Genomic DNA, 144,179 nt, shown 5'->3' with positions numbered 1-144,179 from the left:
ATAACGCTAATCCATATCGCATAAGTGACATGCGCCATCATCAAACTCGATATTTTTAAATTGAAATGAATGTTCACGTCAAGTTTTAAAACTCTGTGTCAATTATATATCAAGATAGCATTGAATAAATATTGTATATTCAGTCATACGGAAATGAAGGTTTTTCAGACCTTATGCCAACGTTCAGCCCTTGAGCACTGAATAACAAAACACTGATAACTGCCCAATAGTAATTTTCGATCGTTAGGGCAGCGGTAGAAATAAGATCGACGTACGGAATCGGAATTTTTACTCCTACTACTTAATTTTAGATGAACTTCTTTAAACCCTACATTTGTAGACGCTTGATCTGGAATGTCTTTCAACCTAAATTTACAGGGACACTAAATGTGACAAATTTTAAGAGCGATTTGCTCGCAAGTTGATTACACCTTAACCCAAATTTTGAAAATTACTCCATAAGTAGGTAATAAGCTTGAGGTAGCTTTTTACGCCTATATTACATCAATATTCAGGCCTGGGCCAAATTTAGACAACTTAGCCAGATGTATATTAATCATAATTGGCATAGAATTGCTATTGAATAAATGTTGTGCATAGTGCTTGTGGAGAACATGTCTGTTAATTGCCAATTAAACAGCTCTTGAACTTATTATAGTTACCGCTTTCCTCGGTTACTATTGTTTCCGTAAATATCCTTAACAATATAGGATAATGTCTATTTTCTATGTCTCTAGAACGCCCAGTATTCTTGTAAGCAAATGCTCTTGCCTATGAATTTACCTTCCGCCTTCGTTGTGACTTCATTCCCATTCACAGGATAACTTTAGGTGGAATACATTTTTTAGGTGAACGTTTCATTAAATGTTATGTTAAATTTGAGATATATTTAATACAGGGAATAAATATTAAAACTTTTAAGGGGATCCAATAGACTATAATTCCTGAGATTTCAAAGACTCCTCTCATGGATTAGGTAAGATATTAAGTCATATACAACTCAGTTGACATTGGATACGCGGGGTATCCATTCCTATTTGAAACAATGGGGTATGTGAAAAAATCATGCTGCATGAAATATTTACTTCGCAACGTCTATAACTAATTGGATAATTTGAGCTAGTACACAGCTGAAGTATATAAATTATGGGAGTTACTGGTTGATACCTAATTTAGTTATATCCTTTCCAGCCACAATGCATCTAGAATTGTTTTAAGAAATGATTTTTATACAGGAGCTTCACTCTTTTTCCAATTGGCCCACAAATAAACTTAAAATTAATATTCACTTGTACAGCATCATCCATGCTAATTTTCTTTAAGAGCATCGAGAATTGTTTAGTATTAATTGACAAATACGACGAGTCCAACTTTTTCTTCTTAACATTTCGCTAAACTATACACTGTCACTTAAAAATAGTAATTTTAGGTACTTCATTCCCATTCACAGGATAACTTTAGGTTGGATGATTTTTTTAAGGTGAAAGTTTAATTTATGTTAACTTTTAGATATATCTAATACAGGGAATAAATATTAAAACTAGCAAGGAGATCCAATAGACTATAATTCCTGAGATGTCAAAGTCTCTTCTCATGGATTAAGTAAGATATTTTCAGTAATAGCAGTTTAATTATTTACACCCTGTTTCAGAGCTACTCTGATATTCTCTTTTGAGTTTTCAACCACAATTTTAGATCACAGACTTTGATCTTAAGATATCTTCAAGTCAAATGAGCCAGAATGCTTTCATTCATTTCTCAAGTGGCAGTGAAGTGGCTATAAATGTGCTTTGTGAGAAAATGGGAGAGACAGTGATATAACTTCAAAACTCTTTTCTATTCGCAGATTCATATAATGATTTCCAATAATTATAACAGTGATTTAAACTAATATTTTGTCATAAAAACACAAGGATTGTTAAGAAGCCATAGACAAATAGCAGTAATGTTCAACTATTGTTCAGTTCAGAAGACAGGCAACTGTTATCATTCTTTTATGTTCGCTATTATCGTAAATATTTTAGTTTATATATCTATATCACTAGAAAATACAACTATTACAGTCTGATGAAATATAGAACAATTGAAGACGACTAAGCCAGCCCTGTATTGACATTCTTGAGCGTTTATGGCTTATTACAAAGACAGTCAATTTTTACTGTCTATTGCCTATAAAAGCATCCACGGATATTTCTTGTTAGATATAAAAGAACATCTGCTTGCTGGTTAAAATTAAGATGAATACAAAACACAGAGTACATATAAATTCAAATTAGAATATTTATTTAATTATTGTACGGTGACAATATCAATATTTAGAATATATATATATATATATATATATATATATATATATATATATATATCCGTCTTCTACTATTGTAACAATTAATCGTTAACATAAACTAATTTTTATTCAAACATCAATATATAGTAGGTTTACGAATAGTAATTATAACTTAGTATTTATCGAATGGAAGCAATTATATTTGCGAATAAAAATAATATTATTACGTAATAATATTATAATATAATAATATTAACAATGCATGTGTTAGAAAAGCGAAATAGTATAATAGTTTGGTTTTGTCTTTGTAATATTTTAAAGAACATTAACTTGTTTGTTATTAAAAGTTATAAGAGTCTGTACATTATTATGAAAAACTCAGTCAACTTATTTTCAGGTTTTACCTTGACAATATTATATTTAACAATAATTATTTTAATGTAAGATTTTATTTTTATGTTGGATAACTAAAATTTAAAGTCTATACCGATTCTATTGACAGCTCGCAGTATAATATCCGTTTTTTATTACACATCAAGTATTTATTCATTACACAGTGTTTGGAGAGTAGAAAGCCTAAAAAAATTAAACAAATATTTAATTTTGCTTATTTTATTGTTTGAGAGGAAACTATAATAGTTTATTTTGTGCCAACATTAAAGCTTTGCTGTCTAGCTTTTTTCAGTAGGTCCTTTTATGTGTATTTAAGGAGCCACTTTTTGTATTTCAAGCAATAATATTTTTCATCATGATAATTTAACATTAGGTGTTTAAAATTTACATATACGCTAAATTTAAATAAATGTAATTTTGTTTCCTCAATTCCAAAAATTAAAGTATGTATTCTACTTGCGCAAGGATTTTATTCGTACTTTTTTGTAATTTTTCGGAATCAATAGTATATAAAATGATCATTATTAGTGTTTGACAATGAAACACTCTCTTGTCATTAACACGTTTTAACATTAACTAATAACAAGGTGTAAGTACGGTACACTCCGTGTCATAACAGGCTTCGCTAAGGCTGAATGCAAAATTTCAAACTTGTAGCTCATTTTACTCTTGAGACTTCTCACAAACAAATAAAGAGTTTTAGAGACAAATTACGTGTTATACAACTAATTATTACAGATGAATTTTCATGCTAAATTTTAATTCTACATATGAAATATTTCTTGATGATTCATTCATATCTTTTTTATTGAATTGGGTTTTATATTAGAGTTTAAATAATACAGTTCTACACACTAAGTTACTATAAAATTATGTTTTTTTATAGTATAGATTTATAAGGTAGATTTTGTTTTATACGGAACAGATTATTCCTTATAAATAGACTTAGAAGAAGACTTAGAACTTAGAAGATTTAAACGGACATCTAGAACTAAAATTAAAAGATTATAACATATTTATTGAATTATATAAATAAAAATATACTATTTTGAATTTAGAGAAAACTAAACTAAATTTATATAGAATTGTTTCACAATTTTTCCATGTTAAAGTGAATATTCCTAATATATTTTTACATGTAATGGATAATAAAAATATTAAATTCCTAATAAAAAAGTTACTTTAATAATGTAATTGGTAAAAAGATTATCAGAGAAAAAATAATCTATCTTAATTAAAATTCCTAAGAAAACCTAACAAGTTTAGCTGTAAAGCGAATTATTTTTGATGAAACTTCAATTTTTTTCAAACTTAATTGTGGTAAATTTTCATGTTTTTTTAAAATTATATTTGTATTGAAACCAATTCATTGACAAATTTCGGGTCTTTGAACCTTTTGAAAACATATTTGCATACATTTTGAAAAAAACGGAGACTGCAAATCCACTGAACCAGCTGTGGCAGTGTCTTGAATAGAAAAGGAATGGATGTGGTCGATACACTACTTCTCGAAAGGTATTTCAAATATATTGTACTAAAATACCCTTACAAATTGTATTAGTATAGGTTGTAATTGTTATTCCTGAAAAATGTGTTTTAACGATATTTTGGACCATATTATAATTGAATTGTATTTGTTCTATTTTATGTCCTAGGGCCAGCATATTAATATCTAATTATATTACACACTTTGGAGATATGGTGGCTTTGGGCTCTGATGGTCAGGTTTTGTGTTCATATGAGGAAATTTCATGCTGCCATGAGCACAATTCTATATACTAATTTTATATACTACCTAAAACATGACATAGACAATGTTCATAGTTGGTTGACGGTTCTACGCACACGATGTTTAGCCAATGCTCGCGTAGTTGTTTTCAGTAACTGGACATCCCCGGGAAATCACAACATGCCGTTAGCGAAACAATAGACAACTACTCTCGTCTCGCCACAGCGGTAAACGGCGAGATACACGTGCTACCCTCGATAACCTGAGGGACGGTGCATGTTCTCTTCATACTAGTGAGTGATTAATAATTTACGTGTACTAATATTCTTTCTCATTTATATTAGCACAAACTTTCACCGTTATAATAACTTTTCCTTGTCCCGACTCCTCATTCACAGCTGTTACTAAGGAATTTACTTTTGCTATTTATCTGTGTAATCGCTATAAAATCTAAGTAACATATTTCTTTCTACCTCCTTGAACAACTAAGCAATTTCATTTTCCTAAATTCCTAAAGTATACTAAAACCAGGCAGTTTGAAGTTACTGTTTATGTGTACTTTTTAATAAATTACTATTTTAGTTTGTTTTTTTTCTCTTAGGACAAGAAGCTTATAAATTGCACTTAGTCCTATAAATACCTTAGCGCTGCTTCCGGAGTGACAGAATATTCAGGAGGATAAGGTTAGGGTGTAGGGTCCGCCTCCTATCAAGATCCATGAGGACGAATTAGGGCATTAATCTCAATGTCATGCCCCCCTGGAAGAAGGGGAGGTCAGCTCTGAACTAGCCACTCCAGTGAAGGCAGGCATGGTGTGACACAGGGGTTGAGGCTAACGAAACCTCTGATTTTTAGGCAAACGTCTCCAAAAGTCTCCTGTAGTTGACTAGCCCTATCGAATTACCCTTGTACCCCAGAATCTCGATATTTGCAGTTTATGATGTGCCACACCTGAACATCTATAAGGTTGCCCAGATTAGTGACACATTGGTTTTTGCTCTCCCCAGTAGTAGGCTCAACCGGAAGGTAAAATCCAGCCAGAAGTGATCCCTGCTGGGTGTACTATTGTAGTTTAAAAAAGAAAAAATATATATATATATATATATATATATATATATATATATATATATATATATATATATATATATATATATATATATATAAAGCTTATATTATTTTTAACTTACTTCAAAGATGTTAAATCTGTACATTTGACATGTTTCTACACATATACTTTTTGTATTTCCACCGATTTTACAAACGCTTTTTAATGATAGAGGAGCAACCCAGAAAGATCTCACTTTAATTTTAAGGATTGAACCAAAATGATTTAATTTTGGAAAGTTTGTTTTACAAAACCATACGATATAAGAAGAAAGACTAACGGAATATATGAATTTTCTCAAAATAATCTCATACATTACGGAAAATATTTACTTATCGTGTTTGGCTTCGGGATGACGACATTATTCCTTCTGGCTACTTTCTAGATAAGTAGACAGTGTTAAGGGTGGAGTTTGAAATTTTTCAAATCATAATAAGTGCGAAACTTCTACGTCTTTTTGAGGGTTGTAGATTTGGAGCCTCTAAGATTCATTTGAAATATGACATATAACAACGGAGACAGAACAAGTTACTGGCATATATCTTTCTTCCAATGATGATGACGTAACTTACAGATGTAAGGGAAATACTAATTGTTAATAATAACTTTCCTAGTGATTTCTGTGTTGGATATAATGGAAGATCTATACTAAACGATAAATACATGATAGAGAGCGGAGATATAACATTCCGAGTATAAATAGCTCTTCTCGGGTATATCATGCAAACTTTCACTTTTATTGTCAGGTTTAAAAATGGTGATTTTCTACGAATTCATCTATAAAAGTTATATTTATTCTAGAAAAATAAGATAGGATAGAGGGCAGATGTTAACGACATTAAAGAATCATGGATTACTTAAGAAACACCTGGGAACCTTTCCTATTTGAATAAGAATTCCTCTAGATGATCTTTGAAACATGGCATGGATCAACAGAATGGAATAATCTAACTAGTTGTAGTTATCTAGCTATTACCATTATACAATGATATTAAAAATTAAATATATACTAAAAAATAAATACGAGTTTCAAAATAATTTTTTAATTTGCAGGTATAAATCCGCTATGTACGATTGAAAAAGGTTTGTTTAGGATATACTTTACCTATAAAATGGTATTTTAATTTTTTTTATTTCAAGCGGTCATTGTAGGGTATAACTGACTAATCATGGGGATCTTGTTTATAATGACTATCACAGAATATTAAATTGAACCCTAATCACAATAAAAATATCAAGCACATACTTGGGGATCAAGCGACGATTCTGCATCACCCCGAGAGTGATTACATGACTCTGACGTCATGAATATTTCCCTTTGATTACCACAAATTGGAAACATGCTCAAAGGTCCTTCAACTGTGTGACTTACAACCAGCCCGCAGTGTATGGAGGGCAGTCTAATTGGTTTCTGATTAGTAGTTTATCTTATAAACCGGAAAATGTACTTTACATAAATATTCATAACTGCCTTTTAAAAAACACTAGTTGAAACAAAGAACCATATAAAATCACATATAACAATATATGTCGCAGAGTTTGCTGTCTATCAAATGTTGCAGTGCATCTAAAATAAAAAGCATATTTTAAATTTTATTTCGTATATACGACATTTTATTAATTAACGTAGTATTATAAAAAAAATTATCACGTTCTAAACAAATTTTATGTTTATTCGATCAACAGTTTATTGATGAATAGATACAAAAATAGAATACGCTGGGTATTAATATGATTACGTTCTTCTTAGCATAAAACCAACTTTCTTTTTTTGGTTTTGTGCTAATACCGTTCAAGAATACTGCCTCAACAAACAAATTGATCCTATTTTAAATATTAAAGTTATGCTGCTTTCAAACTGATAAAGAAAAAAAATGTTGGGTATATTAGCATAACATTTCCTGTGGTACGGGAAATTTAATTCTAGGATTATTTACATTTATTTTAACTCTGTTTTCATACAGTGTTTTAGGTGAAATACAGTTATAGAGTACACGTATATGTAACCATGAATGGCATTTAACGAATTAAAAGTATGGAATAATAAAATGTATATGTATGGATGTATAATAGTGTATAGCAATGAACATTGTTTGCAATCAATTTTTCAGCAGTTTAGGCGAAGGTAATCATTGTAAAAGATTTGCATTGTATAGCACACAACCTTGTTTTTGTTGAAACCAAAAAAGAAATTTCCTGTAAGTAAGAAATTATTCATCAACGTGATAGTTTTGGTGATTATCGCAACGACAGGGTATCAAGGAGCCATAATGATGAAATGATAATTTTGCTCTTAGATAGTTTATTACTAGTTTGGTTCAATTAAAACGAATTGTTAGCACGTACAGAATAATAAGCGTCAGATTACTAAATACAAATCTTTAAATTGATGGTTTTCACTCTTTTTATAAAAATGTCTGACGGTGATATATTTATTGCTGGTTTGTTTAATTTTAAAGTAAGTTTCTGTCATTGTATAAAATTAGAGAAAGTGTCGTAAATCCTTTTTGGTTGCACAGTATTAGTGCCACAATAAATTTCTATATTTAGGTTATGAATGTGAGAGATAAGAGTGAATCACTGCAATATATTTTCAATATTACTATATTAAAAACTCTACGCTATATTTTGCTAACAAATCTGTTAACTAAAGTCCACATTGTGAAGAACAGAGAGCAGCCTTTGGCAGCAGGAGGCGGGGTGACGTTATTTACATAGTTAATTCGGTTATCTTAATTTACTGGAATAGAGCTCGCGGCAGCTAAAACCGCTTTAAAAATGCACCCAAATAAAAACTGTTAAATTTCGTCTCACAGCTCACGTGGTTAAAGATAAAAAAAACACTACACTAACTATATTTCTGTAAGATGTTTTGAAAACTACGATGAATATTTCTTGCAACTCATCTTATGTGTGTACAATGAGGTCGATGCATATTTTTAGACAACATTTTTAGATATTAGGCATAGTCTTCCATAAACGTAGGCAAATATAAGTTTTAAACCATCTATGCTTATCTAGAATTCCATTTATCCATGTATATAGACATCAATTCATACGGCTAATATCTATCTAAAGAAAGTCTACAACCATGGGAGGCTTAGCGTTCACCCACAGGAGGCAACATTTTGTCCCTGAGAAGGATTCAAAATGTAGCAATGTTTACTATTTTACATTTTGATATATGATTTTAAACCGGATTTCAATCCTCTAATTAACTCCTACTAAAGTCATAATGTATGCACACCGTTGTACAAAAACAAAAACCTTGTCTTTCGTCATTAACTCTCCCCCAGTCTCCCCCAAACCACTCAGCCAAATAAAATTGGAACTGGCTAAATTTACAATTATGAGTAGCCTACATTGTTTGTCCACGTATAATTTAAAATGTTTACTGTATAATTCTTGTACATCGTCTACACACTCATAGATACAAACTGAGTTCATTTTCCATCTGCCATACCATGCAAATTAACAAAAAGTTTATTACCTAATGACAAAAATATATTATTTTCGGGCAGAAAAACAGTTTCAGAGGCATATTATGCAAACTATGTAACTTATATTAAGTAGTAAATTACATATTGTAGCAACGTTTTCTTGTTCTGAACTATAATGAATATGATAAAAAACAAGCCTTCGCTAAGTTTAAGTTGGTTTTTAAAGAGAGACCGATTATATTTTAAACCCTAGTATGTCCGACATCACGGAGCAATGAACTGAGCGAGGATTAATTCAAACAAATTAGGGAATAGTGTCGATACACTCGCTCGATGGTACAGGTAAAAAAAACTTTATATAAAATCAACCAATTCAACAAAGTAATGTCATCACATGTGCTGTAGTTATGGGAACATTTCTATAATTATCGGGCACAATATACTTTATTACCAGACTACTCAAACTAAAAATATGTACAGAAGAATGTAATCATAATAGTTCTTTGTAGAATATGTTTTTACAAATAAGCACTGTAAGTAATTCACTTCACCACTTTAATATACTTTAAGAGTCAGTAATGTATTACAAAGTCTATTTCGTTATTACGAATCTTCTCACAAAAAGGGAAAGATTACAACAATTTAGTTTAATTACGAACGTCTTTAAGAATAAATCTCCAGCTTTAACCCTCTTAAATCAACACCCAGAGATAAACAGATTGCTGCAGCTTGTTTCCATTTTAATGAACTGTCCGAGAGTTTAGTGGTTGAGCTGTGACTGTCGTATACGTAAAGCAATGGTGTACTCTGTAACTAATTTCATAATTTTATTTTATAATTTCAATTTTATGTATATACTATGATCGCTTATCAAATATTAGTTTTCATGAGCAAATAAAACATAAAAACGTGTATTAAATACAGAAGATAAGGCAAATGTCCGTTTATAATATCTCTACAACTATATTAAAGAGTTTACCTTGTATTTAATTAATAAAAATTACTGCTAGTGACTCATTTTTTACTTTTCAATACATATTAGGTTATATTATTTTATTGTATATCAGTCCAAAATGTAGGGCACAAAATGTAAATTAAAAGTCTGATATTCAAATTCCGTGTCAAATTTCCCAGATATATTCGTTATGTGGCAAAAATAAAAAGATCTGTGGTTTGCCCTGGCTTAAATCATTTTTTTCACTACATAACCGGTGCTCTCGGCATAGGAGAGTAATAAGTCGGTAGTCTGTACTGCAGATAATTCTTGTCCGCCCTGCGTTTTTCCTGAAGAGGGCAGAGTTCTGTAGGCAGTTGAGTTTAATATAGTTAAAGGAATCAAGCAATACGCCTTCTCACTAACTTGCAGCCAAAAATGTTGAAGTAAATGTTTTTAGCAAAATGTAGTGGATAGGTAGGCATCTAGCTAAAAAATTTATCAATAGGTATATATGATTGTTATAGTTTATTAATTTATTCATTATTATTTTAAAACTTTAATTAAATAATCATTGCTGGCAGGAGTACACAAGGCTTCATCCAAAGAACTCTGAGAATTGCACACGTGGAGAATACGAAGGGGCTCGGTTGTTGATAGTGGAGAATATGAAAAGTAGGTAGGTTCAAGAATAACCTAATTTAAAAAACACAAAATCCCATTACTAACATGATAATTACTACAAATTCTCAGAAAGTGTCTACAATGTCCTAATTATGTCGAATAGTTATAATGCTAGGTCATCATTATGGTTTGAGGAGTAACAGGAAAAAGAAAACATTAAAAATAAAATTATATATATATATATATATATATATATATATATATATATATATATATATATATATATATATGTATATACATATACTGTAAACAAAATGAAGCTAGTTTTTAGTATTAGTAAGACATTCAATACATGAAAAAATGTTAAACAACCTATTGAAATTGTTATTATGTAAAATTGCTTTGAAATTATTTTTTTCTTGACATTTGAATTAATGATATGTTTATTTACATTAATAAAACTATCGTGGAAAATCGATCTGTATTTTAAACAATCTCCTAATTAACTCCTACGAAATTTATCATGTGATCGTCGTTCATAATCAAACAAGCTCACTTTTAAACAGCTAAGTATAAAAACTATTATTAAATTCATAATTTATAGCAATTTAATTTTGATCAGCTTAATACGCTCATCTTGATTTGTGTCGATTTGTATTATTTTCAAAATCTTCCCACTCATAAAATTACAATTAAGTGAATGTTCATTACATTAAAACACTAGTTGGTAGTCTCAGTAAAACATAAATGTCGTATGGAGCACTGAAGCACCTTGTTAACCAGATATTCTGGGTTTACCAGAAGTGGCGCCCTCGGTGAAACAGAGCATGAGATCTCCACAGCGCTCCTGTTGTTATTTACCAGACTACTCAATCCTCATTACTCAGAGATGATCTAGACCATTCCGTGCTAGGCAGCAGGGTGATTTTAGATTGCTAGTTTTCAATAATAATAATAATATTTTTTTTCATTCTCTATTAAAGGAAATACACGGCAGTATGGTTATTGAGAGTTTAATCATTTCTAATTCTAAATAATAACTATTCCTTTACTACCAAACAATTACTATGACAGTATATTTACATTTGTTATGTAAAATTTTATTAGGTTTCATTAACGTATTTATTACAATAATAATACTCTACTTTTGTAATGTTTAACCGATAGAAATATGGCATAGTAAAATTAAAACCCACATTTGAAGGTTAAAAGCGGCCAATCAATGAACAGATTAAAGCACTGCACAAAATAGGCTCATTGCATGTCTTATGCTGCAACATCAGAACTGGTAACAAACAAACTTGAAGCGTTTTTGAAACCTCCTGGGGCATCGCGGTACTTCCACTTGTTCTGAAGGCTTGTTTCTTTTCCCCCTCGCAACCACCGCGACCCTGTTCTTTTGTTTCAGATGACATTGATCAGTTGTGTTGATAGTTTATCTACAGTCTTTTATCTTTTCTAGTGTTTGTAGCGTTTGTTATGCAGCATATGTTTATTGTACTTTCACATGGGTTTTACTTCTACTAATTCTTCTGAATTTGCAATTACAGGTATATGTTTGATTTTTTATGTATTATTTGTCCTATTGTAAAATTTAATTTTACGATGTTAACATCATTTTTTATGTGTTTTATATAATGAACATTTATAACCTTATGCTTTAAAGTTGTTTTATCATATCAACAAGATTCCAATTGTTAAAATGTAAAATTTAAAGAATTTTACAACCTATAAAGAAAATGCATGTGTGTAATCATGTAATGATTTAAAATTAAAATGAATACAAAATTACTAGTTTTTTGCAGTACAGTGAACGTATTAAGATCAATGTCGTCATTTCTAAAACTATATAGATACTTTACAGCATCACTATTTTAAATTTAAGACGTTATGTAGACCTAGGATTCCATTAAGTCAAATTTTATATATTTATTGAGCTCTCATATTGGCTGAAATAGCTTGTTTGTCTAAAAGAGTGTACAAACGCATTTTACTGAGTTGAACTTTAAATTCATTTTGAGAGAGGATTTCCAAAACCCTCGCTTTCATGGATGGGGGATTTGCTAGCGGGAGATCGTGCTACCCGTGTTTGTCCCTAAACCCTTCGATGCTTGAAATTTAGTCACCCCACTCTAATACCTGTGCGTATGTCTATGATCTCATACATATTAATAATGAAGATCGCGTTAAATATGGATCAGAGAGGGGTGCAAAGTTACTCATTATTGCTTGAATAATGAGTAACTAGAAACTACAAAGAGAACAGCGCTCCCTCGTGGCGAGGCGCGGCACCTCGACAATTGATAACGACGCGCCGGGTTGCGGCATGAGGCACCGTGATAATACACCATTAGGGGAATACTTCATATAAGTGAAGGTGATCATTCATGGCTTTACAAGGAAAAGTTTTCTAATTTAATGACAGTGGTCGGAATATAGTGATTGCGAAGCTTTTATTATAAATCTTATGACATGAGATTAGTTTTGAAAGTTTAGAGAATTAAAGAATTTTAATATAAATTAAATTTAACAGAAACTAAAATTTTTCCACTGTGCACCAGAAATAAATACATTTAATTTATTGTAAATAGTATTGAGATATGTATCTAATGATAAAATTCAAAAATAGAAAACAAATTTATTTGTGGCTAAATACAGGAACATATTAAGTACCGAATATTTTACTCATACCAGATACACTCGTACCAGGAATGGAACCCATTATTCATAATATATTCTACGTTTTAAGATTTAAAACTAAGGGAAAAATTTGCCAAAAACTTCAAATTACATATCTAGCGCAAAATATTATTTCGTAGCTTTATAAAACTTTATTTTAATCAATAACTATAAGAGCAGTCATATATTGCCATAAGAAAATATAACAAAGTACCATAGTAAAAACTTAATTAAAAATAATTATAATATCCATCGATTTGCATCTTATGCACTACATATCAAGAGAACCAGGTCGGCATTATTACGTCTTGATAAAAGCTTACAGAACTTAATTCTCATTTACTATTACAGTGTGTATATATATATATATATATATATATATATATATATATATATATATATATATATATATGAATTACTTATTATATTATTTATTAAATTATTATTAAATTTATTCTAAATAACTCATTTGTTTAAGTTAGTCATTGATAGTCTTGTCATGTAAGTGTTATAAGTTTTATTATTGCAAATTTATAGTAAAGTAAAGTAATGTAGATTAGTTTTAGACAAAAATAAAACTATAATATAGGGGAAAGCGAAGTGAAGCACTATATCCCTAATATGAGGTAGTCGTCTAAAGAACTCGTGGGAAATCAACATTTAATCGAAGTTGGTTTTGTGTTGCTCTTAGTATCTCTAGCATTCCCATTTGATAATAGCATTTTTGTGTAAGCTTAATTTCCAAATAAATTATGTTTTGGAACTACTTACAAAGTGAATTACTACATACTTTTCGTTTTTTTTTTTTTTTTTTTTTTTTTTTTTTTTTGAGGGAGAGGCAGGAAAAATTGTAATTACGCACGAAGGTGGCCAGCATGTAGTGTGGGACTCCCCTAAAAACATGTTTACCCACAAAAAACCTCCTCTACTCTGTAGGATTCTAACCTGGGATTGTTTATCACATTACTTCAGGCTAGGCCTAAATTTGGCTTAAGCCCGTGGGGCTCGCTCCTTATCCAGCCGCTCGGTTAAAGGAACTGGGCCACTTCGCGGTCCAGATCGGGTCTCTTTTCCAGGAGGATGCCCCGGATTTTTTACATAACTTAAATCAACCACAAACAATATTAATTATTACTATTATAAAATGTACCCATACAATGATTTAGAAACTGGATGTGTAGGAATGACTCTATTAACAATACTCAAGAACCAAGTGCTCCTTAATAGAAGTGGAAGGAAGGATGCCTTCTTGTGTAATGAAGTCATCGCAAAGGCTGTGATGTTTCCGGCGGTTATTAGTCCATATCTTAGATTTCTAAAGGGATCATTACAGCTGAAGTTTTTCTTTGTGAACACTGTTGGAATGTAATGCATTGTAAATAAGCAGGAAAAAGGGAAAAATTTTTTTTCCAAAACTTAAGTGTTGCATTCATAATAACTACAATAAAGTTTGAACAAAATAGTGCAAGGTCGGTGTAATTCCGGGAAACCAATTCAAATGCGGAAGTGCATCTAATAACATTTTTAAAATTTTACGTATCTTCAATAAATATAAACTAAGATTTCACGAAATGGAAGATTATACTGCATTATTGGATGCAAATATGTAAATAATATACATAAAGAGCATAATAAATATGATGTTTTTAGACACCACATAGTTTAAGTAACTAGGAATTAAAAAATAGTTTTAAAAAATGTTAAGTTTATAATTGATATCTATAGTTATAGTTGGGAATTACGATTCTAATTCCATCATATTTTGTAAACTGTCCACAATACGAAATCAGAAATTTCCGTTAAAAATCTGGAAAAATAAATTACCTTTGAACGTTTCAAAACCTTATTTGTAGTCGCCAACTATGTCTTAGTTAATATTAATTTGAACGGTTTTTAATAAACAATTCCTTTCAATATGTTACTAAGAACGTAGATAAAGTTCCAAACAGAATACGACAATTTTGTATATTATTTTTACACACGACTTTTTTGTGTGTCAGTCGTGAGCATTTTCATAAAACCTTCAACACTGCATCAGTTGCTCGAATTAAGTTGTATGCTTGGCTCCCTAATACCTCCCGCAAAGACTGCTCTGCTTCAGAAAGAATGCTTTCCTAATCTGTCATTTATATTATATTGATTTGCCGTGATTTGCTTTTATTAGACTATTGAACCGATTTTAAGTCTATTGGAACTTCTTAATCGTTTTTAAATAGGTACAGAAATAGATTTAGAATTTAAATATGAACTACCCTGTAACCTTGTAACAAAGTAGCTCTCAGAACACCACGGGCAAGGCACCTGCTGCCCTCCAAGTTCATTAATTAACTATCCATTTCCTAACCACCGTCCCAAAAATATCCCTAAAGTATCTCTCAGTAAACCAACTTATACATTTGCAATTTATGGATATTTATGACATATTTACCTTTTTACTATAACTCTCAGAACGCTACGGTCAGAATACCTGCTGCTATAGAAATCCTTGTACATCTGCTGACATAGTTATTTAGATAGAAATAATTATTATTGTTTAAACATGTACAGTTTCATTTATAGATCTTTTCCGAGTAAATTTAGTTAGTTCCACTTTTAGTACATAGTAGCACTTTGCTTCATCCTAGTTTTTTAACGGAACGATTGACTCCAACAATACTAATAATTCCTAATTAAAGTACTAGAAAAATTAATAAAAGTTGTATAGAATTAAAAAAGTCACCAACCAGAAATAGTAAAAAGGGTTAAAATTATATTGGTAGTATGTTTGTAAATTACCTTACACATAAAAGTAAAAGGACTGTAAGCTACGTTGGTTACTGTACAAGTATGTATTAAAGTACTATATGTTTTATATATTTGTCTATATAAGACAATTCAAACCCAAGATTTGTCTGTAAACTTACTCAACGCTTACAAATTCATTAGTCGGTCGTCCTGGAGAGGTTTCCAAACAGAGCATCGTAAGTAATTTACTGTCATCTTGAGCGTTGCAGATAAATTGTATTATTATTAGTATGCGGTTAATTAATTAACTGTGTTTACAGTATAATTTCTTTCAATTTTTCTATTTTTAAGTCATACGTTTTATATTTGTTCCAACTAAACACGTGTATGGCAAAACTGATCACAGATAATCTTAATAATCTTTTTGGTGAAGACATGCTACCTTTGGAAGCATTGCGTATACCACACATGTATAGTTATTAGGTCCATTCAGGTTTATACCGAACTATAAAAGTTTACTCAAAACAAAGCATTTTTATTTTTAAACAAAAAAGTTCTAAAATATAAATTTTTATTATTGGTTTTATTATTAGTTATAACCCAATTTATAGTTAAATTAAATGGAGTGTTACATTTAGGATGTTACTTATGCTACAGTTGTTAAGCTCTTTTGTTTTTTTATGTTTTTACGATTACTTATATTAATTAACTTATGTTAATAAGACAAAAGCCACTCAATATTTGGTAAAAAAAAATGAATAGCGGTACACATATTATTGTATTGAAAATGTCTTTATCAATATTATGCCAAATCGGGCTGTATACGTACACAAAACAAATTGGCTTTTAGTAAAATATGTTATAGGGGAGGCATTTGTGCATATAACAGTACAGTGTTTAAGACACAGCATTTGCAAGATTGTATATTCAGTACCAACGTCCTCTATCAGTTCAGTGTGAGGGGCTTCTTTTTGGTACGATAGACCACATACTTCAATATAAATTAAACACGGGCATGTAATCCACGGCACAGTTCCCTGCAGGTATAGTGTGTTGTCTTAATTAAGCCTACCAAAATACTGTTTCTCTGTCTCAACTGTTATACAGGCACGATCCTGCTACACATAAGCGCTCACCAGTAATGCCTTTGGCGACCTTTTTGCCACGTTTCCTCTGGGCATAAATCGATGCATACACAGTCGAGTTCCTAACCCCGCCGAATTCCTAGTAAACACTATTCTTTTTCCATATGGTAACCTTTCTCAGTGATATTTAAATTGCTTATGGCATATTCAGCAATGCAACATTTCTCTGTTGCATTATTGTTGACCATAAGACCAATACAAGCATGTCTTCTAACACTTATATAAACACTAATACTAAGGTTCGAATTTTGCAATACCACATCTCTTCCTCGTGTGGATAGCTATCGTAACACATTACTCCATTTTAGGTTAAAATAAAACAAATTATTTTGTAATATATCTGCCAGGAATCACAAAAAACGTGTAGCGTGTTAACTCTATGCACACTATTTTTAAAAAGTATAATTCATTAAAAAAAAAACACTAATACATGAAATCGTACTATATAATACACGTAAAAATAGATATTCACTGACTGACCAACCACTGAAAACTGACTAGAGGCATGATTCTAGTAAATGACGACTGTCACAGCAGAAACATGACGGTGGTGTATCAGGAAACGGAGATTGGCTTTTTTATTATAGGTTCATTCTGTAAAAGCTTCGATACTGTGCTTCCATCAAATAACTAACCTAATGGTACGTATAATATATAGGTTGTTTAAAACCGGTTGATAAATAAATATTACATAAAAATGCACATCAAATGGCAAAAAAATAAAAAGAGTTTTTGGAATTAAGTAAATTACACTATCTACTTTGATAATAGCTACTTTGTAAGTTGTTTCAAAACATCCTTTATACCAAGTGTCCATAACATATCAGCCTCTATTAAACATTGGCAGAATAGTTATTTTTTAATCTCCCTTGGTAGGGCTTTCGTTTGTTTTTAAAACTACCCCAAATTAATAGAAAAGCTCAACAATTTAAAATACTATGAGTTTCATCAGAAAATAAAGATCTTTATGAAATCAAAGAATAAAAATGTATGTAAACTCATTCCAAAATGGATACACTTTTAAACGAAGTACAATGCAAACTGCAACTAGACTTTACGTTGGATGGAATTAATTGGGAGACCTTTAATTTTATTGCTGTTTCTAGTTTATAAGGGCTTGGAAAATGAGGTACCACAGGATAGGATTATTATTATAAGGTTTTTACTTATAATACCTAATCTTTAACGAGGGTAACTCATTATTGTAATAATTTAATAACGTATTGATTCTTATCTGAAAATAGTTTAATAAACTGCGTTTTCATCCAAAGTTACCAGACATCTAATACACATATGGGAAATCAAATTTGAAAACAATTAATTCTACGTCTCGTTTATTTTTGCGCTGTTTTATATAAATGACTATAAAGTGGGACGCCATGATGAAGTCTTAGTATGTAGCTGATCACATTGAAAGTATAATTAAGAAAAACACGATATAAATATATATATATATATATATATATATATATATATATATATATATATATTGGAAAGCTCAGCATGTTATATGAAGAATAATCATTTAGGTACTAAACTTAAAAAATCCGTTTTTAAAGTGTAAAACATTCTATTCGTTTTTACTTATCAATTATGAAACCGTTCTTTGAAATGTCAACAGGAAAATATTAAAATATTTTTACACTTGGTGAATTACATATGACACACTCAGAGAGCGGGAAGTTTACTTTATACGGGAACATGTTATTTACGGTAGATGATGTCCTTTTGCAGTGTAAATGGCGTTATTTCCCAGCGGCCAACCACATCACAAGGTTTGTTTTAGTTAATATGTTCTAGTTTATAGTAGATGGAGGAAATTGTGAAGGTAAACTTAGATTTTTATAAAATACGAATTGGAGTACAAACCATCAAATAAAAGTATGGTTAGGACATAATTTTCAAACTTGCAAGTTATAAAAATGTATTATATCTGAATAATGTTTAGAAATTATGAAAAGGTGAGTCAGAGTCCTTTCTGTGATTAGGTGTCTACCACCATGGAATTATTGCTGCTATGTATGAGCGATCTTAATAGTTCAAAGAGGTTTTTGCTATATTCGCATATTTGAATACTAATAAATGATATTTTCATTTTAACTGTACAGTTTTAAACATTCTCAGTTAATTACCGATAATTATTTATTCATATTGTATTTGGTAAATAAAAATGTGTTGGCAATAAAAATAAAATTTTGGTCAGCCGCAGGTCCTTTAATGACGCATGATACCTTTTGGTCAAAGTCCTGGTGGTATCTATGATGTGTTCAATTCTTGTTTAAGAGTCTACTTTATATTTCCTTGAGAATAATGCTTGTAATCTGGGAGAACTTTTGAAGTTTTTACCAATTGTGATTTTATTCTACACTAGTGTGATTAAAAAACAGTAAGTAAAAGTTTAAAAGCTTTGCACAAATGGATATGTAGTTGGTTTGTCAATCTTATCACTCATAGATGCTATTCTGTGACAGCTTCTACTCATAATGTGACAATAATAATACACGCTTTCATACATGAAGCACTCTGAATTATCTTGAGCCCTAAATATATCAATGCTGTCACAAGAATTGTCATTACCATGTTTAATAGAATGTCAGTGTTTATTACAATATAAGAGAAACAAACTTAGTCTCCAAACTAGCTATAACTTCAGGAAAGTCTATAAGAACGTATATAAATCGGAGATTGGAGTTTTATTTTCGCTGTTCATAATGTTTATACGGTAAAAATACGTTAGTTAACAAGTCTGACAATGCTTTATATAAAAAAAAACAAGTTGCCATATTTAAAAATTTAAAATTTTTCTAACTTTCTTTGTTACCAAATCTTAGAATATGTCTACAACATTACTATTACGTGGTACATAATGAGTGTATATATTGAAAAAAAGTAGAAAAGACGTTCTGAATTTGAATAAATTATTTCAAAAACAAGTTAAAACAACTTAAAAGTCATCTTTCCAATAATTCCTTCTACAGATGTGGCATATAGGACTAAAATTACATATAATAGTAAATTATTTATTAGATCTACCGATTTATACTAAATAGTGTAATTAATTCTTATATGCATTGAAACGCTCTCGTAAAATGTATCTTATAGTAGAAATAGAGAACTATAAATGTGACCCCTATCGGCTTTCCATTCTTCATTTACTCAACTATCACACACAAAACACACAAGTGCGACTCCCGCTCAGAAAGCAGCACAAAGGCTCTGACGTCATCGTGCTTATCGATATTTCTGATAATAGCATGATACAGGAGTTCCTAAAATGACATATAAAAACAACGACATAATTACAAGATAAGGTTACCGATGAAATGTATTTGAAAATATATATGTATCCATACGAGTTCTGCATGAACTAATATCGGACATTAAGACGACAATTTTAGCCAAATAACTTGGACAGCCACTGTGTCTTTTGTGTTAAAGAGATAAATAAATAGATTAGGATCCCGAAGTTCTTTTGTTTTTTAAAGTGAAAAAAGCGTTATACTGAATTTTTCTTATTAAATTTGTAAATGATTAAATTCCAACTTAACTAATAGAGTTTATTTCTCCAGGCTCTACTAATAAATGCGTTAGTTAAATTTACAAAAATAGTTATCCGGTTATAAATACACACATTAATAAATGTAATTTGAAATTTGAATACTCTAATGTAAAAGAAACATATATTGCAAAAAAAGGTGTGTTATCCTCAAGCATAAAACGAACGTGTTGGAACATGGCGCTCAATACATCACAACCAGTTAAAACAAAATTCAATGACAACATATTGTCCTACATGTAACTATCAGAAATTGGCAAAATTTGGAAACCTATGGCAAATTTTGACCATTATATACCATTTTACTCCTGTTACTTGAATACACTGTATGCATGTCAGACTTGATGAAAGTGGCCTTATATGGTTTGCAAAGTTTAGTAGATTTGCGTTAAACCAGAATTCATTCTGTCCATGCATCTTTAACATGCAAAATGTGTTCATGCAAAATGAACATGTCAATACAAGGAATGCAATGCAATTACATTTATTGAATATTAAAACAGTCTTGGAATAAAAAAGTTTTAAGTTTAAAACTATTACTTGTATTTTCTAAATAATATTATTATATTTATTTAATTGAATTAGAAAATTTAGAGAAGTGAGTTTGATATTCTGTTTGTAGATCCAAGAATTTATAAGGATTGTACTTCTCGTACTTTACAAACCCTAACATCCCTATGGATTATATTAATATCGAGAAAACAGTGCAATAGAAAATGTACGGAGACTACTTTTGAACAAACTCCATCGTATCTGTATAAAGCTACTGAGTTTGTTTGATAATTGTAGATAAAATGCTAACTGAACAGATGTGAGTGTTTTCCTCATAAACCGCCTCGCCTTACTTATCAAGCCGTCGTTAAAGTTTTATGGCACTTCTTGGAAACAAATTTACCCTTATGGACGCAAACTTGGCAAATCTCAGTTTCAAACAACAGTTTCAATCTGATCGCTATTTATACATTATGCATAAGAAAGAACAACGGATGATTTTTTTCCTTACAGTTTCAAAATGGTTCTAAGTACGAATTACATTCGTATAGTTATGATTAATGAATTTAAAAAGTTATGCTTTTATAAATGTATCGGTTACATTATGTTTTAATAGTAACATGCAGTGATTTAATTCTCAATATCAAATTATATAATGCCTTTGGATGTATTTCACTTATAAATAAATCCAGAAATAACATAAATTAATTTAAATATTTGTTTTTGCCACTATTTTTACTATTTGCTGCTAACAAACTAATGTTTTTCTGGACGTTCCAATACAAATCAAGTAATTAACGAAGTCACAATTCACCACCCCCTTACTTACACTTTAAACGCCAGGCCGGGAGAGAAGTGGCGCCCCCCAATCGCTCACGTTATATCATTCCTAACTAGAGAAATCGGTCAAAAACATCGACCAATAAAATAGCAGTCAGCTGATATATACTCGTACGTCATCGTCTCTATCCACTTTACCAGCGAAGATAGCCCATTGAGTATTACAGTAAAAAATACAAAAAATTAACAAAATTTTTATTAACATAGAAATCAATATTTTATTATATAAAATAACAGAGTTGTACATATAGATCACCTTTTATATCACTAATTCAGGTTATTTCCTAGAGTTTTATCTATTAAGAAAACTGATCTTACGTAGAATTATAACACATAACAAAAAGATATTCACCCAGGGAGGTCTTATAAAATGATAACAAATTTCGTTATCAAGAGAATCCTGAGTGCTTCTTGATATACAAAGACGTGTGTTATTGACCCTCTCGAGGACAGAGGTTGCCGTAGCAGCGCATAAATGAGTGTGTCATTAGTGAGTGCTTCCTCCCAGCTGGACCACAACCCCTGGCGTGAGATGCTGACTCCCTATGACACATCGCAGTGGTGTGCTGTACATATTTTACTTGTGTGAGGTAATCCGAGTATATGGAGGCAGTCCTGAAATTCGCCCAGCTGTTAGCAACTGTTAGACTTTGGAGGAGGCACCAACTCTGGTGTATAATGTTGATAAATTCTATCTGCACTCGAATAGTTGAAACAAATTGCATATTATTTGGGTATCATCTATATAATTTTGTTTCTATATATTATTGAAATAATGTATTTAGAAGTTGCTTAAACGCATTTATTTTATCAGAAAATGTTTAATACTGAAATGCCTTTACAAAAATTAAAATCAAATTTATTTATTAACAGATAGTTATAAAGTAACTACTGTTAGGTTAGCTATCTTCTCTAATAATAATAATGGTAAATTTATAATCCAGAAATAAAGCTCTGCATATAAATACATACTTTAAACCATGATAATAAAAAACATGTAGTGTATTTTTAAACATTTTAAAACTTTAAACTAACATGTCAACATTTAAAAAACTGTTATTTGCGCTTTTGAATTTTTGTTCAAGAAAAGAGTCAGATCTAAGTTTTGCATTCTAATCTATTTCCTCTGCCCTTTACAATTTTATGAATAAAATATCCATCACGGAGAGTGGAATTAATTTGCTTTGGGTTTCTTAGATATTTAAACGTTATTACTAGTTATATTTCAAGTTAAAACTTTGAATGTAAAATTGAATAATTTTCTTCCCATAATTTAAAAAGAGTTTAAAGAGAAAATTCAGGTCTGAACGTGAAGTCTAACGATTGATTTATAACTGCAACATCAGCTTGTCCATCAAAGCGAATGAACATCTCGCAATCGCGCATCGCGAATTGGATCAGACTTTGATAACAGAGAAGGCTACTGCGCATTGGCATTGGACTGGACAGGTGGCCAACGTATCCGCCGATATTATCCCTCTCTCTCCCTGTGAATCAGCTGCTGCCACAGCACACCTGCGAAAACCCGGACTCTCTTCTGATTAACTTTTGTGATTAATTATATTTTATGTTATAGAGTTTTTTATTCATCACATATTTATAATTATACCATGCTTTGAATAAATGCTCTTGCTTATGTCTTAATCATTCGTCCTTGTCGTGACATAGTACCTTTCTCGGTTAACATCTAACACGTAGGGAATCCATTCCTATTTGGTGAAGATCAATGCTGTATCTGTAGAAAAATCATTCTTATCAACGTTCGTGTGAAATTTGATAAAAGTCCATCGTTAAAAACAACGTTTAGATTAGTTCAGTAGAAACATAGGTTTTGCAATTCGTGCAAATAAAGGAATTGCCTTGCCTTCTAATTGTAAAACGTCTATTTCAAACTTTTTCAAGATCCATGGATAACTAGGATGCCAGGATTACTTGAGGGTATGGCACTCGAACTCAATATTTTGGGTTCCAGAATTGCTTACTAGCTAACTTTGTTCAACATTTATCTCATAGGACCTCTATGCGAATTATATTTAAAAAGTATCCACAAAAGAGTGTTTACTTTAATTCTGTAGGAAGGAATATGTCTCCAATCGCTCTGTTTTCTTGACTACTAATCAGCTTACGTTTGGAATTTTTTATTGTTACTGGTCTAAAAGAATATTTATACCTTATATCTTTTGAACCAAGGCTATAGAATTGTTTTGTGTTAAACGGTTTTGACAATTGAGCCCTATCTCTTTTTCTTATTGGCACCAAAAATTAACTTGAAATTATTTTTCACTTGTACAGTATCATAATATCTAATTTTCGTTAGGAGCATTAAGAACTGTGTGTATTATGGTAATGATACATATATAGAGAACTGTTTCTTTATTATATAATATATTAATATAGGATGAAAATATGATAAATATACTACAAGCTTGACTTGCTCTTCTTAAGATTGATTTAAATAAACACACTGTTCATTCAAAATGGTGTTTTATTTACTTCATTCCCATTTACAGCACAACTTTACCACGAAATGAATGTTGTGAGGTGAACATGTTATTTAAGTCAAATTTCAGCTCAATTTAGGATTCAGCGTTAAATACGAATAGACTAACAAATGTGCAGTGAGATATATGACTAATACGTGGAATGAATATTAACACTTTTAAGGAGATCTAAGAGACTAAAAAATTCCTGAGATATAAAAGATTTTCTCATGGACTTATATGCAAATATATGACAATAATTCCGTAAACAATATTTAAAACATGTCATGTTCTCAAATTATATCAAATTTTCTTTAGTTATAAATTAATAAAAATATGTCACTCCTTAAAAAATTACTGAAGTATACAATGTAAGTTGTACAAATGTTTATCTTAAGCCATTTTTATTTAGACCTGATCAAAAGATTACATAAACTGCTTACGACAAATGCCTAAAATTTCAAAGGGAATGATAAATCATTTATAATTGCTGGTATTCAGGGAAGTTAATTTAATAAGCTATGAACATAAAAAGTATTTTCTAAAACTAAAATCGATTGGACCACCAAACTACACGGTGCTTTTCAGCTTGATTGTATTCCGAGATACCAGCTGAACGCGACCACAGGATTTCTTCTGCCATTATTCTCTGCAACTAGGGGTACATACAGTACCATTACTAGCCTCTATTACCTTAGGAATGTCATTATTTCTTCCATCATGCTAGACAATAACTAGAAGTGGATTTTTATATGTTTTATCAAGTCCATGTTGACTAAAGTAACATGACTAAAGTAAAATACATGCTGAAGTTAAAATTTCTATATTTTTCTTCTACTGTTTAGCATTACTTTTTAACTGTAACTGTTATATTTATCATTGTTATTGCTGTTTCAGACAGGATTCTAAGGTTTTGCTATTAGTAATAACATATTAATTGTAGCTTACTAAGTATTACTACTCAGAGGTGGATTTAATTTAACCTGAAACAATCAGTATGGACTTTAAAATTAATTTACCGTTAAAATATGTCAGATAATTTTAAAACAGTACGAAATACCAGTCTCTTTATATCGTGCTATTTTTATTCAAGAATACCATTATGTTTTGCCTATAAGAACATCATCTAAAACCATAACTAAAACTACAAAGCTTATCTTACTGGAGAAACCGTGATGATTTTATGAAGAGTTCCTATTATCTTCAAGATACTCTTTTTAATTCTCTAGGATATATTATAAAGGTATTATATAAAAACATCACCAAGAACCTAACTTGGATTATGACATGTCACATCGTGTTATGGAGGGAAATTTTTCGGCGGTGTTAAATTTGTAATACAACAACATACTACGTAATTTCGTTAACATATTATAATGTATCAAGGCTGATGTTGACTATTTACATATATAAAACAGACCTACCTTCGGAAATGTACTCAGAAACATTCATTAGTGGTAGAAAAACATTGAAAATAAAGATTCAGTTTACATATTTGGAAAAAAATTCTTTTTCAATAACTAGCCATATTTGTATATATTGCTGCAAAAATAAATTAAATCAGCTGTGTTATATATTTAAGTAATAACATTAAGATAATCTAAGTTACCATTACACAATTCCCATGTTTTGAAAATTGTATGAATAAATAATAAATGAAACCCATTGTATAACTTATAGCAATGTAGTAATTTGATGCTATTTTGAGGAGCAATAATTCTCCGTACTTATTCAGAAGTGATAGAAACTATTTTCCATAGATTTCTTTCCGAATAAACCGCGTAAAGCGTAAATAAACTTTGAAGCTTAATATAGTTCAACTGCTTTTATGTATTATTATTTTTCCAATTTTTTGAAGGCACTTGTACGAGTTTTTTAGCCATATAAAAATTTCACAAATTACTGATCAAGAGACGACCGAGAGGTAAATTTGAAGTTTGAATTGTTATGAAACTTATGCGAATTAATTAATTTAGTTTATAAACTCAACTTTCAAACAGAAAACTATATTATATTGAAAGTTAAACTAATAACACAATTTTCTATTTGATTTCACCGCTGAGTATTACAAATTATAATTAAGTGATATTGCCCTCAATCATACCACCACTTGTAGAAAGATCTGTTCTCTCTAGTTCATTATTTCGATAGTAATTAGTTAGTAGCAATAAAAACTAAAATACAAAGCAAAAATCTTTTTGCGTGGAAATGTTTTTAGTCAACGTCTAGCCTACAAGGTTATATTTATTTTACAAAGTACAATATATCTATATCTACAGATTTTGGATGAATACTTTCTAAAGAAAGGAAGTAATATAGCCAGACAGTTAATATGAATATTAATTTGAATATTAGAAATGTATACACTTTTTTCACAAATTGCTCTTAGTTTAGCAAAGAACAGATTTGCTATGCACGCAATAAAGGAATTTAGAATAGGAACTGAAGAGAAACCAATAGAGAAATTTCAAATAAAACAGAAGTTCATTTTGACTCTCAATTATTTTAGTATAGGCAGTAACAAGTGGTTATGGAAAGATTTAAGTTTTTTCTGGGATCATATTTTTTACGTTAACACACTTAAAACAGTATGCAAATAATAGCTAAATAAGCGTATATTAATCATAGAAATGCATTATTACGCTTAAAATGTTTCTTTCACTACCTTAATATTGTTATCACTGACGATTACTTTTATAGATATAATGTGGTTGTCTTAGAGATCAATAAACACCTATGTCAGTTTCTTAGGTCAACTCTAGGTTAAGGGGTTTATTATTCTTTCCTTTTTGATATTGCAATGTCTGTTCCATGATTAATATTGTTGCTAGTGACAAGTTTTTGTTTCATTTTATAATAATTCGAGACAAGAATAATGAAATCCAAAATATAATGTTATTACTAGATTCCTAACTAAATCTTAAGAATGAACCAACCCAAAACAATAAAAAAATCTTATCTCAAACCATGAACTGTATCTCTAAAAATCAAAGACTTATAATTATTTGCTACAATAATAATGCCTTTGAACAAAACATTATGTCTGGTGGCTAATACCAAGTTCCTCAACCAATATTGGAGTACAAAAGAATTACTTTATTCTGTATCTAGTAAAATCAGAACAAATCAAATAAAGGTTGCTAACCCGTTTCCCAGGTAACAATAAAACTCCTCAAACAAAGGAAACGATGTGATTAACGCCGTCATGCGATATTTCTTGTTTAGCATTATTTGATTAAATTGTTTCTAACCTAGATTTCATACCCGTGGAATATCTGTAAGTGAAAGTTTTAATTTATAATTATTGTATATGCAAACATATTTCTCTAACTTTAAATATAATTCTATTTCATCCACATAAAACAACTTTCATTTTTAAACTATTACATACTAAGTAAATAATTTGAGCCTGCTCTCTTAAAATATTCTTATTTGATGTGCTTAGATCATGTATAATACTTGGATTCTTAGTGCCGATGACAACGACACTAATGCAGAGAATCGAGTAAGGCATTTATATTTCGGTAAAGAGAAGTGATACTATAAAGGAAAAAATACATTATTATTATTATAATTATTAGTTTATAGGAAATATGCACGGATATTTGCAGAAAATCACCTGCTTACAAAAGGTCACGTAGTGAAAAAGTATGAATCCAAATAAACCTATTTTCATACGTTAATTTGTTGGCTCCTGCTCGATGATTTGTGCTCTGTTATAGAAAGACACTAGTTCGATGAATGGAGGATGAAGGAGGAAGGATGAAGAAGAAGGTAGATTTCAGTCCTAGTAACGTAGTGATACACCTTTCTGTAACATTTAACGATGTTAAAAGTTCAAAAGCCTTATCTTTTCAAATCATCCATAGTCAGAAATAAATTTAAAACAAATAGATGCTTTAGTATTTTCAAATAAGTATTTTTTTATTTAATTGTAAATATTTACTGAAATGTAAATCATATTCCATTATACAATAATATACATACATATTTCTGTGCATTGAATTGTGTGTGTATATGTGTTTGTGTGTGTGTGTGTGTTGATGCACAAAAAATGCAGGAATTGTGGGAGCTCAGTCTAATTTTAAAAATAATGAAAAGTGGTTATGTAAACATGGGTCCAAAATGATCGTTAGCGATTAATTTCAGCTATTTATATTTATTGCTTTGCCAGGTCATTAGGCTCTTGACCCAATAAATATGATAAACATCTGAATCCTAGTTTCCATATTTACTACTTAACAACATTATAAGTATCAATAGTAACAAAACTTTGTAAATTATGAAACCCGAGTATAACAAATGTTACATTGCACGATATGGTGAACAAGTGACATAGTGTACGTGACCATGCTTCACGACATCGTAATTACTAACTGAAACTGTACACTGCACTTTGTAATTATCTGCGGTATTACGCATACACCACGAATAAGTGCCACAATTCATCTGATAGTGGTTTAGTGTAATTACTCAGTAAGCTGCAATATATGTCACGTGATATGGACACACATACGATAGGCTCAATACTGCAATGTACATTGAGTGCCTCATTATGTAAAATTACTATTGATCTCTAGAGGCTATTCATTGTTACCTGCTGTGTATTTTCAAACAATGTAAAGGGGTTTCCAGAGCATTAAGTTTAGTTTTCTTATTGATATGAATAGAGTGTATTTATATCAATAAAACTAAAACTAATAAGGTGATGAATTATCAATATATCGTATCAGTAAATAAATTGTAAACTAAGCATTTACTCTGTAGTTGCTGAATAGAATGAGCATTTCGTGACTTACGTAAGGAAAGTATTGTATAACTTCAAGTGAATCCAATTGTTAACATAATATGCACTTGAGAAGAAATCAACATGATAAACTTTGTACTATTTGATAGAATGTAGTTTAATAAATATTCTAACATTTTATGGATATATTTAAGTGTTATAAAAACTATTATTCTAAAGATATATGGTAAATTTCGTAGAAATCTATCTGCTGCCTTCGCGATCGTTTTTGGGATATTTTTTTGAATCGATCGCGACCCTTATTATACTAAATTGCCTTAATGTGAATATATATATAGATTTACATGAGTATACGTTTGTGAGTATACGTATATGTGACTTAGGCAATATAAAGCGGCCTTGTGAACACGATAACTGCCGAAAATTTTAATATATCCAGACATATATATATATATATATATATATATATATATATATATCTAGACATATATATATATCCAGACATATATATATATATATATATATATATCCAGACATATATATATATATATATATCTAGACATATATATATATATATATATATATATATATATATATATATATATCATTGTTTTGGAGTGCCGATGGCCGAGTGGTCTAAGACGTTGGACATTGATTCTGAGTTAGAGATAGCGCAGGTTCAAATCCTGTCTATGACCGTTGCACTTTTTATCAGTACTATCGACCTTGTAATGTATCGACTCTCCCCCTTATTCTGTTTGATAAGATCCTCGCACAGGCCAGTGGCCCATGAGGATGGGCAGAATAAGGCATAGAGGGAGATCGGCTTCTCCTTAAAAAAAATATGTTACAAAGGCAGTTATTACACATAGCTTAGACGAGTTACTTGGTAACTATTTCAATATGGTAGCCATTTGAATTAACGCAAAAAGATAAAATTTTCGATATACTAGTAATTGGTAATAACTAACAGCGTTTACTCTCTCTCTCTCTTTTCTGTCTCTCTTAAGATTTATAGACAGCAGCCATTTTAACATAAAAACGAATGATTTATATTAGTTGTAGAGCGTTTTAATGAATAATGGTTTAATAATCAGAGTTGTTTTAAAACAATTATGATCTTACGTACTTTTTAAATCTCGTAAAATTTACAGGTAGCAGTTTTATAAATTTTAAGTAAAGTAAGACATTTCTGATATAATTTGAACACGATAAGTAGTGTAAATCTTGTCCAGGGACAATATTTGTGTATAGCTTGGATGAGGTCCTTAGCCACTTTTAACCAATAAACTATTTAAAGATGGTGGCCATTCACGTTCAATTAAAAATGTTGTCTAGGTTATTTCTGAACATAAATAAAAATTTTTACGGAATTTAAAACAACATTTATTATTATATATTTGTTGATGACTTCTAAGATTTCAAGGCGGTCGCCGTGTAAGTTTATTTAAGAACAAAACTGAACCGTTTTCAGTAAATATGTTTAAACGTAATTTTAAATCAATTGTAACGAAATCAAGTTTAAATTTTTTTACAAATAAATGTATATACATTTAAATAAGCCTATAACATTTTTTTGTAAAATTATAAGACTGAGTAGATTATAAAGTTTTAAATGTGGTACGATTATATTTACATGTCAATATGGTGATTTATCGTTCCATCAGTTTAGAACAAAATAAACATCTAATCTAATAATGGATCTTTAACTTGACACGTGATTAAGAGATGACACCCACGTTTAAAATATGAGCCGGAAGGTATTTTTCCAATATTTACTTTTTAAACAATGTTTTATGAAATTCTATCAAATTTTGGAAATACGCTTTCGTTCAAAGGAAACCATTCAAAAAGAGTCTGAAAAATGGTCATTTAAAAGTTTCAACAAATACAATTTTAGCCAATGACAATTATGTAATTTTGGTAATTTCACGCCATGTACGACACGTGTCGGAATTGCACACGTGCTGTAACACGAGGTTTCACGTGCCTTATGTCTTTCTGTGACAATTAAATATGACTTTAGAGGATGGATGTGTCAGATCAAGTAAAATTAAGAAAAACTAATATTTACGAAACAACCATAAATTATTATTGAGGCAATTCATGTTAAATGATAAAATATCATAACGATGCAGCTTTGAAATTGCAGAACATTTTACTTTTCTCTCAATTATAACTGAAGAAAAAGTAAGTATTTTTGTTGCAGACTCTGTGGAAATACCTGATTCTAAGTATTAACTACCATAGAGAAAATTTAATTGAAAAAGCCTTTTTTAATGTTCCAGAATGACATTTTGAACCTTTAAAATCTAAACTCAGTATACGTACATACTACATTCCGGGAATATGAGGACCAAAACAGTAAATTTAAAAATAATTCTCGTCATCCCACGAGGCAAAAATAAATAGCTCGTAACTTAATTAAAGATCTATTGATAGTATTTTATGTCTTTAATTACAAATTACTTCCTTGTTCTTTTCTTTAATAACTGGGTTATTAGCCAGACTCTCCATAGCCCATTTTTGCAAAACCTGTTTTAGAGCTCTTTATTTATTCAAAATTATTTGCAACATCAGTCAACGTTTTCGCAGTCACCCTTTCATGAATGTTTTGGCAGAGTATTAACCCAATAACCCAATTAACGCGATAAAAGGTTCACTCGTGTCTGCAGACAGCCATCATTACTCGCTGTACACGTAATTGTGTTAATTAACATAACCATCCTTTTGGGATAGTTTTGTGTCAGTAGTCGTAATAATAATTGATATGAATCATTTTTGAATGGAAGTTTTGCATCAGGTGATTGCCACCAAACTGTTTAATTCCTTCTATAGAGATTGAAAAATGTATTGATCTGATCAAAATATATTGGCATATTTAAATACTATGAGTATCCTTTATAGATTGAATAAACAAGCTTGAATGTGTCTTTTACAGGATCAATCTCGTTACATTGGGATATTCTTTTTGAAGAATCTAATCTCTTCAAACGACCCCGTAACAAATCACAACAGTCCCGGCACTAAAAACAAAAGTGCCATTCTTATCTTTACTGTGTTTTAAAACTGATGAAAGGTGCTATTTATTTTCTTTATTAGTACCTAAATCTGAAATTTGATAATTATATATTTGATTTACACTGAACAACACAAAAGGTATAGCGATCTTCAAAATACTATTTGGAATTTAAAAAGTCAAATATCCACAACTGAAAAAACTCCAGTCAAACATACAGTACTCTAACCAATAACACGTTCATACTTTTCCCACCTACAGAGCCGGTTGTCAGTGTAATGATCATGCAATCGCCCAATCGAAGGCCATAAACTCATCAGCACTAAAAAGTTCATGGGACGCTAAAAGGCATTTTAAACGAGTTTTTAACGCCTTGGGCGTCGTATAATTTTTAACTGATTCTGGTAACTTGACAAAACATATTCCTGCCTCTGAGGGGAAGGAGTTCGTAAATCACCTCCTGCGTCTATCGGTTCAGTAAATACCCGTAAATCTTTTCATACAAGTATGTCTTGACCATTTGTTTCAATACATCTGGATATGCAAAATAAATTAGTTCCTAAAATGTAAAGCCTCAGCAAAGTCAACAGTTGCTGTTGTTTGAAAGTTTTCTTATAATATTCTCAGAACTTCAAATGTGCGACAGTGTGAATTGCTTGTTTTTGCATTTTGAACCCTCTGAAGAACTGGTTGTTTGCGCTAGCTCCCCACAGCACTAAAGTACAGGTGAGATGGGGGTAGATCAGGCCATGGTACGCCGTCATCAGAACATGAGTTGGGCAGTATTTAGCATAAATGCCCGATGATAGTTTAGAGAAATATGAGCTATGTAGGCATTCCAAGTCAAAAATGGCTCTACACTGAATTTGTATTACATTGTTCTCATAATATTTAACCTGTGATTAAACATGCACCTGCAGAGACGAGTATGTCTCGTACTAATGTAAGCACCGCTTTCTATTACCTGTGATCTATTATAAATTAAATTAAGAAGTCCAAATTTCCACCTGTATTCATTAAGCCATAAATAGGCAAACTTCTATCCTAATAGTATTATAAATTTGAAAGAGGCTTTGTTTGCTTGTTTTGCTTTCACGTGAAACTATTCAACCAATTATACTGAAATTTTGACTTTCTTCTTACGGTTCCGGAGAAGAATATGTCTATTCCTTTTTCGAAAATCACTCCGCAGTACGCTCTACTGGTCTTTAAAGTAGCTAAATTCCTATCATGCCCTCTAAAGTCTAAAGAGCCTGTCAAATGTAATGAACTGTAATAAGTTCTCTAAAGAGTAACCATTAACTTTAACAACCTTTTTAAGGTAAGTGCTTTACCTTATAAACCTACCCAATAACATGTAATAAAATATAAGGTGGTCAGAACTTGACCCTGAAGACTCCCAGCAAAAGGAAAAAACTATGCTACATGAATATTTGCTAGACTTTACTTTTGAAATAATGACCCTTTCCAGCTCTAAATGTTCTAAAACATTAAAAATATTGTTCAGTTTATAATAAAACAATCATTTAAACAGCCCATTTTTCATGAACTTTAACTGCACATGTTTTATTAGGTATTACATATAAAAGACAAAGTTACTATCTAACTTTTACTATACATTTAACGTAATTTTCTAAAACCCTTTTCACAGGCTTCTCTGATCTGTGCTATATACTATATTTTCTTGATCTGGAAATAAGGCATAACTAACAATGTAACGGAAATATTCGAATAAAGTTAATATAATAGCAATAAATATACACTTTTTAACGAATCTTTCTCAACGAGGTAAACTCAAAATTGGCAATGGAAATATAATTCACTTAGACCAGCATCGGTTATTCACGTGTAACGCCTACTACATTGCGTGAAAATTAGCGGATAACTGTTATAAGTGCAGATATAAAAGACAAAGTAGTGTAACATTTACCAAAAATAAGAAGACAATTATAAAAATCAAACTTAGTTCTCTATTGACAGAAATAGGCTTTTCAGATCTGTGTTTGTGTGTACACACACACACACACACACACACACACATACACACACACACACATATATATATATATATATATATATATATATATATATATATATATATACTTTCTTAATTGGGAAAAAGGCAAAGTCCAGTAGTGAAAAAAAATATTTAGACCGGAATACACTGATGGTGGCAAGAAGAAAAAAACTCAGGATTGTCGTAAAAGAATATAATTCTCTCAAAAAGAAGTGCTCTTACAAGTGTAAAAGTTAAAAAAAAATCGCATGCGAAGCAGGCGGTAACTCTTAGTTAATATTTTCAATATTCAAACTTCTATGTGTAGATTCTTGGGAAAGTTGGGAAACGTTTTTTACTTTGATGCAAATAGTGATATATGTGTGTGTGTGTGTGTGTGTGTGTGTGTGTGTGTGTGTGTGTGTGTGTGTGTGTGTGAGTTTACAATAAGGTTAATTTGTATCTTATTTTTCATTTTCATTTATTTATTTCCACGGCAATCGCCACTTTTACAATACCATTACATAGTAAAATAACATAACAATATAGAATAAGAGTGCAACAAGCGAATACAACAACTGATACAATTGGATAACACTAACTTGATAACGACTAAATCAATAGATAACAATAATTCAATAACAACAACAGGTAACCATTTGACAATATAACAAGAAAAGTTTGGAGATTTAAGATGCACAGAGAGTCAAGCAAAACAGGGTTGATTAAACAAGATCAACAAGAACAGGTACATGAAATAATCAATAAACTATAAAATACAACAACAATATCGAACAATTTAAATGCAAAGACTATAATATATAACAAAGTACTACTAAAAAAAAGGCGAGTAAAAACAGAAAAAAAGGTATAGTTGAAACAGAATTATAGAGTGCCATATACTAATTTGATGATTTCTTCTCGAAATCTAGCAGGGCTGGTGGCGAAGAAGTCAACAAGATGTCCCATCTCATTTCCGCTGCGTAGAAGTCGAGGTATCGTACTCTGTTGTTGGTAGGTCGTTGAATAGTACAGTCTTGCAAAGGTGTCTCGCAGTCTCGTATGCCCAGGAACATGGAAGTAGATTTTGTTGAGTAGTTGCGATTTGTAGTTCTATAAAAATCTTATGCGAGGCATTTTTAAATTAGCGATTTCATATTTAGACGTCTCCGTATATAAATAGATTATCTTTTATTTCGAAAAGGCCTTCTAAAAAAACTTACTTTTATTGTTGAATCTTGTGAATATTACTATTTGTATCGAATCTCTACACAATATAATTGCATATTTCGGAATTCTAAAATTTCGATTTTTTAAAATTTACCTAATGTATGTCATACAATTACATTTTTCATTTATATTTACTCTAATGAACCAGTTCAGATGATAAAATAGTGAAATCATGATACAAACAGCATGTACCAAAACCTGAATAAGAAAACTAATGCAAACTAGTGGTAACCACTCGGCGATAAATAATTAAACCTAACTACTATAAATTTCACATTGCACGATATGGTGAACAAGTGACATGGTGTACGTGACCAAGCTTCACGACATTGTAATTACTAACTGAAACTGTACACCGCACTCGTGTAATTACTTGCGGTATTACACATACAGCACGAATAAGTGCCATTATTCATCTGATAGCGGCCAAATCCTATCCATAACTCAGCAAGCTACAATGTATGTCATACGATATTGACACACATAGTGTAGGCTCAATACTGCTATGTACGTTCTTTGCCTCGTTATGTCATATTACTATTAATAGCTAGAGGCTATTTAATTTTACCAGCGGTGTATTTTTAAACCGTGTAAAGAGATTTAAAGTGCAGTAAGTTTAGGTTTTTATTGTTAATGATGAAGTGTTGACGTATTTCTACAATAAACAATATTATCATACATTGAATCAGCCAATATGTTTGATAGAAATAAAAACGTATGTAAACAGGCTTCCCTATCATATAATAGGTTATATAAAGTAAGAACTATAGAATTACCTGAAATATTTAAAAAATCCACAGAGGAATAAACAAATGTGATTGAAAGAGGCATCGACATCTGTGAACTGTCCTTTCTTGTTGTTACAAGACCAACTCTAAGACCTAATACATATCAGCCACATATGTTGCAACAAAATTTGTCATTAAAAACGCCTAGCGGTAGTTCAAGAGGCTTTTTGCGTTTATTTTCATTTAGTTCTCAGTTTGCAATGAAAGACTACAGAAGGAAACATGTGGTTTTTCCTTTTTAGTCTATGAACTCATGCTAAAAAATCACAAAGATAGTATTGGTCTAACTCGCTGGTTAGTACAAGGCAATTAATAGGGTATTTGTTACCCTATATACAGATTTGAGAAACAACAAAAAATTTGTATAAATATTTTCTATGAGTACCACATCTTTTGATGAACTACAAGCTGAATAAATGGATTCCATCAGAACCATGAATACAGACATGCGTATTACAGAAATTATAATGAAAAAAAAAACAAATAAATAACAGTAACCTTATAGAACTTTACTTTATTAGAAATAAAATCCATGCAAAGTAATAATTAATACATTCACCAATTCTCTAATAATGAATAATTATATAATTAATAATTCTAGGTCAACTTTAAAACATTCTCGTATTTATGTATTTTATAAATCAATGATAAATACTAAAGCAAGAGATCGTTTTAATGATGACATTAAAATTCCAAGCAAAGTTTCAAACTATTTTCAGGAGCATTAATGTTTCGGACTTAGTTCAAAATTAATACGAACAGTTTTCTAAAGATGATTATGAAGAAACTGCGCAAAGTCAAAGCCAACTTCTAAATCTCAAAGATGATAAGTACTGTCAACAATACTCTGCCATTTAAGTTCGTGAACTAAAGTAGTTCCTCATTATTTTTCTGTCAACAATTCTTTTTCTGAACATCTAATAGTATTCCAGAATATTATATCGTCCATATGTAATAATGGTAAATTGATTCATTTTTATAATTGTGCAATGTTCTATTATTAATTATATTATTTCGAAGCAAATATTTGAAGAATTATACTATAAAATGTATGTAATGCAGAGCCAATTCTTCATGTTTTTATAAAATTTAGTATATAAAGATTTATTTAAATGTTCATATTAAAAATCAAGAAAATAATTAAATAGTTTTGTCATTCTCAACTAAATGTTCGGTCCCCACACCTCACACTTAAATTTACATAAAAAAACTGTAGCTAAATTTTTTTACTCTACTTTTTAGAATAAGGACATATGATTAAGTTTGAGTTATATTATGCTACATGTAGTTTTTAAATTATAGATCTGAGTTCTGAGTTTAGAGTCATACCTTGTACTGTAGTTCAAAGAAAATATATTTGCAAATTAAAAACTTTAAACTAAACTTACTTTGAATTTTTCCGAGGCATTGTCATTTCCAACGTAGCATAGTAAATACACTAAATTAATAACGTGACTTACATTATGATAAAATTTTAAAAATTTATTTTTCCATTCCAAATTCAGAGTCACTTTTGTATTGCAGCTTGTATAAATTTGTTTAAAAATTTAGTTCTTTCAAGCTAACGTAACCTTGTATTTACCAAGACATTGAGATTTCCTGTGTAACATGGTAGATACACTGAATTAATAAATAATTCACTTAAACTATTTTAAATCAAACACGTTCATAAAGACATCTGATATGATGTAAATCTGTATACAAACCGTGAGATACAGCATGTGACTGAGAGACTGCTTATTATAAGCTGCTTACTCATCAGCTGTTTTTATACGTTCCTTCGTCTCAGTCTTTAAACTGTGCAGCTGATTTAAATACTAGTCGTTATCCATCTTTATTATTAAAAGAAAATAGGTATGTGTATAGTAATTTTATTCATCTAAAACTATTATTGTATGTACATGTTGGGTATAAATTTAAAGCTCTTACACCCTATACGCGTCTTTTGTGGATTTGAAATGCGTCCGACTATGGGACTCTGCCTCAAGGATTCCAAAGTTTAAGATTTTAAGTTTATGAGTATTTTTGTTTAGTTTAAGACAACTCATTGCTAAAACTCACGTGCTTCTCAGTTAATTATTCCCAATCCAGTAATATACATATAGAAGTTTGGATTATGCCCCACCACGTTTCACTGAAGTATCATGCAAAATTATAAGACTATAGATCAGTTCGTTTTCAAGATATAATGTGTACAGACATACATATATACTGACTTCTCTCTGGTATTCTTTGCGTTAGTACATCGGAAATCTAGATTGATACTTAACAGTTACCTCGTATCATTAAAGAAATGCGTAAGCACAACTCAGGTGACAAATCTTTTACTCTTGATATGATGATTTATTTGATTCAATAATATATTAGTAAAACTAACAATTTGTATTAGTTATCTTCAGGAGCTTTTAACATATTATCGTATCACGAATAAAGTAAAAACTACAATGTTTGGCATGAAACTAACGTTGTCGTTACCAAGAAACCTCCCCCATGATGTATATGAGGTCATATAGTTCGCTATCACGATGGCCCGTCAAGAACACGCAGAAGTAATGACTATGTTCAGTGTAATGTTTTATTTATCCTAGTGATGTAATAGCTTACTTACTACTGTATCGTAGCTCATTCATAATAAGATCCTCAGTTTTAAGTTGTTATTTCCATTCTTGAATGGAAAGCTAAATGTATATAACATTAGAAACAAGTTTAAAGCAGTGATGAATTATTTACAATGTTTATTTAATTCTTAGTTCTGTTAAGTTAATTCTTAAGTAATTCGTAACATAAGGACAAAATTTACTTTTCATTTTACTCAAGTACATATATATTAGTACATAATAACTATTTTTATAGGAATGAACAACTGAAAATCAGCTTCTTCTGATCTTAATAGGAAAAAATGGTAATTAATAACACTTTTTTGAATGATTACTATTTACTTAGGATATAAATTTATACAAACAATACATGTAGTGAAAGTCATTCCCAATTCGCTGGGTAATCATGGATTGCTATACTTACTTGTTTTATCCATATTTGGTATTGCAGTTTTTTTCTTAAGTTTCAGAAAAAAATCTTTTTTCTCGGAATACTTCGGCTTAAAATAAAATTGAAAAGCATTTCACTCCGGTGATTGAACCGTAATAAAACAATGTTTACACAGAACAGTTTATTACATTTAATTGGCTCTTTCAGTAATTGTTCGATACCTTTAAGCGTAAATTGTCTCCCAATTCCTGATCTAGTAAATCGCATTTTGTATTAAACACTTGAAATCTTTAATATTAGACTTTTAAATGAATTAATTTTACTAAAAAATACCTTTTTATGAGATCACAATTTGTACTAGAAAAGTTAAAGAGAATTTTTAAATACGAAAGGTTTTCGACACTAACGTACATAGATAAATATATAAATCACAAAGCTAAATATGTCGCTTTACACGATATGGTGAACAAGTGACATGGTGTACGTGACCAAGCTTCATGACATTGTAATTACTAACTGAAACTGTACACCGCACTCGTGTAATTATTTGCGGTATTACACATACAGCACGAATAAGTGCCATAATCCATCTGATAGCGGCAAAGTCCAATATATAACTCAGCAAGGTACAATATGCGTCAAATGATATGGACTCGATAGGCACAATACGCCAATGTACACATTGCGCCTCATTACGTCATATTAGTATTGATAGCTAGAGGCAATTTGTGATATTTTATTTATTAGTGTGAAATATTTTTCACTAATTTATGTGTATCGTTTTCTAGTTCTGATATTTTATATAAATATATTATCCATAACAATAAACATTATTAAACACTTTTAAATAACTGAGCTCACTATACGTATTGACTGAATAAACAAATTCAAAGTGACTCACCAACTTTATACTCTACTAGCAGAATACCCGTGCTTCGCTACGGGAAAATTATTGATGAATCTTACTGCAGGATTTCAGGAGTTAATATTATTAACTCGCCGTTTTTCTCATTACTTTTGCTTCAATGTTTTCAACTCCTCCTTTTTAAATTTTCTTGTACTGATTTTACCTAACTCAATACAGTCACTGGATTATACCACAACAGTTATTAAATCATAAGCTGGATTGCTTTACGGAACTTACAATACCGCATCAATGTGAGATTTTCAAACCTTTGCCAGTTGTTACAAACGTATTCTACAACGCTTGCTCGTATTTGAGGCGCATGGGAGACGTTGCCGTACATGTGGTATGACTGTGGTAGGGAATAAAAGAAGCAAGCCCCATCAGTACCCACAGGCACAATACGATGAGGTACCGTCACCCCATCTACTTCAATGTGTTCCAACATAAAAGTCCGATTCGACAGTTAAAAAATAGAAAGCGTGGAAAATAGATTAAATGCGAAATGAAAAACAAAGTAGTTCTCTTTGGAAAAATGAAAAAGTTACAGAGAAGGGGAAACTTAAAGGAAGGAAAACCTGAAGTAAAAAAATAAGAAAAGCCTAACAGAAAAATAGGAAATAAACTCAAAAGTAGGGATAGTATAAAAATAGGTAGGAAGACAAAAAACAAAATTATCTATAACGAAACCAAATGATGATCTTAAAACAATTTAAAACACGACTGTGTTAGGAAAACTCTAATGAACGGATGATGAAATAAAACCAACAACATGAAATGATTTGCGAAGAAAAAATTGTTCCAAACTGAACCAGAGAAATAATAGTCAGCAGAGAGTATAGAACTGTAGAGCAGCGACAGGACTGAACCACGAGACTGGACTCGACTGACCACGGACCCAGGACTGCAGCACACTGTCGAGCTGTTATCAGTAGTTACTGCAAGTAGCCTGACCTGTGCGGCGCGGCGGCAGCGGCGTGGTGGGCGGGGGTACAGTACCGACGTTATCGCTAGATAACAGAGTCGAGCAGAACGGAGAGGCTCTTCCATGAATGAGTTGTCAACTGAGCCATCCTGTCGTACCTCCACCCCATCCCCCTTGTCAGACCACTGGTTGTGTTCAAAAGTCACCTTTGATTTGATCCGCTCTGTTATAATGAGACTTCCTTGCCAATTAATTTGGTCAGCTCTGTTACAATGAGACTTCCTTGCCATTTAATTTGGTACCTTTATGAAAACCAGGTTTATTAAGCGTTTATAGTATTTATAGATTATAGAAAGGTAAATTTCAATAGTAAACTGTGTAAAGGTCGTGAATGAGAGCATTGTTATTGGACGGTTTTTTAAGCAAATAGTCATCCATCACTATGACTTATTTCTTAGTACTTTATATATTATCGAATGAATCTAATTTATTCAAATAGAGATGTCAATATCATAATGCAATGAGCCCAGACAAATTTATTTTCAGAGGGTATAAAGTAGCGTATTTTAACAGAGCGTATCGGGCGAACATGTTTATTTTGCCACACTTATCGATATTTTACAACATAATTAAAATCCAAGAACCCTGATGAGCTTAATTTCAGAGGGCAAAAAGTACAACATTCAAATAGAGCGTATTCAACTAACGTTTTATTTGGCAGCATTCAGTGATCTACGTCAACATAAATAGCATTCTTATTAACATATTTTCTCAAATTTCCCATGGATTCCTATTTATTCTAGTAGATTTTAAAGTTGCATGGTAAAAAATATCCACACCAATATTATCCAACTAACGTTTATTAGGCTACTTTTAGAGATGTTTTACAACACTAATATTGCCTTTCCTAAGTATTTCTTTAACTTTTACTGTATTATACTGTTTATTTTAGTAGGTTTTACAGTTCCAAACTCGAGACATAACTATATAAAAGTACTTTGGGAGTGCTAAAAGTGGCTAAATTGAGTCCAAAAATTCGTTTGCAAACTATCCACGTTTAAACCACTTAAAAGACGAATTTTTGAAAACCCAGCCTTATTGCACATCTACATCATAAGTACGACCACCATGCCAAATTTCAGGATTCTGGGACTTGTCGTTGTTGAGATAGAGAGATGAGTGAAAGAGTGAGTGAGTGAGTGAGTGGATCAGTCAGTGGTATTTGGATTTTATAGGTATCTATAGATTTTATCTGATTGGAAAGAGCGTCTTGAAAATTTGCCGAGGAAATGATTTCTTACTCAGAATAAGTTTGTAATAGCAATAAAAACTGAATCCAATAATTAAAATGATTTTTACGGGTGCAAACGTTATGTTTTGGAATCGTTCTTATCAAGATTCATCCTGAACGTTATCAGGTTATGCAGTGCCTCCTTAATCTCCTCATATTGTCTAGACTCTTACGCTTTAAACATTTTAAAAATGCCTTCAAAGACCCCTAAACTCTGGAAACATTCTGCATTCTGAAAACAAGAATGTTTTTAAAATCTAGAAGCAAAACTGTTCTATAACACCGAGGAGCGCCTTCAAAATTTATCGGAATTTTATAGTTATAAATTATTTTGTTATTTATGGTTATCTGGCACTTAAAGCAGAGTATACCGTACGTCATAAATCTTTAGAAGTACGTATAATATGGATGCCTGTCACTCAAACATCAATCATTGAAAGCCTCTTAAGTTTTATGAACCCATTGGTAAGGTTATAATCTCTAACAATCAGTTGGAAGTCTTGAGCTTGTATCGCTTATGAAAAGATTTGCCTTTACTTTTAACCATTTATATTGAATGTGTACTTTTTGTAAAACATATACTTAGTAATTAAGGATTTATATATTTACAATGTTTCTAATATCTTAACAAATTTTCAATAAACGAAGTACATACAGTATACGTTCTGTATATCGCACTCGTGTTATAAGTATTTTGACTAGTAAAAATTAACTCATACTTTAGTGCATGCAGTAAATACTTGTTATACTGATTCTACCTCATTTAAAATAATAATAGATTTTCCAATTTAGGAAATTCTCAGATAATTGTGATGTACACATGGCTATAGGTCGCATCTTCTGGTTACGTAGGCTTAAACTCTATGGACATATGGTATCATAAGCATAATCGTTGTGGGCACATATTGATATGGACCTAATCGTTGTGGACAATTAATTACATAGCCATAATAGTGATACTTACAATGTAACAAATGATTATAAACGTTTAATTGTGTCTAATACATAATTAAATTAGAATAACAGAGGTTAACACATGGTTACTGAGGTTTATTCATGATGGATGCATCGTTAAGTAGAAATAATCGTAGTTGATCCGTATATACCCAGACCAACCTAACTGTGGTAGGTACTGTTTACATAACCGTAATAGTGGTAGATACTTGGTTAAATAGAAATCATAGTGATGGACTCATAATTACATATAGCTAATCGTAACTGACTATTTGCATATTTGGAGTCGAAGTGTAAACACAAATATATTTAAAATCCACCAAAAAATAAAAATAAAAAATGAAAGTACTCAGATTGCTGTTTTGCAATCAGTGTCGATATTATTCGCGTTAAGCTCATTAACTGTCATATTTATGAGAGGAAGATAAAACAATTAATTAGGAAATTAGTAAGGTAATACGGTGCTATTAATCTCGATATTGACATTGTTTGCGAATGCATCATGGAATCTTTTCTTTTAGAGAATTGTTTAAAGCAATAAAATTGGAGAGAAGGCATAATATACCGTACATTACTGCAATATAGACTTACAGAGATGTGATTGGATTTTAAGTTTTAAGGTAGTTTCTTCAAACAGAATTTAACGTAATAGTAAAATAAGTAATGTATTCGTTTGTACAAGAAAAACGTTTGTTCAACATATGTATTACACCTCAACATTATATATAAAATACCGAATAACTCTGGCTTTAAACATCTATGAAATCTCTCGGTTTTTTATTTATTTTTACAGACAGAAAAATGAGGGTGATAAGCCTGAACACACCCCTCGGCTATCTCCCCTAGTGACATCAACCGGCCTCTAATCAGAAGCTACCCCAAGACACACTGATTGCGACACCAAACTTTCCGGTTCTACTTTTACAAAAACGAAACACGATTTGTTGTCGGGTTGAATAAATTTAGGCCTCTGTTTACAAAGAGAACTTCTGCCAGTTCGGAGTATAATTGTATTTCCTGGTTGGGAAATCAAACACAGAGTGTATTCTTTCATCATTGGTTCTGGGAATCAATCCTAACTACAACCCCCAATTTTATAACTGATTATACAATAATTTGAGGTACTTAATAAACAAACACGCTTTTGATTTACTAAATGTTTTCCTTACGTTTTCTTAACGGAATATGAGATTTTCTTTCTATACTTAGGAAAGTTCATGTAATAAAAATAAATTGAATATAAATATGTTTATTTAAAACTTTATTTTATGATATACATATCATTATTTGGTTTCATTTTGTTACGAATTTATATAAATTTTTACTTACACTCTAAGATACGTCAGCAATGTTGCAGTAATATCGTATTGGAACTCTATTTTAATGAAATAAAATGCAGTTGTTTTTGAATTCTGGGACTCTTGAGGCCGCGAAGAAACCTATATATTAAAAAGAAACCTATCTTGCATTTAAAATATTATCAGTTATTAATCGTTTACATTTAGGAAGTTTATTATCAGGTGTTTCTTTTTTTGTTTGTTTGTTTTATTCTGTGTATGTTTTACAAGTGTACGTGATAAAGTTGTAATTACAACGAAATACTGTACAGTCAACAATTATAGTTTTCTTGTGTGAAACTGTTCTAAGAGATTTATATATATATATGTATATATATACATGTATGTATATATACTATGTATGTATGATTTAATTAAAAACCCATCAAACTAATTAGCTTCAGTGTCCTGACCAAGTTTGTTAGCATATATAGTTGATTAAGTTTATATTAGTCGTAATGGTTCGTCAGACATTGCTACTGTTATTTGACTCTCAATTTTGATCTTTTACAACAGACTGATATTACGAAGGCAAATACTCAATGAAACTTGATAGTTACGTGGAGTTGATGACAATGCGATTATTTTGTTTTCAAAATATTTATAGGACTAATTAGATTGGATTTGGATTTAAATATAAAATTATGAATTGTATAGACAACGATTCCAACCACACTTTGAAAACGAACCCTATATCTTATAATGCTGTAACTGAGGTAACCTAAACAATAGGCCTACAAGAGATTGGAAAAATTTCCATTGATCCTAAGACAACTTTCTAACTCAATCCTAGAGCCACATCCAACTTCATAAATTATTCCTAAAAAGTAAACTTCACAAATAAATTTCACACATTTAATTACATTTCTTGTAAGTATTTAGACACGTCTAACCTTGTGGTTACTATAATCGATTTTCGTGATGCTATATTTAAGGATTTATATTTTCATCGCATCATCTTTAAATTACTTTATATTGTGTACAAAATATAGACAAGAGTTATTTATATACACAATTTTGTCTATGTTTTAAAACTAAAAATACTGTACACAATTTTGAAACTTTAAATATTTTTTTTATAACTTTATATAAAACTCGTAACGAAACCCTCTTAAAATAAATTATACGATGTCCTGTCATATAAACGTACATCGTATCAATCAGGTGGATGTTGGAAATGTCACGTGACTATACACGTAAGTGACGTCACTGCAATCAATCATCTCTCTCTAGTGCTGCAACAATGTAGAGACCACCCCTCTCCCTCGTTAGGCCTATTGTTGCACCGGAATCATTAGTGTTGTGCACTTTAAAAACCAGATCACCTGTTTGTTTCACATGGGCTGTACATGCGAGGAATGTGTAGGTCTGCTGAGCGATCATATTGTTCCTGTCAGTACTAAGGAAGTGAACTCTATATATACATGAATATTTTATTAGAGTAGCCAGTACCAAAATAACACGTGACATTTGAGTCGATGTTGCCATATCTCTACTGACCACCACCCTTTTCATAAAACAGGCGATGAATGAAATTTACGTATATTTGTTTACGATATCAACTGATGATATTTGTTTATTACACCCTATATAAAAATAGATCAGTAATTTTTATTCATAGAAAACTGGCAACAATGTTGAGGGCAGAGTGTTGGTTGTGGAGGGGGGGTGTCAGACGCATCAGCCACTGTCAGACTATTTTCGGGCAATCTGCTCTAAACATTTTCGCTGTATTCATTTAAACAAATGTATTATTTTTACAAATAAACAGAATTTTTTTATAAAATACTCTGTCCATAATAAAAGGCTTAAATAAGTCTATAAAATACTTTGTTTCAAGTAAATTTTTGACGATGAAAGGATTGTGAAGGAAACAGGATATGTATTTCCGGACATTTACCATCGTTCAGTGAAACAAATAGCCTATAACTGTGCTATAAAGTCGCCAAATCTTCAAGGTTTTGATTAATTTAATACACTATATAATAATAAATGTTAAATTAAGAGAAACAATAACTCAATATTTATTACAGAAAGGTACATTTCAAGTTTTAAAATGAACTTAAAATAGTATATGCGAAATATATCCAAACGGAGCTATAAGACTCATTGATCACGTTATAATCATTTATGGATTCATGATCGGTGACACAAATGACAAACATATAAAAACCAGCTGGTCCGTTTTCCTCATATTGGTCACGCACTGGATGTTATATTGTAGACTTCGGTTTCTCCAATAACAGACCTTTAACGAGATGTTGACCCAGAGGGCTGTTTTTATGTGCCATAAAGGAAAATCCACTGAAACGAACGACCAGATTTACAACGTATATCTTTATCTTGGCAAATTGAATTATTTTACTTATAGTCTGAGCGTAAACGAACTGCCATAACCACCGATATAAAGCAAGGTTCATTACAACTTCTTTATCTCCTGAATTTGAACTTATTTTCAGGTTAGATACGCAATAAGATTACAAAATAAGTTTTCAATAAATTTATTTAAAAGCCATTGAGAGTTTTAAATATGCGTCGTTATGAATTTTATCACATGACTGACTCTATAACGGTTACTGTAGTATATTTTATGATGCGCAGATCAATATGGATTAAATAAGGCATTTCAACGCTGTTGAAGCGCAGGGTGTTATATTGTCATTACCAAGTAGGTTTACTAGAAATACATTCTTAAAATTCATTATGTATCAAAATCAATGTGTTTTAGTAAATAACCGAGTATGTCCAACATAGTTATGTAGAATATTAGAAGTATACTTCTTTTGTCAAGTTTTCATGTACCTTTACTACCAAACTGTCACGTGTGACCTAGGTAACGGACATGAGAGCTTATCGAAGGATCCTAAACAACGTGACGACATTGGAGGTTAAGTCAAGATATTTTATCTTTTTAGGAAATTTTATTAAAAACAAATTTAACCATAAAATTCACAGGTGTTGTGTAGCGTTTTTTAAAGCTACATTGATTTATTTTTTTTTAATTAAAACTTAAATTAAATAAAAATTTTGGGATCGAAATATTGGGACTTAATTTTAGATTAGATTGTGAAATGTCAGGGTAAAATCGAACATGTAATCCTTTGGCAAGTTAGCACTGGTAGTTTTAAATTGTTAGGAAGGCAGGTTGACTGCCTTGAATTGATTAGAACTTGTCTTATTGTGAGTATTGTTCTCCTGGTTTGATACAGCTGGACCAATGAGAGAGCTCCACGGATGTCCTGCAAAGGTGACTGGAAAGGGAAGTATTTAAGCGCCCGCTCATAATTTTCGCCCTTCTTTTGGTTATTTTCGTGAGTAAAGTTAATTGCAGTGCGCCGTATTTCTTAAATTTTTTTCCGCGAGTGATTTTGAGGTAAAGCACCAAATTTATTGTACGTTTTATTGAAAAAGTCATCTTGATCTGATATTAAATTAATTTTGTTGTCTTTGTTTATAGGAAAAAATTAAATTCATAGAAACTACAGCAATCTGAATAACTTATTCTCGAAGAACAATAGAGCATAATAGAATCATACAAGTTACATTTGGTTCATGCTTGCAAGAGAAGTGAATTAAAATTGAACTTTGTTAATAACTTTAATTGAGATTTGAAAAAGTAGTAATTTATTAATATTTAACTGGAACTTTTTATTGTGAATTATTAATTGAAAATTAATTGAACTTTATAATTGTTAGAGAGAGAGTTGTAATCTGAATTGCAGAGACTTGAAAGTTAAGGTTCAAATAGTGTAAAGAGAAGTTGAAATTTTATTTTGTATTTTGAGTGAACTTAGAAGTGAACATTTTTATTTTAATTATTTCCAAGTGGTATTTCATTTTATTTTAAAACTTTATTATTTTATTTTAGAAGAGAGCTCTGATTTTTAGTTTGATAATTTGATTAATATTTTTATTTCTTGCCAAAGGAATTTTTAAATTTACTAAAAGGTTTGTCAATTCTTTGTGGTAAATAGAGTGATAAAAATTCTGAAACGTTGAACTTATTAATTTGCCAGTTAAAAATAAATCCATTTGTTTTCATTTAGAACTGTGATTTTTATTTTAGACAAACCAGATAATATTCAATAGTTAACAATTTTAGTAATACATTGTACTTAATATTCACTAGGATCTTTACTAATCAAAAAATATTTTATATCGTCTTGGATGTATTATTGATGATTTATATATTAATACTCTGGAATATTAAGATCAACAATCCAAGTCGTTATATGTTGGTAATTTAATTAAAAAAAAATAATTTGGTAACTTTACACAGTACTCTGTTTTGTTTAATGATTAGTTTATTCTGCGGTTTTCTGGTTGTATTCATGAGTCACTTGAGATCTTTGAAAACAATTACGGTAATATGAAATGAATGCAATTTGTATGCATTAATGTTTTTCTTGTTCATTTAGAAAATATGAGTTAATATAACTTGTAATATAAGTTAAGGGAAGAGCTCAATACTAAAACAAATGTAATAAGGCTATACTTATGCAATCTTCTCTGTGGCCTTTTATGTCATATATTCTTTTAATTTTTCTTACCATTTCCTTCGTAGTGAATTGTAATCTTTTGATCAGTAAACTATTTACTTCTTTTCAGCCTTCCAAAGCCCTCTAAGTAATTCATTATAACACTTAACATCTTTGTACGTGTACAGTGTAAGTACAGGTGCCTTTCAGAAGTGTCCGTAATTGTAACTGAATGAAATAAATAACATAATATAGAATAATATAAAATAATAATAATATAGGTGACTGGTCGTCTTTATGTTGACGAGAGGTTGACAGTCAATCAGAATGATAATGGTTTAAAACTTCCAAACCATTTCTAGACCAAAGTTGCTGTATGATTTGAAACTTTTGTTGTACGTACAGATGTCAGTAATAAAGAATATAAAAACGAATAAGCTTTCATAACGATTATAAAAACAAACCCACAAAAGTGTGAACGATTTAATATAGTAAGTTTTATAGTGTAACAATCTGTATTAAGGTTTGTTACTCAAAGCAGTAATTAATAATCACAATAAGTATAAACTCCAATACATCATTTTGTAAGTATGCCACTATCATATTAATTTCACCCGCAGCATTTCAGCGTGGGTTAGCTGGTGCATGACATTTCAAAGCCGCAACAAGCTGAGCTGATTGATACGGACTGCAGTTTCCGGTTCCGCCCCTACAATCAGATGTTCACCCTCAGTCGTTTCTTCACTTCTCTCCCATCCACTACCACGAAATATTCATCACGCTACGGAAAAACTTACTTAAGTATGCGAATGTAGATTTTTGTCATTTCTATTTTACACTTTGAAACTGACCTGAAGAATTATACCTGAGCCATGATTTCTGAAGAATGTTAAGTATACTTTTTTACAGTATCGTTATTAATAAACTACTGCAACTTTATTAATATCTCATTTCATACAGGGTATACTCGATATTGTAAAAATATGTAAGAAAAAAGTTTTTTTTATATTTTTTATGTAAACAGTTTAGGTAAGTATATGTACTGAAATAGATTGGGATGATATTTCTCTTTGTGTTTAAGCTCAAAATCCTGAACTATAACTTATATAATAACTTTAACCTTCCATACCAGTTTTAATTATTACAATTATTCTACAAGTCCAAATTAATTTAGTTTTATAGAGCTTTGATTTAGTTTAAAATCATCAGCTTTAGCTTACAATCATCAGCTTTCGTACTAACATGGGTAGATAACTAGCCACAGTAACGTTGTTATAAAATGAATTCGTACCAGATAGGAATACACCACACCACTTGCCATGTGACAGACTTCAAACATGTATATTATAGCTTCTTTCAATATCTAAATTTTCTTCGTACAGACAAACCGACAAATACATTCAAAAGACTATTTTTCGATAACCTTTGGTGATAGCTGCGAAAATAGCAATAGTTTGACAATTTTATTGTTACATTTAAAAGCCTAAGTGTAGTATATGTTTTGGTTTACTGAGTGAAGGTACGTAAACCACTATTTAGTTGCCGAGCTCATAAAATAAAATGTATAGGAATACTCCGCACCACTTCGCGAAGCAAGACTTAGCTCAAAAGTTATATGACTATGTCACGTCATAGAGTTAAACTTCATATGAATGTTCTAAGTCTGTTTAAAAGCTTATTTACACTGTATTATATTATACTCAGTTTGTTTAAAAGCTTATTTACACTGTATTATATTATACTCAGTTCTTATTTACACTGTATTATATTATACTCAGTTTGTTTAAAAGCTTATTTACACTGTATTATATTACACTCAGTTTGTTCAAAAGCTTATTTACACTGTATTATATTATACTTAATTTGTTTAAAAGCTTATTTACACTGTATTATATTTACCTATAATACCATCTACAGACATATTCGATAATGCTCTAGAAATACAGTTTTTTGCCATTTTCGACATATCTACCGGTCAGACACAAACAGAAATGCAATATTTGTAGCATTTCGAGTGATAGGCATCCTTGACGTTCAGGCAATAAATATAAAATGATACCAGTATATTCAACCATCGGTGCGTTGGTGGAATGCTCTGACCTCTGGATCAACCCCCACCGTCCCGGCAGATATATGGTGTTTTGATAAGGTTAGTCAACCGTTAAATAGACCCTTGATGATTGGCCCACCCTTGCAATATATCACGAGACTGGGTTTAGAGGAGGGGAAGTAATAAGCTTTTGTAGAGATAAAAATATTTTACTTCCGTATCATCATTGAATTTAAAATATTAAGGCGGGCTATGCAATGCTATTCAACAACCAAATTTGAAAATGCTGGAACCTACGTTGATGAATATATTGGTAGAAACTACGGGTGGTGCTAATTCATGAACCTATCGTATATTTCTTATTCATTTTACCTAGCTTTCTTCAAAGTTATCACTTTATGTATGTCACTTCCAAAAGTGTGGGAGAGAAAAAAAAAATTATATTCATTTCTTTATACACAAAAGCTTCAAGAAACAGATTTTATTTTGGACAATTAATAAGGTTAATATTTTTGTAAAAATTAGTGCTCTAAAATATGAGTTTTATTAGCTGATTTCTCGCCTGATCTTTTTCATATCACACTTATTCTTAAAATGCACCGGAAAACATAGCAAGTGTCACGTGAAATATAGCTTAGGCACAAAAATAAAATAACTGCATAGTGAACTAACGTAAGAAACTTGCATAAAGAGTGACTTTTTGATTTTTTAGATCCAAAAAAGAACATGACGGGTCCTATTCACTCAGAGTCAGCCATGCAAAACATAAGGAAACAAAACCATCCAACTTAAATCAGTCTTTTTAGAAATTATTATTTCCGTGACATTGCGATATAATGTTCGACTGCTGATAGTAATGTAATTTAGCTATTCAAGGGCACCTCCAAAAGGGTGCCCTTAAGATATACAGTGTGGGAGTACGCTACATTGCGTTGCGCGTAGACTTCACTAAGTTTGCTTGCAGAACTTTAACTTTATAGCTAATTTCATCTTCCAGATGTCATACGGGCAGAATTATATTTTTATATCCATCAGTAGACAACAGGGAAACTGTACCAGCTTAATGAAGCGATAGGCTTTATTGACGCTCAGCAAAATTTCATAGTTGAACATGCACCATCATAGACCACATTCTTCTCTATGTATAAATAAAATTCATGCAAAATTTTTACTCTATTGATAAAATTTTTCTCGTGATATCTTGCCGCTTGTTAAATTCACATTTCTGTCCATTAAGGTTTCATAGGAGAGTTAAAATGAAATTTACTGGTAGTTAGGGAAGATACTACAATGCTTTAGTGCGCTAAAATAAAATCTCGTCTCTGCCTTAACATTGACTTACCACTCTAATATTTTAGTTTTTACTCTAAGGATGAAAATGTCACGTTTAAAAATATAACTCATTCTTCTCTACGTAAAAATTAATTTTGATGCAAAATTTAATTTTACTCCTAAAACATAGTTGAGTTAAAGAATATTTAAATAATAATAGTTTAAATTTAAATGTTTCGGTGAGTTAAGGGAGGGGGCCGATAATATAATACAAGAGTGTGACGAAATCAAGTGTTGTCACCAATTTATTGACGTTCCATTTTACTAGTTTGTATATTTACTGTATGACATATTTACACATGAGTAGCTTATAACTTCATGTGTAAATATGTCATATGTAAAAATCACATATAGTTGTACTCAGTGTGTTTACTACTTTATTTCTTGTTCAATTTTCTCGGTAACCATAAGACCAATGTAGAAAATATTAAACTAAATCTAACGGAGGGTCATGCACCATCATTTAAACTCAATGTTGTTTATGTAGAAATAAAGCTACAAGTAAAAGAACAATATCTCGAAAAAAAACTGACCATAGACTTCAATTGTTCACGAAGCGTCATTTCTGTTTAAATTAGGAAAGGGACAAAACGAAGTAACTAGGCACTAATTATTGAATGAACCATTCGCTCTGTGACTGCAATTTGACGAAACAAACGAGTACCATGAATCCGTCACCACTGGAATTTAGATCACAAAGAAATCGCGAAATACGAAATCAGAAATCGAATGGTATAGCGAACAGAGATTAGAAAGCAAAGGCATAGGGTTTAATATAAGCTTAAGATATGCTTACCTTTGAAGAACTAATACTGACGGTACAACAATTGGCAATAACCATCTGGGTGGCCAGCAGTGTTATGTAGGCATTCATTTTATTTCGATGATTAATCAAAAGTAATCATGAATAGGCTATTATTAGCACATCAGGACAGTTCGAGATCTTATTGTTGTAAGTATAAGTGTGTGACCGCACATTATCTCGATAACAATTAGTTAAAGTTGTTTTTACTCTATCCCTTATGCCGCACTATATTCATAGCGGCGGAAGTAAAGGCCTTTTGATCAAAGTAGGCTTCTTAACTTAAGTGTATTTTCTTGATAGGAGCAGGAGAGCAAACTCAAATGTGGCCCGAAATATAATTCATTTGAACCAGAAGGACCACTTCTTCACACGCACAAAATTTGAATAATAAGAGCCAGCCATAATCTTTACTATATTTAATCCTCTTTCAGGTAACTTACAGAATAACTTCTACTTGGTATATGCTGTTTTTGCTTTTAACAACTTTTTGATCACAAAGCTGTATCATATTGTACTATAAATGTTTTCAGGAAACAGTCCACTGACTTTGCCTTGTCGAAATTATTGGAGGCATTCTATCAAATATAATAGAATAATGTAAGGAAATTCAAGTTGATTCGTTAGTACTTGGATCGTTTATATATTATAGAGTAAAAAAACAGATAGGATTAGATAGGGGTATAAGAGAAGGGTTCATGAAATGATGCCAACTTACCAATATTATTCTAGCTCCAGGTCTTGCTTCATCCAGGGATGGCACTTCCAGCTCGCCCATAGCCTCCAGGGCGCTAAAGCGAGGTCCATGAATAGACGAAACGTTACGACACATCCCTCGCGACACTATAATAGTCACTGATAACGGGGTGGGACACAAGTTTGGAGGGATCAATCTGTCTATCGCACACGAAACACAGTCAGAGCGGCGTTACTACTATAAACGAGATAAGAGGGTATCGGGACCCAGGAAGGCCCTACTACAATGAACGGGAGAACAAAGTGTATGTTGAGATACAGTTCTACCGAGACGAGATTCTAGGCGGTACTGCTACAGCTAAACTCGTACATGGGAGGTTTAATACCTACCCACCTGTTTGGTTCTTTTTTGTTCTTTTAGGACATGAAGCTTATAAATTTCACTTAGTCCTATAAGGGCCTGTGCGCTGCTACCGCACTGACAGAATATTGTGGATGGGTAAGGTTGGGGGTAGGGGCCATCTCGTATCGAAATCCATGAGGAAGAATTTGGGGCACTAATCTCAAGTCATGTTCCCTGGAGAGAAGGGGAGGCCAGCTCTAAACCAGCCCCTCCTGTCAAAGAATGCAGGGGATGGCACACTCTTACATTGAGGCTAGCAGGAATATTTTGACACTTAGGGTACTGATCCCATGAACTGCTACAGTCGTCTCCCGCAGTACACTAGATCTTGCGAATTACCCTTGCACCACAGAATTTCGACACTTACGGACAGTGATGTGCCGCTCCTGGACATCCATAAGGTTGCCCAGATTTAAGTGACACATCAGTTTTTGCTGTGACCTGTGGTAGATTCAACTGAGAGGGATAAACCCTCCAGAAGTGATTTCTGCTGGGTTACCCATGCACCTTGGTAGAGAAGAAATAAGACTGCTTCTGTTTCCTCTTAACACGGCGAGTTCTAAGACGAGAATCACAATACAAACGAGAAACCAAAGGGCGAGACCTTTGTTGAGAGACCGCTCCCGGGGCATGCATGCTCAGAACGACCTCGACCGTACGCTGCAGGCTCGGGCGGCAGGGGACGCTTAGTAGAAGCAAGTAGACGGGACCACGTGACGGGTTCCATCACTAACAATGACAATAGGCCGTTAAATCGTAAGATAGGTCCAAAGTAAAATACGAATCTAAAGACTACTCTATCTAGATTTATAAGAATTATTATTATAAGATTGTATTCATCTTTTAACTTCAAGCCTCAAAATATTGCAAGTAAAACTTAAATAGCAAGTATTCAAAAATGGGCGAATAAACCGGTACATCATCCAGTGACTATAACAGGAGATTTTGGTATTTCACTTAAAAATTATATGTTCAGCAAAAAATTATGTACGAAGCCTTAGGGAAAAGTAGTTACTTTAATTGCATTACACTAAAATTGTATTTCCAGTAATTGTACAGTAATTCAATCTAACGTTTACTCTTAAGTAAACAGTGATTCGATGTTTTATCTGTCACTATCAACGCGTATTAATTATTGTTAATGAACTGAAATCTGAATACAGTAAGCATCCCACATTTCACCCACCGAATCAAGGTGATAGTTATTAATAGGGCTGCTATGTCAGAGACAAACAGAAAGCAAAACATCAATTTACTATTTGTATGAACACGGTGGAAACGATAACTACCGTTCTATTTGTATTCACACAAAAACAACAATAGTTTCTGTCTTTGTTTATTCCCTTCCCGTTAATTGGCTTATTTAAGAGGAATTTTGTAACATCCAATTTAAAACACACAAACATCCGTCTAGGGTACTTTTATAAACGAAGTTTGCACATTATTCGTCTTCTTAGGTAATGAATAAAATCTGGTTTCGTTACACTTCTAATTCCACTATAATTATAAAAAAGTCGAAATATGATCCCAATTTTCAAAAATGAGGAATATGTTTATTAAAACGAGGTATGCCTATATTTTGGTCGTTGTTCTAATATGTACCAACCTTACTCTGGCTATTGTACGGTAATGTTAATCAAGTTATTAAAATGCCCAGGTTTAATTGTAACGCTAAGTTAAGTTATCTTCCAGCACGAAGGGATCGACTGCTGATTTCGCCCGAGTTCGGGGGTGGAGGGGTAGCTGTGTTATGGGTTGTGAAGCTCAATGTAACCCAATTTAGCAGACATCCCCTTTTATAGGCAATAACCCTAAATTGAATTGTGGCCCTTTGTAAGAGATCTAATATATTTTTATTGTCAACAACAGCGAAATCGCGCATTCGCCCAGCGTTAATAGTCCAAGATAGCTTTAACAATGCCGTCGAGAACGTCCTTTGTAGTGTATTCCCGGCTAAATTACTTTTGTTAGATCGATCCAATAACTGTAAACAGAAACGGAATTAGCTTACACTTCTTTCAATTAAAGATCGATATGAAACGTTTGATTAATAACCGTTAATAGAGCTCCGATTAAAAAACTGTACAATATCAATAGAAATATCTTAAAGAAGAAGATAAGCAAAGACAAACTGCGACTTTGCAAAGTTGGTTTCCAATATTTTAATAAATAAGACGGAACTTTAACCTTAAAACCTTTCTTTGAAATATTGTTGAGATCTTTCTTTATTCATTATTGGAGAATATATTTATTTCATTAAAATTCCATTACAAAAAGCTTTAAATCTGAATTCAGATTTATTCTAGCGTAATGAAGGGTGGTTTGAAAATTAATACGCAATAGGCTTAACAGTCTAATTGTTTAAGGTCAACCACTCGGGTAGTTTCTTGTTTCTCTACCAAATTTATTTCTGTTTAAGTATAATTATATTTATATTTCAGTTTTGTATATTCATCGTAACACTGAGATGCAAAAGTTCATTTCGGGGAAGTAATAAATCAGCATACAATTCGAACTTTGTTCATTGGAACGCTTTTTTATGATAGCTCAATTGCTTGAGGAAACGTTAGGAAAAATACGAGTACAACATTCAATAAAGAAAGTCCGAATCTATTACGAAATAAATTTCAGCCTACGCTGAATATAGTTAACGATGGCATAGATATACTTTGGTTTTGTGCATAATAAAAAGAAAATATAACTATTTTTATATTAACTAATATTACAATGGTCTATGACATAAATGAGTGAAAACCTCCCGCAAAGATCTCGTTTATGTAATGTTGCTTCACTACTTACGCAAAACATAAGTTTCCTCATTCTTTTTTTGCAGTTTTTGGAACACATCAAGTTTAAATGAAACAGTAATTTAGAATTCATAAAATACAAATAAGTATATTTTACTATTTCGTGTGTTGGATATTTCAGTATATTTATTTACATTCAATAATCACTGATAAACTTATTGCTTTTTTTAAGTAGTGAAATATCAGTAAATTTTACTCTCTAATTGTGCTCCTAAGGAACAAATGGCGATTTAGTAGGGTAGTAGTGACACTTGATAAATATTTATGTGTTTATTGTGAAGGCATTTATGTCGATTTCTTTGGCCAGCCTGAATGTTGACCTCAGGATCCTTCATCTGGGATCCAAGGACTTATAATGTTAGTTGTGTAGATCCAACAGAACAATAAGATGTAAAAGTACATTTTCGGAAGGAGTAAAAGGCAGAGCATTCCCAAATGCGTCCCTATCTTCTCTGATTATTTTCTTTTTGCATTAAGCATTGAAGTGGAGTGTAGTTATAGCATATATTGTATTTTTTTACTATTTTTGTACTTCATCCTCATTCTAAAAATAACTCTGGTAATTATTTAGTTAGTACGATGATTTGCACGGTTAAAGTCAGGTTCGGTAACGGTAGCTAATATTTCACCGATTACTATCACGTTAGTGGTCATCAGGTGGCACCTTTATAAGTTCCTCAATATCTTCACAATGTGTCAACATTATAGAAGGTGTCCTATAACTATCTGGATAAATTTATACCACATTATAGCTCAGGTCTAGACAAATACAAAGTTGGGTCTCCGGTGCTTAGGTTTTTATCTGTCTGTCTGTATGTGGTTTTTTAATTAAAACTAATGTCTCAAACAGTTATAAATGAAATCATCTTCCATTTGAGTCAAATGTTTATGGTATCATGGCCGGTAAAAAAGTAATATGTTTAATACTTTTAGACTGAACGGCCATTCCAAGTTTTAAATTTGAATATCCGAAAAAGAATTTTGCTAAATAAACTATAGGATTACAATTTTTTATTTCATTTTAGCAAAGTTTGGCAACATTGCGCTACGTAAAGAAATAAACAATGTTTTTCCTTATTTTCCCCTAAATTTAGTTGCAATAGAGGAAAGCTTTGTAACTATTAAACTCCTGATATGGAAACAAATAATTTCGGGTACTAAAAAAAGTATCCCGTACAGAATATTTTTACTTAAGAATTTTATATGAACTTTTCAACTTTATCGTATATGTTTACTAAGCTTATCGAAATTAATTTTAAGAGGGAGGTTTTTGCGAGTTTTACCTTGAATGTAGACATTCAAATATTATTTACAAAATATCACTAAACAATCCATATTTACGGAGTGGTTAATATTAAAACAATACAGATTAAGAGAATATCTTCATGGTGGGTAGACAAAGGATAAGTTGACGAGTTCTTTGTAAAATCAGTAGAGAGTCGCTGAAGCTCAGCGCAGTTACTGTAACAGCGCGTTAACAGAGGTGTAATTATCACCACCAGGACCCGCACTTTGATCGGCCCGCAGTAATGATGGGGATGAAGTGTAAAAGGCGAAATAATTAGAAGCTTGTGTAGAGTGTCGGAGGTGCGCGCGCAGGGGGGAGGATGGCGTCAGCGGCAGGCTGCCTCACTGGGGGAGTTTATTCCATGAAAGGGAAATTTTTATACAGGTGGATTCTCGTACCGCCAGCGTTTAGGCTGATGTTTCATAACACTTCCATGTAAAAATATTTTGTTATCTATTGCTACTTTTTAATTATTGAATTGCAATTATATTTATTGAATTTTATATATTTTTTTTTTTTTAGAAAATGATCTCGAGCTCACTGAGCACATTTTAATAAATTATAGTTAGAAAACACACCCATGTATTTTTTTGAAATTGTGTTTTGGTTATCATTTAAGACAATCATAATCTTTAAAATAAAATGTATTTTATAATAAAAACAAAACTGATATATGTTATTACGTTTTCTTAGAAAACGAACGCCAGTAAATAGACGTTTAATAATAATTGACACGTCATTGTAAATCACTTTACAAATGTGCAAGAAATTTAAAGATTCTTTCTTAACTGAGCGTTAGTGAAGCATATAAGGAGCTATGCATATTTAGTTTGGTGTCTATTTGACTGTACATCTGTCCTATGTGACGATATCTCGAAAACAAACTGACCTATAGACTTTTAATTTTGCAGGAAGTTTAATTTCTATAAAAAATAGTGAGCTTCATAATGGTGCACATCGACCCATAGAAACTAGCGGAGTGTTAGTGCCATAAACATACCAATAAGACTAATATGAAAATTAGTCATGGTGGCATCAACAAAAAGAGAAAACGAATTAGTTAAAACAGAGTAAAATCATATGAATACATGTGGCCTAACTACATTAACATATATACCATATTTTGCTGACTTGGTGTGTTGACTTACTGTAAACCCCGATATGAAATCCAACATAATTTAAAAAAAATGTAAATGTATCATGTGATAAAGGTATTTCACGAAACATTTCACCTGTAGACTTATGTTTTGCATGAAAGTTTATTTTTAGAGAGACAAGATTTAGTTCTATGACGCAGTATGTCCAACTTTGGAATTTAGCTGAGCGTCATTGAAGCCTATCACTTATTAGGCTGACTCAACTTCTCATTCGTCTGCCATGGTGTTATAAAATTTCTTTTTTTATATGATTGGCTTTTTTCTATCCACAGGACATGTTATCTCACGAATAACTTAAAATTGTATATGTAATCTCAGCGAATCCTTTTACGTGTCTTAGTGTGGCGTATTCTTTTACCTCGTAATATTTGTATAGCAAAATACGAGGGCTATATTTTTCATTAGAACTCCCACTTACTTCTCACAGATTCAACATTGCAGAACTTTTTTATATAAGAATCTTGACTGGATTAATCCATGGACAAATTGCGATATTGCCATGAGTACCTCAATGCAGAAACCCAGGTTAAGCCTTATTGTGATAAATATTTTTATCGTCGATAGTTTCGTTGTGAGCACACACAATGTAATAAGATGTAACTGTTTTATTGCAGTTGCTCGAAATTCATTGCATTTCCAGTTACTTATTTTATTTAAGTAATTTTTATTAATAATATAGATTCACCCTCCTATTTATATCATATTAGTTCACTCACACTAAACCGCTAAAAAACCTAGTGGTTTGACATGAATTACTCTACAGAATTGTATGCTTGTGACACCAACCTATACAAAGGTAAGAAACTCAAAATGGTAGATAAGAATGGTAGAAAACTCATAGATATGCGGATAATTTTTTTCATGGTCAGCCATCACTGCATGGAAACTTTTTAACGCAAAACTGGTGTAGATGTTCCACATTGGGTATGGCCAAATAAGAACTCTAAAGATAGACATAGACCCTAGACAAGGATAGCGGAAGAACGAATTGAACCTGACACATCCTTAGAGTGACCAAATATATGGTATGTCATGTTGCAGAAATTATGTGATCACGAGTGTCCCATATTAGGAAACGGCATGTTCTAAGCAATCTTAAAAATCTACCGATTGTCTGCTGTTTCTAAGGCGACTATGGCATTTTGCCTCCTAGAGTGTACAGTAGATAGTCCATATTTTTAATAAATGGAAGGAGCTTACAACCTAAACTAAAGAAAAAGAGTTAATTTTCTTCTTACTCATTCTTTTGACGACTCAATTCGACCCCCGTGGATCACTTAGTCGCGTGCATCTTAATTTATAGAAATTAAACAAATTTGTAGCTGATTTTGTGTGTTTTTTTTTAAGTTCATTGGTAGAAACTTCTTCAATAGTAAACAGATATTTTTGTGAACCGCAAATGTTATTGCAGTGTATGTGAAACGTTACTTTTATATGCAGGTACAATAATCAATAAACGGTGATATATTAAGCTGTTTCCAATAAATTAAACTGAATTCATTGTCATTCTCACGGCGATGATTACTTTGACTAACATCAATATTTACTGTATTTGTTTTCAATCCAATAGATATTGCACTGAAAACATACAAAACCTCCCTGGGGAGCATATATTGAAGGGTAGCGTAAGGCTGTTTCTTCGTAACATGAGTCCTGAGACCCCTCGTTTAGGAGATGCAAATGTCTGAAGTTATCCAATAAAAACCCCCCGTTCTATCATCACTCCCCAAAAGGTGGGTTGCAACTTCAAACTTATCACTTAAGAACAAGTCGTTGTAGGAACAAATATGCTTACAATTCATATTTCGTTTTGGTAATGCCGTTAACTTTGCTAAGTTTTTAGGGAATCTTAATAATATATATATATATTTATATATATATATATATATATATATATATATATATATGTGTGTGTATATATTTATATATATCAATATATCCGGCGGAGCAAGTACTTTTTCGATTAATGTTTATTTATATGTATATATATATATATATATATATATATATTATATATATATATATATATATATATATATATATATATACATATGAATTAAAAAAAAATGTCATCATAATAAAACTCTTCTCTCATTTGATTTTATTGATTTGCTGTTCGATTGCAGTCGAATTCATGAACTTATTTTGTTTTCAAATCAATTAATAAGTTTTGCATGGTCTTTCAACAAATATTAAACAGGCTACATCTTCACAGTAGCTTTATTTTAGGTATAACCATTCTCTGTGTTAAAGTCCTCTAAGAATTTCACTTAAATAGCTGAATTTTACCTACCTTAACCTAAAAATTTACCTGAAGATGAAATCTTAGAATTCGATATGTAGCCTACATAGTACGATATAAAATTATATATCAAAAGTGTTAAAAAGGCTTATTATTGTACATAATTTTTAAATGTATTTAACAGTAAATTTAATTAACAAAAAGGCTTTATAGATTTATTAAAGGTGAGCAATATTTAAATCTGATCGTAATTGATAATGTAAAAGATGAAGAGCATTTAAGTCTGGACAAAAAGAGCTAATGAATTGCAACTGTGTTTAAAACATTAAATAACGCTAATATAAGAAAGACCACGAATTCAATGACAATTACTGAACCTAAAGGAACGTACGGAATTTCCATATTGTGATAAACGTGTTTATCAGAATTCTGAAAGACTATATTCTACCTTTAAAAATTAAGTTTATTCTACTAATATCGTGAAAAATATAATTTTCTTAAGATATTGTAATAAATAAAGAGTGAAATCTTGTTTAATTTTAAAGTTTTTGTACAGTTAAAATTGAACGTTGTTTTCATGAATCATAACTTAAAACTTTATCCGAAAATAATTAATATTGATGGATGAGAAAATTTGTTTGCATGCATTCTCTATCATATTATAAAATCGAGAGGTTACGTCATATTTTCTGCAGTGATAATTAATTTTACAAACGGAAAGAAATTCTGAAAATAATTAGCTAAATTTAATAAGTAATGTAATGCGATTTTTGTCAGGCATTATATTTCACTTGTCATAAGAAAGAAATATAATGGATTATATGCTTCGGGTTAACGCAATAACAATTTAAATTCAACAAATGTATTATGTTATAATGACTGAATTGGGTTATTAGCAGAGTCACACATAAGAAATTATAATTATTTGCAATGGTAGTGAACATAATAAGCCATACAAGATTACCCTACATATATTAAGTGCATATTGGTAATGTTCACCACGAAATATTAATTACTGTAAATGTTAATGAACTATTGCTACATTTCCCGTTATACATTTTTGTTACCCTTTGTGATACAAATGCTAATGGAATCTTCAGACATCGAAAAAATCTGCGTGGTTTATTCTATTAGAAGCAAAAACAATTACAGTTACCAACAGCTAGTGAAGTTTTTACTATATTTTAAAATACGGAAGGTGGTCCTTATATAATCCATAATTTACTATTTGTTATATAATAGGTTTGCACACAGAAATTCCACCGTAATATTCAGGACTAGAAAGTGAAACATTTATGCGTATAAAACTGTAACTCAATTCCAGTTTAATGAAATACGCTGTCTGTAAGTTGTAAATACTGAATGTGCAAACATTTTTGTGATCGTCTTCATTTATCGTATATCTGTATTACTTAAAACGTGTTTAGAATTCTTCTGAAGGAAACTATTTGTTAGAATTAAACATTCAAATAACTTTGAGCTGAACTATACATGGGTACTGCAATTGCCTTGTCTTGACACGTCGAGATTGCAGATATATTATCTCAATCGGAGACCAAAGATCTTTGCTTTAAGTAAGCCACCAGGAATTATAAATATTCTTAGACATAACTTTGTTGATAGTGAAGAACAGAGATGTACGACATACATAATGAATTCAGTATAAAATATGGATCATTATGTCTATTGTAAATGGTTATTTGTTAGTGACAAAAACCTCATATATCCATTTTAAACTGTTAAATATAATAAATAGGAATTGAGGCTATTCTTACAACAGATAATATTGATCACCATCTCATAAATTAAACAGTATTCTGTAAACTTTCGTAGAAAGAAGGATAATATGATAGACTGGTTTATCATTGGTTATCATTGGTTACTCATTGGTTTTTATGCAAGTAGTATGGAAGTCCATCTTGTATTGTAAAAATAGAAGTAAGTGCCCCACTTAAATAACAAGAAATAGATATCCTATTACAATTGGTTTTTATAAAAATTATTATTAGAGCCAAGAAGTATCACAATCTAACATTTTTGTATACCTCAGAAATCAATTATTTCACATATGGTCTTTAGGTCGAAGCCAAATTTTCGAAAGTAAAATTTTCGAAAGCTAAATCTTAAGTTTTTATAAAACAAAACAAGAACAATTATATCTTACACTAAATACCCACTAAATAGTATTATAAATATTGTTTATTTTGAATGTGTTCTTTTTATTATATTTTTGCCTTATTTTATTATTAGCATTACAGTTGATTAATTAGTTCCTAATAATTGTTAGTATTGTTTGGTAATAATATATTACTAGAGTTTTGGAGTGCGTATGAGTTTATTTTTCGATACTTAAAATTTCAATTAAAGGGTCTAAACTGATTTATTTGCTTCATAATGTATAAGATTAAGGTAGTGTAGCAATTGCATAATTTAAATTTAATTCAAGTTAAATGTTTGACATCGGCGTATCGGTCCATTAGTTTAATTTAATTATACATTTCTAATTTCACAATGTATTCTATTCATTGAAGGAAGAAGAATGTGTGCCCATTGTGAATAACATCACGCAACCCTTTCGGAATATTGCATGTCATGACAAGGCAATTGCAGGATCCCTGTCAGCAGTAAACAAGCGGCCGTTTGATTGGACCTTGAATCCCCTGAATAATTTATTGGACTGTATTGCCGAACGCCTTTCTACGGGCATGGAAAACACAAACCTACCAATTTGATAGCTTCTGTTGACTGTAGGCGACCGGACGGTCATTGAATATTCTGAGGGGTGATCTCCTGCCATTGTTTGTGTCTCAAAAGTAAATATTGGTGTACAATCAATTAGTTTTTTTTAACGATTAGGAATTTTTCATTTCAAGGCTTGAACAGATTATCTTTCAACAAAACTGGTGTATTATTTAACTTGTATGTTTCTAACGGACCATTTATTTAATGAACACAATCAATGGAATGTTTCCTTATTAAAAAGTAGAAAACAAATTCGGACGAATAATAAGACGTCTGCCTTCGAGGATTGGAATCTATCTTTTACGTCAGCTGATAAGATTATTACTACCTACTAAGATTACTATTACTAAGATTATTAAAGTTGGAATGTACGGCAATTGATTGCCTCTAAAAAGAAAGAAATAAAAAAGATAAAAAATTCCCAAAAACTATCATGGAGAGGTTCTATGGCATGCTTATGTATTGGCCGATCACTTTGAAGTTTGATACAGTTTCAATTTGAATACAAATAATAGTGGATATAACTAAAAACGCCCATGCTTGAAGAAAAGGAATTTTGGTCGAAAGAAAAATCAAGTGCCTAAATTGCTTTATTAGTTTTATAAACTGTTATTGCTGTATATTTAATTTGTTAAAAACATTTTTAAAATAACAATGTCGACGAAAAGTTGAAAAAATGTTTAAAACAAATTTATTAAAATAACCCACGCACCACTACACATAGGTAACAGCAATAATCAAATTACTCGTAAGCTCTTAAAAAAAGTCCTAGAGTATCCGCAGAAGTTCCTTTTCGATAACACTCTCCACCCCACATTTGCTAACATGAAACAGTTGCAAATTGCACACATCACTTTCTATATCCTAGTTGAAAAGTGTATATAACTTTCAAAATTACTGGCCATTAAATGAGCATACCATGGAAGAAACCTGTAAACCTTTTCTTTCTACACACTATAGTTAACACTACAACAATCCATATCTAATATTTCATTTCATTTCAATGTCAATTCAAACCAATTTGTAAGTAAAGACTAATAATTGGTTCTATAAATGTTTTTGTCGGTTGAATCAAATAATATTTATCCTCGATGCTAAATTTGCCCATGTAAAGTAGCGTATGTCGAAGCCGCAAGCAACAGTTGAGCGTGTAACCCTATAGAAGGGAAGTCTCCCCGAGGACGGCAGGGGGTGGTGGGTGGCTGTGAGTGGGTGAAGGGTGGCGGCGTAGGAGACACCAGTCAGTCTCGTGCCATGACCGGGCTATACGGGCGGGCAGCGCAGGATCTCCACTAGTGACATGTGCGGCAGAGGACATGCGACTTCACACCCGCGCTCTGCTCTGCGTGGTCACCTCAGTAGCCGTCCTCGGTTTGTGCGCCAGAGGTAAGTAACAGATTTTACTCTCTAGAAGAGATATTTAAGTAGAATATTGCGAATAGTGGAATCCATTCGGAGACTGTAACCTCCCAGTTTGTCGTGGTTTACCGTTATCTCCAGTTCAAAGGAACCTCTTGTAACACCATGGATGTTGGTACCTTTTCTGAATAATTATCATGCGTACAAACCTAGACAATGTACTTGAAAAATATAAGATTTTGAACGATCGAATTCTCTTCAGTAATTTTTAAATAGAATAAAAAATATTTGGTAAGTTATGTTGGAGAGACGGAATTAAATCTCCTATTATACAGAAGACTTCAATTTCGAAATAGTAAATATTGTAGAAGAAACTCTACTGTATTGAAAAAATATGATCTACTACCAAATGTGTAGTGTTTCATGTAATATGTCAATATTTAAAATACATAACGTAATAACGGGATTCAATGTACCTAGAAATTTTTGATTACATTTAATTCGTTTTTGTTTAAAATATTATTTAGACTAATACTACTCAAATATTGACCTTTTTAAAATAAGAGGGGTTTTTATCAATGCAAATTAAGATGGACGTAAAAACCTGTATTTACATAGTCTTTGAAATACTTTCTTGGTGCTCTCAGAGAATTTTTGTTAAGTTTTATGTTTAAAAATATATCGAGATATGATAAAAGTTATAAATTGAAAGAATGTGGGTTGATGTGAACGAATGGAAAGTACTAAATGTCGGGAAAGTAATAACATGGGCTGGGTCAATAGCGCAGGGGTAATAAAACATTTAGATCCTTCACATAACCCCACACATAATATGATTGATGTGTCCCTCCCATACGCGGAGTGTCTTAGTTGTTACTTTTTATAAGGCGAAACTCGTAGTAATACAGTGCAATTTTAGAGTTGTACTCTACAGACCATCGTCTGAATATTGTATTATAGAGTACCTACGAGAATAAATGTTTTATTAATAACTATAGATATTTTTAAAATTCACCTTTTACGCCCATTACATTGATATCCAAGCTTCTCAGGACTCTGATCAAATATATCAAAGAATATACTTGTAGAACTTGCTTATTGCAATGTAACTTTTTGGACCCAAAATATAAAGAGTATGAAAAAAAAGATTCCAACAAATAAATTGTCAAATAGTATTTCTTACATACGTGTAACACTAGTTTTACTACAAGAACTTGTATGGAATTTTTACTATGCTTACTTTAATTATATTTACGTACAAGTGTGGTAAAATCCGGCATGCTAAACTATAAAATGTTTTAATCAAGGACGAGTATAAGTATTACAGTGTAGATTTAACTCTACAAAAACAGGTCCTTAATATTTACAGTAATGGGATAACAAGATTGTCGAATAATGTTATGATTTAAACTGATCCAAGCAAAACGTATTTGTTTTTTTTTAATACAGATAATTTTTATTAAACTATGTTACCTGTTATAAAAATTTCTTAAGTTAAAATAAGCATGATATTTTTGCGTTATTCTCTTTGTATATATTAAAAACCTGCATCACAACTGATCAAGGCAAGTATTTAGAATTCTCCACCCACCGGGAGAAAATATAGCAACGTGTAAATGAAAACACTCCCCAGTCAGCTCACCAGCTCACATCCAAACGTTAACACATACAATTGGAAAAGCATATAGTCCGTGTTATTCAATCCCTTTGGTGTTAAATATTCTAACAAGATATTTAACAATTTTGGAATCGTAATACAAACTAAAGCTCCATTATCCTGGAATATTCTACTCTCCTACAGGCCGCAAAAAACCCTTAAGATTACACGATCTTAAGGTAAAGTACAGAAGTAAATTATGCAAGAGGGCTTCAAAGGGAAAACAGGAAGAATGCAGGTCGAAGGAAGATTACAAGGACGAGAACATCAAACAGCATGTTAAGTTTGTAGCCAGTCTTTCTGAAAATCATAAGCATTAAAGATATAGTAAAACTATAAAACTATGTAACTAATAGGCCTAATACCATACGAAATGACTATCAAATTGAGTACTTTTGAATGGAATAAATGGTTTTGATTATTGCAATATTATAAATATAACGCTCTTAAACAATATCTGAAGTAATACAATTTGCGCTGTTTATAAAATATAATATATAAATATAAGATATTACTGATTTAGTTTAATAAAATAATTACTTAATTAACATTTTAATAAAATGTTTAATTTTCATCAAGAGGCCACGGTTTGAAAATTATTGTTTATTTTTAGATGGAACATTGACCTCAGGAGATATTTTAATTTAGAGAAGCAAAAGTGTATTTGCCTTTTTTTCTCATAATAAACATATTTTTCAACGTACGTACTTGGGTGGCATTAAAATAATATATTCTGTAGAAGGGGCTTCTAGGTGAAATTATTTAATGTTATCTGCAGTTCTAAAATGATTAGCCGTTATAAAATACTATTATGGTGTCGTTAAGGGTTTTTACTCGAAAAGCCCCAATTTTAAATTAAGATGCAGTACTTATATAATTTTTCAAAATTTGTTACGGCCCATTGAACTCTCAGAAGTGTTATTTTAAACTGCGTTACTAAATGTTTTAAAAATGAGTTCTAATTTTGTGTAACATGCAAAAAAAAGTATTTTTTGACAGTTATTTTACTGCGCGGCATAAAAATATAACACAGATTTAGACAGATAATATTATTATTAAACGACAAAATACGATTGCTACGTAAGACTGAATAAATGTTTACAGTTCATAGGGAACATTATTAAACGTCTGTAATCTATAACGCTTATTTCAGATACGTTATAATTTGCTTGCTTGTTAAAATTGCTGCAGTGACCTAGGTGCGTTCTAATTCAAATATTACGTAGAGCCTAATATTTTTCTGGGTGGCTTTCACTTTCTCTACCATTGGTCATACGTTATACACGAATTGCGTAACTACACGTAAGTTTAAATTTAATTGAACCCAGATGAAAATATTTATAAGTACACATTTGTTCATAAAACTTTATAATAAAGGTGCAGAAAGTTAGTAAAATGTTGTTAGTTTGAAAAAATGTAGGTCTTCTAAAATAGGTAGGCCTACAAAATATTTGTGTTTTTTGTTACTATTCAACTAGGGACAAACCTTCTTTAAATAATAAAAAAAAACATTTATACTTGGTTGCATTATTCAGATGTTGCAGAAATTATATCGGGCTTACTTACATGATTACTCTAAAATCGATTGTAGGTGGCATCCATCAGACCTTAAGCTTGAGCTAGCTGGTAGATAAAATATTGCTTACGCAAATTTGCTTGGTACTTGTGACAATTGTTTTAGAACTAAGTACTTAGATGGGTCCGACAGGAAAATATAATTAAGTTGAAAAGTAAATGAAAGTTCAAAAATATACTTTTGAATATACCCAACTGTAACACGTGATATGGCTGGACGGAGCCTACGACATGTCCAGCAGATATGATGGTCATATTACTATAACTACTCAAATTCATATGACTGCTTTAGATAATGCCGGTCTTTAATGCCCTAAGCAGTAATATAGCATGATTAAAAGACCATATTGATGACACCATTGTTCTAGTTTAGAAACAGTTCCGGATCTTAACGACTGTTTATAACACCATTGGGACTCAGTATCTAGCCTTCTTCCCAGAGTGCATAACATTCAAGTTAGAGACTCATTTAGAACTTTAGAGTCAATGATATACAGGCCATTGTCTGTTTTTAATATCAAATTAGGCATAGGACTTTCCTTAATTTCTTTCAATCATAGGATTCCATACATTTATTAATACTGACCGATTAGGCACAAATAACTTCACAATATAAGTTTATGTCAGCTGATAAACATCTAAAAGATGATAACTAATTTTATCTTATGCAATATTGTAGTGTGCTCTGCATGTTAAGTGTTATAAACGTGTTATTATTCTCCAAACAGCTACCCGTAATACTTATGAGAAACTAATAATAAAATATTAATCTTAATATTCAATTAGACTGCATTTAAACAGATGAGATGTTTCATACCATGGCAATATCACCTGTGTGCCTATAATCAAGAAGAGATTATTAAAATTTCACCAGAGTACACCACATCTTAAATTGCTTTGACATTCTAGACCATGACCATCCATCAAAATCTAACATTGAATATTCAATCGGTTGCCTCAATCAATGAGGCAACTATGTATATATTAAGTGTAGTGATGCTCTAAACTTTCTTCCCTCCTAGGTCATACCCGAAGATATATTAGAGCATAGCATAGTGCTTAAAGTTACGTATTATAATATTATGATAATCTGCAGAAACTGAAGGGTGGGTGATAATTGCCTCGTACTAACTTTTGTGGGAAGAGGAAAGGTGAGGGGCTTTACATAAACAAATTTAAAGTGTAACTTTTTTATTTTAATCATTTTGCCTTAACATTATATATTTTAATTTTCTTTAGTTTCATGTTAAAAGAATATGATGCATTGTTCAGTAAATAGTTGGTTAAGCGTTAGCAAAGCTTATAACTGGAGGGGCTGGAAAATATCCGGCTGTCTGTCCGCACAATAAAGAACTTCCAATTTTTCAGTTTCTTTGCATTAACCTTCTTTTCTAAGAGGGCTACACCGAATATGATGATTATGCATACCACTTTATAGAATGTGCTGATAGTTAGCAAAAATTGCTACATTGGTCTCATGAGGAACTATGATTGCAATGAGAAAATCGCAAAGTAAATAAGTATATAAACATACTGAGTACATCCATATGACATTTTAACATGTGAAATAGATTCTAACTACCCCAACATATACAAATTAATTATTTGGTGACTTGTTGTACTTGTCATTGAAACACTCGTACTGCTCTAAAATCCAACTGGTTAAAAAAAACAAACAATTGAATGTTACACGTGGCAAGATATTTTAAAAAACGAGCTCATTTGGAGATTTTAAAGTTTGCATGCTACATAGAAACAAATTAGTTCTCGGATGGTACATGTCTATTCATGTGATTAGGCTGAGCGTAATTGGACGTTACTCAGTAGGCTGACATATTCTCTTTTGCAAGTTCTTTTCTTGTGATTGTCTAGTTGTGTATTTGTCCACAGGGCGTCTTGAAAACGAAATGAGCTACGTAATTAAAATTTTGCATGCAACCTACGTGAAGCCTATTACGCGACACATAGTGTACTCTGGCCGTATCATTAGAAAAGGGTTATAACTTACTGGGCATGTTACTCTTATCAGGAGGATAATTCACACGGCGGTATATTATAAGAGTGTATTATACTAGTGTACATTTCTAATTAGATAAGTTTCAAACAAATTTATTACCATTCGATGTTGTTTTGGCTGTAATATAGGAGAGGTTGGTCGAAATTAATGAAATACGGCGTAATCCGTGCATTATCTACGAAAGAGGTCTTAATCTGCGTTTAATTACAGGCTCCTTTTGTCAGCTGTTTGGTTCCCATGGAATATTAAGTTAACTGATTCATGGGGATGTTTAACTCGGAAGTACAGTATTGAAGGTAATAACCCATTACCAATGACGATCAATTTAAAAGAAATCATTTATAGCACAGAAACAACATCGCTATGTGAAAAGTGGCAGGAAGAGTGAATAGTGTGTAGAGTGAAGGTGATCTATTTGACGTCATTAAACAATTAGCATAATCATAATTATTTTAAAGATCGCCTAAAACATCTTAATGGTGATTAACACCTTCAACGCCGTGGTTGAGTTCTTGGATGGTCGTTGGAGAAATTTATTTGCACAGAAAATATTGTTAGTCATGATAAAGATCGCGTTAATTGACTAATGATTCAACGTATATTCTTTGTATCTGCGTATAGTTTTTTATGCTGTGAATTGTTTAAGAGCGTGTTTAGAAGTTTGGTATACAATAATTTACATCCTTGTCTAAATGCAATATATTTTTATTGTTAATATTACTCATCAAGATATATATATATATATATATATATATATATATATATATATATATATGGACGTTTGAGAGCACTGACTTTTGTTGTTATTTTATATTTCATGTATTGAAAGCTTACAGAAATCATGGCTAGAATTCATCAGCAAAGCCTTTTGAATTTCAATAGGTCCTCAGCTCGTCTGTAAGATGACTACCAGAACTCCAGAAGTTACTCCTAATCAAGCCACCCTTCACACGTGTGAGAGTCGGGGAAATCAAATTATGGGAATATCTCCCTTCCCATTATTCCTGTCTTCTCCCATTGCAGTCCTTTACTTATATGTTTTCGACAGTGTTGCTGTATACGTAAATCTACATTAATAAATAAGATTTGGACTATATTTTACCACGTAAAGGTCGGCTGGATGGGAGAAAAGTCACAAATCATGTATTTTTTGTTATAGTTACTTATTGTTATAACCCAACATAACTTGAACCTTAATATAGGTACTGATCAACTAGACAATACATTTTTCGCCTGACCAATATGTGAGTTATATACTTAAGCAACGACCGAATAGAAAAATGTTTTGATATGTAGGATTTTTTAATCACAGTAAACATCAAAACAAGAACCGAATAACGATAAAAATTATAAATAAATAAATAAATAAGGCCTTTATTCTTGAGCGGATTTCAGTTTACAATCTGTTTTACAAATCGACTCACGTCAAACTAATCATAACAGTACAATTCGTATTTTAAAAATGTGACACCCAAATATTGCGTGCTGGTAATTTACATAGAAAATTCATACTTAAACAACAATACATCATTAAGGTACCTATACAGTTTTAACTTCCTTTTTGAAAGTTTTAACAGACAAAGTCTTTATAACTGGTGGTAAGGCATTGTACTCCTGGGGTCCAAAGTACGAGAAGGACCTTTTTGTAGCCTCCAACCGCACACGCGGCAGTTGCAGCTTGTCGTCCTGTCGAGTGTGCCGTTCTCTTAGAGTCGCTCGCGCCACTAGTTTCCGTCTCAGGTAAGAGGGTTCACCAGTTACCAAAACCTTATGCACCAATGTCACAGTTTGGAGCCTACAAATATCTTGAACAGAGTGTAAATTTGCTCTTTTGCGATAAGGTGAGATGTGGTCAAATTTTTTTAGATTATAAACAGGATAATGAATTAGGAAATTAAAAGCATTCATATAAATCCGAGCTTGGTGTTACTAGGTCAAGCGTGCAAGGACAATCCATCGGTACTGCAGTAAGTCGTGGTTGATCAGACCTGCCCACTGGTAGCCGATTCTATATGTATTTATGGATAGTTGCTTCTAACAATGCACCTACCTATCGTGAACCAATCGACAACACTGTACAGTGGTGCTTTTCGAAATTGGTTGACTACACTTATGGTTTTTCACTGCGAGTTCAACAAAAGCATCATTAATCCTTGTTAATCTAACCTTCTACATTTATGCCTTACTTAACGAAAAATCTAATACAGTCAATGTTTAGTACGTGGAAAATATTAAAGTATGGCCACATAAAACGTGGATTATATAAGAAAATAAAATTTAAAAGACTTAAAAATTATTGCTAAGATTAATCTTGGAATGGTACTGTTGTAGAAGATAATAAAATGTGAGGTTTGGGTTAAGGCAATTTATGTAAATTAACTAAGAGGATGTCTAAATATTTGCACGATTCCTTTTTGATCAATCATTTCCTTGTTCATTAAATTCCTGATTAACAGTAGAAGCAGTGACAAATATGAAAATAAAACGAAATGTTTCAAATATTTCAATGCTCTGTAGAGTCATATAGTTTATATGAAATTAAATTTCCAATTTAGTATTGAATCCTACTATTTAATGTACATATTTTACATAATCTTTCCTTATGAATAGTTTATTATTAACAGATTGGAAAATGCATCAACTGAAAAACCAGGTCTTCGGTCAGTTGGTTCTTTGTTTTAAAATTAGATAAATTAATATTAAAAATATATTTGACTGCTTTCGTAATGTTAATAAAACTTTTATAACAAGACCCATGGGAGGCGACATTTGGATTTTAAAATTTTCCTAATGTCATTCCTAAGGCTAATAGTATAAGTAAGAAGACATAAGGTCTAGTTAATTTTGATATTGATGCCTTAGAAATGCTGAATAAACAGACACACAAGAAACATATTGACGGCACCATTGAATCCGATCGCTCTAGCAGTAACACTGACAATAACAAAGAAAATTTTTAATGTATTTCATCATAACCCTACGGTGACCAATAATATGTAAAACGTAAATAATTCTAGCTCGTTCTGTAAAAAATGTTTTTAGATTTATGAACTTTCACAACCATATATTGCAATCATTTTTAAATAAAAAAAATTAGTTTTGTTTCTATTATTTATGTATATGATAAACAAATGGGGATAGTAACGTAGCAGTGACAATGTTAAAAATGAAATTAAGCTATTCGATTACGACTTTTTCATTCGAGCAGATATACTTTAAATACATCCTTTTATAAAAGTTTTTGAAATTCGTATGCTTCCCCATACAAAGTTTGATATGCTGCTTACTCAATACACCCCTTACAGTGTTCGGAAAATTAAAACAAATTTATTATAATTATGTGTTGAGAACATTAATAATGTTGATACAGAAATGAATCAGGCCTATATCGTTTACCATCTTAGTGCAGCTACTCATTCACCAACAGAATTCCTGTGCACAAATAAGAGTATAATGTCAAGATTGTTAGTTTGAGTCAAGAGTGCCCAGTCCCCCAAGGCTCAATGCGCAAATCCTTCCCCTCCCCTCACCAAATCACTAACAGAACTCCTACCCCAAACTAAAATGTTCCGCAGGAGATGTTATCCCGGGCTGTAGTGTAGCAGAATGTTATCTGCTCTCCCGCTCCATAGGGTGATATTATCCATTACAAGTTGAATATACTCTATGAAAATACTGGCTGTGAAGTAGCGGCATATCGTAACTGCCTTATCTTTTCTCTCTCTTTCACTTTATTCTGGATACTGTGCAATATTGTTTGCAGGCACATGGGTTGATAAGGGAGTGTTCGTTGATATTTATAATGGGACTAAATGTGGTAATCATGTTGTGATATTGAAACATCGACGGTTTTAATAACAATAGTCATTTGTTTCTACCAAATCATTAAAAACATGTCATTTCAAACATCGTGTAAATGTACAGAATATTAGAAAGAAGAGCTCTCAAGTCGCATAAAATTTAAAACAACTTACTGCAAATAGTGTATTTGATATAAAACAAACAAACTTCAGTTCTGAAAATAAAATATGAACAAAAATATCCCAAACATGTAATGAACGAAAGTAGGACGAACTTATTAATATTCCTAAGTAGCATTTTTAATAGTAATTTCTATTGAAAGATTAAGATTATTATTAAATATGACGAAGAATAATACTAAACTTAGTTATATCGTTAAGTAAGGAATAATAACAATTTAAAAAATATTATGCTTTAAATGTAAAAGATAAATACTAGATAAAGAATTGTGTTATAAAGAAATTAAGTTGTTCATTACAGTATTCGTAGTTCCATGAAGTATGTAAACTATTGTCTTACACCATGGCGTTTTAATAAGTATATGAATTTATTAAAACAATTTTAAATAACACAAATGTTTTAGTTGTGTACTTATAAATCAACATGTCTCAAAATTAGCACCTTAACGTTTGAAGAATTAATAAATTAAAATATATAGGCTATATATGTATTTATTTATTTCATTTACTGTAGTGCTTATACCCTTAATGTACTGCTTAAATAAAAATGTGTGTAATAACTCCAAAATTGATCGCCAAATATCATTACCGATTGGTTACTGAGTAAATGGTAATATTAAGAAAATAAAACTTAAGTGCCTTATTTGTTTTATTAAAATAAGCCTAAAATATAACAGACTAACATCACCATATAAATTACTTAATACAATGTATCTACTTTTGGTGTGTATTGAAAATATATAACCTTTCTTCCTGTATACATAAATTTCAAAATGTAAGTAACTAACACTTAAAAGAAAATATCTATTAAACTCCTACTTAGATAAGTAAACACTTATTCAATGTAAATGCATTTTTCTCAAAGTAATCTTGGTAGCAATTGGTAGTGCAGGTAGTTAAATTTAACTCAAAGCGTTTTAACTTGAATCTATGACGTTAATGGGATCAGACTCTAATAGGATAGTGATTCAGATTCAGATTCAGATCGTATCTCGCTAAAGCTCAATTAGTCTAATTAAGTAAAGGCGGAGGAAATATACGCATTTAACTTATTATCCAGCATTTAATGTTTACGTAATGTATTGATTTATATTTACATTACTTCCTTCCATAATTTAACCCTAAGCCTTTTATTGCTGTTTTCGACGTTAACTAAAATTTATATCTACTTTTTAATGCAATTGTATTGCATTTCAATATATTTTAAGACAACATTCAAATACTAACTGGGTGACTCATATAAAAATGCATAAAAAACCAAAAGCATAAAGGAATTAAAAGTCAAAGTTAGTGTTTGTCACATTAAATGTAAGCGCGAGCCCAGGAATCCCTGAGTTAAAAGAGCAGCCCCCTACATTCGTACTTAGAGTACAATGTAAAATTTGCTAAGTGAAAATGATTACATCTTGTTTTAAGACTAACAGGCGGTAAGGTAAACTAATGATTTTTTGTTTTGATAATGTCGAAAATGTTATAGTCGTAGCCAATTAAAATATGTTCCCCGATGACAAAAAATAAACATAATTTGCACAAGAGAAATAAAGGTACTTGAAGTATGAAATTTTGGAAATTTTGAAATAAGGCCAAATATAAACGGCTAAACACAACACTATGAGTTCGTACTGTATATAAATCAGATATAGCTTCAGGTATTAATGTTAAAACTTACGAGTATAATATAATATAGAGTAAAAACATTTAAGAGTAAATAGTGTGTTTCTTCATATAAAATTAAATCTTTTAAATATAAAGGTACTGTAAAAGTTTCATTTATTTTTTACCACTGAGCCTCGTTTTAAAATTATGTTTCAAATGCCCTAACTCCTCTCCGAATAATAAAAATTGTTCTTACTATTCCTGTTTTCAGACCGTTTATGTTAAAGGACCGTGACAAGAATTTAGTTATTAAAATTCGTAGGAAAAAAACAATTCCACTACCGTAATGCAGGAGCTCACAAAAATTTGTGACTACAAAATTTATTAATTTTTGTAGTCAAATAAAGCTGTTTCAAGTTTCAATTTCAGCCTTTTGCTTCGTAAATAAGATGAATACAACACATTTATTTTAAAGTTAAACTAGTTTTAAATATTACAATGAAAACTGAGCTTTGAAGGAGACTTGTTTAGTATAAATCATTACACGGCTAAGATAGAATAGCAAAAGTTTCTCTTGTATGCAATACTAAACCAATTTTATTTAACTTGTTAAGAAAAGTCTCAGAAAGGCATTATGTCTTACAATTTCGTAAATGTTACATTGTCATCAACATACTACATTATTATTGTAGTAGAAACGCAATTCCATTTACATGCAATTACCAACTCAATTACCTGTGTGGCCTGAGGCTGCGTTCACGATGGCTACAAAGCAGTCGGAGCGGTCTATGGCGTTATAACTTGTTTGGTGAAATTGCGTTTTTGTTTTCTCCGGTTTACGCTATAAACGTTTTCGTTACTAGTAGGTACTTATATATCTCAATATTATCTGTTTTACGGGATTTTCTCCTAGACAAAATAATTTTGTAATGTAATATTAATCAACAAGTATAAACTAATTATCGTCGTAAAATATGTTTACTACTCGGTACTTTTTTCCTACTCACATACAGTTTATACGCTTTTAAAATAAAGAACAATGGATTGATAACTTTATATTTTAATGGTATGAATAAAATGAGTTTTATAGAATAAGCACGAAAACGCCAAGTGCTTGTATGTTGCCACACTACTTTTTCATAGCATCTTCATTTCTATTAAATATTTTAAAATAGACGTGTGTATGTAGTTTTTAAGAAGTAAAAAAAGTGTCTTTGTATAGAAGTGCTCATGGCGAACGGTCTCAGACGTTAGACTTAAGGTCTGATTTAGTGATAGGGCAGGTTCAAATCCTGTCTTTGACTATAGCACTTTTTATCAGTACCGTCAACCTTTTACAATATGAACCCTGTACAATATCGACTCCCCCGTATTGTTTCATAACATCTTCGCACAGGCCAGTGGCCCGTGAGGACGGAAAGAAAAAGGCTTAAAATGGGAACACACTCTCCTTTTTATAAAAACGTTAAGAAATAATGATAATACTGTGAGCTAAGTTTAATAAAACTTGGTTTTTAATGTTTAGCGTTTAGTCGTGTTTTGAAATGGAAAAGAACAGAAAGCACACAGAATATTTCAGGACAGAACTAAAACTTGTTTTAAAAGAACATTTCACCCTCCCTGTATATAGTTTATAACCACAAATTCTGTAATAAACTAAATATCCTTTATAGCATATTTTCATACAGCTAAGTGTTTAGTTATTGGTGACAAATAATTAATTAGTAATGAACTGCATTCAGAAGTTTTCTTTTTTAAATGTAATGGAATTTTATCTCAATTAATATTAATATCATTAGTGTAATAAATTTAAAGAGGCACAGTATTATTACTATCTTTAAACGTGATACTTACGATAGTATGTATTAAAGCTGTAACTACTATTTGTGTCATATCAATTTTATTTGGCATTTTCTAAACCGCTAAACTTATCATAAATTGCATTTTAAACACGAAAACACAACTAAGTTTTCACAAAACAAAAATATAATAAACATATAATAGATCAGAAACTTCGTTGTTTTTCATGAACACTACCAAATAAAATATAATTACTATAGGTTAAAACACCACATTACTTAAAACAATAATTTTAAACTGTATAAAATCTATACCTTCCGAAGCAAGGGCAGAAACACAGGGTCTTTTCAGAACGTCATTTGGCTCAGTGGGTTACCTTTAAATATACATTTTAATTTTTAATCTTAGTTGTATCAGACGTAAGGGTTTAAGAAAATTATTTAACCCACCGCTTTTTATATACATATGATATATGAAGGTACATTAATGATATACATATGATATTTGTGGGTAACTAATTGTCAGGGAACACATATTTTAGTAAATATACTTGAGTCCCAACAACAGAACACTGATCTGAATATGAAAAATCACACAAATCAACCCAAAACAATATGTATTTAATTTTTAATTTATAATTTACATGTCTTTATTACACTTGTAGGCAAGTAAGTAGTAGCTATACACTTATTTTATTACTAAATGAATAGTTGTGTAAAATTGACTAAACTTATCATTGTTGAACCATACATTTCTAGCATGAAAATGTGTAAAAAAACCTTTTCATAAAATTTACAAAAATTTATTTTTACGGCTTTATTTAAAATCAATCTTTTAAGTCTATAACACCGGTAATGTAACAAACATTTAGCAATGATTTTTGCTATAAAAATTAAAAAAAAATATATTTATATATGATTTTTTTAGAAAATTAAAACAATTTTTAGTATTAAAACTAGATATCACAAAATCAATCACATAAATCTATTCACATAATGCTTCAGTTAATCAAGAATGTTAAACTAAGTGAAAAAAAATGGTTTCGGTTCCTTTATATAAAGTGTATGGAACCTCAGGAATATATACGTTTTGCTTACTTGAGTAGAATGTTTCCAATTACTTGTACTTTGTGGGGCGTGTGCCACGACAGTTTTCGGATATCACCGTGGCAGTCGATGTTTCCAGGCCAGAGACCGCAACGGACAGACCACGTGACATGTCGTATATCACCGAAGTTACTTCCTTCCGGTTCAGCGTTCTGCTCTCTCTTCAATATTTTAGGCGATACTACCGTCTTCGATGGAGTCAAGCGTTATTTTACCGGCAATACTGTGATGTTGATATAATTAAATTAGGTTTATTCACCACTGTTATCGATGCTACTAAATAATAATAACATTGTTCAATATTCTGAATAAAGGATTTTATTCGCTGAGCGTCAGCGAAGGTTAGGTAGAAAATTTCGTTTACCTTTCAGTCTGTCCGCATGATATCTTGAAAATAAACAGATTTTTATTTCTAGAATTTTATTTCTATCTGAATGAATCTATGAATTTTCTGCATAGGCGACTAGGATTTAGCTGAACGTTAGTGAACATTTTTAATTAGTCTTTTGAAAAACTCATGACAAGGAGAGAATCGCATAATAGATAATATTATAAAAAAACTGAATAGAATAATTTTCATGTAGACAAAATCGAGTTTACTGATACTACATATTATTCGATACGATTTGGCTGAGCATTAGTAACGTTCTTTAAATGGTCATATACATAATAATCTTGACAACGATTAAATTGCGTAATAAAGTAATTTGTAAATAAACTGAGTAAAATGATATGCGAACGCTGGTACGTGACACGTAGTTTGGAGTACCCTACCTTGTTTAACATTAAGGTAATTAATAGGATAGTTTCAAAAATACCCTAACATAATAAATATTGTCAATTGATGCATACATTTTTTATTGTTTGAGTTGTCTGTAAATTGTATCATGGTAACAAAATAATTAATATTGTTATTTTTTTACTGTAATATTAACATCTTTCCTTATAGAAATAATATTAAACTCTGACAAAAGGTAGTGTATATAATATAAACCGTTATATTCAAGCCTTTGGCAGTGATAGAACTGAGGTGGAGAAGATTTTCCAGTGATTGAACAGGGAAAAAATAACCCTCAGTGGCTGTGCAGGGGCGCTTTGTAATTACACTTGGCCAACTTTCTCCGGATTTTGACTTTTAATGACGTCGCAGGTTTGCGTAAAAGCGTTACAGTACAATGTATCATTAGTGTTCGGCGGGAGTTGGAGTTGATAACTTTGATAAAATTCACTTTGTGTCTCCTGTGGAAATATCTTACAGTGTAGGGTATGGTTTATATTTTATGTGCCTGCACCTGACGATTATAACTTCAGAAAATTATCGTCCTTTGAACAGGTATGTTCACACGGTACAATAATGTGTTTTTATGCCTTTGATCTTCGTGCAAACGAAACTTCGAATAACGATGTGACATTGAATAGAGCAGGATCGGTTTTAAAAATATTCTAAATCATTCCGTAAGGTTCATTTTTACTACAAAATAAAGGGAAATGTAAAATAACCAACTAATCAAGTTTCCTAGATAGGAATCTTACAGATGCAAAATTTAGAGGTTTTGTTGGTTATAATATTTTATAATAACCAGTCAATAAATGTAAGTTATAATACTAAACTACAATCACACTGACCCAAGTAGTTTTAAGAAGAAATTTCTTTCTCTCCGGTTTGACATAACTGATAAGCAGACTCTAGTAGCATTAGTCTTCTATGAGGCTTGATGAGTACTGACTTCGAATCTTGATGTGTTATTCTACCATGCGTTTTGACTCTTACTGACTAGTGGATTACTATCCAGTTTGAAGCATACTGCCCATCAGATTTACGCTGTCTACTAAACGGTTTGAGACTTACTGACTATTAGACTTTAGTGACGTATGTCTATTATGTGGTTTCGTGCATACTGACCTTGATTATGAAACTTTCTGAATCAACGATAATGACTAGCTAGTGGAGTAGACGTGTGTTTGGACGCTTACTGAGCAGTAGATTCTAGCGGTGGACACTACTATCCACATTGAAGCATACTGACTTGCAAATGCTGCCTGGCTAGCTGACATAGTGTATCTCCAAGGTCTAGTAGTTTGATGAAACTGTTCGGTCCCACACTAATTAATAAACTTTGTGGCGTCGGTGTACTTTCCGATAAAACGCACACTGAATACTGGTTAATCTAATACCCAGCAATACTGTTAATTGGCTGAGCGTCAGCGAAGCCTATCATTAAGGGAATGGAACATTTTTATTTCTGTCTGTTTGTTCATCGACACATACCTCGAGATACCTATTTGTCATTGCATTTTTATTCTTAGTCCTAGTAAACATTTTACCATTGGTCTTATATGTAACCATGAGGGCAACAAGAAAATCATTTTATAAACAAATTTGGAAAAATTGAGTACTATATAAATGAAATTAAATATGTGACTTAATTATGCACTGTAGCCTTATGAAATAAGCTAGAGACTTGAAATATGGGTAAAATCGGTGTACTTTAAACTCATATAAGAAGTCTTTATACAGAAAAAACATTTCGACACCTTATACGTTTTAAGTGAAGGGTAAATCAATTCATCGTCAGTATTGTCAATATTATTGCCCATATTTTTTTCCTGTATATATAGCTTTGATACAATTTTTCGTTTGAGTTTCTTTCAAATTTAAAGATTGTAATTCGGTCGTTTAACCTTCGAAGTTCTCAATTGTACATAATTTAACAACTCTGAGTAATTGAAGAATTCTGGAAATTCTAGTTTAGTTTCTTACTTCATAAATAATGATAAAAGTTTATACTGTACGATAATTTTTTTAATAAACCGAATACAAATAATCTGAACTTTGGAGGCATCTTCATAAACATTTGAAGTAAATTCGACCAAATTGTATTATTGAGGTTACGAGTTGTCAACAAATAGGATTCTTGGTCATTTGCTCAAAGAATGATCTTGACTCAATGTGTAATGTGTAGGGTTGAGCTATAAATGAAATAAATATATTTATGTGTGATATAATACACCATAAGTAACGGAGCACATTTTGTAGATAATATAGGAAGGGCTTTACAAAGAGCTGGTTTCCTTACTATACTCTGTATTATAAAATCACTATCTATGTACTATTGTTATCTAATTATGCAACGAAGAAATAGAAAACAAAGAAATAACGAATTCACGGCTCAAACCTGCATTGTGCCTACAGTTAACATCATAAATACTACATTATCTTGTTACGTCAACAACTCTCGAACACAGCTCCTACCTCACAAATAGTGTTCTCTCGGCTACCCAAAGAAAATAATTTAGATTTAATTGAAAGCGGTATACTCTATAGAAGCACTATTGTCCCTGTAATATGTTCTGATAACAAATTGTCGACTTCTTTAAAAAATAACTATTTATTTTAAAAAATCTTTGAAATTAATAACAAAAGATAAATGAATGATTCGTAAATGGTTTCTACATCAGTGAGTTGTGTAATGGTTTCAATTTATGTTTAAGCGCAAAAATAAACGTTTATCTGTATTATGTTGCTATCATCCCTGGAATATATTTTAATATTATGATTTTTAGTACTACCTAAATAAATGATAAAATCTAGTTAAAAGGGAAAATGTATGCCAAGCCAATACACAAATATAAATAAATAATTTGTCGACGACTCACTCGAAGGTGTACTTGAGTGAGGGTCAACTAATGATAGTATTTAGAATTAGGCTCACAGAACGTTTTATTTACTATAATGCCATCTTCCCTTGAATGTATATTGATTAACGTATTTGAAATACAACTTAAATAAGAGGAATAATTGTTCTACAAAATAGAAACATTTACTAAGACAATACAAAAGTATAAATGATGATTTGTCGATGGCTTACACGAGGGTGTACTTGACTGAGTCACTCTAATAGAGGGGGTGTGTGGTTATTTACGCAGTCATCTACAACCCCACTGTCACTATCTATAGCACTCTAGGGGTGAATAGGGGTCGTATTTCACTTTATACGTAGTAATAACTATATAAACACAGGCGTACTTTTAAAATGAGCAATACAATAATGGACGTGGAGTAAAGCCAGTTTTATTATGTTCTAAGGTGAATAAAGAGATTTCCTATTGTGTGGGGAAAAGCGTTTATTATTTCTCATAGACTGTGAAACATAACAATGTTGTGCTCAAAGTTAATATTATGAAGCTTAATAAACACCGGGAACAATCCTAACCGAAGAGATTATCAGGGCTGAAAGCAATTTGAGGCAATCTCACCACAAGCGTGCTGCCGTAGAAGCAATAAAGTCGCTCCAGGCTGCTCTGGTTCGTAATTGTTTTACGTTAATGTCTGTTTTAAAAGAACGCCTAGAGAAGTGCTTTAATTATAAAACCCCACCACCTGTGGAAACTGCGCTGTATTCTGTTTCAAACCACTGCTGTCTCCTCTCGTTGAACTGTTCTGGAACACTCGGCAAGTTTGTTTTGTTTCTCAGACGATGCACGTTCTTTGTACCTTGGTCAGTTAAGGAGAGTAATTTACTTTGAAAAGCACGACCACTTAATAACATGAATGCAAATTAAAAGCACTATTTTGTTTGAAATATCATTACATAACAGTTGTTCTTTGTACTCGTTAAGTAGATAAGATGTACTAAAACAGATGTCAATTATAAGTGGATAAAATTAAAAATCCAATGATAATAAAACCTACCAAATCCTACGGTTGTAAAAAATTACTTTTTAGCTACTTAGCTAATAGAATCAATTGAATTTTATAAAGAACACACACATTTTTAGTTTTGACGAAATATGAATGAGATTTCATCTTGTTGCGTTTTCAAATTACACCTTCATGTAGAAATGTTATTTTCAAGAATTCAAACACAAAAGTGTAAAATATTTTCTTCTAAGTATATATTTTCCCCTTATCATGTACATAGGTATTATACAAATCTTATTCTGCATTTGTAGTGTTATATTACAAAATATTGGAGTAAATGAGTAGACCTTTCTGAATATATGACAGAGCGAGAATAAGTTTAAGCTCCTTCTTTTGAAGAGTTCAATTCACGCTGTCCGAAGATATCGTATAAACATGAATACAACTTATTTAAGTATTTTAAAAATATTACTCTAAACTCTGAGTTGATTAACACATTGTGGTTAATTTTTCTATGACATCTTGCGCAATTACTTGAATAAACCGTATAAGAAAATAAAACTTTACAGTAAAATTTAATTAGTTACATCATAACAGTATATTATATAATTATGAAATAGTACGGATAATTTCATTACTTTTTAGTGCTCATAATTAGTAACGTTAAATGTGTTCAAAATTAGACGTTACGGTTCTGAATTAATTCAGAACCGTAACGTCTAATTTTAACGTACTAATTATTTTTCAATTAACAAAACTCTTTAAGTTATATGAATTAATTAAAGTAATAGCAGCAGAAGGTTTCCATAATTACATTTGAGTTCTTAGCAATTTAAACACACACACAGACACACACACACACACACACACATATATATATATATATATATATATATATATATATATATATATACTACCTGTTTCACCATGTAACAAGTTAAAATGTCTTACGATTGTACGAAGATTGCTTACGAACTTAATTACTTTCCAATTTTCTAGTATGTAAAGATTTTGGATATCGAGTGACTTGCAACATCATCAAACTTGATGTTACCTGAATAGACATGAAGATTCATGTTAAAGTTGTTATAAAAGTCTAGTATAGATAACTTCGTACTTGAGATATGTGGACAGACGTACAAAAGTGGAATTTCCTCAGCTCCTCGAGTGTGAACTTCGGTAAAACTCATACAACAAAATATTTTCTTTTTCTCCTCTATTTGCATTCTATCTGAAGACACTACGTTTGGAGCGTTTGTAACAAACGTTATTTTGGTAGTTCATAAAATCTAATTCTGATTCATACATTTACACTATGGAATGGTATTGACAAAACTTTGTTTACCACCTGTATGTACCCTTCAAATCCAAACATAACAGCATATAATTGGATAACATTACCATATAGTTGAATTATATTACCATACAGTTGTGTTATATTAACATATAGTTGTATTATATTACCATACAGTTGGATTAAACTGGAATAGGCACGCAGACCAAATAGTACAGATTTGTAATTATGAATAATAGATGCAGCTTAACAAACAATTGCATGGTGGGGGGCAATTAAATATGTTAATAAAGTAAAATTGTCTGTTGGTACGATAAATCTATTAGTAAAAAATGTTTTGTATTTTGTACTAGTTTCATATTTTTAATTTCTTGTTCTAAGCATGCTTATAACCTGATTTAATACTTACTCAATAGTGGTTTAGTTAAAAGTCACTTGTTTTTGTAATGATTCTAAGTATGAAGTCAACTATGAATATTTAAGCTAATGAAGGCGTCTAGAAGCTGAAGGGAAGCCCTATTTAGTTTGGGCCCTCTCGAACGGTTGTTATAAATAAATCTACACCCCTCCACCTATTAGATACAGCTGTCTCGCCCCCGATTCCAGACAGGTCGGAAACAGGCTCGCTTTCAAAGGCACAAATAACCCTAATAGACGTATAGCCTAAAAGAGCACTCCTGTACTTTTGTTGAGCACAAATAAATATATTTTTGAATACACACAACCATACCAATGTGAGGGTTCGCTCTCAAAGGTCGGCGATTAAAATCGTCCTCATGAAAGTAGAGAAGGAAGGATCATTAAAATGTCGGCACTGTGCTCGCGTCGGGCCAACAGTAAGGGGGCTGTTGGGTAAGTGTAGAGTGTCAAAAGAGCAAAAGTCAAGACAAAGTTGGTTGTCACAATTATTTCTTGCGTCATCATTAAACATCACTTTCTCTGTCAATCAGCCATGGCATTTCAGAGTTCCCAATTGTCGGTGTACGTGAACTCTACATATGTATTTAGAATCACATGATTATATTTTATAATATTGATTACATAAGATAAAAAAAGAATAGTTTTTAAATAACCAGCTTTGCGCACAGCGAAACATATAATATGCTGTACATATATGTTACCATTAAATAACATTCTTGTAGGTTATAATAAAATTTAAAAATACTATGCAACTATTATACTATATTATATACTAATATGTTAAGTTATCGATAACGTAACCAAATAAGTTAAAATTAACCGGTAAACGGGCCTGACAGAATCTAATGAAATTATAATATTCCATTAAAACCTAGCAATGCAACAAAATAAAATCATCACGTATGTTATCTTACTAAAAAATGTTTGTTTCCATAATTGTAAGATCAATTGAAATAATATAATTTAAAAATATAAAAATTTAAATTTTACCTTTAATTTTTATCTTTTGAAATAAAAATGAACAGCGTTCTTCCTTGAGCCAAGATAAACATATGTACTAATTGTCAAGTCTCAAAGGCCTTTCTATTGCACAGGGACAGGGAAATGGTCGGACAGGCAAATTAAGAAAGACGTGTCTATTTCAAGAGTAATCGTATAGGCGTATGGAAAACGACACGTCTCGTTTTAATATTAAGTTGTATGTTTCTTATTTGTTTTTTTAACCTTGACGAAGCCATGCACCACCATGGCCTTTAAGATTTTAAAATTAAAGAGTAGTTAGTAAGCCATCAAAAATATCATCATAAGGCGTAACTGACGCTTTAACGGTACTCTGTAAGCCTAAAATATATAAAATGATCGTGGGCTGTCCACAATGAACTATAAATTAAAATTAGGTGTTAAATTTGGTTAAATGTTTTAAATTATAAATGCACCGTACTCTTATGGATGCATTGACAGTACTGTTAAATTTTCCACTGTAAGAGTTGAATTGCCTATTGAAAATCTTAGCAAACAGTTATCGGATGGTCGTTAGGTAAGAAATATTTAACAACTTCTTTTTATATGTCTATCTGCTCGATATCTCGAAGATGAACTAACCAATGACTTTAAATTTTGCTTTTTAAATTTATGCAATTTAGGCAACATCTATTACGATAGGGGTGCATGTCCCTCTTTAGGATTGCTGGCTGAGCGTTAGCGAATCTTTTTACACTACTCCTATGGGCAACAATGATGGCAACGGGAAAATCACATAATGGATACATTTTTAAGCAAACCTGTGACATTTTAACATGCTATATAACGACACATCTAGCTATAGACGTGTAATTATCATGCAGCCTCAGCGAAGCTTGTTGTTTGACACGTGGTGTGGTGTATAACTAATATAGGGTTGTAAATATACGAGATACATTTTATAAATTGATGCAATAATTAATAATAAATCTGCCGGGTTGCGACAGGAGAATATATGTTCAATTGTAGGAACCTGAACAGGGCAGCCATACGACGCTGCTGCTGTATTTTATAGCGCATATAATATAAGTTTTGTTACGGCCACGCTGTACAACGCCGTTACCCGATACTGTTTCAGCGGGAAGGGAAGTCGACTGCGGTCTAAGTAAATCAACCGCCCCCCACGTTAGGGGGACTCGGGTAGTAATAATGTTTTCTCTCCCGCTGTGTCTTGGGTTATCTCTAGAAAACGCAGCTGGCAATTTTTAAAAACATTTGCCAGCCAGTTTTTAAAAACTGTGAAACGTAGATCTAGTATTTAGTGATATTACTCATGTTCTTTTGATGAATTATAATTCTAAGTATTTTTTTTTCTAATTGTAAATGCTATTGTAGTTTTAGTTTTAATTACGTTAATGATTACCAAAACGAGACTGAGAACTATTGATGAACTTCTCATTAAACATAATCCGTTACAAAATGGATATATAAACATTTTAATTATTTTGCAAGTTAAACTAATTTTAATTAAATTGATTGATGAATTCTACGTCACTTATGTATGTTTACTTGTCATCAGTCATTCATTTATTAAATGAGGTGGGGCTCAGCTATACCAGTTCCAAAGACTTATTATTCACACAGAGCTAACAAGAAATATTTGCGGTGTACTGCATTGGTCATATTGAATGACTAGTTCACAAATCACCTAATATGCTTGAATATTTCTTGTGTAAAACACATACAATTGATTTATTAGTTATGTACATTTCGAGTTTATCTTACCCTTGATTCCCTTGGTTTTGGTTGCGATTCTAAACTCAAAACAGAGAAATTAGAAATTCGCTTGCTTTACGAAAAATGAATTGGATGTAAAAGTCAAAAACGGAATCGTTAAATAATGACAAATATTACCCAATCACCGAGAAAAACTAATAACGGAGGTGATTAGGACTAATAATCTATGCCTTATCTGTGTATAAAGTTAATAAATTGTTAAGGGGAATTTATGTAATAAAAAACAAAAAAGGTCATTCATGACCACATACTATCAAAGTAAATGTCATTGTTAAAATTTCATATGACCAGTTATATTTTGAATTGCTTTAGGTAATAAACATCATTTATTGCGAAAGGCAATTAATGAAAGATATGTGTTAATTGACAATCATTCATTATTTATTGCTGAATTTATTGCTGATGGACCTCAATTCCACCTGTAAACTCAAACTGTTCAAACTTTTTCTTGTAATCGATCCCTAGTACCCTTGTATTCAGTGTAAAAATGCCATATATTCACCAAATGGATCATAAATTTATAGGCGTAAAGGGTCCAATTTCACGGTTTGCAAAGAGCCATCGAAGAAGGCACATAATTTTATTACTATACGAATAACAATGGGTCAGTGTTTAGAAGTTAAGGAATTTCCCAACCCTTCCTTCCAAGCACCTAAAATTTAGCATTTTATTTAGTATTTGGAATCAAAAATGTTCCGTTAAAAATAAACCACATTTAAATGATTATAATATTTTACTAAGACGCAATATCTTCGCATCAACTGTAGGAAGATGTAAGTTATAAGACTTATGGGATCTCATAAGGAAATTTTAATAATTTTACATTCCCATAAAAAACCGGTTTTTTTTGTTGTTGTTCATGTTTATTTAATGTATTAACTGCAGTTATATATTATGTTTTATTTCAGTCTGAGCTTATTTATAAATTATGTTATAACATACCATCAATTATTTTAAATATTTATCAAATATTATTGTATACTTTAGTTTTGGTTTTGTGTTATTCTTTATTTCTTTATTTAAAAACTGTTTTTCTTAGCCTGCATCAGAACGTTGTTTATAGTCTATATACAATGATAAACTCTTATAATATATGTAATGTTCTCTCAACTTAGCTAACTTACTGAACACTTAAAAGTTCCTAATATTGTATAATAATAAGTATAAATAATTATAAATAAATCTATAAAATAATAAATAATTTGTATATAACAAACACACAAACAGAATGTATTATTTTTGGATTTAATGAATCTTCAAAAACAAATATATTGGACCAAACTTTTCAAACCCTATAAGATAATTGAAATCTCACAACAATTCAACTTGAGGGAGAGAGCCAAAGCTGTTAGAATTTCATTGGAGTTTACAAACAAACAAGCGATTCAATGGCCAGATCCTCATAATGGTTTCTCCTAAAGACAAAGAGAGTTCAATACAAGCCACAATCACAGCTGCTTCACAATACGGAGGGTTGGCCTGCAACTGAAGTCTTTGAGGCAGCAACCCCGATTTGTATAAATCAGAGTGCGGCTTAAAGGGGCACAACAAAACCCATCGGAGGGGTCTTTCCGTCATTACATACGTAATGATATTGCTCGTATTCTTTCCCATTGAATAAAAGCTAAGCATGTTTTTTGTACCCATATAATAGTATGATAATGGCTGGGGAATCTTATCTTTCAAATTTTCATGTCTGTCTGTGCGCACAATTTTTTAAAACGAACAGATCTGTAGCCTGGGGTTTCGCTGGCCGTGGACGAAAAATGTTACATTACCCTTATGGTTTACTATCATGGCAATGAGAAAATGACATAATAAACACATAATTGTACAAACTGAGTACAATTATGTAACATTTAACATGTGATATTTGGTTGATTGTTTGGTAAGATTGTGTTACAGTATACAAAGGACCTTCGATACTACGGATGCAAGATAGACTTCGATTATGGTCTATTTTATATCATTGAAGCGAGCTATAAATTAACATTTTCTTTATTTTACTTAGCTATTACTCAAATTTTTGGCAATAATCCTCTCCTGTCTCCAAGCCTATATGCTTATGAGGCATTTTCTGATGGATATCAAGAATGAGTTTAGCTATGTACTGGGAATTTTGCGTGACATTTTTCGATATAGGCAATGTCATGTTTAAGTGATAGTGATGTGTCTGTAAATTTACATAACATGAGAATGATTTAATCTGTAGACTTACATTTTGAATGAATCTTCATTTCTACATATACAAACATTAGTTTGATAGAGATAATTGTCAATCCAAAGGATACGACTTTGCGTCATTGATGTCTATCCCTCAATACGCTGTCATATTTTCTTTTCTGTCTACCTTAGGGCTGTAAAAGTTTCTTTTCCTTCTTATTGCCTGCCTGTCTGCCTCTCCGCAGGACATCTAGAAATTAAACGAAGTGTGGCTTGAACGAAGCCTGTTGCGCGACACATGGTATTGTGTACACGAAGAGTACCTTGTATAAATAACTTAAATAAACATTCATGTTTTAGTTAGCAATTCGTCAAATTTAATGGTATCATATTTTTGCCATCCGTTACTAATACGTTTGTGAATAAAATTGATAGTAAATATAATAGAGAATTCCCATATTATTAAAACCTAGACATACATGTTAAAGTTTTATCATAATATACAGGGTGACAATTAAGTCTGGAACCTCTTTTTTAATTTTTGAACCACAATAGAAAGAAATACCAAAGTTCACACGTGCTTACTGGTGATAGTAACGCACACATCTGCCCAATTACCGACCGGATAATCCCTTTGGGGGACGGTCCACAAGGAGTCAGACAAAATTCTTAAATAGCAGCATAGGTCAAGTTTCAATTAAAGGTCTTACTTAGCAGAGTACAATGCCGCAAACTAGACTTCAAAAGATGGATTCATTCAGTAGTTATAGCTATTTGAATTTTAAAACAATTGAACAATGTAAATTATTAGTATTACAAGTAAACACCAATTTTTAAGTACCTGTGATCAAAGTAAGTGTTCAAAATGTTCCCCTCCCATCATCTGACAATGTAGTAATCGAAGCTAGGAATCAATAATTATTACCAATAACACAACTACTGTTAGAATGTGAAAGTGGCTCTTTGGGTTTTCCCAAAGAGTGAACTTTGACCCCCAAGTGAACTTTGACTGCAACCGTTGTTATCTGTATTTTGTTAGGAAGGTAACAGTTCAGTTGCACTGAAGCTTTCAGCGGGTTTACTTGACCAAACTTGACCTATGCTGCTATATAAGAATTTGTTCTGACTCCTTGTGGACCGTCCCCCAAAGGGATTATCCGGTCGGTAACTGGGCAGATGTGTGCGTTACTATCACCAGTAAGCATGTATGAAATTTGGTATTTTTTTGTATTGTGGTTTAAAAATCAAAAAAGAGGTTCCAGACTTAATTGTCACCCTGTATATTGTTTATAAAATAATACAAATAAACGTTTCGGATCATAGGATAAGTATTAAATGTTAATACAAATTATTGGGCTACATTTTAGACATTTTACACTATTATGACGCTCAACTATTCTTCAAAGATTAGACATATTATTATACTAGGTTCACATTCCTCGGAAGTGAAATGCACGTGGTTAGCAAGCATATATTCTCATTTACAAATACATTTTCTTAACAACAGAATTTGAAGTTTCTGAATTATCTGCAACTTAATACAAAATTTAAATATGTGATTTAAATTTGTTATAATATTTCAATGCAAAAATCTTCGGGTGGCAACATTCTGATTTACAAAAACCGTGAACCATATTTTATTTAAAAAGACCAAGCTATAATTATTTCGTAAATTTTTGGTTACACTTACTTATTTATTTCCATTATAAAACAGTAGAAATAAGTATCATTACGGTTAAGACCAAATAAATATTATTTATGTAATTGATTTCGAAGATACTTTGTTGCAATTTTTTAGAATGGTTTTAAATACTATACTCACACAGAATAAACATCTAATCTTGAGCTAAAAGAATTACATCTAAAAGAGAGATTCAGTAACGAATAAGTGTATTTTCTCCATTAAGGTTAAATATTCCATAAACTTGTGCGTTTGATAATAGTTGTATTGTAGTTGACGTATTCTATTATATTTCAACGGCGCCAATAGATTAAAAATGGTGTAGGATTGTTAATATTGTTATTACGAGAACAGACACTTATTTAGCAGAAATTTCTGCAAATATTTTATTTTTAATTCGTTGCCACAAGTGTTCTGTAGTGTTTCATACTAAAATAAAGAATTAAAAGTTAAAATATTCGGTTATAGGATTTATAAGATTATATTTTATTTCATACTATTTCACAACTTTGGTTCTTCTTTTCGGGCTCATACGGCGTCGGAACATGAATTACTATTATGAATATTATAAAATATGGACACATTGAAGAGGATAATCATCTAGTCTTAGTCCGAAACTGCCCATAACACGTTTCCGCTTATACATGTGCGTTGACGGGGGTGGGGGTAAATAGTGATTAAAATAGCTATAATTTTGCCAATAAATACAGCATAGTACATATATTTCTGTTACATATAAATATAATGTATAAAACAATTACCACAGGAAGAGATAACAAAATGCGTGTACTATTATTGGACATGATGACGGAAAAGAAACTAAAAGAGAATGTATTACATTCAGTACGCGGGAAACCAACACGCCCTAACATGAACTATACATTCCATCATCATTCAACCACGAACTTGATTGAATTGATTAATCTACATAGTAGATAATGCCCAAGCTTACTAAATGTCAGATTAGGATAACTGAAATAAAAAGAAGTCGGCACTACAACATACAATACAACAAAATATTTCAACAGAATTTATACACTACAACTCGAATACAGCCTTGGAAGACTTAATTATGAAAATTAGGTGTCAAAGTGAACCTCTGAGAACATTCTGAGAACAACTGATGATATAGGGCATTTAATAGTCATCATATCAAAAGTGTACTCAACCCAGACGGACACCTAACAACTGTTTAGTAAATAATACAAGTCTACAGTATACTCCTGGAGTCTGCGATACTTCAAGCGGTTGTGACTCAATCTACATCCGGTTTATGAAACGGGCTAATAACTACTTAAAATCAGAACAACATTAAGCATAGCATTAATCCGAAAATAGGAATCCAACTGGTTATATTCGCAAAACTAAATATTCAATAAATCCGAGAAAACATATTTATTCCGTGAGTTCGTTACTAATTTAAAAAGAACACTTAGAAATTTTCGAGACAGAAAATAACACGAAAAATTATATTAAATTATCAACAGATTAGCAGCCCATATTAAATAAGCCATATTGGTGGCTGAAAGATCGTATAGGTGGTGGCTGAAAGATCGTATAGGTTATCGATTTGCAATTTTCAGAAACCGATCAAGTATAATTTAATCTCGTATTTTACTATAGACTGCCATATAGTACGATGAATGTTTTATTTTTAGGCTTCAATGCACACATTAAAGGTCCCTGCAGTGTATTGTTATGTGTAAAATGGTCACAGGTCATCGAGAACATTTTCAAGTATAACTACTTTGCAATTTAATCGTACACAAATTTTAAATGCTCAGTATGTTCTGTAAAGTCAAGAAACATACAATTAGTTCAGTACAAAAGTCATACATTTTAATTTTATTTATATAAACTATGAAAATTTGTAAATTATTTAGATAAAACTTAAGATGCTTTATAAATATGTAAGCACATGTTATATAAATTTGAAAACGGAATTATATCTGTATAATATTAAGTTTACAAAATAAATAAAACAGAGACTGTTAATGAAGACTATTTTGTAAGTCTAATGCTGTCCAGAAATAAAGAAGGTTGCTGAGGAACGGATAAGTTGGTGGTAAGTAACATGAGCTCGGTAGCCAATCTTTCCAGGTCAGTGAATGCGGAGATGACGTCACGTGACATACATCATACCGTGAAGTAACCTCCACCTCGGTCGGATTCTGTTCTCTTTGCGACACTGAATTCCATATCCTGTTGGGACCCTTTACTTACTTTATTTCACCGTGATTTTTACTGTTTTTAATGAAACTAAAAAAAGGTTTAAGTCTCACATTTACGGTTCACATTTAAAAGTTGACTGCATTTTTAATATTCCATATTTAAGATGAAAGAACTAGCTTCATATAATGTGTTTTTCTGTGGAATTTATTTTTAAATTGAAAATTATTTTATGAGTAATAAACGTTTGTAATCTGTATAAGTTCGGTACGCTACGTTTTATAATATTAAGTTAGATAATTTAAGAATAGTGGTTAATTTGATTTGTCTAGGGTCAGAAAGTAAAATCATGGGATTGTAACAATGTCGTTTGATGTGTATTTGTGTTAAGAAATATATTCTATAAGTATACTACTGTGTAGTACTTCCTATCTTGAATAGTGACCATTTTTATGTATTTTGAATAACTGTACTGTACTGTACTGTAAAAGAAACGAACAACTTTTTAATTATCATATTAAGTTCAAAAATTGTTGATGTGATTTGATTTAAACTCTTGTTTCTTGGAATGCTGTTCTTGAATATAAATTATATTTCTCTTCTTGGAAATAATATTTGGGGTAAAGTATAGAGTGTAAATATTTGTATGAATATTAAATATTACATGGAATCCAATGTTTTGTCATTCTCTCTTTCCAGTCTTGTTTTAAAAAAATTCTGTACCCGATTTCAAATACATAAAATGTAAAAAAACTTTTTACTAACTTCTAACATTAAATCTAAGGTCCTGTAAAATCACAATGAAATATAATGGTGTATACTTGTACTGATAGAAAGTCTATACATTTAAATCCAACATATGAGTGCTTACGGGTATCTCTGTAAATCGTATAGCAATAAGTTGTAAGTAGTAGTTTTTATGGACCATAATTGCGAGTAACCAATCTAGTTTATTCCCAATAATTTGCATTGAACATAGAAATTGTATTAGTTACGTAAGTCTCCTTGCCAAAAAATGCTCGATATACTCAATCTATTTTCAAACTTGTCATGAAATTTAATACTTTTTATTTAATCGGTAGAGAATAATTACAACAGGAAAACATGCAAGATATTGTTGAACGTACGGTGGTCCATGGAACAAAGCTTGACGACCAATTAAATTAAAACACTCTGAATTAACCTTTAGAATTAGAAACAGGAATAGAGTTAGAGTATTATTTTCTTATTACAGGCAGTTATGATGATACACATTATACTATACATGTAAAAAACATTAAACTCCCACTATCACTATCTAATATATATATATAAAGATTTTTTAATGTAAATTTGAATACAATTTTTTTAATCAAATTTAGTTAAAGTACGGAACTTACTTTCTATAAGCCAATATAAAATTAGCCTAATATTATTAAATTGTATAATATTTAATCCAGAGACAGCATCTGGCAAGAGATAGCAATAATTGCATTGTTGTCTTCATGTTTTGACGGAGTTGGCTTTAGCGTGAAGCAATTATGTCCAACAGAGCTTAGGGTTTAATTCTGTCGACTTTTATTACTTCACAAGCATCTTTAGATGAGATTTCTTAGCATTCCATTCTCGTTTTCTTTATTAAACAGTGTTCACGAGTTGTAGAGGAAGGGTTGGTAGTGAGTAATAAGTAGTATTTATAGGGGACTAATACAGTTTCTAGACGATGATAAAGTTTATATACATGCTAAGGGGGATATTAGAAATAACGACCAGACCTGAGTAACCACGTTGCTTTTGTTATTAAAAAGGGTGAAAACGTTTAATATCTTATCAAAGTTTTGTTTTAAAAATTGTTTCCTGGTGAAACATAACTTTCTGACGTGTAAAATTGTGTTGTAAACTAAACTTTTCCCTAGTAAATGTTTTCAAATAAAGCCAAGCTTGCAAAGGTGAAAAAACGTTTCCCCTCCCGTCGCCATTGATGTCAGTGAATCAGCCGACCCTGTAAGAGAAACTCAAGAAGTAATGCAGCCTCCTCCTCACTTTGTCTTGGATCATACTTTACCTTATCTGTGAAAAGCGCCGCAGCCAATTTTTGTAAATCTTTTAGCCTCCAGCTACTTTCATCCCAGCAAATATTTAATGCTTCATCATTTCTTGCTGGCTTGCTCAAGTTGAATATTCAAAGACTAATATTTAATGATATATCCGTTATAACTGAGTTTCATCAGAGTTTTTCAAAGGGAAATTTTTAAAATCAAAGTTAATTATGCCACTTTGGAGTTGTATGTTACTGCGTTATATTTATAACACAAGCACCGTGCTTACTATATTCAGGTTTGAAGTGCACTACTGAAATAATCGAATTCAAATCAATATAATACCATTTCTCTCACGATTTAAAATGTGTTAAAATTACGTTGTAAGTAATTTTGGGTATAGTTCGTATACATAAACATAGTATTAATACAGTTCATAACATCAGAACACAACGTTTCGAATTTTAAAATTTATCCTCTTTTTCAGGCGTTGAAATATCCTTTAATAAAGGTCTATAAACGTCTTTAAGAATACACAAAAAGTAAACACTAATTCATTACTGTAAGTCATCAAATTTTAAACCCATAACGAACTGTACGCCAAAACTCTCAAGCATGTATCTAGATCCCAGAGCGGTTGCAGTAGCTTAGTTTTTTATGCCTGAAGAAGAGGATGGATTTTAATCTTCAAACCGTTATATTCTATGTTGTAACATATAATGATGACTAATTTCGAAAACTCTGGTATCCTTTATAACCCATCGCCAATAATAAACAAAGAATTTCAATTCTGCTTGTATGGAATGAATTTACAAATGACAGACACTCGTTGAGAAGTAAAGTATTGGAACAGTTGTGAGACAAATATTATACACGTATCGATGACTACATAGGAAGTACTATATACGATGACTACACAGTAATTTTTGTACTAGATATTTTTCCGCTCACATATAACATTAACCAGAGAAGTCTTGTTTTCAGGGTCGTTTAGGAGACGTTATCTAGCCCAAGATCACATCCATTAGGTTTAAAACCAATAAGGTGTATTAGGCTAATGTTTTCTAATCAATGGGATATAAATCAGTTAATTTTCTGAAGTCTTGTAAGTTGAGGGATTTAAAAAGTTAAATTCCGATTGTCCGTCTGTCTGTCTGCCTATCTGTCAATCGGTTTTCTTGAAAATAAACTTATTTATAAAATTTAAATTTTGCATAAAAGTTCCATACAGCAACATCGAGTTCGATGGGATTTGGCAGAGCGTTATCAAATACTTTTACATTGGCCTTATTGGTAAACATAATGGGAAGAGAATCTCGGAAAATTAATAAATTTGTAAACAAATTACATGAAGTACAAGATATTATGACATGTGACACAATAACACATCTAGCCTAATGAAATAAGCTATAGATTTTTAATTTTGCATTCAAAATCAGAGAAACTTGTTACACGATACATGGTGTAGTGTAGTCCTAACTTGTTAATACATACTCTAAGTAGTGCTCTCTGAAGAGGTGATTTACTCTGAACAACATTGAGCCATAGTAACCGGATAAACTCCGATGCCTAGGCAACCACTAAAGCAGACTGACCACATGATGTTGCCCTAAAGTTTAGTGAACCGATCAGTGCAGCAGTTGAGAAGCAAGTTTGATGTGTTGTATAATGAAGAAAATTAATTACCACTCTGTACCTTAACTTATTAACCATTTCTGAGGTCATGAGTGGAAAATATACGCTGGCGTTTCCATAGTTACATTCCCCGCTATTTCGTTCATCTGATAAATTTTCCAGAAATCATAAATGTTACCATTACTAAACTTCACTCTCGATTTCTCCAAATGAGTTATATATAATTATTAACATTGTGACAACATTTAACCCGGCTCGCTGTCTCTAGCGGCAAAACAAGAAATCCCTTCCGATAATTGATTCCAAAGCTTACACGTGAATACTGAGCTGGTACCAATTGATCAAGGAAAATTACAAAATGGTGTGTTTGACATTAGTTGGGGTCTATTTGTTGATAGCTTGGAACACAGGAGACGAAGTCACCTTGATAAATTAATGATTCCGGTAACTATTAGTATTTCACTAGTAGAGAGTTTTTTTACGCTGAGGTCGCTTTTAAGGCTCCACATGGGCGGTCTGGAATTCTCCACATTCCACTATTCCAATTCTTCAACGTCAGATCGTTCCCTACCCGCCATCAACAATTTCTAAACACACTATAAAAGATCTTCCTTGTCTAAAATAAATTGGCTTATATCGCCATAAGGTCAAAATCAATAAGACTTCTTAAGCTCATATTACAATTAGGACGAGCTCGTAACCGGTCCACTTTGACCTCATGCGACCTGTCCACATTAAGAGTAGTCAACTTTTGTCAACCACAAAATCCAACAGTATCTTTACAAGCAGTTTGGTTATGATTCCCTGCATCATGGTGCCTAATTATTTTGTTGTTGTTTTTATTGGAAATAAATGCACGTTTAGAGAACACAAAGAAAATTTGAAGTTTTCGTAGTTTGATTGTGGAACAATGTCATATTTGGACTCAACCCATTACGAGTATTTCAGCCAATCAATCGTTTATAAATCATGCATTAAAGGTGTCTCAGATCATATGCATCGTTTGTTAAAAAATAAAAAGTATGACCAGGATTGATCAAATGCTCAATAATGATATGTACAGGTCCAAAATTTTAAATGCAGTAGTTTAAAAATGTATTGTAATGACTATTATTAAATGCATAACACCTTAGTTAGGATTTATGACTAAATTGGAAAAAACCACAAAGCGTGTTCATTTTGGTTTTGTCTTTTTTTTATTCTTTGTTACTATGTTATTTGCTGTTCTTGTATGTGATAATATTACCTTTACGCAGTATTTCACATTTACTATTACTATACAACTTGTTTCATCACATCCTTTACTTGCGCTTGTCATCGGAATCTTCCACCAAATATTTTCTTTTTAAATCAGTATACACATTAATGCACCTTTAAACCAATTAAAATCATACGTTTGCTTTACACCTCCAAGAAAGCTTATTAATCAACTTAACGGCAATCTTTGAAATTCTACAGAAGCTGCTAGTCTATTTTGCTGAACTCTGTATTTCCGTATTTCCCTCTGCTCTTAGTCTCATATTGACGATTACCCCTATCTGTGCCAAAGCACACTTTTATTTACAGCACAGGATCACCCAAATATATGGAAACAGGGCAGCTTCAGAAAACCAGGCCTCCTAATGGAGTTCTGTCATGACTCTCTAAAAATCGAATTATAATTTATCTTCAATAGTATAATACAGTAGAAAATAATAAGCAGAGAATTTACCCATATTCCTTACATGGTTTATCCCATGCTATACTATAATCCCAAACAAAGTTTAATAACATGTGAATAAAGAAAAAAAAAGATTTAAAAGGATTGTAACGATAATTTTTGTGTTTGGAATAAAAATAAGTTCAAAATCTATTTACGAATGATAACAATCATTTATTTTAAATTAACCACTATATACTTTAACTTAATTTGAATTTTGAATTTAGATATTTTTAAAGAAGTATAACTTTTGTACCATACCTATACATGTGGATATCAAATTATTATAATTTGTTAGCAACCATTTTACTTCAATTATATTATATTTTAGATTGATAACTACGAATACAGCCTATTTAAACCATACAGCCATTACGTACTCAAAAACAATCCAAAAATAAAAATGATCACAATTGAAAGCTCTTTTATCAGAGGCCAAACGTGCGAGAAAGTTTAGCAACAGTAATCACAGAGCTCGGGGCAGCCATTGACGATTCACTTTTGTCCCTTAAAACCACTTTGTAACGCATTCAACATTTCAACACGGGTTCGGCCATTGTCAAAGGCTTCACTGCTGGCCAAGTATTATTTCTACGCATTGTAATGTCACTTATGTTATCACTCGCGTTGAAAGCGCTTTGTAAGTGGCTAAACCATGTTTTGTTCCCCGTCCTCAATAATGGCTGGGTCGTATTTAATGAAAATAACTTAGCAAGTTATTGATTGTAGCTTGAAAATCTTTTTTACGACACATATCTAAAAGAAAGGAATTTTGTTTGATGCACACGTTTTTTAAAGGTATATATGTGAATGGATTAAATTTCGTCCATTGACAGTTCTACAAATTGGATGGGTACAAGTGGAATAGTTAAATTTATGAGTATTTAACTACCAATAACACGTTTACTCTTAATAATAATAACTTGCTTAATACCTTTGCTCAATTTAAATAATAATGTTTAAAAGAAATAATGAACCACATTATGTTACCCAACACAGTGCATGCCAATCGAAGGAAAAATCGAATATAAGGTAGTCGAAGTACAAACCTAAGAAGTATGTAGTGTAATGGTTCATATTCTCCAACTGAAAGATGGATACAGAGTAATATTCGGGTTCGAATCTAGGTGCGGCAAATACTTCTTGAGAATAAATTTTTAGATATTTTTTAAGCGATGTAGGGAAGTGTTTAGATTGATGTATTTAGCATTTAATATCTCAAATACTTAACAGACGTAAAAATAATAAATTTTATATTTTATTAAATATAATGATTTTTACACTTTACGGGTTTTTACTAAAATAATTGAGTCGTAGTTGAGTCATAGACATACATTTTGTTAAAAAAAAAGTAAAACATAATTTGTTTGAATTTTTAATGCTTAATATTTATAAATATTTAAAGAAAATACATAAAATATCCTTACAGCATCAGCGAATATTAATACATTCATTGTTGTAGACGCAATAATTTTTCACGCAACGCACAGCTAACTGGTCAGTATCATTCATTACAAACCTGTAATGAAGGTACATGTATTTTCGGCAACAGCTATTGTCCATATTATACTGTAATACATTTACTTCCGAAGAGGTGCAATAGTCAGTATCATTGATTATATTAATTAAAGTATTAAGACATATTTTGAAATGGGTGTGCTTGACTACATTTCATACCTACTCATAAATAACGTTAATATGGTAGTATTACAGGTCTTTGACTTCGGCAAACACAAATCCTTGGTTGGTTTGTATGAAACTGAGTTTATCAAGTAGGTCAAATCCTATTTATGGTTTTTAATAGAAATAGACGATAGAAATGTTATAGCAAAACATTGAGTTAAACTGTTTTATTCCTGAAATGAATATTACGTAAATTTTGAGGAATGTGTTGAAATGTGTTGAAAATTTTATAACAGTAGTATTTGTAAACGTAAACTGGTTAATAACTTACTAACCGCTGTAGGAATTTTGCTTCAAAATATATGTACACACACACACACACACACACACACACACACACACACACACACACACACACACACACACACACACACACACACACACACACACACACACACACATATAAATATATATATACATAAATACATACATACATACATATATATATATATATACAATTATGATATAAACAGGTTTCAATGTTCTTATATTTTTGCAATTTGCTTGTAGAAAGTCGGATATTCTGCTCTTATTCCATAGACAACACGCGATACTGTGAAAGAGACCGTAAGTTACAGAGAGAAGAGTTTACGGTGCTTTATAAAGGGAGAGACAGGGAGACAGTAGAATTGAGTGAGAGAGAAGCACTCTCTCTTTCTCTCTCTGTTCCACAGCACCGAATACAGAATAAGGCTTCCGTTACAGATTGAAGTTCAGGATCTTTGGGAAGGTTAACGAAATACTTTTTTGAAGTGTGCGTTTTATTGTTTTGAGTTATTGTAAGTAACCCTAGACGTTCTTAGTTTCAATGAAATTGCATAGTACATTGTCAATTAAAATATTATACTGAAGTATCGTATTGTTTTTATGCCATTTTTAACTATTGGACCATGCCGTTCATACAACAAACAACGATATGGTTTGAATCGGTTATAATTGGTAAGGTTCATTGTATTTCAAGTGCACTGGGTTCAGAGTAAATCGATTTACTGCAAAGTTCTAAAACAACACAAACTATTATTTTGTATTTTGTTTGTGCAATATAACGTAAAATGTTGAAGCAAAATTCCTACAGCGGTTAGTAAGTTATTAATCAGTTTACGTTTACAAATACTACTGTTATAAAATGTTCAACACATTCCTCAAAATCTACGTAATATTAATTTCAGCAATAAAACAGTTCAACTTGCATTATTATTTATTGTTATTATATTATTATTATCTGCAATTATAATCTTCTTATAAATAAATATGAATCGCATAACGTGTTGTTAAGCGCTAATATTCTGAACAGCTGGACCTATACGATTAATTTATTTTTCTATTTCGAATAGGGAGATTAGAAATTAACCGGAATATTTTGGAATTCTGAAAGAATATGATAATATTTATGTTTCATGGTCCAATCCGAAACTAACTCTATGTGCCTGTGGACACTTTTAACTAAAGGTCCACAAACTGGCTGACATATCTGTTTACGTTAAAACTTCATAAAGTGCTTGTTAAAACTACAGTGCTTGTCCAGTAACGTACTCCTGATAGTGAATACAAAGTTAATATCTAACTATTACTCTAGATTGCACCAGGGACGAATTAAAAACATTAAATGAAGTAAAAATGCTACTTATACATTGTTATAAACCAAACATAATGAAAAAAGGTGTAAATTCTTCACATTAGGTACTCTAAACTGGTGGCCTTCCTTATTATTTTGATATGGCATTTTAACAGTGGCTTAAAAGAAAACAGTGAAATAAACAATTAGATGCCTCAAAGTTCCATTCTTCCCAGCGTACATAACCTTATAGCCTATACCTATATTGTACAGTTCGTAAAGTAACACGACTTCTATAGCTCTAAATATTATAATCGATTATTTAGAAATGTTGCAATGACTTAATGTTGATTTCCCCTTATAACGGCAATACAGTACATGAGCATTAGGTAGAATTTTCCTCTATAACGTAATATGCTTCTCAGTCGTACATATCAACGTATATTTTATTTATTGAGATAACAAGGAAAACCCAACAATGGCACTGGAAATAACTTAAACCGAAAATAGATTACAAGAGCCGGAAGTAGACGCTTTTTGACCAATGTTACGAAAGCTATACGAGTATACGTGTATAGTTTGTCTATCGGTTCAATAACGCACCAAACAAAACAATTATTGTGTCGCCATAAGTGAATAACGGTCTGAACTAGACAATTTTTAACAAAAGTGCCGTTCTTAGTGCTAAATATAATTATATATTTTTATTCGTCAAAAAAGCAAACTCTACTATGGCAATGGAAATATCATAGAGCGGATGTATTTTAAAAGCACTAGAAGTAAACACTTTTTCACTGAATTAGGTTTTCTAGACCTACGTATTTTTATTTTTTTTATCGGGACAACAAAACAGACTCAGCTATGGCACCGAAAATATAATTAATTTGAAGCATAACTGCTCCTACATGTACGAAACATGATAAAAGAGTTAGATTAAACTCCGATCCTTTTACCCATGAACACTAAAACTATGTAGCTGATGAATGCTTACTTACGTTTGCAAAATGTTATAAGACTCCATCGTATTACATCATAAACGCTTTACTAAGTAGTATAAGGACTTTGAGTTGAAAACGCGTGCGAAACCGCAGGTACCAGCTAATAAAAACTATAAAAATGAACAAAGTATGAAATAAAATGTATTTAACATAACAATTTTACTACAGTTACTGAAATTAAAAATAAACTTTTACTGCTAATATAAAACAGTAAAACTAATTAATTTTGAACATAGACTACTTTCTAATTTGTTATTTAACATTGGAACATCTGTTATTTAAACCTATATTACATCACGTTACTGCAATTAAATTTTGTTGAATAAATAGACTATTTGTTTAATTCTAAGTAAAACAGAAGTTTTATTCATAGGTATGCTTTTAACATAGAATTTTACATCAAGATCTGAAGAATCATACTTGTTTGGATATTCATAACAAAATTCAGTTGAAAACCCATTACGAAAATAATTACACAGGTTGTTAAAACTTATTATAAAGTCTTCATTGTATCAAAGCATCGTTAATATAGACTTTAGTTCTTTATTTCGTGGAATTTATTATGAAATAATATTATTCTAACATTAACATACGGACAGTCATGGATAAATTCAGTATATGTAAGGTAATTAAAGATATTACTTTGAGATTTAATGCCAATCTGAATCATTAGTTAGTGTGTCAACACCAAATTTACTGAAATTCTTTCTTTTTTGTCTTCAAAATACAACTTGCTTCACGACTCGAATTAGTGAAGTTCTTGTGAAGCATTCTAATTATCTCTAAATAGAAGTTTTTTTTCCAAGAACATTTATTTTCTTAACTATGTTCACCAAAACTGATCTGTTTTGCGAACACTCTTTCCCTTTTAAAGTTTTATATGAAGAGATAAAACTGTGAAAATCTTTACAATTACAATCTATACAAGTATTCAGACTTTTTAATTAATTATGTAAGAGAGTTAATACATTTTCTATCTGATATATTCTATACATTTTGAAATAATCTGTATTTTATATAAGAAATTAAACCCTTCTTTACATGTTTCAAATACGAAATGGCGGGCTAAATTAGTGTGTAAAACTCTATCGGGAAGATCAAAGAATCTGCCCGTTGTAAGAACCGCTCTAATTGTCAAAGAAAGACTTCTACTAACTCAGACGGCCGAGGTAGAACCCTTGTGCAGTAAGATGTTACACAAAAGTAACTCAAGAGGAGTGGGTCGATGCCCTTCACCCTTACAAACCAGGCAACAACGCCGTATAAAAGTTAACGAATCTTCTGCAACCCTTTAAGATGGCGATATGCAGAACCAAACAAACTCTTCTTACTTCGGGTTCTTTCCTATACACAAAATTTTTTGTAGTAAAATTATAATTTTACATATCACAAAACCTGTTTGCTTGATAAATATGTTAAAAGTCAATAGTAGTTGTATTACAACGTTTATAGTCGCAAATTTACGTACTTTATCTAATAATATAGGTAATTATCAACATAAACAATGAGACATTGTACTCTAGTTGAATCTAGAGAGAACAATAGGTAGTAAAGCTATAGATAACAGAGTTAAAATATGTTTAACGGGTTAGTTCAATGTTTTTATAGTTACCGACAATATACAGGGTGTCCAGCAACCATTCGAACAAACTTTGCCACATTGCTCAGCAGACCAAAACTAACAAATAATGCAATATAACAGGTGCCCTATTTCACTTCGTTTAGCGTCTGTCTGTCTGTATGTGTTTTTTGGGAAAAAAATTACTACTCAAAAACCACTTAAGATACAGAATTCAAACTGAACAGTTATGTTACTTAGTGTTGGACCTTATCAGTAAAAAAATAAAACAAATATCTCATTGCATTTCAAAATGGCGGCCGTTCAAAATTTTCAAATTGTATTAGCTTTGAAACGACAACAAATTCACAAGGATAACTTTTTTTAGCATATTTTATTACCAATTCAACAAGTTTTGTTTCAAAAAGATTGAATAACAAATAACTGAGTTAAAGCACCAAACGTAAAAACAGGTTAAATCCATGCATTGCAAGTAAATACAACACTGTAGTGAATTGTTACGAATAAACTTTTTAAGGTTCTTTATTAAAATACTGAACAATTATTATAACCTAAAAAAATATACCTATCATTTTTGTTCCATTTACAGTAATCAATGTGTTACACACACACAAATAAAAAAGAAACAAACTATTCACAATGCTCTTAAAAAAACAATAGCATAATATTACATGAAAACAGCTGACCAACAATCAGCAACCAAATCAGGTGTTTTAAATGAAGAAAAACTAATAAACAAACTATCAAGACATTGTTGAGCAAGTGTATGTTTTGAACGTGATTGTCACTGTTTGAATGTTCTGTTCTTCTTTGTAATTCCTGTTAGTTTTTCCTGTTAATTTAAATTTCTGTTATTACTTTGTTTCTTCTACGATATCAACCGTTTTACTTCTGAAGAGTATGCTGATATTCACTTTGTGTACGGACTTGCTGGAGGCAATGCCAGATTAGCTAGCAGATTGTACAGAGAGCGCTTTCCAGATAGGCTGCACCCAGTTCATAGCGTCTTCAGTGCCGTTCATATTCGTCTTAGGGAAACTGGACATTTGAAAAATAATGTTGTAGAACGGGTAAATCCTTACGGACTGTTGATTTTGAAGAAGAGGTTTTATTATTCGTAGAAGAAAACCCCTCCACCAGCGTTCGCGCTATTGCAATTTGTATGTATGCAAAAGTTCTGTGTGGAAAGTGTTAAATGAAGAACGTTTGTGCCCTTACAGACATCAGAAAATACAAGCCTTAGAACCTGCAGATTTTCCTCTCAGGGTAGACTGCTCTCGTTGGTTCCTTCACAAATTAGTTGATGAACCCGATTTTTTAAGGTATGCTCTCTTTACTGACGAAGCGTCATTTACTCGAGATGGCATATTTAATAGCTGAAACAGCCATTTATGGGTTGAAGAGAACCCTCATGAAATTGTGCAACGTAAGTTTCAGCACAAATTTTCTGTCAATATCTGGGCTGGAATAGTAGACGGATATTTGATTGGGCCACACATTATACCAAACAGACTGAACGATGACCTACTTATGAAGTTTTTTTGAGGGAAATCTTACCTGAGCTGTTGGAACATGTTCCTATTGAAACTAGACAATGAATGTGGTTCCAACACGATGGAGCACCAGCCCACTTTTCCCTGATTGCTAGACAACATTTGAATGAAGTGTATGGAGATCGTTGGATTGGACGTGGAGATCCCGTCTCTTGGCCTCCACGGTCACCTGACCTCACACCCATTGATTTTTACTTGTAGCAATTAGTGCAATTAGAGTTGTTGAGGCTGCTGAAGTTATTCAAGACAGTAATCCTTTTGAAGGGGTGAGAGAATCGTGCTTACGACGCTTCAGAATCTGCAACGAGTTACAAGGACGCCACTTTGAGCAACGATTATGAAAGTTTTACAGTAATCATTGATTTCTTAATAAAAAATATCATGTTCAATAACATTTTTCAAACACATTGAATTAATTACGCTGTTTCACACAATTGCCATGTAAGAAAACCCTATACCCAACCATAACGTAGCCCTATTAAAATTTTTTAAGATTTAAAAACCAGGATTCACAATTGGTTAAGAACTTTTTTTAAATTTACCTTAAAACAAATTAAAAAAATAAATATTAAATTTCTGGTTATAACATTGTTCACTATTTTAATAAAGAACCTTAAAAAGTTTATTCGTAAAAATCCACTACATTGTTGTATTTACTTGCAATGCATGGATTTAACCTGTTTTTACGTTTGGTGCTGTAACTCAGTTATTTGTTATTCAATCTTTTTGAAACAAAACTTGTTGAATTGGTAATAAAATATGCTAAAAAAAGTTATCCTGGTGAATTTGTTGTCGTTTCAAAGCTAATACAATTTGAAAATTTTGAACGGCCGCCATTTTGAAATGCAATGAGATATTTGATTTATTTTTTTTACTGAAAAGGACCAACACTAAGTAACATAACTGTTAAGTTTGAATTCTGTATCTTAAGTGGTTTTTGAGTAGTAATTTTATCCAAAAAAACACATACAGACAGACAGACGCTAAACGAAGTGAAATAGGGCACCTGTTATATTGCATTATTTGTTAGTTTTGGCCACACACTAAAGTAAACACTAAGTTTTTGAAGTAGGATTTCATTTAAAAAATGTGTTCAATAATGCATTTGCATAAGTCCTACAGCAATTTGAACACTGCGCGTTTAAAATTTACATATGTTTTATTATAAAATATATATTTGATAGTGCTGTCTTTTGAACGTACAGATCTTGTATTTTTATTCTATTAGATTCTATTTTATTAGGTAGAAAAAAGTAACTATATTTAATTTTAATTGGGGTAGTTAAAATGTATTTATATTCTATTTATTGCTATATTTTGTAAAAAACATAAATTATGATGCAATATTGATCATTGTACGCAATATGTCGAAGAATTGAACGAACAGTAGTAATCCCTAATCCACATCACACGATTGGTGACCAGGGACAGGGGACACTCTTGAATCTCCATGAGGTAAATGGGATTGAATTAGTGATTACTCCCTTAGAGAAAGGGGTACACACTTCTACGTCAATCATGTCACTAAAGGGCTCGTTATTTAGCCCCTAAATGGAAAATTATTTCATGGATTTAGATAGTGAATGCGTTAACATTCCCCCAATTTTTAATTTCGCTAATGCATAATTATTCACTTTAAACACCACGTGCCATTTCCACGTTTACTAACAGTACTGAATTAAGTATTTGATACTAATAATGAATTTGTAATTACCTATCTTTTATGTTAGTTACATTTTGTTAATTCAGATATAACTTTAAATCTTTAATTACATAAATTACAGAGTATATTATTGTTTATAATCAATCATATACTACTTAGTTACAAATTAATATAAATGTCACCCTAAATATTTAAATTAATTTCAATAAAAATCTTCATAATCTTGGTTTGAAGGAACGTTACACTTTCTAAAAAAGAATATACCATACATAAAATTGCGAAAGAGCTACCTTTCGACTTCTGCAATGATTTATCTGTTATTAATCGATCTGGTTTTAAAGTGTGCAATAGTAATAACGTTAACAAACAAGATATTAGTTTAATAAAATTACATGTAAATAGAAGAATCATAACATACAGACCATAACTTAACCATTCTATAATGATTCTTGTTGATAATTATAAACAATATTTCCAAACCGTTTGAAAATATTTGTGTTTTTCAAATATTAAACAAGCAGTGGAAAACAATAATGTACGAGCGTCTAGAATTCCACATAAAAAATCAGACTTTTACTTATATACAGCAAATATTTTACTATTATTTCTCACTTTGACAAATTGTTGTTAAATAAAGCAATTATTATCCGTGAATGGGAGCATGATGAAGAGTCTACATAGCCACGGTGATTGAACAAGTCCTAGGGGTTAACCCCACGTATTACAATTGGATGGTAATTGTAATGTAGTTAAACTACGTGTATTATAGCTGGTAAATTAATGTGCTGTAGTTTAAAGCGGCCCATACACTAGACGTGCATTGCACGCCGTGCAGTTTTTTATACTGGCACGCCGTGCTTGGCATGGCACTTTGTGCCCCACACACTGACAGTTTAGTCAGTCCCGTGACGTGCTAGAAGTTGGTTGTGGTATTGTGATATTGTGTAGTATTGTCGTGCTGTGATATTTTTACTACTATGCCTCTTATATTTTACTACTAAACATAAAGCATTAACAGTATTGTTGATTGGTGTGATTCATGACGATAGCAAAGTGAAGAAGAGAAGAAGACAATTATGGACGAAAAATTGGTTAAAAGAGAGAGAAATGTATTCTGATATGAGACTGCTGAAAGACTTACGTGAAAATAATAAAAATGATTACAGGATCTACTTGCGAATGGATGACGAAACATTTAGTTATGTGTTGAAAAGGTTAGGCCACGCATCGAAAGACAAGACACTAATCTGAGAAAAGCTATAACGGTGGAACAACGGTTAGTTGCCACGAAAAATTTTTGTGTCAGCAGTCGACGTGATAAATATAGTAGAGTATTTGCCGCGAGAGAGAACGAAAAATAACCTCAAAAGACACTCCACTCTCAGCACGTAGCGCGGGACTGGTCCACACACTTGCAGGATGGCACGGCGGCAGGTGGCACGGCACGCCGAAAATCAAACCTATCTTGATTGCCTTCGTGCCATGCAATGCACGGCGTGTTTAGCACGGAGACCTCCACACACTGGCACGTTTCGTCCAATTTTGGCACGTCGTGCTTGCACGGCGTGCATTGCACGTCTAGTGTATGGGCCGCTTAACACCCTAATGCCTACTGGCTGGTATCACTCAGTATAATACCGCAGTGAAAGTGTTAAGGCCAAATGTATTTGTATGAAATTTCGCCTGTGAAAGAGATACCTGGTTACAACAAAATAGGTTTAATATATTCTAAATTTGTACAAAAAAACACGGAAAGCAATGAGATACACAGGAATATATATTAAATAACGAAAATATTAATAAAGCCAATTAAGTGTTATGACTCTAAGAACATCACCCCTCATGTGATCTTGACTTATCTCTTTTGTAATTTCTATTTGTAAGGTTCAAAAGTTAAAAGTAAAAATATATTATTCCCTAAATAAATGTCCAATACTTCAACAAATACTTCTTGTACATGAACAATTATTGGCCAGCATAATCTATGTGTCATAAAAAGGCCACGTCTGAGTTCTAGTGTCTAAAATAGGGGTTTATGGTTGTTATTTTAAAACATTTAAGTAGGGAATTTGAGACGATTAAGGCGACAAATACTATGTATTCATTGTTTGTGTCAGTCAGCAACAGGGAAGTATCGCAAAAAAAGACATAGAACTCTTTTACTAATTCCTTTTTATGTCATTAATTAAAGCCAAGAAAATAATGCGTTTCCTTATTCGTATCTGTGGGGAAAACAATATGATAACATTTAAATCGCTAGAATGTAGTTTTACTATCGGAATTTAAAAATCGGTAATGCTTTAATCGTTAGAACACTCGTCAATAAAGAGATTCCTGATAAAAGTTTTTAAGTATTCTCAGGAACTCTTAGGTATGCAGAAATTAACGAGCACCTAAATAATAATGTAATTTCGTTAGTATATTTATATATTCCATGGATAAGATGATGAATTACAATAAAAACAACATGTATTTAATATACCGGGTATCATAAAAGTCCCTCTCCCCCTATTAACTTTCTTATTACAAGAGATGGAGTGATTTACTTTGGGTGATGATTATATGGCCTACTGATGTGTTTTTTGCGTATGAATATGTTTTACTCCCATTCCCCTCGAATGAGTTATGTTAGGATAAATTAAAAATTTAAAAAGAAATCTATAGCAAGTGACAGGCCATTTTAAAGTTATTATAAAAAGAAGAAGAATGGCGCAAACTAGAGGTCTCTAATGTTACTCTATCAAATTTGGTGTCCAATTAAAGTTTGATTGTTTTTAAACCCCGCAGTTTACTACATTTAAAGTTATTGTGAAATAGATAAAACATTCACTCACTAGTTATTTTGAGGACGTAAGACACAAAATCATAAAACAAGTCCAGTTACTGTGTCAAAGTGGTCTGAATGTTCTCATATACTAACTGGTAAACAATAATAGACGACATGGTAGAACCGGGTATTGGTATTCCCAGGACTTCCTAATGGGCTTCAGTGAGAAAAAACTAAACCTAATAAATGGTATGTTAATCATGGTTGTTGATATTTGTTGATTCTTGCCATAACTTGTAATAAGGGAATAATATGTTTTAGACAATGCTCAAACTTAGAAAATGTTTTCTAATAGTAAGGTAATTAGTACAGCTAATAATTCATACAACTGAACGAGAGTACGATGAGGGACTGTCAATGAAGTATGGCAAAACATCAGTGTATATGAATTAAAAGGCATTTGAAGGCTTTTAAATTATCGTTTGAAATAGATAGCAGTTAATTCATGTCAATTCAATTTTAAGTATAGATAAGTTGCCGGCTAAGATATGGCAGAGTATTATAGTCAGTTTAGTGATACGTTTAAATAATTCATTTATAATTTCTGATGGTTCTGGTTTGGTACTAAATCTTTAAAAGTATAGATTCCAGAACCTTTTAGAAAGATGGGATTTGTCTATTAAAGAAAATAGGATGATTACCAATGTACTAATGATACATATACTAGTGTAGAGATACTTTTAAATAGTATAACTTATTTTAGGTACCTAGCTAATCATAATGCTGTTCTTTTGTCAGCAGTTAGACATATGATCTTCTTGGGTGTTGTTACAAATGCGCTAAAAATAATAATTGGACATTTAAATGTTAATCGGTATACGTGATAAATGATGAAATTAGGAAAGTTCTCTCAGTTAAACTGCACAAGCCTTAAGATTGAATACTTTATAGTCTGTACAAAAAGTCAAGTTTGCTGGTTATTTGACTAAACAAAACATTAAATTCTAATCATGAGAGGCAGAATAGCAAATCTGGTTCTCCAACTGACTTATGTAATTGTTCAGGTCATGATGAATTAGAATTATAGTAATTTTATTCTAAACACATTTTTCTAAACTAATTAATATACTTTGAAAAAAATAAAATAAAATTATAAAGTCTGGAAATGGAAAGAATAATTTTATCTACCCAGAATTATCTACACAAGTTTTTACCCTAATACCTTCATTGTCTCTATTTTTTACTCACCCGGCTCCAAAACCACATCTCTAGTGGTTCCTGGAGCAGTAATGAATACAAATTTTGATCCTTTAGGATTAATAAGAAATTCGTTCTGAACATTCTAATAATTTTTTACTTAGGAACGAAAAAAAATTAATAATAATGAAATTGCCTCCTCCCCGTGACACTAAACGTTGTGCCAAGGGATGCAAAAGAAAAAACTATGATAATATATTCAAAACTATAGTTCTAGAATAAATAACATATAGGTATTTAAGTTATTATATTTTAATTTGAAAATAACTACAAAACAACATTCTCCAGGATCTCCATAAAGAAAACTATATATTACTTTCATACTTCTATGTAGATTAAATTGTTTCTAATTTCTGATGAAGGATTCAATAATCTCATATTTTTATCATAATACACATCTTAGTACTGAGCAAGTTTTTGTAATCCATTTGTGTTTCAGATGCGGGAGCAGTCCAGATCACAGCACTGCGGGTGCCTGAAGAGGTCAGGAACGGGTCAGAGTCTGGCGCTATTCTGGACTGCGAGTACACCCTCAAACAGTCAGAGCTGGCTCCAGACTCCGGCCTCGTGGTCAAATGGTTCTGGAACAATTCTCCAGCGCCGGTCTACCAGTGGATCCCCGGCCAGAGACCTCAGGACCTCGGCGTGCTCAAGGGCCGCCTCAAGCTCGATTATAAGTGAGTATCTCCACCAGATAAAAGTCTATGTAAATTTAAAGTTAGAAAAAACAAAGTCAATTTTCTTTCTTTTGTATTAGTAACCTCCTCTGGTTCTTCCGCATAAAATTAAGAACTAAAAGTAAGTTAATTCAACACCAACCATATTGGGCCATTTGTTTAGTGTGGACTCCAATCATCCTACTACTGACAATGCTTCAATCCCTCCTTCACAGGTCACGTGTGGTTCACCAGAAAATTACGTTACTAGTTGAGAGCCATTGTTTGCAAAACTCTGCCACACTGGGTAATATATCTAAAACTTAAACACAGAAACATACACAAAACACACATATTTGGGTTGACAAGGGCAAGTAACGTTGAACTTCGATCGGTGAGAGTTAAGTCGCGCTTTATAAAATAACAAACAAATGTGTGCATTTGATAGATAAAAATTTATTTTTCGCAAAACAGATCAGTTTTGGTGAACATTGAGACAGAAATAAAGCCAAATTAAAATTACAACTTCCTAATGTTCATACCAGCTAACAAATCGAAGATATTGATGATAACAACTTTTAGAAATTTTAATCTTCTTTCAAGGTGCTAATATAACCTAACGAGTTAAATTAAGTGTGTGAATCTCATTAGATACTCGATATGAAAAAGTAATCTAATTGTATCCTTGACTATTTAATAAAATCTTATTTGTGTAAATTGGTATCTTTCAGCCAAAATTATATATAAGCTATTATTTATTCTCTCCTTAAAAATATCTAAAAAATAATAAAAATATATAAAATTGTATTGTTATAGAGTACAAATTGGCACCCAAGCTATTGCACGCATAACACAATTTCGTGTATAAGTATAAAGAGCAAAAGAGAAAATTGTTGAAGCTGGTTCTCACTCACAAGAGTGGTCAGATAAAGTTGGAATTTGTCAGAGTATCTGTTCCACAGATCGTATATTCCGTTTATAGCGGAGATTGCGGGCAGACGACGACCCATAAACAGAATGATGGCGAGGCTACAACAGCCACTAGTGCCCTCTACAAGAGGATGCATTAACCACTTGGCTATGGCTACGAGCCAGATACGACCTCACTGTCCTGCCCGACATATATTTCCAGAGTTATATTTACCTCGTGTCTGTAACTAGTGGGCACGCAACGTCACTGTACACTCGTAAAAAGGAGAAATCATAAAAACCCTTATTTACAGCATGTAAAATGACCATTACAATAATTAACGGGCAACAATTTGTAAAAGCCTTTATGAAAAACAAGAACTTTGATATGTAGACAATTAAATCTAAAATGTTATCTCCATTTACATTTTAGCCTCAAATTCCACTTTTAAATTTCATCTAATTCAATAATTATTGACTAGTTGAGTATTCGTGAACGTCATCTCTCAGGATGCTACATAATTTATAATTTTTCTTTTCATTTAAGTTAAATAACTCAGGTCCGGTGATGTTGCATTTTACTCCATTGGATTAGGCTAAGCGTTAGCAATTATTTCTACACAGAAAACGTGTAGTTTGTTGGCTTTGTATGGTCCATCACGAGATTCTTCTATTTCTATCTTTTTTATAGTTCTTTTAGAATAAGAAGCTTAGTAACTGCACGTTTCGTTGGGGGTAGGGGCCGCCTCCTGTCGACATCCACGAGGAAGAATTTTGGGAATAAATCGTAATCATGCCTCCTTGGTATAAGGCTAGCTCTGTACCAGCCTCCCCACTCAAAGCTGTCAGATGTGAGGGGGGGGCGGTTTGCAAACCCATATATGTATATTAGCAACAGTCCTTAATATTTAGGGAGCCCCAACAACTACAAAACTTATCTCCCGCAGTAAAATAGATATGTCGATCTAACCATGCACACCAATATCTTGAAATTTGGAGTTAGTGATTTGCCGCTCCTATACATTCATTTAAGTGACAAATTAGTTTTTACTGTACCCACTTTAGGTTCAACTGGAAGATGTAATTTAGCCAGAAGTGAACCCTCCTGAGGCGAGGGATGATTTTATCCGTAGTGAAACCTGTTACGCGAAGGGTTCGCTGGCAAACTCCTAACCTGATGGAATGGGACTTCTACTTTAATAATGAAACCAACTGAATAGAATTTACCCTTGAACGTGTGCATTTATTATTGATGTGAGAAATGCACGCATTCGTTATTAATGTCAGAAATGAATGCATTTATTATAAGTTGTGTTCTAGACGTTCGACGATATAATATCCAATTTATAAGAATTATTAACCAGAACAAGACTTTTATGAACAAACATAGGATTTAAGCATCATTAGCTTTGCTATACTTTTCTGTAATGGTTGACTAATCTTAAAGTACACGCTAAAATTTATGGTATCAGAGACAATATTCTACTTCTGAGATAGTGCCAGGACGCTGCTATTAAATAGTGGTAGTAGGCGGAGCTCTTCAATAGGCTAACAAATTACACCAACAACAATTAATTTACCTTTGTTGTGCTTTGACATCTAATTGGCGTATGACCAACCCCGTTCATTTTGCAAACCTTTTAAACAAAACAGTTAAAACTGCTAAAGTCAAATGAAGTCACTACTCTGGACCGGTAATTTATGAGAAACTTGTGAATACCGGAGAAATATATTTATCTCTAAGAATAAAGAGCTGCCAGACAAGGATATGAGATTGGATTAATTGTAGTTTCAATATTATTCATATAGATTTAAATACAATTAACAACGAATAAATTTATCTACTCCAGTACTTCCAGGAAAATGTAATTTCATAACATTTAAAACTTTCAATAAGTCTGCTCTGGAATGTTTATTTTGACGCGGTGTTTATTTATGCTACATAGAAAGTCTTGTTGCGTACAATTAAATTATCTCTTCACATTTACGTATTGTGTTGTAGTTACGAAAAAAACAAATTCAAATGTTTAATAAATGTAAAAAAGCTTGAGAATAGTGGTAAAAACTAAAGACTATATATGTATTACAAAAATCTTGTGTTCCTAACAACGTTCCATGGCCTCTGAGATCTAAATATAACTGATCACTTATATTTATATATAGCGGTGTCTGTGTTTACAATTTGTGAAAATTCAATATTTTAATAATTCTATTGCTGCCATTTCCCAGTTTTGGTGAATTGTGTAACAAGATTATTGTATTTAAATTTATTGCAATTATTTCTATTATATTATTTTTCTTTTCAGAAAAATATCCATCATACATAAAGTTAAAAATGGAACTTTAAATTTACATATACATCCCGTGAATCATGAATGAACAATGAGTTCTAGTAGTCGTTTATGTTGGCTTCAAAATAGTGCAGACCAAAAATAATACTTATTTTAAAATCCTTACAATTTTAAGTTTGAAGGATCAGAACTTAAGCTATCTTGCACTCACTGCCAATGAACTGACGACGTCGCTTTTTGGCGACTGATTCAGACATACAGTGAGAGGCTGCCGCCTTATCGCTTTATCTGATTCCTTATCTTTCTGTCCAGTTATAGCCGGCTCAGTCCTTGCGACGCGACGTTTTATTTATCGTTTTCTATTATCGTTATGCCACCTAGAATGTTATTAAATAATATTAAAGTTAATGGAGTTGAGGTACCTGTTCTATACTTATCTTTTATAATATGTTTTCATTGATTTTAAGAAGACGTCCAATTAAAACAACCTATTTCATCTCAATACTTAATATTACTGTATAAAATTGTAGCATACAATATCAGAAATATATGTAAACATTAAAACTGCCATAAAACATGACTGTCGGCAGTGATCATTTTTGTTAAAGATTATTACGAATAAAAAATAAGATGACTGCTGGTTTTGATTAACTGTAAGATGGACAAGATGGTGAATACTAACATTTTCTGAAGGAAACAATTATAAGCTAGCATTAAAGAATAATTAAAAGATGGATATAGGACAGATCATTTGATTCATAAGTTTGTTTGGTATCCAAAAAGTTTGATATATGATACCAAAACAAAGTTTTACAGAGTATCTATCAACAGTACAAGTTAATTCCGGTTATCACCAAAATTTCCAGCCAAATTAGGAAAAATATTATTAAAAAATAACTGGAGTCAAGTTCGTTGGCCATATCCATTTATAGAATATTCGGTAGCTTTTGTTTAATTTGGAAACCATTCTCAAACTTTAGTAATTTAAAACGTACAGAATTCAAAGATTTAGCGATCCAACAACTTTAGTTTATAACCCGTATAAAAAGTGAAAAAATAAGCATTTAAAACACATTATTTGTATTAAAAACACGTATGCTGTCATACAATATTATGTCCTGTAAATTTTTAAGACATGTGATTCAAAAGTTTAGAAAATTGTGTTAACAAACTATTTCATAGCGTAAAATAATTCATTATATTGATTTGTCTTATGATATTTGTACTAATTAACCTCTAAAGCTATTTATGCACGTTTTATTTGGTAATTTCGGATGGCAGCCACACAAGTCGTCTGCATTTACTCTGTATAATGAAAGTACTCAAAGAAATAAAAAATCTTATTAATACCTAGTAATTTTAAGTAGTTTTTAAAATATTTTATCAGAAATTTATCTTTGTGTCGCAGCCAAAAATTTATTTCTAAAAAATAAATATTTGTAAAATATTATTTATGTGTAAAACGTATGGAACCAATTAAAACTGTCTGCGTGTTCTTCTAACGTGGAATGTGAAAGTAACTAAATCAAATTTTATCGCTGAGTGTATAGAACAGACACATTAATTTAAGTTCCTCAGGCAATAAATTAACTCCATCCTAATACAGTAACGTGCAACACGATATTAATCAAACAATATATTCCTTTATAAGCCGTGTTGTATAATTTTCAATCTCAATTTGTGCAGTGCTGAAAGAAATATTTCAATTATTAATCAATGGGTATTCAGTCTAGTTGTACGAGATTCGTACTAGATTCTATGGAAATCGATGAATTATGAAGAGACTAAACCTTTCTTGCTATTAGGAAGTTGCAAAACACGGGATCTGGCAACCAGTTGACTTTAACATTTTCAAATAAACCTTTTTTACGATATTTCAGTAATAAAGTTACATATTTTTATTCTTATTCTTCAATTATATTTAAGAATTTGATTACATACCTGTACGTTTTTATGTATTTATGAAATTAGAATGAATGGCAACACCGTAATTTAATTCCAATGAACATAGAATAATAAAAAGTACTTGCTCCGCGGGGACTGGAACACGGATCTCTCACTTACCGGGTTACCGGGCGCTAGTATACCTATACAGGGTATTTACGAAATCTCCGGAAAAAATGTTTTGGGATTTATTGTATGTGTAAAGACAAAAAAAAAACATAAACATGCGCCAGATATGCATAGTTCACTGTCTGTCTTTTTTGTAAGTGTGTTATAGATTTAATTTTTATTTCTGCAACTAGTAACGACAAAATTCAAATTTGGCACAATTATGTTGCTTGCAGTCTCAAATACAGAGAAAAAGTTAAATTCATTTTCAGAGTTATATCCGGAAATATCCGTAAAAACTAATACGACTATTCAGTTTTTTAAGGATTAATAAAAGTTACTACATATAGTTACAAACATTTTAATGCCCTGACGAAAAAAAAGTCTATCAGGAAATAATGTAGGTACAAGCTTTTAACGGTTGTAGTGCACGTTTACTAACCCCGTAAACAAGTAAGCAATGGCATTTTAGCCGTGAATTACAAAATTGAAAAGCTTATACCATCATTGTTTGTTGACAGATTTTTATGTTCTGGTCTAGGTGTTAATACACTGACATATATAGGCTTTTAGCCTTGAAGCGTTACAGAATAGAAATATCTACGTTCCTTGGCATACAAACTTTGTACATTTATTTATTCTTTGATTGTTTGTTGTCGTTAATATTAACCATAAGACCAATATAAAGTGGTCGCTAACGCTCAGCCAAACCCAATGGGGTGACATGCACCGCCATCGAACTAGAAATGAAGCTTCAAGTCACATTTTAGGACAGTAAATTTGTCCTGGAATGACAAAGGAGATATTGTCCGGAGAGATAGACAGCGTACAGATAAGAAATTTTGATAGTACCTCGAGTAATAAGCTTTGCTAACGCTCAGCTAATAATATGTATGTTAGAGAGTGAATTGAGAACCAATAACAATACTATTAGTGTCCTTACAGCACTCTGTACACAGGAAGCATCCGCTGGCAGTGTTCACTTGTTGATATTTAATCACTAATCGCTCGGTCAGTCTGATACTACAACGTTCAAAGTCAGCTACCAACACATTTCCCCACTACTACTTTTGTACAAATACTTCTACATTTAGACAATATATCAAGCGTTTCTAAAGACATTTATATAATAGAACTTTTAAACATGAGTGTTTTGCGAAAGTTCCGGATATCATATAACCGTGTATTAGATACTAATCGTGTCTTATTTTACATCCGCATATAAAAGTCGTATTTCTCTTTTCCTTAGTTTACAGCTAAAACAGTTCCATTTACTGACTCCCACTCGAATTACAAGGAAAGGTAAGTCCACTCAAGCGGTTAGACACTGAGATCCAGACTTTGTTTAACTTTTAGCAGATTTTTCAACTGTAAATTATTTTCCACAGATACTTTTTAAACAGGTGTTATCCATCGAGACTTTACTTTTCAACCCACTTGGAATAAGACATCTTTGTAGCACCTAGAGATTATTTATAAAGTATTTGCTACGTTCATACATGAATCCAATGATAGTGAAAACGACAGGACGAAAATGCAATCATGCGATCCAAGCTTTTCAAACGTTACCTTTTCCATGGGAATCTGTCGTAATAATATAAAACTAGAGATAAGAACTCTTATTATATTATATCAAGAAACGTCTTTGTTGAACTTAAATTGTCCTGATTGAATCCTATCTTAGACGCAGACACGAGAGAATAAACGCATCCTTTTGTCCAAGGTGAATGCTGACCTATAAGCATATTGATATTCTTAGTATTTCCGTGAGGTAATCTCCCAGATTCATAAAATCCAGAATTTTAAGAAGAGCTCTTATTCAACAAGAAATAATCATTAAAAAACCATAGAGTAGTCTCACAATCGAGAAAACATTAGTAGTACGGTTATTGAAACAACAACCACAATGAAAATTATCAATGATGGCTTGCAACGAGCCACACTATAATCCTTGACCTCTCAAATACAGCCCACCACTTCAAACACAGTTTAAATCCACTTATTGAGATGGCTTTACTTTATGAGAGGCTTATAATGGAAAGCTTCCCTAGTAAGTGGAGGCTCAACCCGTGTGGCTCTCCTAAATCCACAGAAACAAGCAATTTAGTGTGGCAAATTGGTTAATTTTGAAACTGATTTTGTGAAAGATAACATAAAACAAATGTAAAGCTAGCACACAGTCGATTTCTTGCTAAAACAATTCTTAATTGTGAAGTTCTCAGCATAGCAGTCATTAATGATACTCTGACCCAAGCTTCCTGAGTTCAATTCACCAAATCTTAAAAAGATGGGTGATACTAGCAAATGCTGATGGATCAAAAGTCGACTGGTTCATTATACAAAAATGAATTTGATTTTTTATCCTATCATGATTCAAAAATAGGTAGCTCATATATTTAAACTTAATTTCTCTTAATAATGTCATTATTAATACAATTAACTAAATTAAAATGAGGGTTGGTCTAATTAAGGATCAATGAAAGTTTTGACTTTAAATGTATATACTACTACTTGCGTTCAAACACTCTTTCATCCATCCTGCATTTCAATGGTACCCCACCCTAAGGCTAAACACCACCTTACAAACCCCAGTGCTTGCATCATCTTGTCTTTTATCTCCCCTCCCAAACGAGCGCGCTTATCGATGGCTCTGATATTTCCTAGAAAATCATGCTGCAGTAACGGAAAAGAAGCGGTATATTATTTGATAAATTTCGTTGTTAAAAGAAACGTAATAACTTTGTAGATTTCTTTTCCATTCATTTAATTGTTTGTGAAATGCATTGGAGATGGTTTACAAATTGGTATGTATGAATATGTAACAGCGTCGGTACCGTATTTTATAAGGGTTTACCGAGCTTATATACCTGTAAGAGAAACATTTCAGTTATCGGGTGAGCTTTAGCGAAGCCAATCACACCTTAAGCTGTAAAAATCCCATTTTTGTCTGTCTTTCCGGGTCATATCTAAAAACAAACTGACCTATAGTGTTGCAATTGTGCAACTAGTGAATATTTTGACATTAGTTTTATGGATAAGCAATATGGCAATGCAAAAACTGCAGAACTGTTAAATTTATAAACATACTCAATACGCATTTAGCCTAACTATGCCAACACGTAAAACTTAATTTTATACTCACTTTTTGTGTACACTTTTATTATTTAAAGGCTTATAAGAAAATAGACTTAATGAACAAAAATGTATCAAGCAGCAGGATATGTTGAAAAATATTTTATATTTACACTATAAACTTTCTATGAAACTGATTTTAACACAAATCGTGTTTGTATAATTTTCTGTCTACCTACCTGTGCACACGATGTCTCGATATTGAAATGATCTATAGATTTCAAATTGCTCATGCAACCTCAGTGAAGTCCTCCCTTTTTATAATTGAATAGAAACCATAGCATAACATACTCGTTGCCAACAGACGCAGGAAAAAACCCCAACATCTCTAACTAGAATGTAACGAGTAACAACTCGTTACTCCTTCTTTTGCCTATCGCTATTTGTCATAAATTCGTTCCCTTGGCTATCGCTATTTGTCATAAATTCGTACTCTTGGCTATCGCTACTTGTCATAAATTTGTATTTTTGTGCACTTGGCAGCAACGTGGTCGCCAAAGACATCAAATACATCGTTTGGTTTTATGTTCGATCCTGGACTTCTCACAACAGATTTGTCTGCAACTTTACTCCAAAAACCGAATCTAGGTGTCGATTCTTTATGCATAACATGTAACAAATCAGTTTATCCCAAAAAAGGTTTATATATTTTTTTAAGTTATGGCTTAAAAGTGCGTATTATTTACAAATACAATTTTACAACGGGGTAAGGTCAATTTTATATCAGTAGTTTAAAAAAAACTGCACAAGATTAGTAATATCCGAATTTTTCTGTGTTTTCTATGTTTTTTCCTTAAAAAATCATATGTTCTTTCCTATACTATTTGTAATAAATTTTTATAATTATTTCACCTTATTCTTATGTATGTATGTATTCTAAAGTGTAAAACAATGAGCTTTTTGGAATGAGACCCTCATCGTTATAGGTTTATCACAAACATGACCAGTTGTCTCACACAATAAAGGTGTTGGAAAAGTCATGGTTTGGACTATTCTGTATTATAAACAATTATATAATTTAATATCAAATTAAATTATAATATACAATAATATTGTATATTATATTTAGTAATATACAATACAGTTATTATGTAGTAAAAGTAAAATTTCCCTAACAGCCCAACAGCTTCCACAATTTCACTTACTTCAACAGTACTTTTAATATCACAGCCTGTACCACGCCTGGGGAATATTTTATGATTTCAAACCATTAAATATTCAAAGCATAAGATTTATGTTGTCAGATTCTACACCATACCACTTTTAGATTATTTCCACTGTCATTTAAAATGGATGGTTAAATTCCTGGTTTTTACCCTCCTTCTCGTTTACTCGGTTAAGATTCTCTTCAGTACCTTTCTATGGATCAAGCACTAAAAGGCATTGTGGTTTTTAAGCCTCAAACTACGGAAAGGCTTAAAATTAAATGTTCTTAGCTGATAATAAACAGCTTATTATTAATTTTTCTAATTTCATAGAGACGGACCTTAGTTTCAAATCTTACTTCACAGTACTTCTAAACATAATTTATGCATTTAAGAATGTTTATTGTAAAGTATGGAAACGGTAAAAAAATAAATGCATTTTGTGAAGGGATTTTGTCTCTGGGTCCAGGAATATTAATTGTGACTGATCGTTTGTGTGGTAACAAAATCGGTAAGGTGGCGAAGTTCACAGGTGACCTGGCACTTCGCCAGTACCCTGGCACTGGGATCGATTGCCATCTTCTTTCTTATCATGGCTAGTTGAACAGGTCTCGCCCAAGCACTTATCAAGTACTTAGAAACTGGTATACATAAAATACATTTATCAATAACAATTTAATCACAGTTTATGACCATTTAAAAAATGAATATATAAAATGTATAATTCTTTTTAATATATAATATAACTCTTATAATTGTATCCTATCAAACTTGTGTGCCAAATTTGGTTTTCTGACCTAAACTTGTTCTAGAAATATTAAATATCAAAATGGTGGCTATTAGCTTCAAAAACATTTTTCGACCTATATTTATAGGACATGTTTTTCTTTAAACTATGAATACTATGACCCAGAAATTTGTTACACTCTTTTGTGAACACCTTCTATATAATACCTTTTGCATACCATTTTTGGTTCGATTTTATGAAGTTTTCCCAAAGTATCCTATCAAACCTGTGTGCCGAATTTGGTTTTCTGACCTAAAATGGTTCTAGAAATATTATAAATGATATTATATAGTTTTATAAAAATGGTGGCTATTACCTTCAAAAAACATGTTTCGACCTATATTTATAGGACATGTTTTGCTTTAAACGATGAATACTATGACCCAGAAGTTTGTTACACTCTTTTGTGAACACCTTCTATATAATACCTTTTGCATACCATTTTTGGTTCGATTTTATTAAGTTTTCCCAAAGATGTATTCTAAACTGAACCAGTAATTCTAATGATGGGTTATATGCTTAACTTTGGACTTTTGTAAAATTAGCAATAATTATGGAATTCAAATCATTGGAATGTATGGTACTGTTACCTGCTATAATTTTGGTAACTCTAATCCTTTTCCATTATTTCTGTTTGGCTGTGGATTGTTAGAGAAAAATGTGTACAAAATTTTAACCTGTTACCATTTTAGATAATTGTTTGTTCCAGAGCCAGCACGCACCCGTCTACGATGCATAGGGCGCTTTATATTACAAACCCGACTATTGAGTTGTCTGGTGAATACAAATGTTTCGTGTCCACATTCACCGATGAAGACTTTATGATAAAGAAAATGGTTGTGTATGGTAAGTGTATAATTAAAGCATAGTTAACAGTAGTATATGAAGAGGAGGGGGTACTAAAATGTGGAAACATGAGGGTACATCAAGGATTTCGATTGATAAATCTTTCAATCTAGTGGCGAACGTGGCAAACCGTTTCTCTAGTTTGTATTTCTCATGGGGAAGCGCTAGGTGTGCGTTGGATACTGTGTTTAATGGTGGTATGTCGATTATTGTTCTAATATGGTTTCTGCATTTTTATAATTAAAAACGAAAGTGGGTTACTAAATTTACACTCCTTCCTGTAATTAAAAGTGTTTCCTTCAACTGTACTACTTCTCACTGTTCATCTAGATGGAACATTAATAGTTCGAGGAAAAATAATTTTTGACATATTCCCGTCATATATAAAGTCTGTTTAAGTTAACAAATCATGCAATAATAATTTGATTCCTTAAAGATTTAATCATCGTGACCTTGTTAAACACGTCTCTATGTTAATGATTGAGTAATATACAAGTTAATTAGTAAAAACAGTTTTTTATATTCCACTTATATTTAAAGAATCTAATACAATATTTCCTCCAAAGATAATACACTCTTCAGTACGTGATCATTATTTTCAGATTAAACTTTAACTGTAGCTTGTGTACAAGTCCTTAGGCAATACCATAAACTTTTATTCGTTTCGACAGTTAATAAACTTTTAATGAATTCTTAGAAACTTTACTTTGATAGAAATGCTGGGAAAGACGTCGGCGTAATTGGTAAGAACGAGTTTGGTTATTGGATTTGTATGTTTTATTGAAAATCACTGTAATGCACAGCTTCAGAAAGAATTTAACAATCGTGATAAATTGAAACAAGAAAAGTTTAACTCAAAATACTTTTATTTGTGAATTTATATACAGGAATTTAGTTTTTGTTGCTTGCACTAAAACCTAGACCCGAAAAGAAAGGGATCGATCGATTCTAACCTCAAGAACAGCTTGGAAAACTAGAAGGTATTTTTTAACTATTAATAAATGTAAACTTTTGTAACAAACTAAATGTTTTAAAAAATTGTGAAGTAAAATCTTACAGATCTTTACCGATTTTCACTAACCAACATTCCTTTCTTAAATATTTCTATTGAGTCATTAACTGGAAAAGCAACATCTAAGGATTAGGAGGAGGATTTCTATTCAAAAGCAATGAATTTCTTAGAATTATTTATGGTCCCAATAAGTGTCTTTCTAGATAAACTAAAAATGGAACTGTAAGATATTTTTATGATATTGAGAGTTTTAAAGTTTTAAACGTGAAATTTAAACGGAAATTTTACCTTCTGAATAGAAGTAGAATATATTCTTATAAAAGTAGTGATCGTTTGTCGCATGATCCAACAAAAACAGCTGTTGCAGATGTGCAGCACCAATATCGTATATTTCGATAGAGTTCTTCCTTTGCACAGTGCAACATAATTGGATAAGTTATATACAACTGAATAGCTGAAAAACTAGGACACTCATTGAAGTCACATGAAAGCTTGCGATAGGAAATATTAACATTTTACCACTAATTATACAACTCTGCAGAGGATCTTTCAGAAAATTTAGGAAACAGAATAATAAGGTATGCGTATTTATAACAATATTACCCAATAGAAATACATTATTTTTTTAATTAACAAGAGGATAGCCTAATACACCAATACAATTTACAATCAAAATACTCCACAGAAGTAACAAAAGTCTTCCCAACCATTCCAGCAGTGTATCTGCGTCAGATGTCTTGGCAACTAAAATATGTCAAATGATCATTTTCATTTTATTCTCATTGTTTTTTATTATTACTATAATGGTTATGCATATCAGCAATGCAAAAGTGTAAAGATACTTTCAACTATTCTGTCCCAACCTTTGACCTTTGATCTCTTGTCTTCATAATCAATACGAATATTCTCTCGAACCTTCCTCTAGAAAGTTACCACATTAACAGATAGACAAACGCAAACTTACGGAAATCCTGTCGGGTGCTTAATAATTGTAAAGAGAAGTACAATTAAATTACATGTTATTAACAATCACTTTAATGCTAGTAACAAATTTACATCCTTGCACACTCTTCTGTCTAAATTTGTCTGCATTTATTTTGATAAATGCCTGTATAAAATGTGTAAATGAAAATCAACATGTCATCGGTTCGTAACGTAATAAAAAATAAGTAATGAAATATAAATTACGTATGAAATCTACCAAATGAATGCAACGTCATCCCAAGATGAATGTACATCAATAATTGTTGTCATATCCAGATACACTACCTTACTCATGGAACAGTTGAATTCTGTATCAATTACTCACTAGTTAAAATGATGAGTTTTGAACATTTTAATGCTACCTGATTTTATAATTTAACTCAATTTTATTCAGAACAATCCGTTGTTTGTGTTTAGGTAAATGCGGAGTTTAATATATAATAATACAATAACTATTGATTGATGATCAAATTAGCCATAAGTATTGTCCGTGTGGACTTTCAACCCGGCTTTACCACGGATCTTTGATAAATTACAATATACATAAAATTAATACAAAAAATTAAGGGATAAGAAATTAATAGTGTCCCTCTTTTAGAGATAATCTCATTAACAACTTTAAATTTACTTGATAGTTAGTGTAAATGCATGGTATGTATATTATTATTATGGACTTAATATAATGGTTTTTTTTAATTATGGGGTTTGCTGACAAGTATAGTGGACATTTCTTTACCTAAATTTGTAAGAAAATGTTGTAATTGAATAAATAAAATAATCATTATAATTTAGAATTATGGATTTCTACTTTACTTCTCAAATGTTACAAATTGAATACTCTATAATACCTAGTTAGATCCTAAACAATAAACAGCGGTGTTTCATATTACGTTCTGAAGTTTATACACATTATTAGTAAAGAAGTGGTATAGGTGAAAATAAATACAGGAGAGCTTTGATCGAACGTATTTTGTATCGAAGTGGATTTTGAACTCTGCAAAATATAAAGTATAGTAAATCAATGTTTGATTATGTTCTAAATTTATTCTGGGGTGTCTCAATTACATTTAAGTTATTTCGCAATATATAAAATAGGAACTAATAAATATATAAATCAATTAATATTCATTACTTTCTCTTCTAGCTCCAGAAAGAAAAGTTGACCTGGGGCACAGCAAGCACGACCTCCACAACGTTAACATAACCTGTCGAGCTTTGGGGCTCTACCCAGAGCCAAAGATGACGATTCATAAAGGAACTGACCTCAAAACATTGTAAGTGTATCGTATTAAAGAATATTATAGTGCTTAATCTTCAAGAAAAAGAAAACCTTGCTTCTAAGGACGATAGTTAAGTCAATTAAATCTTTTACAACGTTATATTTTTGAAAACTCTGATCAAATAAGTTTTATTCAATATAAAATTATTAAAATACCGCAGCTAATATCTGACGCAATAATTAATCATATAAAAAGAATGGAAAATATTTATAAAAAAATATATTTTAGTTCTGAATACATAATTTTTTCCTTAACGTTTTCATGATTACAAAATTCATGAGATATTATTACTACCTTTTTAGCATAAAGCTTAATATTTTATGTTGACCGTTTGATGTGTCATCTTTTTATATTAGCCTGGTTATAGACTAATGTTTTCTGAATGGCATGAAGGCAGGAGATGGATGGTGTGTCAGTACGCACAATGCCGAGGGAGGAGTCTTATGACGTCACCGCTTCAGTGCTACTCTCAGATTCGGAGCTTAGAGGCTCGCTAGTGGTCAACTGCGAAGTCTGGATCCCCTCCACCACATATAGGCGACACAAGACCCTACACTACTATCCAGGTAGAAAACATTTAACATGCCACTACAGTATTTTACATTTTAATTACTGTGATATATACGCCCGAGATATACACTCGTGTAGACTATTAAAGCATACAATTGTTTATTACTGAAGATTTATTGACGATATTTCAGTAAGCGTTCTTGATAATGCTGCCGGTGCTATTCTTGCTGGGTATAAAGTATGTTTAAATTTGAGTACCTATGTACTTACGTTAAGGAACAACGTGAGATTTAATCAACATATTGAATAAGATTGTGCTGACACAAAACAGAATCATTAACTTCATATTAATTTGTTGTTTCATTACATTTCATGTTACTAAGATAATGATAGCAAAAAATGGAGGATGAATGAATGAAATTTGAGCTTTAAAATATTGAAAACTACAACTTATTGTCTTAGAGCACACTATAATACAAGAAAAACACTGTACTAAATAACTATACCTTACGTACGTAACCAGTTATTCAAGACTAATGAAGTACAAGATAAAAGTTGATTCATAGTTTAATTGTAAGTTTACAAACGAGTTTAGTAAATTTTAAATTAAAGTATATAACCAGAATTAAAATATACATGAAAACTATCGGTGAGACTGTTTTATTTGCATTTAGATAATGTGTGTGTGTTTTTTTTAAACAAGCGATCCATGTAAACAGTGTTGCACTCACAAATAGTTGTCGTCGGATATATGGAAACATTTGCTCTACAAATTAGTCATCTGTCCATATTTGCATATTATAGCTCACATTGTCTATTTCAAACAACAACTGATAAAGTTATTGTGTTTATATTGCATATTACCACATTATTTAACCGCTAGTTACATTGGTTTTAACCTTCTATAATATCAGCAATAGAGGTTCACATTGATAGGAAAATAGAATACACATATAAACATTTTATTTCGATTGTCTACAGTATGTATTCTTCTTAAGATTAAAATGTTTAGTTTTTAATTAATTAATATAATGCTCGTAGTTATAGTCAAAAAGATGAAAGCTAATTTTACTGCAAGATTTTTCTTAAAATTGATACATCAGTTAAATAAAGTAATCGTCAGCCTCGCTCATTGTCGTAGAGGTTGAAGTAGGAGAGTAAGAAAAGGCTTAAAAAATGTAACGGCTTGTTTAATATTGTGTTATACTTTTTATATCTCGATAGACTTCAAATTGACACACATAAATGGTAACCTATCACCGTCAGACAAATAAATAGTTAAAGAATCTGAAAGTCGCTACTTTAATGGCATGTATAGTCAGTATTACATAGATGTTTGACGGTTACATGGGAGTCAAGATCGAACAGTACGATCTGATTAAAAAATATAATTTAATATGTATTAAAAAAAATAATAAGGGAGCTTTATCTATTGATTTCAACTGACCGCGTATTTATAGAATAACAATTGAGCTCACTGCCTCCGGAATATAAAAATAATTTAGATTTTTAGTTTTTAATATTACGTAGGTTCTTTCAAAACGTTGAACATTTTCAAAAGAAGTAACAACTATAATAATTCCAAATTTGCAATGAAAAATTTTTTTAACGTTAAGTGAATGTGATGAGTCAAGACAGCATTTATAATTAACTGTTTGTTATAATTATGTTGAACATAACATATTAATAACAAATGACAAAAGAAAAACATCATATTGACTTAAAGAAAATACAAAGTGGTCGCAAAGTACGGGAAAGTTTTGTAATTTGTGCTTACGGCCACCTGCAATATGCTACCATAATATGGTGTTTATTAAATAATACTCTGGTGTATTTTCTTAGTAGGGCCGGTGTGGGGTGAAACGCTGTTTACATATTTTCTTATTACAGGGCGAGCTCTCCCGTGGATCGGAGAGGAAGGTAGGGTTCTCGGCGTGTTTTCATAAGCTACCCCAACCCTACATCAATTTTGTGTTGTTACGTTCTCACTCTTCACAATCTTCATTTTACTTATTTATTTTCTGTATTATATTGAGTACTACTCCCTTTGTGTTCTTATTTCCTTACATTTCCCCTAATGGCATGTAAATTTACAAACTTTTAAAGTATTTTTAGTATATATTGTCAATAGAAGTAGTAATAACCCCGTTATTATAACAATTTATGACATTACAGGTTTCAAACTATAAATGTAAGTATTTATAAGGATAATCTAATTTTATGTGGTGTAGCATTTTATAAAATATTGAGTACAGTTTTAATGTTTATGAACGAGTAAATGGTATTAAACGTTATCTTTGTCAAAATTCACTGAAAACGGAATTGTTACGTAGTTCATACTTAACATAATTTAAATAAAATAGGTATGGTAAAATAATTTATAATTGCAATTTTTATAGATTACAAATCATTTTAGAATTTTATGAAAAAAGTGGTATTTAAATAACTATCGGTTGAAGTACAATTTTAAAAATATATTGAAACCATATAAATAGCGGCCATTGCATCCTCAAAGTAAAGAAAGTGAAGTTCGTCTGCGCTGAAAGTACAATAACTTAAGAGCTTATCAATTACCTTCAAGTGTTATACTACAATCTCTAAAACTATTTTAGTGTTTGAGGTGTTCACAAATCGGTTTTAAACCCTGTATTCGAAATATGTTTTGGTTTTTTATCTAATAATACCCAATATAAATTTGAGGATTACCATGTATAATGCTACTAGCTTTAACGAGCTACCACTGCTTATCAATTTACATAGCAATTTTTCTGTTAGATCCTCACTAAACATATTCTAAATTGTGACCCACTCACGATATACTGACAAGTAACTTAGAGTAAAGATTAATTAATTACTCAACCGACAAATAATGACTTATTTAAACCTTATGGTCTAAATAGTCTTATCTATTCTTGCACTCAAGATATTTTAAGACACCTCCATTTAAAGTAGTGATTTTCCAAAGCTAATAGGGAGAATGAATATGGGGGAGTATTTGTTTAATTTAACATTGATAATAGGTTGTCACAGTTATCACAGTTGACATAAGTGATTATGTTTCCAATCAAAATTGTTTATATCTCTGTGTAGTGTTTAATAGTATTAATATTGATATAGTTACATAAAATGATTTGCAAATATACAGTAGCTTTACGAACAGTCACAAATAATCTCAGAGATATTAAATTACAACTCAAGGTCTAAATACAATCTTAATATGTTAGAAAGTTTATTTAGAAGGTTAGTGTTAGTGGGAGAAAAGCAATACATCCAACCAAATTTGGGAAATAATTATATTTAAACTATAGGATTAGTGTTAATATATAGGGGTTTTAATACAAGTACCTTTCACAAATCGGTTGTTCTTACTGCAGACTATGGGTACAAAGCAGATGCGAGTATCTTAAATTCCGAACTATCCAAGAGCTTGCGGCTCAAAGAGAACTGGAGCTGCTACATTCCAGGAACTAAATATTTTTCAGACACATGGAGCTTTCGAAATTTAGGAGTTCTAGGAGCGCTAATATAATATGATCATGTAGGAAGATTCTACAGGCCTGAATCTTTTTAAAGCCACAATAATTCCTCTTCATATTCACATATATTCTACTAAGTGTAACTTCTTTCAATATGGTATGGTAATATGTGTTTCTTAATGAAATTATTAGCATGGTTTAAGAACACTTGCATTTAATGTCCCTAGCCTAATTTACCAAGACCATTCTCATTGTTAAATAGAAATTTGTTTTAATAGTAAGGAATATATCTAAACCCAACAACAACTCTTCCAAAGTAAAACAGTAAAATCTTGATGAATTTCCAAATGTTTGAATATAAGTAACATAGTTTAAGGTCATCGTCACTGTCTGTAAAAGTGTATCATCATATATTGAATAAAGATTTAGTAAGTGACACAGATCTTGGTAGTATGACCGAACAGCGCTGTTTGTGTATAGCTACAGGAACTAATATTTGGGCCCATATATTTGTAAAAATAAGAAAAAAATAAAATAAAAACCACTATCAATTACCGATATAAATGTGTTTCAGACAGTGGTGGCTCAGTGATCAGAAACACGGGATTGGCCCTTCTGATCAGCTTGCTTGGATCACTACTTCTCTGCTGAGATCAGATCCTCGACCACCTCCAAACTTACCGAATTAATTGAAGTGTTCTGCAGAGTGAAGTGTTCTGCCCAGCATTGCAAGCGGAAATGTCGGATAGGCCTGACTCTATTGGGAACAGCTCTGCCCTATAGTGATCACTCATGAACTCTTCGGAGATGACGTGTGAATTTCTACTTTTATAAAATATTCAATTTCTACTCATCAGTGGATGTATTCAAATTCTTTACAAAGTTAATGTACATTATTTGGTCAGCTTTGTGACATATTGTTCACCATGTGTATCTTCATGCTAAACTACCGACAACAAGGAGAGTAGTTCAGCTTGTTGTATATAAAAATTATAAAATTAATTATGTTTGTGATAATATGTATATTTTAGAAATAAAATAAATTTATACTCTCATTACATTTGGATCCCTTTTATTTAATCCTCTTCAAGGGTATATGTTACGTATGGGTCAAAGATCTGAGCGCACGGCCAAGGCTATACTATCCATCCACGAAACATTCGACTGACTTTCGCACTGTCATTCTGTGATTGATTTAAAAGCACTGAACCGTTGGAACACCGTTAATTTGAGTATAACGGAATAAATCAGTAAATATTGCAGTCCTTGCCTATTAAGTCACGAGAATACTGAGAAAGCATGGGATCTAAGGGAATGTTCTTGGAACAGATACCCCTCCCAGCCGCCCAGCCCGACTGCAGGTCGCGGTCGTCTGAAACTGTTTGACACACCCCTACTGAGAGGGCAGCACTTATTCGCTAATACTGTTGGATTCCATATTAATTGTCAGTAGTCGAAGGAAAATTCTTGCAGAGCTTTAAAATAATAATAACGTGACAAATAATAATGCAAAACAAATTACTTCACTATATTTTTTTAAGGGGAGCATGTACCTTTTTCGGGTCCCATGTTATTTAAATGGGAGTACACTGCAACATGTCTGTCGTACCATTATCTCCTATTCCTAAACTATTAGACATATTGACTTTAAACTTTAGGGTTTTGTTCTACATTAACAGCTTTATATTTTCATGCCTTTTTTTTAATAATATCTCAAATAAACAAAAAAATTATCGTGGTAGCAATTTAACAAAATTTTTTTTTTTTAATTATGTAAATACAATATATTTTTTTTTAATTATAAAAACATAATATATGATATACTACTCACTAACTAGTCTGCAATAAGTGTGTAAAATTTGAAGTCTGTAAGTCTAAAATTGTTTCACAACGTGTTTGTCACAAAAGTGTTCTTTTCGGTGTTTTCGGTAAAACAGCTTTAAAGTTTTAGTTACACTTCAAAACACAATAATCACTTTAAAATCCACCTGAACAGTAATCATCTTCTTCATTTTTACTCTTTTTTTCCTATCCTCTTCTCTTCTTTTTATTTTCTTCTTGGACTTCTTTGTCAGCTTTTTTAACCCTATTGGAATCGATTTGTTGAAGGCCTTCAACCATAAAGCGTCTCCAAGGTATTTTGTGTATCGCACATTGAGTTTAGCCTCAGAGCGGCGACAAAGAGTCAGAGCTCCCGCCACCTCCATTCCACCACTTGTACCTGAAAAATTTGCCAAACAAGTACCAGAATTTTTGTGCTGTTTCAATAGGGTTTTGTCATGGCTTAGAGGTTTTCTGACACATTTATTACAATATTTGCTGAAACACTCAAAGTCCATAACCTTTCCTGTATCGAAGGATGTTGCTGTCATTACGCCGTTCACAGAGGTGAAGCCTCGCTTCTGCCAGGTACCGTCAAAAGCGGCTGCTATATCACGACAATCATCATTTAGGCTACGAACTTCATCAGCTGCCTGTCTAAGTGAACATTCACTTACCTCTGTTACAGCAGTAAGCAGTTTTTTATTATATTTTTCAATTCGGCTGTTTGGTGGAGCGATATTCATCACAGCAGAAAATACCCTACCAGAATCTAGGCCTTTGCCGATTGAACGTAGAGCATAAACATCATGCTAGGATAAGTGATTAAAGAACAAGCTAAAAAGTATATATTGTTTATATTTGTTATTTTACGACTCATATTAGACTAATTATCCTAGCCATGTGCTGTACTATCTTAAAAGATATTATTTTCATTAAAACTTCGAAAATGTTTTTACGGTAAAATGTTTATATATATTACTATATATTATTTATATCAAATGTTGTTCCACGGTTTAACACCAAAAATATCATAAAAATAAAAATAGTTGACTCATGAAGGGTGACCTTTGGAGTCACAACAAGAATAAAGCCTTTTCCTTTGTTCTTCAATATATCTCTTAAAGCTCTTTCACCACAAAGAGATTTAATGTCATTTTATTTTGCCATTATACATAGGAGGCTTACCTTTGCAGAGTTTTGTTTTGAAGATATACGGACTGTAATATTAAGACATCCTTGTATATTTATAATATTTTCCATTGAATAATCCTTTTAAATTTTACTGGTAGGGATTTTATGATGCAATAATATCACAAAAACTTACTAATACCGAAATTCACAATAACTAAATGCTATATTTTATTATTTATTTAAAGTTTTTTTACTAACGGTGGATTATTTTAAAGGATAGTAGAAATCCGGACATTTCCCGTAAGATGTTATAAAATGTATAACATTATGTTTCAAGGCTTAAAATGAACCCTCTTTTGCAGGTTTCCAAAACCGTAATACATAAAAAACTGAATGAATCTTAGACTAAGGGGAATGAATATAAAAGATATCACTGCAGAGGAGCCAAGAGCAAAAACAACACGTTAAAAGGTGGGATACTGACGAGGAATTGAATGTCGGAATTTCCTGTGGTATCCGAAATTATTTGTTATTGAACTAGCACAACACTCACCAAGTTGTGCATTGAAACTTTATTGACACATTCTCTTTAAATGAACTACCTAATAATATACTACTTATCCTAAGTACTAACTACTTGTAATAGGCTCAACAATGAATGAATATTTTGAGTTATACCACTGTAACTCTTTCTGAGTACCTGATAGTATCAGGGAGGATGATTGATCAATGATGTTGAAGAGTATTTTCTAAGGAAAATTGATTTAAGATTGGTTTAAGGAGGAAATAGACTTTATTTCTATTAAAAGAGTTATCTACCGTATTCATTTGATGGAAGAAGGATTGGCAAATAGACACCCCATTTCTATCTTTGCCATTCTAGTATAAAAATGATTGCAAAAAGACATGACAGTTAAGCACCTTGAGGATTGAAGAGCTGGAGCCATTTCATTTGAGTAGCCATCTATTTCATTGGAGTAAAAATTAAATTATGAGCCAGTTTAATGCGTTACTCGTATATACATATATCATTCATACATCACTCTGATTATGATGAGAGTAATTTGGTACGAAGTGCTAAAAGAGAGAGGAGATAAAGGCGAGTTTTAATTTATCCCATTTAGGTATATAAGTGATTGAGAGAAGACTGAAAGAAAATCCCTATCCTGTAAAGAACTATCGGCCTCTCTCTCTATTTTTGCTATACTGAGCAATTTTTGAAAAACTACTTTTGTCAAGAATGCTAATGTATGAACAAAAACAACTAGTTTTCAGAAGAATAATTTGGTTTTAGAAAAAGGAAATAGGATGGCATAATAGTGAATCATCGATATAGTTTTAGAGGGCGTTTAAGGTTAAAATTACACATTAAATATGTTTCTTGAACTTTTCAAAGCATTTCACTGTGTTGACGAGAAAACATTGCTTGCCCAATTTAAATCCCGCTGCATTCGAGGTGTCCAGCTTCTAAGGATTAGTTCATTTCAAAGCCATAGAACACAGGTAGTTCAAATTTCAAAACATACTGGTCTGTGCTATGGAGTCAACCACAAATCAATACTTAGTCCAATATTTTCCTGGTACAATTCTTTGTCTCTGAATCATCACCACTGCATGTATAGCTTTTACAGTATGCATATGACACGTCTCTTTGTTTTAGAAGTAAAACATTTGGAATTACAGGCTTTTGTGGTTATTAAAAAATATGTCCAACATTTATATGGCCTCAAACTTCATACAAACTCATCAAAATCAGATGAATGAACTATTCAATGCACTCTATAGACATTGAAATTGGTGTTGCTGTTGTGGTGGCAGATACATTAATGGAGAAAGTCTGATCATAAAAGTTCTTTGGAATACAATTTAATCAAAAGTTACACGAAATATTCTCAATGTTTATGTTTGTGCCAAATTATTCGCGGGAGTTTATGTTTTAAGATATTTGACAAAATATTACCGTCTTAATTTATCCCCAAATTTCAATAGTTCAGTAACTTGCCACTGTTAACCCTGCTATGTCTCTACTTCTTAGGAAAACTTATTGTGTTTGTTTAAATGTGCCTTAACCAGATGACAAGAAATTCGTGAATGTGAGACAATAGATAGATATAAATACCTTCGGGAATTCACAAAACGGTGGTTTATGAAAGTTTACCTTTACAGGCAGGTTCATTTTATAAACAAATTGCCAAACTCAGTTAAAAATGCAGCAACTCAAGTTGTTAAAGTTGTTAAATCCACTGCCTGGTGTTACACAATTTTTACAGTTTTGATGAGTTTCTGGCATTTTACTGAGAGTACACGTGATGAGGAAACCGACTCCAGGATTGAAAGTTGGTGTAATTGGAAGGGGATGAATGGGGTACAAATGCTTGAATTTGTAGGTTTAAATGTGCCCTTGATTTGGGATGATGTTAACATTTCAGATTTATTATATGGCCTTTGCTATACAATGCATAATGTTGAATACAAATGAACGATTTGATTTTATCTATGTTGTAATAAAAGCCATTTACTATGCACCAATCACCACGGTCTTTTTGCAAATTGTGCTAAATTTCCAAGAATTCTATAAGAAGAATCCCATAGCTGCGAGATTTCTTGTGATACGAGGTGCTAAATATTAATTGGTGGATGGGATTCCTACGTGTAGGGCTCATTGGTGTCACACTCGGTCTCTGATAATATGTGAAGCTTTAATAAGTAATTTATTAATTTAGAAACCACGAAAGTTCTACAATAAACATGAACTAAGTTTCCAAATCATGAGAATAAAATAATTTACTTATATAAATATAATGAACTAAGAGAAAAGCAAAAGAATATCCAAAATCTTTGTTTGCGTGAAGGAAGAACCCCTTCAGCGATAAGCTGTTGTGTGAGAGAATACTTGGTTGGTCTCGTGGAGGTATTGTAATAGTCAGCACGCGAGAGGAAACCATTTAACATAACACACAAAACCAGTCATTTCTTACAAAACATTACGTGTAAGTTTTTATAATGTTCAGTCTGAAACTAAATAATTTATTCAGATAATTCATATTAATATCTATAATAAATTCTCCCAAAAGAGGTAAACATATTTGTCCTTTATATCATATTTTTAACAATAATAGTATACACGAATGCTGTAACCTCGTAATATATATATATAATTTAATTTCAATAAACATTGAATCACAAAAAGTACTTGCTCCGCCGGGAGTCGAACCCGGATCTCTCACTTGCCGGGTGAATGTGCTACCATTACGTATTTTATATATATAAAAATTAGATAACGATACCTATTTATTTAAAAAAAAGTCTGAATAGAAAGTTCGACTACATAGGGTAACTGGGAAAATGTAGTATATTACAGTAGAAGAATAATAATGTACTTCAGACATAATTACTCAAAATTTTACAGCGTAGTAGGAAGTAAGCCTAAATAGAGAACCTTTTTGAGAACATGAAGACAATTAACAACACGTTAAAATTTTGCATTATATATTTTTTATAATTTTACAAATTCTACCTATTAGGCTAAGTATTTCAATGTGTACAATTTTATTATAATGGATGACTTCATAAGCAATTTCCTGCTGAATAACAGGGACGACGAATAAACATCCCTTTTTAACGGGATACCGAACTCTCCTAAGGTAAGGGATGCTAAGTGAAAAATATTACAATGAATTTATACTAATTTGAACAAGAAGTTTAAAAATTAGTGCTTCTGAACTCTTAAGTCACAGATTTATTTTATAAGCTTCAATGAAATAACCCAAGTTTACGTGCATCATTGAACGATGTGTGGTTGAATAGCTCCAATTATTATGGAAACACTCCTTATGGAGGTATCCTAGCTTTGAAGTCATGTATGAAACCATTTATGATGTGATATGCTATATGATTATATAGAAACAGAAGTAGCCATAATCCATGGCAAAATTCAATCACAGTCGTGCATATAATATAACGCTATTGCGTTACGCAAGCATAAACGTAAAAATTATATGAATATTGAAAGCGAATATTTAATCAACCCTCCAAACCTATTACATGTAATCTATTTTAAATTACTTCAGTGCCTAAAAATGCTCGCTTCGTGACTCTGTATTTAAAAAAGTACGTCCTAAATTCGTTTCAGTTATATTGAAAAAAGATACAATACAATATATAGTTTACTTTTCAACCTATGTTTGCTTTGTTATCTTCCTTGCTTCAGTTTGGGAATTATATACATTAATCAGGTATATAGAGTATCAGTATCAGTGCTAAACGCTAATCCAATATGGATTTTTCAACCCTCAAAAAATTGCTTTGTGATTCTATTTTCAATGATTTAGCAAATGCAGTAATTAAGCATTCGCAACGTGTTCGCTAATAGCCCATTGAATCGCATTAGTGCGTGCTTTAACTAAAGTTTTTAAAATATGAATTCCAGAACTTAAATAATACACTAGTGGAGAATGAACGATAAAGTACTAAAACCCATTTTAAAATAAGAGTCATTACATTACAATTGCAATTTGAAGAGTTTACTGCAAGCATTATTTAACCTAATAATAAATCATTTATTGGACAGAGTGTTGACTTGGTTTACACTGGTATCGACAGACAAAGCAAGAAATTGGCGACAGGCCAGAGCGGCCGCGGCCCGTGTAAAACAATGCGTCAATAGGTTAGACAGTCCCCAGCGCGCTGCGTGACAACCCATTTGTCACCTTTTGTCTCCAAACTGTTGTTTTTTACACAATTGTGCAAAACACAACACAATTATACTACATACGATTTTATCAAAATTATTGAAATTGTTAGGAATAGTATTGAAATATAATATTGTAAAAATCATATAAAGTATGTGTTAGATGTTTTATATCATTTTATATCATTGTACTATGGAGAATAATTATCAAAGCAGGTTAACCGATTATGAGTTTACATTAGGTTTATAAACAGGCATAAATACTCCTAAATACAATAATACGATACATTTACTCATATACTAGTGTAGCAAAATCAGTTACCATTTTTAGTCGTTTTGTATTAAACCATTTGCTTAGTAGGCTATGTCTTTTGAGCCATGAAAACAAAGTTAAACCGGTAGTATATTTAAAGTATTTATTTTTTATATTTTTAGTTTTAATAAAAAAATATTTTTAACAAATTTTAAGTACTTTAAATACAAAATGGAAGAGACGGCTACTTTTAAAACGTTTAAACAAGTTTTGCCTAATGAGGTATAATTGGGTATTTTATTACAATTTATATAGCGTAAAGATGTAGGGGTACGCTACACATATGCCGGGTATCAAGTTTCGATGTGGTTAAATGTAAAATGTCAAGTCTATGTCTCATTTTATGCGGACAGAAAGACAAAGATATGATACAGCAGAAAAGAAATTTCGAATTCATGGATAGATTTACAGCATTATAGAGTCTATTGATGATATAGTTATCGATATATATATATTGCGGACAGTTAAGCTACATGTGTTACTATATCAAGTAATCAAATTTTATTTTACTCTGTTTATAAATGTATTAATTCTGCAATTTTATCGTTGCCAGCATAATTGGCAACGATACCAATTTGAAAACGTTCTGTAACACTCAACTGTATGCTACAGAATGGCATGCACCATCATCAGACTCTGTATTCTACTTTGGAATGGAACTCCAATCAAAATTTCTAGTCTACCGATCACTTCGTTCTCAAAAAATTGCACGGACAGACAGAAAGACAGAATTTAGATATTTCCAGTGATAAGCTTTGCTAACGCTCAGATAGCCTAAAAATAATGTAATTGCTCATAATTACTTTTATTCAACAAAATTATAAAATTTGTTGGAAATTACGTAAATAATATCATTGAAGACTTGGTATCGCATGCAGACTTTGAATAATTCAACACAGTTTTATATTAAAATAAAAGTAATAACGTTGCCATGTCCATCGCAGACTGCATTCACAGCAAACGGCATGACATGCAAACAGAGGGAGATCTGATATCTGACGGCGCGTGACTCTGGGCTAATGGATTCATAATTACGTTTAGAATAATTGTCAGTTGTTATCCCCAGGTCTAGAATTTCTTTTCTGTCCAGTAGAATATATATTGCACGATATGCTTCCTTTGAGATAGATTAAAAGTATAAATATTGCAATAGCGAGGGAAGTTTTTAATTTTAATTTTAGTAGTACTACTCTAATACGATCCACACATGACCTAATGTGCTATTTTGAGCTAATAGACACGCTTAAGATTGTCAGATGACCACTGATGATTATAATGTAATACCTTATTATCTGTGGAGTCTTGACATAGATTTTAAACATTATTGCATTGCCAGAAATGCAAGAAAACATTTAGAAAGAAAAAAAGGATGATTGCCTGAACATTAGCAAAGCTATAAATCAAGATGATAGAACTAATGAATTTATATGTGTCTGTCTGTCAACCTTAAAATGTTTAAATTACTGATATTATAGCTTAATAAAGCCTAATTTTATGAGTTGTAGACCTACATTAAATGCAACCTCAGTGAAGTTTGTTATGCGGCACGTGGTATAGCATACTTGTACTTATAATAGATTGGCAGGATTTCATTTTAAAGACACTGGTCTCCAAAAAAGTATATATTTTAATTTTACCCCACTCTTTAAGAATGGATAGGTAACGTACTAGGAATGGTGGGGATTTCATGAACCTTTACAGAACTGTGTAGTTTTCCGATCTCTTTCACAGGTTTTCCTCCACCTACAAGGAAAAATAGTTGCGAGACCAAGAGACCGTCTTCTAAAAGTATTCGGAACGAGAGGTTGTGGATGACTCATTGGAAATTTGAAGCCTGCAAAATAGCAAACAAGGAATAGTGATCGTCAGGTAAAGGAAGCGTAGTAAATCGTCTCGCTTTTTAGCTTGAAAATACAATTAGCTAAATCCTTAGGTAGCGACGTTCATCAACAAAGCTCGAATATACAAATCCAAAGATCTGAAATTGCAAAGTACAAACAAGGGCAAACCACACGACGAGTGGTGTATCACTTCACTTATATGGTGTGCAAAATTAGAAAATCAATAAAGCTCAAGATATGAGAAAAGGAATAACTCATTTCATTTAAGATATATCTTGCAGGCACATAATCAGACAGGCATAAATGCAAAAAGAAATTGTAACAAAAGTTACGCTCAGCCAAATCCCGTGAAAAGAAATGTACCATCATCGCACTAAGTGTTGCATCTCATGAAAATGACGTATCATGCAACACTTCAAGGTCTGTTAATTTTCGAGATATCAGTGGGACTTCTCTAACGCTCAGCTATTTACTGTACTAAACACAAAACAGTAATACGAGTATGAAGGAAATAGGAGATAAATTATTAGCTTCAAAGAAATATTAGTTATCTTATCAGAAAACAAGTGTGTAACCTCTTTACATCCAGGTTCTTACTTGACATTGCAGTACAAACTGAACTACCAAGAAGTACCTTTAAAATAATCATATCTTCCTAGACAGTAAATCTCAGGCTTGTACCTACTTTGGTCTTCTTATTTCTGATCATAGGGAACTAAACGATCAGCCACATCACTACACTTAGTCGTAGGCAGATTGGTTAATAATTATATACAGTAAAATGAGCAAAATTAACAACTTTAACTGCGGGTAAGTTAATTATCATTTAGATCGGTTTCTTGTTTAAATAAAAATAATCCAAACACTCGACACAAATCTTATTCCGCAGTTGTATTTACGTTGTTATGGTACATCAAATATCGTAACACCCAAAATGGGAGTTACCTAATAAAAAACACAACTTTCTTATTTTAATCTAGCTCAAAAATATCAAACTATTATTTTATTTTTCATAGTAAAATAATGTTTCATTTCTGTAAAATTATTTTTTGTAAAATTCTGTGAAATGACTACTTTTTCACTTTATGTTTGTTAAAGAAAGGTAATTAGCCACAATTTTTAAATGAATTAAATTATCTCAATCTGAATGTATTTACAATCGAAATGATTTAGTTGATAATCTTGTATTTAATTAATATTATAAAAAAAAGAAATGTCCCAAGACATTTTTTATTTCAAACTCAAACCACAGTGTGTGTTTTTTTTTCGTAATGTATTTTTCATAGGATTTATAATTTCTTGGTCCTGTTGGGAGGTATGATTTTGTGTGTTGTATAAATATTCACATTCATTACAAAATCTTTTGAAAAGCGACTTCCGTGTTTAATGATCCCGATAGGATGAGATATACAAAAACTTGACTATAATTCTTCATAAGGGTGTGTGAAATAGCCAATTTTCTATCTAGAGTGAGCCGATATTGTAGGCCGTATTATAAGCTGTGAGTCTGCTTTGATCTATTCGTGCAGAAGGGATAGAGGTGTTTGCCCTCTTCACACATCGACCCTTCCTCTTGAATCCTAACAATGGTGTCGCCAATCACACCTACTACTTGTTCACAGAACTGTTCTCAAAGCTTTGACAACAAGAATTGAACCCTCATTTGCTACTTCTTGAGATATTCAAGATTGTTTTTGTGTTATTGTTAGTTTATAAAATAATTCAACAATCTGGTACCTATTACAAATATGCTTGAGTGTTAAAAGTTTGTCTGCAACATGTAAAGCGCTGTTATCGAATGCGAATGCTAAATTTTTGATGTTATGAAAACTTATTATTAGGTTTGAAGTAATGTGTTTAACCGAAAAAAAGAGGAGATTATGCAATTTAAACTGTTTCTATGCTCTTTTGTTATATATGTGCAACCATTTTTCCATAATTGATGAAACATATCTTAAACGAAAGAAGAGCTCAATTAAGTTTGATTATCAAAGTATCTGACCAAGAAACCACTTTTGAAGTGTTTACATATCAAACCATATAGAGAAGGCTAACAAAGAAAATTTCGGAAAT

General features: G+C 31.6%; 1 protein-coding gene across 1 annotated transcript; it reads left to right on the top strand.

Moving 5' to 3' along the window:
* Nucleotides 1-65,858: 65,858 nt before the first annotated feature.
* Nucleotides 65,859-133,356, top strand: LOC124353021. Its single transcript, XM_046802810.1, has 7 exons — nucleotides 65,859-65,990; nucleotides 113,667-113,904; nucleotides 124,909-125,045; nucleotides 128,186-128,315; nucleotides 128,715-128,887; nucleotides 130,722-130,751; nucleotides 132,882-133,356. Exons 1-7 carry the CDS (start codon nucleotides 65,921-65,923, stop codon nucleotides 132,956-132,958), a joined length of 855 nt encoding a protein of 284 aa, XP_046658766.1. The 5' UTR covers nucleotides 65,859-65,920; the 3' UTR covers nucleotides 132,959-133,356.
* The last annotated feature ends 10,823 nt before the right edge of the window (nucleotides 133,357-144,179 follow it).

The sequence above is a fragment of the Homalodisca vitripennis genome, chromosome 1 (genome assembly GCF_021130785.1).
Source record: "Homalodisca vitripennis isolate AUS2020 chromosome 1, UT_GWSS_2.1, whole genome shotgun sequence".
Lineage (NCBI taxonomy): Eukaryota > Metazoa > Arthropoda > Insecta > Hemiptera > Cicadellidae > Homalodisca > Homalodisca vitripennis.
Note: the sequence above shows the minus strand (reverse complement) of the source record. Positions and strands in the feature narration are given on the sequence as shown.

Coding starts and splice junctions, on each gene's coding strand:
- LOC124353021 (XM_046802810.1), top strand. CDS start 65,921: ATGCGACTTCACACCCGCGCTCTGCTCTGCGTGGTCACCTCAGTAGCC. Junction 128,316..128,714: donor GGAACTGACCTCAAAACATT/GTAAGTGTATCG, acceptor AATGGCATGAAG/GCAGGAGATGGATGGTGTGT. Junction 130,752..132,881: donor CCCGTGGATCGGAGAGGAAG/GTAGGGTTCTCG, acceptor AATGTGTTTCAG/ACAGTGGTGGCTCAGTGATC.